Source organism: Amblyraja radiata, chromosome 2 (genome assembly GCF_010909765.2).
Source record: "Amblyraja radiata isolate CabotCenter1 chromosome 2, sAmbRad1.1.pri, whole genome shotgun sequence".
NCBI classification, from domain to species: Eukaryota; Metazoa; Chordata; class Chondrichthyes; order Rajiformes; family Rajidae; genus Amblyraja; species Amblyraja radiata.
In genome coordinates this window covers 19267593-19411771 of record NC_045957.1, presented here as the reverse complement: position 1 = coordinate 19411771, position 144179 = coordinate 19267593, and the positions used below count along the sequence as shown (strand labels likewise).

General features: G+C 43.9%; 2 protein-coding genes across 3 annotated transcripts; one reads left to right on the top strand and one right to left on the bottom strand.

Moving 5' to 3' along the window:
• Positions 1 to 47250: 47250 nt before the first annotated feature.
• On the bottom strand, positions 47251 to 51732 carry LOC116986914 (guanine nucleotide-binding protein G(T) subunit gamma-T1-like). Its single transcript, XM_033042709.1, has 3 exons — positions 51527 to 51732; positions 51286 to 51384; positions 47251 to 48013 (listed from the first exon to the last, which is right to left on the bottom strand). The coding sequence occupies exons 2-3, from the start codon at positions 51364 to 51366 to the stop codon at positions 47888 to 47890; spliced, it is 207 nt and encodes a 68-aa protein (XP_032898600.1). The 5' UTR covers positions 51367 to 51384; positions 51527 to 51732; the 3' UTR covers positions 47251 to 47887.
• A 9841-nt stretch (positions 51733 to 61573) lies between these two features.
• Positions 61574 to 137524, top strand: tfpi2 (tissue factor pathway inhibitor 2). Of its 2 annotated transcripts, XM_033042686.1 has the most exons (6): positions 61574 to 61742; positions 70552 to 70740; positions 81752 to 81955; positions 121250 to 121435; positions 121529 to 121702; positions 135308 to 135735. In XM_033042686.1, the coding sequence occupies exons 1-6, from the start codon at positions 61652 to 61654 to the stop codon at positions 135355 to 135357; spliced, it is 894 nt and encodes a 297-aa protein (XP_032898577.1). In that variant the 5' UTR covers positions 61574 to 61651; the 3' UTR covers positions 135358 to 135735. The 2 variants fall into 2 exon arrangements, with proteins under 2 accessions (XP_032898577.1, XP_032898586.1); XM_033042695.1 differs by lacking the exon at positions 81752 to 81955 and having other exon boundaries at positions 135308 to 137524.
• The last annotated feature ends 6655 nt before the right edge of the window (positions 137525 to 144179 follow it).

The following is a 144179-nucleotide window of genomic DNA, read 5'->3' as shown; positions in this document are numbered from 1 at the left end:
GTTCCTGCAGAGGGGCGAGTGAAGTTCCCATAGTGCATTCGGCCGAATGCACTACTCTCTGCAGAGCCTTCTTGTCCTGGGAAGAGCAATTCCCAAACCAGATGGTAATATTACCGGACAAGATGCTTTCCACAGCCGCTGTGCAGAAGCACTGGAGGATCCTCGGAAACACTCTGAATTTCCTCAATTGCCTGAGGTGGCAAAGGCGCTGCCTTGCCTTACTCACGAGTGCTGAGGCGTGTGATGTCCATGTCATATCCTCAGAGATGTGGACTCCCAGATATTTAAAGCAGCTCACCCTGTCCACAGTATCCCCATTTATCCTCAATGGTGAGTACGTCCTCGGATGATGTGCCCTCCTAAAGTCCATGATCAGCTCCTTCGTTTTTTTGATGTTCAAGAGGAGGTTGTTATCCTGGCACCAGAGTGCTAGATCAGCCACCTCCTCCCGGTAGGCCTTCTCATCGTTGTCTGAGATCAGGCCCACCACCACAGTGTCATCAGAAAACTTAATTATTGAGTTGGAGCTGAACCTAGCCACACAGTCATGTGTGTACAGGGAGTACAATAGGGGGCTGAGGACGCAACCCTGGGGTGATCCTGTGCTCAGGGTGAGGGACTTCGATGTATTCCCTCCCATCTTGACTACCTGGGACCTGGTGGTGAGAAAGTCCAGGACCCAGGCACACAAGGAGGTGTTGAGCCCCAATTCTAGTAGCTTCCCGGCCAGTCTGGTGGGGACTATCGTGTTGAAGGCTGAACTGAAGTTTGTGAACAGCATCCTCACGTAGCCCCCCTTCGAAGATGAGAGAGAGCGGTGTGCAAAACCTGAGAGACCGCATCGTCTGTGGATCTGTTCGGACGGTATGCGAACTGCAACAGGTCCATGTTGCGAGGGAGGAAGGCGCAGATGTGTTTCTTCACCAGCCTCTCAAAGCATTACATGACTACTGAGGTAAGGGCCACCGGACGGTCGTCATTCAGACAGGCTGGGGAGGCATTTTTTGGTACTGGTACAATGATGGATTTTTTGAAGCAGGCAGGGACCACGGACCTTTCCAGGGAGAGGTTGAATATTGTAATGAGCACCGGCTAACGTGGATTTCACTCAGCTCCTCCATCTCATTTGACCCCCGGTCCCCTGCTATTTCCAGCAGAATATTTATGTCTTCCTTAGTGAAGACAGAACCAAAGTCATTATTCAACCCCATAACCCCAAACAAACCTATTTCCAAACACCTGAACCTGAAAGTCAGCATTCCCCTCTGTCACTCGATCCTCAATTTCTTGACCCAGAGGCCACAATCAGTGAGGATAGGCTACAAAATATCCTCCACGATTATTCTCAACACCAGTGTCTGCAAGGGTACATTCCCAGTTTTAGAGAGAGACACAACATAGAAACATGTTCTTTGGCCCATCAACTCCACACTGACTGTCGATCACCTGTTCACACTAGTTTTATATTATTCCACTTTTTCATCCACTCCCTACATATAATTATTCACCTGTGGCAGGGACTGGCAGGAGTCCAGCCAAAAACCAGTCAGACACAAGTGTGTGCTCTAGACGTGTGTATTCTTCTGCATACAGCTCTCTATTCCTCAGCTGACACGGGCGTTGCCCGGCCTTAAATAACAACTCAGATAACGACCCCGTGACTAGACGCCGCCCTCTAGAGCCAATGGTTCGTCGTCACCTTGGGTTGCTATCAGTTGCCGCCACTTGACCCCCCAGAACCTGAGGCACCGAACCACACTGGACATTGCACGAGGCGGTCCGAACGCGTAGATACAATCCCGCGCCCCTTGGACTTGCTCAGTTCAGGAGAATCTCCGGGAGCCCGGGACGGCGGACGCCCGCGACGGGGAGGTTGCCACATGGATTGGCTCGCTCAGGTCCAAGTGGGCCGGTTTCAAACGAGCCACAGACAGTTTCACGCCGACCTCCCATGTCCAAATCGAATGTAGTAGGCCCGTGCCACAGCACATGAAAGGGACCTTCATACGGGCGCTGCATGGGCGACCTGTGGGAGTCACGGCGAAGAAAAACGTACGGGCAGCTCATCAGTGGCAGTGGCACATGGGAAGGGGCCACTCCATGTCGCGACTTTGGGATGGGAGATAGGGCGCCGACCCTCTCCCGCAAGCGGATCAGCACCGATGACGGGGGTTCCTGGGACACATCAGCAGCAGGGACAAACTCCGGGGATGGTGAGTGGAGCACCATACACCAACTCCGCGGAGCACGATGACAGATCCTCCTTGGGGGCCGTCCGAATCCCCAACAGGACAACATGGCAACTCGTCCATCCACCCAGGGCCTTTGAGACGAGCCTTCAAGGTGACCTTCAGACAGCGGTGGAACTGTTCTATCAACCCATTTGACAGGGGATGGTACGCTGTCGTGTGGTGGAGCTGCATCCCCAATAGGCGGACCATGGCTGACCACAGTTCAGATATAAACTGGGCGCCCCGGTCGGATATAATGTGCAGTGGAACCCCAAAGCGGGCAATCCAGGCTGCTACAAGGGCACGAGCACACGACTGCGTTGAAGTGTCCGTGAGCGGGATGGCCTCCGGCCACCGCGTAAAATGGTCAACCACCGCAAACTGGTGTGAAACCTCTTGGCACAGAGGCAGCGGCCCCACGATGTCTATGTGTATGTGATCGAACCGCCGGCGTGGCACTGCGAAGTCTTGAATGGGCGCCCAGACGTGTCTATGCACCTTTGATGTCTCGCACGGGATGCACGTCCGGGCCCAGCGAGCGACCTGCTTCCGAAGTCAGTGCCAGATAAACCTTGCGGCCACCATAGCGACCGTGGCCCGGATGGATTGGTGGGCCAGCCCATGGTTCAACTCAAACACGCGACTGCACCAGGCCACCGGAACGATAGGCCTCGGCTGACCCGTGGATACGTCACAGAGGATGGAACCCGAGGGACCCAACGGCACGTCCTCAAGCACCAAGCCAGAGATCGCAGTGTGGTACACCGGCACCTCATCGTCTGCCAGCTGGGCCGCCGCCAAGGCGGAGTAATCTATTCCCGAGGCCGGGTTAAGCACGGCTGCAATTGCTGGACAAAGTATCCGCCACGAGGTTGCATTTCCCGGCGATGTGTCAGACGTCCGTTGTATACTCCAAAATAGCCGCCAGCTGGCGCTGCTGACGGGCAGACCAAGGATCCGAAACCTTCGCAAAAGCAAACGTCAGGGGCTTGTGGTCCGTGAAGTCTACGAAGGAACGGCCCTCGAGGAAGTATTGGAAGTGCCGCACTGCGAGGTGTAAGGCGAGCAACTCTCGGTCAAAAGCGCTGTAGCGCTGCTCCGCAACCCTCAGGTGCCGGCTAAAGAAGGCGAGAGGCCGCCAACAGCTGATAACGGACTGTTCCAAAACGCTGCTGACCGCAGAGTCCGAGGCATCCACGGTAAGGGCTGTGGGGGCATCGGCCGACGGATGCACGAGCATGGTTGCCCGAGCCAAGGCCTTTTTCGCCCCTTCAAACGCCACCGTGGCAACAGCGTCCCACTGTATTTCCCGTTGCCTGCCCGTCAGCAACTGAAAAAGCATCCGCAAAAGTTCGGCAGCCGCCGGAACAAACCGGTGGTAAAATGTGACCATCCCTACGAACTCCCAGAGGCCACGTACAGTAGCAGGCCGCGGGAACTGGCGGATTGCCTCAACCCTCTCCGGCAGAGGCACTGCTCCATGCCGTGTCACCCGATGCCCAAGGAAGTTGATGGCCGAAGGCCGAATTGGCACTTGCCAGGGTTAATTACGAGACTATGGTCACTGAGGCGCTGGAAGAGTAGACGCAGGTGGGCGCAGTGTTCCTCACGTGAGCGACTTGCCACGAGGATGTCATCCAAGTAGACAAACAGGAAGTCCGCACACCACGGTGTATTTTTTCTGGAAACGTTTCAATCTGAGGTCTTTGCTTTTCTTCTCTCCTAACGAACCCTTCCACCACAGCTTCAATCCCACCCCCCCGTCACTTTACTACACACACACACATAATACACATATATATACACACACATTATACATACATACTCGTACACATACAGACTCATACACAAATTCACATATATACACACATTATACACAACAATACACATATATACAGACACACACTCATGGGCACACACTCATATATATATATATATATACTCACACACTCATATATATACTCACACACATACTATATATACAAATCATGACTCCCAGGTGACTAGTTTTTATCGGAGCTGTCATTAGCTGATTAAGGCATCTGTTCCGTTGTACTCATGGCAACTGGACAGAAAACAACCCTTTCTCCTCAGTATCTGTAGGTCTGAAAGACTAAAGGCAAGTGATTTTTAAATGAGTGAACAGTGTCAATTTTCATCTAATTTTAAAAGCGCATCGGGCGGAATTCTTACGTTTTGTCCTTTGTTGACGGCGAATTATCTACGAGTCTACTATGGTCTCCTCACGAAGTAACTCAGCGTAAAAAGTAACTATTTTTTTCATCACGAGTATTTTTTTACTCGTGGACATTTTTCAGCGTTGAAAAACTTCACGAGTTACCAGGTTTCCCAAGTACCTGCCGTTAGCATTACGAGCCACTACGAGACATCCACGAACTCCACCGGACCCGCTGCGGACAATCTACGAGTTTGAATCAGGGGAAAACTCGGGAGAACTCGTGAATTACCTCGTACAGTGGGACAGGGGCTTTAGCAACTTCTATAGATACACCGAAGAAAGTATCCAATTGGGATGCAACATAACTTGGCTTAATAACAAATCTGCCCAAGACAGCATAGGATTGCAGAGTTGTGGATGTAACCCAGTCTATCACACAAAACAGACTCCCCACATTACCATCAACTTCACCTACACTTTACACCACCCTTGGAATGTAACCAACATAATCAACAACCACTCGCACCCCAGACATTCCCTCTTTTCTCATCAGCCATCAGGCAGAAGATACAAAAGCTTGAAAACATGTAACACCAGATTCAGAACTGTTTCATGCCACTATTATATTTCTACTGAATCATCCTCTTATAAACTATGGGTGTAATCCCAATCTCCCCACCTACCCCTTGCACTATTTTTTATCTGCACTTTCTCTGTAGCTGTATCAATGCAACACTCCAACAATATATTCTCGGCTCTGGTGCATTTCTCTTTGTACTACCTGTTGTCTTTGTGTATGATTTGATTGTACTCATGGAAAATGGCGCCGGTGAGACGGCAGCCTGTCGCGTGCAGCTGTGTGTAGTGTATATTTATTTTAGTATTATATAGGATTATTAGTGTGTATGCTTAGTTAGTATTTTAGTAGACTACATATAAGTGTTATAGCTACAACTATTGCGTGTTGTTGAGTTCTTAATCAAGACTTAACCATACTATCTGGGGGAACGGGAGTGGAGTGGAAATATGTGCCTGATATCGGCCAGACGGGCGGAGCAAACTGCTGTGGTATACACCCGTCAGGAACTGCTAAGCCTGGTACATGGCTCAATATTCGGGATTCAACATGACATATCGAGGGAACTCTTACAGAGGAGACATCGGGGAACGCGTGCAGGGGTGAAGAGAAACAAGAGGATGTTGACGAGAACATGGAGAGAGACTTTCAAACCAGCCCTTCCATCTATCACCATGGGAAATGTTCGCTGTCTAACGAACAAATTAGACGAATTAGAAACCCTGGTCAGGTACCAGAAAGTGTACCGGGAGAGCAGCATTGTTAGCCTGACAGAGACGTGGCTGACGGAACACACGCCCGATTCTTTGATCAGTTTCACCGGCTTCAGGTCGATACGAGCGGACAGGGACACCGGAGCGAGCGGTAAGCAGAAAGGTGGGGGGCTTTTACTGCTCGTCAACAACAAGTGGTGTAACCCTAATCACGCTACTATCAAAGAACGGATATGCAACAAGGACATTGAACTTTTAGCGGTTAGTTTAAGACCATATTACCTACCCAGGGAGTTCACTGTGGTGGTAGCCATTGTTGTTTATATTCCTCCACCTGCCAAGGCGGAAGTCGCGTGTGACGTGCTGCACACCACTATAGCGGGACTCCAGTCCAAGTACCCAGAGGCGTTCATTGTTGTGTCTGGAGATTACAACCATGTCTGTCTCTCTAAGACTTTGCCCACTTTTAAACAGTTTATTGACTGTACAACCAGAGGTGATAAAACGCTGGATCTCTTGTATGCAAATGTGAAAAATGCATACAAATGTACTGCACTGCCCCCTCTTGGTCGATCAGACCACGACATGCTACATCTCTCTCCCTCCTACACCCCAGCTGCCAAGAGGCTGCCTGTCACCACCAGAACATCAAGAGACTGGTATCCTGAGGCAGATGAAGCCCTGAGGTATTGTTTTGAGACAACAGATTGGGATGTGTTCTGTGAGGAGTATGGGGAAGACATTGACGGACTAACAGAATGCATTACCCATTACATCAATTTCTGTTATGATGACATCATGCCACCCAGGGTAATTCGTTGCTACCCTAATAACAAACCTTGGATTACCAGCAGCCTGAAGGCCTTACTAAATGAGAAGAAAATGGCTTTCAGGGAGGGCGACAGGAATAAAATCAAAGAACTTCAAAAGGAACTGAAGGTGAGGATTAAGGAGGGGAAAGAAGCCTATAGGTTCAAATTAGAACGACAGCTGCAGCAAGATGGTGTGAAGCAGGTATGGGCTGGAATGCGAAAGATCACGGGCATGAAGCAGAAAGGTGGAACACTGCCTGATGGTGAACAGAGTCTGGCTGATGATCTGAACAGATTTTTCAACAGATTTGACCACACCACCCCAGCCTCCCCCACCTGGTCTGCTGATCATTGCTGCTTCCTCTCCACCTCCCCTCCCTCTCTCCATCATCTCCATCACTCCTGAGATGTCACCTGTACGGAGTCCCCTCTTTCCACCTCCCACTCCACCGGCAGCCCCACCCATGACTCTTCATACTGCTCAGGTCAAGGTGATGCTGGACAGACTGAAGCCAGGGAAAGCAGTGGGGCCTGATGACACCAGCCCAAGGCTACTGAAGACTTGCTCTTCAGAGCTGTGTGGTATTCTAACACACCTGTTCAACCTGAGCTTGCGTCTACAGAAGGTTCCAAGGCTGTGGAAAACATCTTGCCTGGTACCTGTCCCAAAGAAGACCCATCCCACTCTCCACAATGACTACAGACCAGTAGCGCTCACTTCACATATAATGAAGACATTTGAGAGACTTGTCCTTTCCTACATCAGGACTAGTGTGTCAAATCAAATGGATCCTTTACAGTTTGCATATCAGCCTAACATCAGTGTCGATGATGCCCTCATTTACATGCTGCAGAGGGTGTACACACATTTGGACACTACTGATGCATCTGTAAGGATTACATTTTTTGACTTCTCAAGCGCCTTCAACACAATTCAGCCCCGACTGCTAGGGGAGAAGATGGAGAAGATGAAAGTGGATCCATCACCGGTACTGTGGTGTTTGGATTACCTTTCCCTCAGACCACAGTACGTGCGCCTACAGAACAGTGTCTCGGGCACCATCTTGAGCAGCACAGGGGCTCCACAAGGAACTGTGCTGGCTCCGTTCCTGTTTACCATCTACACAGCGGATCTCCAATATAACACCAACAGCTGCTTTTTGCAGAAGTTTTCGGATGACACAGCTGTTGTCGGCCTCATTAAAGGGGGCAATGAGGAGGAGTATAGAGACATAATAAGTAACTTTGTGGAGTGGAGTGCACACAATAACCTCCATCTTAACACCAAAAAAACCAAGGAGATAGTTGTGGACTTCAGGAGGGGGAGGAGGAGGACTCAAGCAACACCAATCACCATTAAGGGCACTGAGGTGGAGGTGGTCGCTAACCACAGGTACCTTGGGGTGCAGCTTGACAGTGAGCTGGACTGGAAGTGTCATATGGAGGCGGTGTACAGGAAGGGACAAAGCCGACTGTATTTTTTAAGGAGGCTGAGGTCATTTAACATCTGCCAACCCCTACTGTGCAGTGTCTACCATTCAGTGGTGGCCAGTGCTCTGTTTTTTGCTGTGGCCTGTTGGGGAGATGGTGCCCGCATAGCGGACAAAAACAGACTGGACAAGCTGATCAGGAAGGCCGGCTCAGTGGTCGGGGCTGAGCAACGAACGGTCCAGCAGGTGGCAGAGGCCAGAACTCTGAAGAAACTGGGTTCAATAATGACCAACCCCACTCACCCACTCCATGCCCTGAAGGTGATCAAGAGCAGCATCTTCAGTCAGAGACTGATTGCACCAATGTGCAAAACTGAGAGACATAGGAAGTCCTGTTTACCAGCTGCTATAAGGTTATATAATGCGCATAAATAACTGCACTTTTTTTTTTTTTTTTTTTTTTTTTTTAATTAATTGTATTTTAACTTGTATTTTAACTTGTTAAGTATGGAAGCCATTTGAGGAAATGTGTGGTTTTTTGTCTTGAAGCTGTCGTGGCACTGTAATTTCCTGTAAAGGATTATTAAAGGTATAAAAAATAAAATTAAAAAAAAAACAAAAAAAAAAAAATAAAAAATAAATAATATGATTTGACTGGTCAGCACACATACAATTTTTTTCACTTTATCACTATATATTCAGTATATATTTACTATATATTCACTATAACAATTAACAATTAACATTTTTGGAAGGTGAAATGTCTGCCACCATTTCTTGTTCATCTTTAAATTCTATTGCAGTTGCTTGTGAGTCGCCTTCTTGATTCATTGCACTCCTTCTGGTGGAGGCACCCCAATAACATGGCTGGATAAATAGTTTCAAGAATTAGATTAGGTGACAATGAAGAAACAATGATGTGTTTCCAGATTACACGGGTTAGTGTGTAACTTAGAAGAGAACCTGTAGTTGGTGGTGTTCTCAAATACCCTCTGCCCTTCATGGTGGAGGATGAGAATTTTGGAGATGCTGCCGGATTTGCTAAGTAAGTGCGGTGCCATTGTAAAAGGTAGACACCGCAGCCACTGTGTACCAGTGAGCAAGGTAATGAATGTTTAAGAATGTGGTCTAATCAAGTGGAGTGCTCTGTGCCAGATCAGTTCATAGGTGCATAAGCCATAGTTGCAGAATTAGGCCATTCGGCCCATCAAGTCTGCTCCATCATTTAATCATGGATGGTCTATCTTTCCCTCCCAACCCCATTCTCCTGCCTTCTTGCCATAACCTTTGACACCCTTGAGAAAGTTTAAAGATTTAAAAGTTACAAATGTAAGCTTTCACCTTTCTCCAATTACACTGGCAAGGCTAACAGAAATGCTTTCACCATTCATCCATAACACTAGCGAGAATACAGCACAACTACATAAATGTTTTCCTTTATGATATTAACAATCAGAAGAATGTTCAGACAATGGTTCTTTCCCTCTGCTCTACTGATTGCAATGTACAAACAATAGATCAAGAAGGTCAAAAAACAAGAGTGCGTGAATCTGCAAAAAAATAGCTTCGTTAGCATAACCATATATGGGCTAACCTTTCCTCTCTCAGAAGAACCTGTCAATCTTAACAGGCAAAAGGTTGTACAATGCTCTGTAAGATAAAGTATTGCTGATTTGCTAATTATTGGGATATAAATATGTCTGATTGAACATTACATCTGTGTGGGGGGATAGAGTGAACCTATAGTATGTATATTACATACTGTAAGAGTTTACTGCCACAACTACCTGGCGAAACAAAGATTTTACTACTTGATTACTATTTTTATTGTGTTTTTGTCTGTTCGAAGTGAAATGAACCTTAACACCATTACTAACCAAGAAACTGTCAATCTCCATTTTCAAAATACCTAAAGACTTGGCCTTCACAACCGTCTGTGACAATGAATTCCACATTGCACCACCCTCTAACTAAATAAATCCCTTATCTCTTTTCTAAAGGTATGTCCTTTTATTCTGAAGCTGTACCCACTGGTCCATTGACATAGCTGATGTTGCGGCTCACATTGTAACCCCTGAGGATAGTGCTTTCTTCAGGCCGTTGCCACTAAGGCCTCCTTCTCCCCCAGGCCTCCTTGTCCCCCAGAGTTGTTGACATTCTCTACCTTGGAAGATGTTGGTGACTGTGTGGGAGAAGGAGGAGGATGTGGCGGGGAAGCAGTCAAAGCGATGGGTGAGAGGGGAGGGAGCCCCACGGTGACCGACTGTGTCCTGTCAGTGGTGGCAGCCTGAAGAAAGTACGCCCAGTCGGAGTCTACAATGTGAGCTGTAACAAAAGCCGCTCCAACCGGTGAAGAAGGGCTCACTGGTGCAGACCAGCGGCATCAGTGCCTAGTTTTGAGATGAAATGGCACAAAGTGCTGGAGTAACTCAGTAGTCTGAATCAGTCTGAAGATGGGTCCCAACATCACCTATCCATGTTCTCTAGCGATACTGCCTGACCCACTGAGTTACTCAAGCACTTTGTGTCCTTTAGTGCATTAACCATCATCTGCAGTTCTTTGTTTCCACTACATACAATGAGAATACCGTACTCGGTTATAGTGGACAATTGGCAATGACAGACAACAATCCTCCCCCCCCCCCCCCCCACCTATAGTCTGCTATAACAAGGGTTTATTGTACTCCAAATGTGGTCTGACCAGTGCTTATAAAGCCTCAGCATTACATCCCTGATTTTATATTCTTGCCCAGCACTACCAAGTCCCTTTGCTCAGCTTCCTGAGTGTTGATGAAGCTGCATCCTTTCAGTAAAATGCAAAGTATTCTATCAGTGTTTCTATGTCTATTATATGTGAGAAGACTTTGGGGTATTGCTCACCAGGGGATGCAAAGCTTCTGACTTAGCTTGATTCTTAGATTGCGGTGGCCAGGAACTCAACAGGGTGAAGCTCAACAATGTTAAAGCTATTGAAAGTTAAAAAAAAGTGCATTCACTTCCCTCTTATGGAAATGGTCAAAGTCTGGCACATCCGAAGAAGTGCAAATTGGAGCTGATTATCAGATCATCCCTGAATTCTGCTGATTAATGGCAAATTAAATTGAATGGTGTGCAATCTTCAGGTGACATCCCCACTTCCAAGCATATGCAGGAATAATAAAGCATCTAGTGCTGGTTTGACTTAAAACTCTGCTCTGAGGACCAACAGCAGTGATGCTCTACTATGATACACCTCCACCAACCATGACCATCTTCCTTTGAATAGAAATGGTTCCAACAAAGTGTTTTTCCTGTGACTTCAGTTATACAGGGTCTGAAGATGGGTCCCTATCTGAAACAACACCTATCCATGTTCTCCAGAGATGCTGCCTGGTCTGCTAAATTACTCCAGAACCTTGTGTCTTTATGCATCATTTTAATCCTCAAATTATCACGAGAAGCTCACTCTATTTTTCATACACAGTAGTAATAATAATAATAATAAATTTTATTTTCGGACGCCTTTCAAATCTCAAGGACACCTTACAAAGATTAACAGAAGAGAAAAAAACATATAGTCGGAGAAAAATAAATAATAAGGACATCATCAATATACAAATTAAAGATAGAAATCGCTCCAAAGACACAAAATCAAAAAAAAAAATCAAAATTCACAATGTGAAGAGAGAAGCGGCAGCTAAAGCGCGCCAGCGTCCTCTCTCTCTTCCGACAGCCATCTTGGACACAGACTGACATAGTAACTACACACAGAAAAATCATCCCCCCACAATGGTTACCACTGTGGGGGAAGGCACAAAGTCCAGTCCCCAACCCCAGTTCTCCCAGGTCAGGCCTATTGAGGCCACCGCTATTGCCTCTACGGAGGCCCGATGTTCCTGGCCGTTCTGGCCGGGTGGAGTTGCCCCGGCGTCGGGAGAGTCCTCACAGTGGCTGGACCACCTGGAACGGCCGCTTCCTAGCAGGGGATTGTCGGCTTCTGAAGCCGACAGGGACGCACCGGGTTGGAGCTCCCAGGCTCCCGATGTTAAAGACGGCGCCGCCCGCTCCGCTCCGCAGACCCGCAGCCCGGAGGTGTTGATCTCGGCGGTCGCATCTCACCGGAGCTCCAGCGCGTCAATCCAGCGCGGCGACCCAGGCAAGGCATCGCCCGCTCCGCACCACGATAGCGCTCCAGCGCTGTGCCGCCAACGAAGCCGAGGTGCTGGATGGTCCCCGCCAGGAAACGGTGCTCCAAGCCCGCTGGTAGGCCACGAGGACGGGTCGACGGGCAGCCCGGAGAAAAAGCTGCCTCACCGACCAAGTAGGGACCTAGAAGTAAGATTACCTCCTTCCCCCCACATTAAGAAGTCCATTTCTCCTACAAACGAAAAACAAGACTTACTAAAAACTGGGGAAAAAAATGGATTAAACGGACGGCTGCTGGTTAGCAGCCATTCCCCAAGATGGCTCCTCCTCCGGTTTCCACACACCAGACTTACAGGTGGACAGTGTCCACCCACATCAACCTCAAGACTTAGGTTAAGGTTTAGGACTTATTTTCTCGCCTGTGAAGTGCCATAGGCGCTCCATCAATATTCTACAATAATTCAGCTGATCGTATTTTAATAGACAATAGACAATAGAGCTTCGAGCCAGCACCACCATTCAAGGTGATCATGGCTGATCATCCACAATCAGTACCCCGTTCCTGCCTTCTCCCCATAACCCTTGACTCCGCTATCTTTAAGAGTTCTATCTAACTCTCTCTTGAAAGCATCCAGAGAACTGGCCTCCACTGCCCTCTGAGGCAAAGAATTCCACACTCACAACTCTCTGTGTGAAAAAGTATTTCATCATTTCCGTTCTAAATGGCTCACCCCTTATTCTTAAATTGTGGCCCATGGTTCTGGACTCCCCCAACATTGGGAACATGTTTCCCGCCTATAGTGTGTCCAAACCATTAATAATCTTATATGTTTCAATAAGATCCCATCTCATCCTTCTAAATTCCAGAGTATACAAGCCCAGCCACTCCATTCTATCAACATATGACAGTCCCAGAATCCCGGGAGTTAACCTTGTGAATCTACGCTGCACTCCCTCAATAGCAAGAATGTTCTTCCTCAAATTTGGAGACCAAAACTGCACACAATACTCCAGGTGTGGTCTCACTAGGGCCCTGAACATCTGCAGATCTTTCTTGGTCCTTATCTTTTGAATATAGTGCTCCACCTGATGGTTAACTTGAGAACTGACATGAAATCCCACTTTTGGTTTGACATCAAGTTCCTCAGAAACACAGAGAATAAGAAGGCCATTCAGCCCTTTAAGTCTTCTTCCTCATTCTATACGATTAACTATCAAAGCATCATATTCCCCTTCTCTCCCCTTAGTACCTGATGCCTTTTGCTTCTGAGAAATTCATCTATCTGGGTGGCACGGTGACGCAGTGGTAGAGTTGCTGCCTCACAGCGCCAGCGACCAGGTTTGATCCTTACCATGAGTGATGTCTATACAGAGTTTGTACATTCTCCCCCTTGGCCTGCTTGGGTTTTTTTCTGGGATCTCCGGTTTCCACACTCCAGACTTACAGGTGTGTAGGTTAATTGGCTTAATATCATTGTAAATTGTTCCTTGTATGTGTAGGATACTGTTAGCGTGCGGGGATTGCTGGTTGGCGAGGGCCTGTTTCCACACTGTGTATCTACACTAAACAAATCTATCTCTTTCCAAAAGGTAAGCAGTGACTTGAACTGTCCAGCCCTAAACTTACGTCCCTCAATGTGATGAAATGCCTCCTCATTTCAGACCTTAAATTCTCATAACGTACCTTGTAAATGTGACCTTTTGTCCTAAAATCCCCAGTTCCAGATCGCGTTCAAGAAAAACCCACTCGTAAGATGATTTAAATGGCCATTAATTTACAGGTATTAAACATTAAATTCCTTCCAATTGGCCTATAAACCCATGACAATGAGATTTAAAAATTATGTTATATTGTGAATTCTTGTGTGAATGTTATTTGGACACTTAGGCTATTTAAAAATGTTTATCTATTCTTAAGAAATGGATAAATGTTTAGATCTAGTTTAGAATTTTGTTTAGAATTTTGTAATTAGCTACAATTAGGTAACTAACTAATTATATGCTTTAATTTCAAGTCATCTAAGTAAGATTGTTTCATATTTGTTTCAGAATGCTTCAATCTATAATAACTGAACATTTCTTTCAGTTCTCTTAATTTTTAAGAAAGTTATGGGCTTTTGACTGTCCTCGATCACAGCTTTTGTGTTAAGTCAATGGAAAAGCAATAGGGAACAAGATGCTAATTTCCGAGTATGAAAATGGCCATAACTTTTTTAATACTGAAGATATGAAAGTGAATTAGGTGTCAAATTAAACTTCTTTTTATGCTTTCTGATGGGATAAATTACAGACTTGATTTTTAAAATCTCAAAATTTTGTAACATTGCTAATGTTAGTCTCCAGCATTTTACCGACCAATGATGTTGGGTTAAGCTTTCTGTTGCTTCCAATTTTCTCTACTCCCCTGCCCCACTCCCCCCCCCCATTTATTTTAGCTCCTAATTTACATTAGATTGACAAATCTCTAATGTTTTTGGAAAGTTACTTGCAGTCTCTTCTGTGAAAACAGAATTAAACCATCTGTGTAATTGTTCTGCCATTTCCCAACAATATATTATGAATATCACCATTTCTGACTATGAGACATAGAGTTGATTTCAATTCTAATTTACTTGTTATGCATTTGTAGTTTAAACCATCCACTTTTATGTCTACTGTAAATTTACTCTCACACTCTGGCTTTGCTCAATTAATCCATTTCTTTGTTCCTCTTTGGTGAAGTCTAAACTGCTTCTAATTTTTTGATGTGTTACTTTTTCTGGCAATCTTATATGGATTCTTTTTGGATCTACCACTACACTTAACCTCTTAGTTTAGTTAATTGTCATGTGTACCGAGATACAGTGGAAAGCTTTTGTTGCGTGCTAATTGTAGATGACATGTGCATGTACCTTTAATATAGTGACCTCACCACTACTAACCACTCCCCATATCAGAAGTATAATTGCAACCTCCCCACCCATTGATCCCTCTCTAGTTCCCGTGACTGACCACGTACAGCTAGGGCAGTAACGTTTGTGTATTACCAATAAATAGTAGTAAAGACACAGTGTGTTTATGACTCCTCTTTACACTAATCAGCTAGCAGAAAGACAATACATGATTACAATCAAGCCACTCACAGTTTACAGATATACTGTATGATCAAGGGAATAGAATTTAATGCAAGATAAAGTCCAATAGAGTCCGATCAAAGATAGTCTGAGGGTCTCCAGCAGGCACGTGCCATGAGTAATTACTCAGGGTAGGCACTAGGCAGTCAGTCGACTTTTAAAAATCGTAAAATCTGCACATGCGCAGAAAAAGCGTAAAACCGTGCATGCGCAGAAAATGGTAAAAACCGCGCATGCACAAATCGGTCTTGAAGCCAGTCAGTTGACTTTTAAAAATCTTTAAAAACGTGCATGCGCAGATTGGTCTCCTCTCCTCTGGGCAAGCGCAGCACCTTGCGTCCATGGTGCAAAGGCAGAATTTCAGCTGCCTTTAATGTCCGTTGTAAGAGAAGGCTTGAAGCACGGTCCACGACATGTGAGTTGAACATAGTTACGCATTTTATGCATACTGAGGATGAAAGGCACGGGAGAATTATGCCTACCTAAGATTGATTATTAGAATAATAACCATTTAATAATAAATACTGAATTTACTAAATGATCTTTACTATTTATGTTTAATAATTACCTTTTTATAATATTAGTCAGGGTAGGCACTGCCTACCTTGCCTACCTTGACGGCACGTGCCTGGTCTCCAGTGAGGTCGATAGTAGCTCAAGACCTCTCTCCAGTTGTTAATAGGATGATTCAGTTGCCCGATAATAGCCTGGGAAGTAACCTGAATCTGGAGGTTTGTGTTCTCACACTTTTGTACTTTTTGCCCAATGGGAGCAGGGAGATGAGGTAGTGTGAGGCTCGTCCTTTATTATGCTGGTGGCCTTGCCGAGGCAGTGTGAGGTGTAAATGGAATCAATGGAAGGCAGGTTGGTTTGTGCAATTGTCTGGGCTGCGTCCACAATTCTCGGCAGTTTCTTACACTTTTGGATGTTCCCAAACCATGCTGTGATGCATCCTGATTAAATGCTTTCTACGCCGCATCTGTAGAAGTTGGTGAGAGTTGATTGGAACATGCTGAATTTCCTAAGTCTTCTAAGGAAGTAGAGGCATTGTGTCCTTTTTCTCTTTTGTTCTCCATGGTTGCGTTGCCGTTTCTTTTCCATTTTATGGCAGGTAGCAATGCAGTGTTCTTGCAGTTCTTCAAGTTCAAATTTATTTGCCACATGCACCATTAGATGCAGTAAAATTAGTTTACCATGCAGCGTTACAATTAAAAAAGGACATAATATACAATATAATTTAACACTGACCTCCACCACAGCATTCTTCACTGTGGTGGGAGGCAACACAGTTCAGACAGTCCTCCTCCTCCTTGTTCACCTGTGGTCGGGGCTTTGGCCCTCCGTACTCGCCATGACGGACGGCCCGATGTTCCGGCCCTCTGGTCGGGATGGTGGGAACGCCGACATCTGGGCAGGTCGAACACACCCGGAGCTCCCAATCGGCGACCTCCGTACTGGAGACCGCGGCTTCCAGATGTTGTAGGCCACTGGCCGGTGGACAGAGCTTTTCTCTGGCGACCCCCGGCGAGGGATCGCCCATTCCATGATGGAGGGTCCACTCCACGCCTGCCGCCAGAAGCTCCACAGACCGAGGCCACAGGATGTTGTAGGCCACAGGCCAGCGGTTGGAGTGCTTCTCCGGCAACGGATCGCCCGCTCCACGATGGAGGGTCCACTCCACGCCTGCCGCCAGAAGCTCCACAGACCAAGGCTCCAAGATGTTGTAGGCCACAAGCCAGTGGTCTTGCATATGTTCGTAAAATGTTAGCCATTGTCTTTCCACCATCACTGATTTTTAAGGAAGCTCCGCAATCAATTAGAGCCAACTCACTTCTCACACTTCACTGCTTACCTCTGCTTAAATTTAGAATCTTGGTTTTGGATTGAATGATTTCACTTTCCATTTTAATTATTTCCCAATTATGGGAATGCCACATTGGCGAATCTTGCAGCATATTGTGCAGTCGCATTCAGTAGTAGGCTCCTAGTGTGTTTATAGCTTTCAATGTGGCAGAACCTGAATGAGAGTCAGAAGCATGTAAAGTGACCTGATGATCCAGCCTTCATGGCAGTGCAGTGCATGAAATATGGAAGGCCGGCATACCTATTGGATTACCTATGGATTAAAGCCCTCTGGATATGTAGGAATGGGAAACTCTTTTCATCGTCAATCATGGTTTGTATGGTAAGGGAATAATGGCTATTGGGGTTATAATGGGAAGTGCAAAGCTCCTTATGAGTGCCGTGGATTGGTGCCTGGTCCTTTGAGAAGCCCACATGGCTCATGCATTCCCAAGACTGTGTTTAGCCCGAGAGTCTCAGCTGAAGCCAAAGCAGAAGGGGAGCATCTCTGAGAAGAAGGCATTAGAGGTTATTTCTGCTGTGGTGGACTTCAAGCTAGAATCAATATTCTTGGAATATTGAGGAATAAGGGTTAATTTTATTGAAACATTAAAAATCCATGGGAGTCAGGGCAGGACAGATCGCGAGTTGTTTCCCCCGCGGGTGAATCCGGAATCAGTTGGTGAACATCAGTAAATGTACGAGGGTGATCATTTAAAACTGAGATTCAAACTTCTCACAGAGTGTGGTGAATATCTGGAATTCTCCAGCCCCAGGGGTTGCGAAGGCAAGAGTATTTAGAGAAGAAGTAGCTAAACATTATTGGTGAGGCAATTGAGGGCTATGGGCAACTGGAGATAAAGCCTGGGGCACATCAACCATGGTCATGTAGAATTGCAAGGCAGGTTTGAGGGGCTGAGTGACCTCCTCCTGACCAAATTTGCTCATGTTCTAAGTGGTAATGGGCAATGGATCAGCTACTGTTGCTGCTGCTATTGCTGCTGTTGGTAGATAAAGAGGCTAAGAAGTTCAGGGAGACTTTAAGCAGCATACCAATCCAGACACAGGTGTATGATAGGACTAATGGACACAGAACATGGCAGATTTCTATCACCATCTATCTATATATAATATTAAAAGTCACGTCTTGTATGTATGTGAGTGTATGTGTGTGTGTGTGTTATTGTATCTTCGCCAAAACGGTACGCAGTAGCGCTAAAATCTTTGCAGAACCTTACTCAGATTTTTCCCGTTGTCGATGTGATCAAGTTTCACATCGACAATGGGTTGCATTGAGGGAATGGGTGAGTGATGGAATCTTACGTTGGGGAATGGGTTTGCGTTGGGGGACCAGGCTTCCCGTGTGACAGGGACCCAATGGGTGAGTGGTGGAATCTTACATTGGGGAACGGGTTGCGATGGGGGATCCAGGCCTCCCGTGGGGGCTATGGGTGAGTGGTGGATTATTTAGTTGGGGGAATGGGTTATGTTGGGGTAACAGGTGAGTGGTGGAAACGGGTTATGTTGGGGGAACGGGCGAGTGGTTGATTATTGCGTTGGGGGATACTTGGTCTAGTAGACTTTAAAAATCTTAGCCAGTGGAAAAGTTGCATCTCAGACAAGTTGTTTGTGGGGTGTTAGGGTTCAGGAATGAGAGGTTCACGCTGGCTATTTTTACCCAGTACCCAGACAAATCTTCCTGTAACTCCAGCTAAAGCTGTGGGATTATCACAAAGCACACATTGTAAACCTGTTTAGCCTGTGTAAGTGGCCCTGTATCTCACACATGTCTCTTTGGCGCCACTGTGAAAACACACTTCTGCTATGACTGGCTAATGATTACTTTGTCCTGAAAATACATGATCTAAATTCTTCAAGCTATATTTCAGAACAACTATATTCATTGCAAAACAATTTAAGTCACACCAGTCTGAAGAAGGGTTTCGGCCCGAAACGTTGCCTATTTCCTTCGCTCCATAGATGCTGCTGCACCCGCTGAGTTTCTCCAGCATTTTTATGTACCTTCTATTTTCCAACATCTGCAGTTCCGTCTTAAACATTAAGTCACATCATGCTCATTTTCTGTGGCAAGTGAATTATTAACAAATGTGTGCATCATAAGAGGAAGTTCCCAGTCAAGTTTGCTGTGTGTAATTCAGATAGAAAAAAACAACTTAATGTAACTAACTAAAACAAATGATGCTCAAGTATTGTGTGCTGAAAAAGTCAAGGGTTTGGAAAAAAAAATTATAGACAGCTGCATCCTCTCAAATAAAGCAAGTGTGTTTATGCTAACGAGATGTGCCCTATTTTCTTTTGGCCGCTATTTTCTTTGGGTTGCCTGATGCCTGAAATCATGAAAATCATAATCTAGATACAGAGCAGTGGATCTGTTATACACAATGTTAAATTGATCTAAATTAGATAATATTATGTAAATTGAATCCAGCAGGTCATCTTTATTTAACACGCTGCCAAGCACTTCATCTGTTATTCACATTATTAACTATCGAGTGGAGAGTACAGGCAAATACTGTCAAGTACTCTCGTGATTGAAGAATGGATAAAAGGCATGGGTAGCACTCACAGATCCTCAGCTCCTCATTTGAATAGTTGATGATATTTAATCACACATTATTAAGGTGCAACATAATCAAGCTGCCTTAAATATTCAGCGACATGATTATGAGAAAATAATAAAATGGCAATATTGCCACCATGCTGTTTTCATATAAAATAGTAAGATTAAACGAGAACTTACCAGTTTGAAGTTTGATCTGTATTTTATGAGGAGTTACGATGAGGGATTACGTGAAGAGCCCGCTCAGCACGCATGCGCAGCATACTTCAAAGCAGCGGTGTGGAATCACAGATAGACACAGTTATTGAAGTAAACATAGTAAAGAAAAGGAGACATCAGTTTATCAGTTTGACCCATATTATTGAGGGTGGGAGCAGAGGGCACGTAATCCCTCATCGTAACTCCTCATAAAATATAGATCAAACTTCAAACTGGTAAGTTCTCGTTTAATCTTACTATTTTACTTCGGAGTCACGTGAGTGACTACGTGAAGACTTCAAAGCTCTGTGATTTCAAACCGTGTAACAGGTATTGCTTCACGCACTGCCGAAGTCCTTGAGGGAGGAAGTGTGTTATCGTAATCAACCAATGAATCTGTTTGTAGAAAAACACAATGGTATTTTTTAACAATAACAACAAAGAAATTAAATTGCTCCCCTGGGCTTCAATTAAATATTTGCAGTCTGTAAAATCTTTTCTGCAAATAAAACAGGTTTTGCCAACGGTTTATTATAAAATTTCTGAACGGGCTTTCCCCCCACCATCCTGCTGTAGTCAGGATATGGTCTATAGGCACGTCCATTCTTTTAGCCGTCGACGTGGATGCTGCCCTGGTGGAATGAGATTTGTACATGTTAGTGTTTATCCCAGCAGCTTTTAGCACCTGCTTGAGCCATCTCGCAATGGTTTGGCTCGTCACCCGACCATAAGGTTTTTTATGACTGACCCACAAGGCTTTTCATCTCCCTCGAATATTTTTGGTTGTGTCTATGTAGGATAGTAGGTGGGTCATGGCACATAACCGTGGTTCTAGCGGGTAAGGTGGATTAGGTGTTCCTGGTCTGCTCTGTTTGATCAGTCCCTGGATAACGACCGAGACCTGGTCTGGAGCTGTGAGCATGCTGTCCAGTCGCAATAGGTGTAGTGACTGGACCCTCTGTGCAGATACAAGTGCCATCAACATGAGTGTTTTGAGCATAGATTGTTCCAGGTTGAGGGATCTGGCTGGTGGCCATCCCCTGAGGTATGTCAGGACCACACTGACATCCCATATATGGGTGTACCTTGGTCTAGGGGGTTAGAGTTGTAAATACCCTTCATTAATTTGACCACCATCGGGTGGGACCCCATGGCCTGTTGTCCTGGAGCTGGTTTTAAATAGACAGGCAGGGCACTTCTAGCTGTGTTGATGGCTCTGTAGCTGAGTCCTTCATCGTGGTGAAGGTTCGCCAGGAATTCCAGTACGTTGGTAACTGTAGCGGTTGAGTAGGTGGTCCCTGTATCCAAGCAGTACTTCTCCCATTTTTTGATGCTGGACAAGTGCTGTTTTTTAGTGGATGTTGGGAGGGATGCTGACATGGTGTCGACGGTTTGTTCTGATAATCCCAGTCCCAGAAGTGGTTTGTGCAGAATCTGCAACCCAGGAGTTTGATTTTTTTTTTCATGGCACGGGTGGCTTGTGCCCGACACTGGGTGTTAATAACTCTGGGTCACGGGGGAATACCATCGGAGTTTCAACAACCATGTCATGGAGTATTGGGAACCATGGCTGCGTAGGCCAGTCGGGTACTATCAAAATACCTGAAGCAGAGTCCATTTGTATTGTGCGTAGTCCCCAACTGATGAGGCAGAAGGGAGGAAATGCATAGAAGAAGAATTTCCCCAATCCAGCGCGAACGCATCTACCGCTGCTGCCTCAGGGTCTGGTTCCCAAGCGACATACATAGGTACCTGGTGATTTAGCCTTGATGCAAATAAATCGATATCTGGCGTGCCATATTGCTTGATAACTTTTGCAAATTTTTTGGGGTTTAACATCCATTCGATGTTGTCATTAAATTTACGTGACCTGGTGTCTGCCACTGTATTTAGCTTACCTGGCAGGTAAGTTGCTAATAGCCAAATATGTCTTTCGACACACCATTGCCAAATTGTGTTGACCAACTTGTCGCATGATACCGATTTTATGCCGCCCATATGGTTAATGTAGACCACCACCGTAGTATTATCTATTTGTAACCGTACATGCAAGTGATGCATATTTGTGCATATACTTTTAAACCATAAAAGTCACCCAACATCTCTAGATAATTAATGCCCAGTGTAAGTGGTAATGATGACTCTGGGTTAGTCCATCTACTACTTGTGCTGGGTATAGAGTTAGTTGCTCCCCAGCCTTGAGCACTGGCATCTGTTTGGATAACTAACGTAGGGTTAGTGATGATAATAGGGCTGAAACTATGCCAAATGTTTTTTGCCCACCACTGTAGTTCTGATATTGCTTCATGGGTAACTTTATGACACGATCATAATGACCTGTATGTCGTTTTGGTGCCTGTACCTTTGCTCTTTGTAAGTTTTGACAGTGCAAAGGTCCGAATCATTAAATTGTTGCATGATTGTGCCAATTCAACTGTTTTGTCTCTTGGCAATGTTACAGTCACGTAGACTGAATTAATTGTGAAGCCCAAGTAGTCCATGATTGTGGATGGCTTCAACTGAGATTTATCTGGATGTAAGACAATCCCAGGGTTTTGAATAACTGTTTGGTAGCTGATACAGCTAACATAGTCAATTCCATGGTCTTGTCTATTATTTAAGATATCATCAAGATATGCCATGACAATATGTTTTTGTCTTCTGAATATTGCCAGAGCTGGTTTTAGTATCCTGGTGAATAATCTTGGGCTGATGTGAACCCATTGGGTAATGCTTTAAACTGCCATAGCTGCCCCATACAGGTAAATTTCAGGTATCTGCGATGATCCTTGTGAATGGTACTAAATAGTAAACATCTTTAAGATCAATGCTTGCCATGAAGTATCCTTTGGAAATTAGTTGTTTGGCAGTAACAACCGTTTCCATTTTGAAATGTATATACTTAACAAACATATTTAGTGTTCAAGTGAGTTCAAGTGAGTTTTATTGTCATGTGTCCCTGTATAGGACAATGAAATTCTTGCTTTGCTTAAGCACACAGAAAATAGTAGGCATTTACTACAAAACAGATAAATGTGTCCATATACCATGATATAAATATATACACACATGAATAAATAAACTGGTAGTGCAAATAACAGAAAGTGGTTGCTAATAATCAGAGTTTTGGCCGAGCCAGGTTTAATAGCCTGATGGCTGAGGGGAAGCAGCTATTCCTGAACCTGGTTGTTGCAGTCTTCAGGCTCCTGTACCTTCTACCTGAAGGTAGCAGGGAGGTGATTGTGTGGCCAGGATGGTGTGGGTCTTTGATGATACTGCCAGCCTTTTTGAGGCAGCGACTGCGATAAATCCCCTCGATGGAAGGAAGGTCAGAGCCGATGATGGACTGGGCAGCGTTTACTACTTTTTGTAGTCTTTTCCTCTCCAGGGCGCTCAAATTGCCGAACCAAGCCACGATGCAACCGGTCAGTATGCTCTCGACTGTGCACCTGTAGAAGTTAGAGAGAGTCTTCCTTGACAATCCGACTCTCCGTAATCTTCTCAGGAAGTAGAGGCGCTGATGAGCTTTTTTGATAATTGCGTTAGTGTTCTCGGACCAGGAAAGATCTTCAGAGATGTGCACGCCCAGGAATTTGAAGTTCTTGACCCTTTCAACCATTGACCCGTTGATATAAATGGGGCTGTGGGTCCCCCTCCTACTCCTTTCAAAGTCCACAATCAGTTCCTTGGTTTTGTTGGTGTTGAGGGCCAGGTTATTGCGCTGGCACCATATGGACAGTTGCTCGATCTCTCTTCTGTACTCTGACTCATCCCCATCAGTGATACGCCCCACAATAGTGGTGTCGTCAGCGAACTTGATGATGGAGTTCGCACTGTGGTTCTCTACGCAGTCATGGGTATAGAGTGAGTACAGCAGGGGGCTGAGCACGCAGCCTTGAGGTGCTCCCGTGCTGATTGTTATTGAGGCTGACACATTTCCACCAATACGAACAGACTGTGGTCTGTGGACGAGGAAGTCGAGGATCCAGTTGCAGAGGGATGCGCAGAGACCCAGTTCTGCGAGTTTGGTAACCAGTTTGGAGGGGATGAATGTGTTAAATGCTGAGCTGTAATCAATGAATAACAGCCTGACATATGAGTTTTTGATGTCCAAGTGGTCCAGTGCGGAGTGGAGGGCCAGCGAGATCGCATCCACCGTTGATCTGTTGTGGCGGTACGCGAACTGCAGTGGGTCCAGGTTTTTGTCGATGTAGGAGTTGATTTGCTCCATGATCAACCTCTCAAAGCACTTCATCACCACCGGCGTTAGTGCCACTGGTCAATAGTCATTGAGGCATGTCACCTTACTCTTCTTGGGCACCGGTATAATTGATGCCCTTTTAAAGCAGGTGGGGACCTCAGACCTCAGAAGTGAGAGGTTGAAAATGTCCGTAAAAACTCCCGCCAGTTGGTCCGCACAGGTTTTTAGAACACGGCCGGGTATACCATCAGGTCCAGGTGTTTTTCGAGGGTTCACCCCTCTGAAGGATTTCCTGACATCGGCCTCTGTGACTGAGACTGAAATGCCATCACAGCGAATGGGGGATCGGGAAGGCACATCAGTATTCTCCCTGTCAAAGCGTGCGTAAAACGCATTGAGCTCGTCAGGGAGTGATGTTACACCGGCATTCGAGCTGCCTCCTGGTTTTGCCTTGTAGGAGGTGATTGCATTCAGACCCTGCCACAGCTGCCGAACATCTGTCTCGTCCTCCAGTTTGGAGCAGAAGTCCCTTTTGGCCTTTTTGATGGCCTTACCAAGGTCGCATCTGGTCTTCATGTAGGCCACTGTATCATTGGAGGTGAATGCCCTGTGTCTGGACTTCAGAAGAGTGCGGATCTCAAAGTTCATCCAAGGTTTCTGATTGGGAAACACTCGGAAGGTTTTTGTAGGGATGCAGTCCTCCACACATTTCTTTATGAAGTCTGTAACGACTGTGGCATATTCGTTCAAGTCCGTTGCCGAGTCCTTGAACATTGCCCAGTCTACAGACTCCAAACAGTCCTGGAGTTGTTCTTCTGCCCCCCCCCGACCAGCTCTGTGCTGTCCTCACTTCTGGGGGTGCGCTCTTTAATTGCTGCTTGTAGGCAGGAAGAAGCAGCACCGCGGTATGGTCGGACTTACCGAAGTGAGGGCGAGGGATAGAACGATAGGCATTCTTGATGGTGGTGTAGCAGTGGTCGAGGGTGTTAGGTCCTCTGGTGCAGCAGGAGACATGTTGGTGGAAGTTGGGGAGTGATTTCTTGAGGTTCGCCTTATTGAAGTCCCCAGCAATGGTGGTAAATGCCTCGGGGTAAGACGTCTGGTGTTTGTTGACCACGGCCTGCAGCTCCTCCAGTGCCAGACGGACGTCTGCCTGGGGTGGGATGTAGACCGCGGTCAGGATAACGGAGGTGAATTCTCTCGGGAGGTAGAAGGGACGGCACTTCACCGCCAGATGTTCGAGGTGTGGAGAGCAGGAGTTGGACAGGACTGCCACGTCGGAACACCACGCAGAGTTGACCATGAGGCAGACGCCCCCTCCTCTCCCTTTCCCAGATGCCAGGGTACGGTCCATGCGGTGGATGGAGAACCCTTCAGGCTGGACCGCTGAGTCTGGGGAGCTGGGGGTGAGCCATGTCTCTGTGAAACAGAACACAGAGCATTCCCACAGCTCCCTTTGATAAAGCAGTCTTGCCCTTAAGTCCTCCACTTTGTTTTCAAGGGACTGTACATTAGCCAGTAGGATAGTTGGGAGAGGGGGCCGAAGTCCCCTGCGCTTCATTCTGACCTGAAGTCCTGCCCGTCGGCCACGTTTCTGGACACAATGGAGGCTTCCCCTTTGTTTCCAGGTACTGTGCTTGCTGTACCTGCTGTTTCTGCGGACCTGCGCTGGAATGGGGATTCCCTCACAGACGGCAGCTCCAGCTCCGTTGTTCCTGGAAGATCCAGCCCGTCGGCTCTGGGGGTCATCCCGGGGTTTCAAGGTACAGTACCTGGGATCCACAGTCGGGTCGGGAGTTCCACAGCCAGCGTGGGAAAGTTTAAAGTCCGGGGTGCCCGCAGCTGCGGGAGATCGCGAAATTGCGAGAGCCTTGAGGTGCTCAAGCAGCTTGTCCGAAACGGCACCGATTTCTGCCGTTTTTCTGATCCAGGTAAGTTGTTGGAAGTTGTAGTTGAGCCTTTTCTTTTCTGGAGCTCCGCAAAAGTCGCCGCAGGCAGGCGCCATCTTGGGCAGCTCGTTAGTGAAGTTAAGTCAATGATGATGCGACATCCACCATCTTTTTTGGGTTTAGTGAAGAATTTTGATACGAATTCCAAGGGTTCATGTTTTCCCATGATGCCCTTTGTAATTAGTCTCACCAGTTCAGCTTGTCCCTCTCGTTTCTTTAACGGAGAGGGGAAAATACCCTCTGGGGTGAATGTTGAACTGGTGGCAATTTTTCTAGTATGAATTGTATTTGTATCCACTAATGCCATTGAGTATATACTGATCACTCGTGATAGACTCCCGTGCTTCTTAAAACAGGTGTAATCTCCCCACTGTTAGTATTAAGCCCTTATTCTCTATACGCTGGTAGGAACCAGACCCACCTACCTCCATGGTTATGGGTATTCTTCTGTTTCCTGCCGTTCCAACGAGTGTTGCACGTTGTCTGACGTGGCGGTGACGTTGGGGGGTGGCGCATTTTCCATGGGGTCCGCTCTGGGCCCTGGTCTAAAGAAGACTTCCGGGGATAGAATGCGGACCCCGAGCTTTCACCAGCCCCATATGGTAGACGTTGACTGATGGACGCGATGGGGTGCTGCTGCTTAGGAATTATTGTTTTTGGTTTTTGGTTTGCTCGTCCCGGGCCTGCCCTCATGAGACCGAATATTTTTAAAAGCCTCTTCCATCCTTCATATGCTTTGTGAGGTTTTTGCCAAAGAGCAGTGGGTCTGGCTCAGTGGCTGGGGTATGCACAACCCCGCAAATTTAGGATTTTATGGCAGGTTTTATGATTTGTTTACGAAGGTTGTGGTCATCTCCGTATTTGTCCACGGAACGAGCAAACGATGTGATGGCTGACGTCAGGAGCCTGAGGATCCGCTGCAGTTTTCTAAGGCCTTATTGACCACCTCTCCTGTAGGGGCCTGTTGGAGAGGTGGTTAATGCTGGCCGCTGGTTTGGCCTTTAACAGCCTCCTGCACGTGGGGTTGCCACGTAGCGGTCCACCACACCTAGCAGCTCTTCCTGTTCCTGCACCCCTTGCATACTCCCGAGGTCTTCAGCCATCTTGACCAGCCCAGTCCTGGTCACCAAAGCTACCCTCGGGTAAGGAGGAAGCAATGGGCAGTGCACAAGGCACTGTGGAGGGAGTGCCTGAACTCACCCTGCGAGAGCGCCCCTCACGAAGCGCGTCTCGCTGTAGCTCCTGCTCCAGGAGCCGCTCCAAGCGGCTCAGGCGGCTGTCTCTCCCCCGGGCGGGTGGAGAGACGTCCCCGTCCGACAAGTCGGAAGCCACCGGCCGGACGCCTCTTCCGTGGCTTTACTTCCAGCCCGCTGCTCAGGCTCTAGCGGGCTGGGCTCGGCGCGGTGTCGGGGAATAGCGGTGCGCCGGGTAAGCAGTCCTACCACCTTGTTGCTGCCCCCCCCCCCCCAGATGAAACGCTCCTCCGTGGAGTCGAGCATGGGAAAGGTTGGTCCAAGAGCCTTTCTTCTCTGCCTGAAAGCAGAAGGCTCCCTGTGAAAGAAAACCCGACCTCAGAGCTTACCTGACGGTCTGTTCTTTCACCTGTAGCGGGAGCGCCTGACTCCCGATGCGCCGCTGTTTCACTGCTGAACGTAATGCCGCGCATGCGTGCTGAGCGGGCTCTTCACGTAGTCACTCACGTGACTCCGAAGTAAAATGGCCAGTTTGTGTTTAGCAGATACTTCAAGATTCAAGATTCAAGATTAAAGAGAGTTTATTGTCATGTGTCCCAGATTGGAAAATGAAATTCGTGCTTTGCTTCAGCACAACAGAATATAGTAGGCATGAATACAGAACAGATCAGTGTGTCCATATACCATTATATAAATATATACACACATGAATAAATAAACAGATAAAGTGCAAATAAACAGATAATGGGCTATTAATGTTCAGAGTTTTGTTTGAGTTGAGTTTTACTTCGGAGTCACGTGAGTGACTACGTGAAGAGCCCGCCAGCCTGCATGCGCTTCATATCATCTATCGCATTGCGCAACGACTGGCTGGCAGGCGCGCTGCTCCTCCAGCGGTAAGTTTCAAACCTGAAGGTAAGTTTTTCAACTTATTTCCAGGTTCTGTTTTCCTTGCAGGAAAGCTCTTTACAGAGTTTCCTGCTGGATGGACTGCGGGGAAGTATAATATACGCCGCGGGGAATCCCGGTCGCACTGCGTGGAATCGGTTATGACTGCGGGGAATCCCAGTCATGGACTGCAGGGAGAACCGGCTACTGACCACGGGGAAGCCCGGTCGCGGACCGCGGGGAACCGGCTACGGAGTCCGCGGAAGTGCGAGTAGCCGACGGCCGTCGGGTTCGCTACCCGAGTCACTGACAGTGCGGTCAGCGACATCCGGGTGCCTCTTGAATCCGCCGTGGATCCCCAGAAAGGGGGTAAAACCAAAAATAAGATGGATAGGAACCGCGATGGTTCCCCAGAAAGGGGGTAAAGCCAAGAGTAAGACGGACAGGCCTGTCGAGATAGGTACGTCCTTGGACGTTTAACCCAGATGGAGCATTGATAGCGTCCTCGGGCATTTATCCCACAAAATGTGATGCTCCATCCTGATGTGGTCCATGGAATGGGGCCATATCAGCGCAGGTCTCCTCGGGGCCTGCGGCAGCACCTGTTTCAAGGCTGCTTACAGATCTCCCTCTCTGTGGAGGGGACTGAGAGGGGTCAGTGCCTAACTGACTCCAAACTAGGAAGGATGTCCGTGGAACATAATAATTTTTTCTTTCTTTTTTTCACTTACATTCTTATTGCTTTTTAAGAGATATATACAAAACAGTGCAACACCATCACCATAAATAAAACAAAGTGAGAAAAACAGCAATCAAAATAAAAAAAATAAGTAGATAGGGGAAAAAAAAAGAAGTAAATTAAAAAAAAAATTGGAATAAGACCTTGTGGTTCACTTACCAAATTAAAAAAAGAAAAAACATTACATTGATTAGTTATCTGGAGATAATTCAATATTCATACAAACATACCATCTAGTTCTATATAACGCAATCTTCCCATATCTAGCTCGGCATTTATCTAATTGGTGTCATGGCTCAAATAAACGGTCCATTTTTCCCAGATCTTCTCAAATGAATTCTCCTTGACCCTCAAGGAATAAGTCAATTTCTCCATATTAAAGATGTCTCGCCCAAATTCTAACCACTATTCCTGCTTTGGACTTTTTTCATTAAGCCACTGCCTGGTAATGGCCTTCTTACTTGCTGCAAGCAAAACTTTAATCAAATATGTATCTTCTATTTTTACAATATCTTTAATACGCCCCAGATACATCACAGGGCTGGTATTTGGGATTTTATAACCCAAGATATTTTTTACAGCTGCATCAACATTTTCCCAGTATGGCCTTATCTTTACACAGTTCCAGAAAATATGCGAGTGGTCTGCCTCCGTACTCCCACACAGCCTCCAACAGTGTTGTTGGACAGCAAGTTGTCTGCTTCTTATTTTGGCTGTTATAAAAAAGCGAGATAGATTCTTCCAGCTAAATTCTCTCCATTCTAGTGAGCTTGTGGATGAACATTGTGTTTCACGCATTTGATACCATTCTTCTTCTGTTATTTGAATCTTTAATTCTGCTTCCCATTTTGTTTTTATGTAGAGCGTTGATTCTCTCCCGCTTCCCACCAGAGCTTGGTAGAAAGCAGAGATGACCCAAGACCCCTTCTGTTTGTATGCATCCACAATCACCTTGATCACATTATTTGAAGTTTCATCTAGTTCTAGCCTTATCTCTTTTGTAAAGTAGTCTCTTAATCGAGACCATACTTTGACTTTAAATCTTGGAAGCTCATAAACTCGCCATTTTCTGAAACTGTATACATTGCCGTTATGCCTTTTTGTGCCCATTCTTTGAATTTTGAATCATACACCTCTGGCTTAAACTTTGAGTCATATGCGAACCACTTCAATGCGTGAACCCCTTTTTTTAATTTGTATTTTTCCACTATAACATTCCATATTTCTAACGTAATGCTACTATTGGATCCATAGCATGTCTCAAAGCCCCTCTCAGATATTTGTCTCCCACCAAAATCTGGGTCTGGTAACCCTGTATCTCCTTTTCCATTTATTTCCATTCATAATCAGGTCTACACCAACAAGCCAGAGGTCTGAGTTGAGCTGTATAAAAGTATTTCCTCAGATTTGGTAAAGCCATTCCACCCTTGCTTTTCGGCAGTTGAAGTGTTGTTAGTTTTATTCTTGTTTTTTTGCTATTCCAATTAGGTTCTGTTTTATAGTTTCCTCCTGGTTGAGGGGGGTTACTATTATCATTATTTGTTCATTAAAAAGCATCAACATGTCTATATCTATGTCATGTCTGAATGAATTATTAATGTTCACTCATCCTTGGGCAACTGATGCAGTGTGTGACGCATGGACTCGTTTCCACGGCATGAAATCACAGAGCTTTGAAATCTTCACGTAGTCACTCACGTGACTCCGAAGTAAAATAGTAAGATTAAACGAGAACTTACCAGTTTGAAGTTTGATCTTTATTTTATGAGGAGTTTCGATGAGGGATTACGTGCCCTCCACTCCCAACCCTCTATCATAAAGGTCAGCTGGTATTCTAGTTTCTCTAATCTTACTATATTCAGTTCAAAAACTGTTATCTGTGATTTCACACCGCTGCTTTGAAGATTGACGTGCATGCGGGCTGGCAGGCTCTTCACGTAATCCCTCATCGTAACTCCTCATAAAACAAAGATCAAACTGCAAACTGGTAAGTTCTCGTTTAATCTTACTATTTAATAGCCTGATGGCTGTGGGGAAGTAACTATTCCTGAACCTGGACATTGCAGTCTTCAGGCTCCTGTACCTTCTACCTGAAGGTAGCGGGGAGATGAGTGTGTGGCCAGGATGGTGTGGGTCCTTGATGATGCTGCCAGCCTTTTTGAGGCAGCGACTGCGATATACTTTCTATACATTCTATACGTGTGTTTCTGTAAGAGCATAGATGTGTTTTTTGGGGTGGTTTGGGGTAGTTTTAGTTTAGTAGAGGAATAAGATGCAGCAGTTTTATATTCCCACCCAACTCATTCACATTTTATATATATTGTGATCATAATATTCCTCTCTAAAATGCTTTCCCACAACTGTCTTGCCTTCTCTGCAGAAAAGCTGGTCTCTAACAGGAAATCAGTAAAGCCAGATCGCAAATCATTTTATAACAAACAGATTTCAGAAGGCAACTCAGGGAGTTGATAATAATAACTCCTTTCTATAAATGTTACAGGCCATAAGTGACTTCTAAATGTCACTGGTGGCACAGTAAAATTGTAAGTGAAATTGAATGCTATTTTTAAAAAGCAAGTAAGACCATGCAAGGTCAACAAATGTTTATGTTTAGAATTTCTATTGCACTGCCATGTTCAGTTGGTTATAACCCTGGCAAATCATTGTTTGTAATTAAGCAAATAATTCCAGTGTGGCTGTAGAGTTTTGACAGATTTCATGGACATTTATTAAATTAAATACATTGGCTGTCATCCAAGTACTCATTTCATTGCTCGGCAATTTGCAACACTTGATTTTACTCTAATTTCTTTATCATAATTGAGGGTTTTGAGTATGCTGTGTGGTCTTCAATGTAAGTACCAGCATGTTGAGTACCAGATCACAATTGAGTCCCAATTGTGCTGCAATAAAGTTGTTTAATACAATTCAAAAACATCCAAATACAAAGATAGATTTAATCCCAAATCCCAAGGGTGCAATCATCTACATGCACATAAACAGTGGCATCTGATCTGAAATTTAATAATTCCACCCCACACCACAATGGAATTGAAAGCCAAAATAGACCCAATGAAAATATGAATGCTTTGTATCCCTATTTTATAATGCACAGTAGCTGCACTTTTCATTAAAATATACTGGTACTCTGTGAGAATTTTGCAATGAGAAATTGCTTCGAGAGCTGACAAAAACATGATGGGCTGAATGGCCTCCTTCCGCGTTCCAAGGAAACAAATTATTGAAGAACATATCTCAGATTTACAATGCCTTCTGGGCAATCTGCACACTTTTAACTTAAAGTTGGAATTAATACAGAGCTGTTGTCAGGATCAGTTGAGGCACAGCGGAGTGTGGAATTCATGAGGCTGAGTATTCTGGTGAAGTTTCTTCACCGATTTCTACAGCTGGAAAACATGCTTTAGGAGAACTGTTTTGCTATTTTGCCTTTGCACGTAGAGAAACATCTCTCTGCTTCTGATAGGGTCAAACCACAATGCAGATCTTTAACCCAGCACAGTCAACTATTCTCTCAGCAGAAATGGCTTTATATAATTGCAATGTACCAGTAGAGTTTTGACATATTTCATGGGCATTTATTAAACTGGATACAAAGCAAACTTTGCACAAAAGCAAAATACTGTGGATGTCAGAAACTTAAAGTTTGAGAAAAAAGTTATGGAAATCCTCAGCAGGATCCAGCATTGAGAGAGAAAATTAAATGTTCATGTCTGTTACCTTTGTTTCTCTCTCCACAGTTGACCTGCTGAGGATATTCTGTGTTTTCCTGGGTTTTTTGTATGAAAGTGCATTCCTTACTTTACTGGATCATTATCTCAGGATAAGGATTGGGATCTTGAAGTGAAAAAAATGTTTCTTCATCCAAAGGATAGGGATTCATTGGAAAGCTATGGTTGTTGATTGTTTGAGTACATCTAAGACTGTGCTTGGTGCTCTTCGGAAATACAAAAAATTAAAGGCTACAAAATAAAAACAGAGCCATGATCTTATTGAACATCCGAGAAGGATGAAGGGGTAAGATGGTCTATTCTTTTGTGACGTCTTATGCCTTTTTAAAAACTGTAAGCTTCAGTGCCCTATGCATTATCAGCAATGGGCAGGAATCCCTGAACCTATTTCTTTAATAAATGTTGGTGTTTCCTGCCAATACATAATTAACTCCCCCTAAAATAATGGCAGAATTGGCCAAAGTGTGTGTTACTACTGTGTGACTGTCCTGGGGAGTGTATCTTAAATGCCTAATGTGGTGCAGCAATGTGTTGGAGGATGTACACAATTGGGTGAGGTCCCATTTAAATGCTAGTTTTAGTATGTTAATCATCCAAATAACATTTCAAACTGGAATTTGGCTACTTTGTGTGTCGGTTCACTGTTTAGTTAGATGATGTCTGTTGTGCAGTCTTCATTGGTGAGCACATGTGTGGCTGGTATGACCAACCCAAGAGGCACAAGCTGCGCGACACTTATATTTTCCTTAACAAAGAGCTTTTATTCAACTAATCCCAAATACAGAGTACGGAAAAGATCAAGACTGCCATTGACAGTTTGTAAACAACAAACAGTTATCAAATGACAATGTTGTCAACCTTATCCACTATCCACTCGACCCCCCCCTCCCCTCGGTGATAGCTACGCGACTGGAGCAGGGCAAAGATGCTGCAGCCAATGTAAATGCTGAATCCTTCCTATGTTCTCTGGCTCCAGTGACTCAACCCCACCTGCGGTCCAATCTAAGGCATGGTAGAATTTTTACAAATCACAAAACCTGCACATGCTGGAACAAAGATGAAAATGCTGGAAACACTCAGCAAGTCAGGCAGTATCTGTGGCAAGTTATAAGAAACCTCTGTGTAGATAGTACTTTCCGCCAGTGGTAATGTGGTTCCGCCAGTGGGTTTATTCTCCCTGTTGATTATTTGAAGGTGTATTTCCATTAACTGGTCCATCTTACCTTCACTGGCAAATATCAGAAAGTCACGCACCCAACTTAAAGCAGAAGTACTGAAACATAGCATGAATTGAACAATTAATGGTCTGAATTGTGCTAATTGACAGGCAATGGTTCTGAATAGTCGTACGACCTCAGTAAGTCTTGGACCAACAGCCTGCTCCAACAATGAGTCCAGGAATCAACATTCAGAATCAGCCTTGTCCCCTCTTTTATCTTCTGAACAGTCCGTCTATAAGCTAGGGTACTGTTCAATTTACTTCTACCCCAGTGTGGACATTGACTTTATTTCTGGAACTCTTACACTACAATGTGCAACAATGATGAGAATTATATTCTGCCCACTGTATCTTCCCCTTTGCTCTATCAATTGTACTTGAGTTTGTCTCGATTGCATTCATGTATCAGATGTGTTAGAATAGCATGCAAAACAAAGCTTTTCACTTTACCTTGGTACACGTCATAATAATAAACCTAAACCTAAAGCTGCCACATGCAGGGTTGTGTCACTTTAAACATAGATCCACCTTATCAGCAAATCAGCTGATCATAGGATCCATAAAAAGTAAGCACAAACTTTCTCTGTGTCAATGGCATCAACAACTACAACCGCATTACAGAATGTTCAAAGTATTTTGTATGTAAATCATTATTTGTTATTTATTAAAATGATTCCAAACAAGAAATATCATTAATGTATTCTTCAATTACTTTCTAGCATAGAATTTAGCTTCTAAAATTACACTGCAACTGTAACTTTATGCAAGTTTTCATAGAACACTGCACATTATTAGAACTAGTTCACCAATGTAAGCAGAACTGTCACAATAAATGAAAACTTTTATAAAAGTTCTCAAATTATTGTCTCAAATTCTAAGATCAACCAATTGAAGTCCATCCTTAGCTGAATTCTACAAATATTTACCTGTTTTATGAATAATCTCATAGAAACACCATGTCCGGACACAACGTTTTGGACACAATGTACTGGATGTTAACTGCTGACTTATGCCTTTTCACCAGTGATTTATTTTGGTTGCTTGCCAAAGTGACATCTTCAATGTTTTTCAGAGTTCTCTTTCCGCTTTGCATCTTTGCTGTTCCATTCACAGTTTTTCACACAACCCACTGATATTTTCTACTCAATTTCCCCCACTAAATCTATATGTTGCGATTTTACAAAAGGATCTTGCTCAATTATTCAGCCTTTTTTTTAACCTACATTAGGTTTCCTCCTGCAAATTAAGGAGTTGCTGAAGGAACTCTTGCAAGTCAGGCAGCATCAGTGGAGTGAAATGGACAGCCAATGTTTCAGGTCGAGAACCTTCATTGAGAGTGAAAGAATAGAGGGTAAGTAGCCAGTATAAAGATGTGGGGGAGTGGAGTGGGGCAAGCGCTAGCAGATGATAGGTAAAAGGTCAGGGAGGATTGATTGACACATCAATTAGGAGGGGGAGGGAATGGTGGAGATAGTGACACAGGCTGGAAGGTGGTAAATGGAGAACAAAAGGCTACAGTTCTCAGCATTGCGGTGCATTGTAGTGTAAGAGTTCCACTGATGAAGTCCATTGTGCACAAAGGGGTAAAGGTTAATCGGGCAGCATCCTAGCTTATGTAAGGACTGTTCAGAAGCCTGATAACAGAGGGAAAGAAGCTGTTCCTGCATCTGAAAGTGAGTGTTTTCAAGTTTCCGTACCTTCAGCAGGATGGAACCAGGGCAAAGAAGGAATGACTGGGGTGGGACAAGTCCCTGATTATGGTGGCCACTTTCCCAAGGCAGAGTGTAGTGTAGGTGGAGGTAATGTGGAGAAATCTGGTCTGTGTGATGGGCTGGACTACATCTACAACTATCTACAATTTCTTGCGGTCTCAGTCAGGGCAGTTCCCAAAACAGGCTGTGATGCATCCCAACAGTATGCTCTCTATGGTGCATCTATAGAAGTTTGTAATGCCCCTGTCCCACTTAGGAAACCTGAACGGAAACCTCTGGAGACTTTGCGCCCCACCCAAGGTTTCCGTGTGGTTCCCGGAGGTTTTTGTCAGTCTCCCTACCTGCTTCCACTACCTGCAACCTCCGGCAACCACCTGCAACCTCCGGGAACCGCACGGAAACCTTGGGTGGGGGGCAAAGTCTCCAGAGATTTCCGTTCAGGTTTCCTAAGTGGGACAGGGGCATTAGAGTCACTGATTTCATGCCAAATTTCCTCAGATTCCTGAGGAAGTAGACGCTTAATGTGCTGTCTTCGCTATCGTGTAAATGTGGTTGGTCCACCACAGATCATTGGCGATCATCTCAGTGCAGATAGAGGAGAAAAATAATGATTGGAGCAATTCAGGAGTTTTAAAAAAAGGTGTGAATGGTTGAGCGACTACAACTTGTTCCTCAGAAAAGAAAGCAGAAATTGAAAGTGCACTAATAGCAGGAGAGATCAGGGTGGATTGTATAGAAGGATAGCAAAGTTTTATTATTTAGGATTAAAGGGACATGAGTAAGCGAGATGAAGAGAATAGAACATAAGGCATTCTGAATGATCAAATAATTACATTGATTATGTTAGACAAAAATGCTGGAGAAACTCAGCAGGTGAGGCAGCATCTATGGAGCGAAGGAAATAGGCGATGTTTCAGGTCGAGACCCTTCTTCAGACTGCTTCTTCAAACCCTTCTTTAGACATATTGATTATGTTGGCTGCTTTCCCGAGGCAGCGTGAAGTGTACATTGGATTGGTGGGGGAAGTTGGGTTGTCTGATGGCCCACGCTATATCCACAACTCTGCAATTTAGTTTAGTTTAGTTTAGTTTAGAGACACATCGCAAAACAGGCCGTGCAGCTCACCGAGTCTGCACCGACCAGCGATCCCCACATAATAACACTATCTACATACACTAGGGACAATCTTACACTAATACCAAGCCAATTTACCTAAAAACCTGTACGTCTTTGGAGTGTGGGAGGAAACTGAAGGTCTCGGAGAAAACCCAAGAGGTCATGGGGAGGACACACAAACTCCGTACAGACAGCACCCATAGTCGGCATCGAACCCAGGTCCCCGGTGCTGCAAGCGCTGCAAGGCAGCAACTCTACCGCTGTGCCACTGTGCCACCCTTTTTGCAATCTCTTGCAATCTTTGACTAACCATGTTGTGATGAAGGAGGTTTCCTACAGTACATCTGTAGAAATTAATACAAGTTGTTTGAAACATACCAATTTCCCTTGTCTTCTGAGGAAGTAGAGCCGTAGTTTTGCTGTAGCTTCAATGTGATTGAATGAGGACAAATTCTTAGTAATATTTACACCTTGGAACGTGAAGCTCCCGACCGGCACCGTTGATGCTGACTGGAGTGTGTCACCATCTTCTTTCCTGAATTTGATGACTAGCCTCATCACTTTGCTGACATTGAAGGAGATGTTGTAGCCTTGACTCCATGTTACTAAGCTCTACCTCTTTCCCGTATTTTGTCTCTTCATATTCAAGATCTGGCCCTCGACAGTGGTGTCATCTGCAAACTTGTAAATAGAGTTATAGCAGCATTTGTCTGTGAAGTCGTGAGTGTATAGGGGGTAAAGAAAGGGGGCGAGAATATATCCTTGCTGAGCACCATCAGTGTTATTGTGGAAGATGGTTTGCTCCAGATTTCTACATTTATATTCTCTTGTGTATGTAATTGAGAGTCACAGATTGAGCATGCAAAATGTTAGTGTAATTGTTAGGGATCTAATAAAGAAAGTGTGTAGTGGTTGCTTGAGAGCGCAGCTTTGCACAGTCTAGTTCATTTCTAATATACTTCAGGGAAACTTCTCTTGGCTGCACCTTGTGTTAGCTATTTGAGGAGTGCAGCTTGGTTTCATGTCAAGTTGGAGAAGGTTTAGATCAAAGAACAGATGGAGGAGCAGAGGGTTAGGCAGGGTGCTAGCAGAAATAAATAAAAGTGTCATAAATCTACTGATTCTGAGGAGGTGGAGGCAAATTGAGAAGATATAAAGATATCAATGTGCTGGCAGATCAAATGGAATATGCCTGAATAATAACTCATCTTCCTCCCTTTGCCAGACTTGATAAGCAAAACCTAGTTTTACATTGATATCATTGGTACTGATTAAACAAAACACAGCTCAAATCAACAGGATGGTTCAACATTTGACAATAGTAGCAAGTGGAAAATATGATGGGAGCCTAAAACAATATTTTTGTCTTCTAGATGTTGAAAGTAAAAGTTGTGACTCTTCCAAGATAAGCCCAGACATGGGGCCACAGGAGGTATTGGGGAAGTGGGACTGTATTATCAGTCACCACCTGGCCTCAGAGGAATGCCAGTAAAAGACAGTGAGATGAAAACAGTGCGTCATGTACATAGCATGGAAATAGGAGCTTCAGCTCAACTATTCATGCCAACCAAGTTGGCATTGGGCTAGTTCCACTTTGTATTCGTATATCTGTCCAAATGTCTTTGAAATCCGTAATTGTCTCTCCCTCTGCAGCTTCCTCTAGCAGCTCGTTCCAGATATGGAAAACCCCTGTGAGTGAAACGGTTGCACCCGAGATCCCTCTTAAATCTCTTCCCTCTTAACTTAAGCCTTTCCCGTCAAATTTTAAAATCCAGAATCCTCTACTCTGGGAAGAATCACTTTGGGGCTCCTTTCAGAGAGATGGAATTGAATCTTCCCTGGGAAGTTGTATGAAGCTAGAAGGCACCAGAGGAGAGTGAAATGTAAACTAGTTTGTCCTCTAAAAAGACTGTGGAGTATAAGCAGGGTAATTCATTCCCTGTTACAAGTGCAGACATTGATATCTTTGGCTGGGATTGCCATTTTGCTACGAAGAAGATAAAATGTGTATATTTAGAAGAGTGAAGAACTTTATAAGAGGAAAGCAACATGCCCAAGGACCTTAACAATACGGTAATGGATGAGAATAGAATAGTTAAGTGGAAATTCTTTGAGGAAGAAATTATGTCTTTAAGAGGAGTGATGGTTCCTGAGGATGAGAGAAACATACACACATATATATATATTACTCCATTGTCACAAGATATTAGAAAAGAAAGTTGGTGGTCAGGAATTGAATCAAGATAGAATTATATAGGAGATAAGCTTGCAAGAACGGAGAAGTGGCATATAATTAAGAGATATGGAGTCAAGATTGAGTGTTGTAGGAGACTGTGGAATGAAACCAAGGCCAATTTGACTCTTCCCTTTTCCTCTATTTTGTGATCCATAAAATGCGTTTAAAGTTTTTAAGTGGAAGAGGCCATATGGACTTGCACTTGCTCCATTATTCAAAAATATCATGGCTGATGATTTACCTCAATGCTATTTTCCATCATTCCTTGATCTCTTAATAGTCCCGGAATGTACCAGTCCCTGACTTAAAAATATTCAGTATCTGAGCCTCCATAGCCTTATTTATTATAATTCTAAAAGTTCTCTGATTAATATACAGCGGCTTGCAAAGGTTTCCATACACCTTGAACTTTTCCACATTTTGTCACGTTACAACCACAAACGTAAATGTATTTTATTGGGATTTTATGTGATAGACCAACACAAAGTGGTGCATAATTGTGAAGTGCAAGGAAAATGATACATGGTTTTCAAATTTTTTTACAAATAAAAAAATGAAAAGTGTGGCGTGCAAAAGTATTCAGCCCCCTTGAGTCAATACTTTGTAGAACCACCTTTCACTGCAATTACAGCTGCAAGTCTTTCGGGGTATGTCTCTACCAGCTTTGCACATCTAGAGACTGAAATTTTTGCCCATTCTTCTTTGCAAAATAGCTCAAGCTCAGTCAGATTGGATGGAGAGCGTCTGTGAACAGCAATTTTCAAGTCTTGCCAGAGATTCTCAATTGGATTTAGGTCTGGACTTTAACTGGGCCATTCTAACACATGAATATGCTTTGATCTAAACCATTCCATTATAGCTCTGGCTGTATGTTTAGGGTCGTTGTCCTGCTGGAAGGTGAACCTCCACCCCAGTCTCAAGTCTTTTGCAGACTCTAACAGGTTTTCTTCCAAGATTGCCCTGTATTTGGCTCCATCCACCTTCCCATCAACTCTGCCCAGCTTCCCTGTCCCTGCTGAAGAAAAGCATCCCCACAGCATGATGCTGCCGCCACCATGTTTCACAGTGGGGATGGTGTGTTCAGGGTGATGTGCAGTGTTAGTTTTCCACCACACATAGCGTTTTGCATTTAGGCCAAAAACTTCATTTTTGATCTCATCTGACCAGAGCACCTTCCTCCACATGTTTGCTGTGCCCCCACATGGCTTGTAGCAAACTGCAAACGGGACTTCTTATGGCTTTTTTTCAACTATGGCTTTCTTCTTGCCACTCTTCCATAAAGGCCCGATTTGCGGAGTGCACAACTAATAGTTGTCCTGTGGACAGATTCTCCCACCTGAGCTGTGGATCTCTGCAGCTCCTCCAGAGTTACCATGGGCCTCTTGGCTGCTTCTCTGATCAATGCTCTCCTTGCCCGGCCTGTCAGTTTAGATGGACGGCCATGTCTTGGTAGGTTTGCAGTTGTGACATACTCTTTCCATTTTCGGATGATGTTTTGAACAGTGCTCCGTGAGATGTTCAAAGCTTGGGATTTTTTTTATAACCTAACCCTGCTTTAAACTTCTCCACAACTTTATCCCTAACCTGTCTGGTGTGTTCCTTGGGCTTCATGATGCTGTTTGTTCACTAATGTTCTCTAACAAACCTCTGAGGCCTTCACAGAACATCTGTATTTATACTGAGATTAGATTACATACAAGTGGACTCTATTTACTAATTAGGTGACTTCTGAAGGCAATTGGTTGCACTGGAATTTATTTAGGGGTATCAGAGTAAAGGGGGCTGAATACCTTTGCACGCCACACTTTTCAGTTTTTTATTTGTAAAAAAATTTGAAAACCATGTATCATTTTCCTTCCACTTCACAATTATGCTCCACTTTGTGTTGGTCTATCACATAAAATCCCAATAAAATACATTTACGTTTGTGGTTGTAACGTGACAAAATGTGGAAAAGTTCAAGGGGTATGAATACTTTTGCAAGCCACTGTATATTCACCACTGAATGGTCAACCACTTATTTCAAGTCTATGGCCCCAGGACGATAGAGTTTTTGGACAGCCAGCCAGGAGCAATAGCATCTTTGCATCGACTATGTTAGGCACCCTCCACCACCTTCCCCCCCTTACCACCTGCTGCGCATACTTTTCTCCCACCCTCTCACCACTAAAATCTCCCCACTCCTTTGCCCTCCACAATATGCTCAACTCTCATTCCCAGTCTTATATTTCCCTTTTACCCCTTCCTTTCCCATACCCTCTTCCCTCTTACAGCATTTTCCTCGCTCGAGCTTTACATTTCACTCCCCCACTTCTTTTCTGATCTGACAACCCTTTGTATCCTTTTCACTTTGAGGCTTTGTCACTTACTCTACCCATCTGCAATGACACCATCCTCACCTGCATCCACCTAATACTCCCAGTTCCTCCATCTATGCCGCATCTGTGCCCAAGCTGAGGTGTGCCATACCAGGTAATCGAATATGTCCTCATTCTTTAGGGAACAGGGGTTCCGCTCTTCCATTATAGATGAGGCCCTCACTAAGGTCTCCTCGATATCCTGCAGCCCAGCACTTATTCCCCTCCTCCCATTCGTAACAAGGAGAGTTCCCCTTGTCCTCACCTTCCACCTCATCAGCCGTCACATACAGCACATAATCCTCTGACATTTTCACCACCTCCAACGGGATCCCACTCCTAACTACCTCTTCCCATCTACACCCCTTTCCGCTTTCCACAGTGACCATGCATTCCGTAACTCCCTGGTCAAGTCATCCCTTCCCACCCAAACCAACCCTCTCCAGGTACTTTGCCCTGCAACAGCAGGAGATGCAACACCTGTCCCTTAACCTCCCCCCTCGACTCCATCCAAGGACCCCAACATCTTTTCATGTGAGGCAGAGGTTCACTTGCACCTCCTCCAACCTCACCTACTGTATCCGCTGTTCCAGGTGTGGACTCCTGTATACTGGCGACACCAAGCACAGGCTCGGCAATAGTTTAGCTGAACACCTCTGCTCAGTCCGCCTAAATTTACTTGATCTCCCAGTTGCCAAACACTTTAACTCCCCCTCCCATTCCCACACTGACCTTTCTGTCCTGGCCTCCTCCACTGTCAGAGTGAGGCCCAGTGCAAATTGGAGGAACAGGGTATTGAACTAAACATTGTTTGTCCATTCCCTCCACAGATGCCACCTAACCCTTAACTTCCTCTAGTGCTTAGCTTTTTGCTGAACATTTCAGCAACCCTAGTTTCCTGTATCTCCCTTATTTCATACACTATCCGTTCTTAATGTTTTGTAATCGGTCAGTTTAGCTCATATTCCACTGTTGGCATTGGCCACAAGTATGTTATTGGTAACTGAATGGAAAATGCTGGGAATACTCAGCAGAATAGATAAACGCAGTGGAGCACAAGGCAGAGTTAACTTCTCAGGTCAAGGGTAAATTATTTAATTGATATATATGCCAAAAACAGAACAGTGATATTCTTACTTGCTGCAGCTTAATAGGTCTGCAAACACAACAACAAACTTATACTTACATAATAATTAATAATAAAGTAAATAATAGCATAATACTAGGTATCCATAATAGCGTAAAACCGAAGTCCCTGGTGCAAATGAAGGCACATTCCACAGGATCATAATTGTTAAGGTTAGTGTTGTATCATGTTTAAGAGTATGATAGCTGCTGGGGAAAAGGCGTTCTTTGATCTTGGTGGTCACAGTTTCCAGGTTTTTGTATCTTCTTTGTGATGGTAGGAGAAAAGTGAGAGAATGCCCAGGGCCTTTGATGAAACTGACTGCTCTTTTGAGGTGAGACCTCATATAGTTCCCTTTGATGGTGGGAGATCAGTTGCGGTGATGGACTGGGAAATGTCTACCACTCTCTGTACTTTCCTTCCTTCCTGAACATGTGAGTATTCAGGCTGTGATGCAACCAGTATTCTCTCTGCTGTACACCTGTAGCGGTTCAATGGAGTATTTGGCAACATACCAATCCTCCTCAATCTTCGAAGGAAGTAGAGATATTGATGATCTTTCTTTGTGATTGCATCAATATGCTGGACCCAGGACAGGCTTTCAGAGATATGCATATGCGTGAACTTGAAGCTGTTGGCTCCCTCCATTGCCAACCTGTGCATGAAGACTGGTTTGCTGATCTCCAGCTTTCCCCTCCTGAATTCGTCAGACCCATGGTTTAATTCGTGTGCTGCAATGGCAACTCAAATTTCACTAAACCAATTGGTGTATGTGACAATAAATGTCCTTTGTCCTTTGTCTAATGCTAACAGCAATAGTGTTGTTCTGGCACCATTTAATCAGAATTTCAATCTCCCTCCTGTACTCAGATTCATCATTACCAGTGATTCTGGTCAACGCGAGTAGAACAGAGGACAGTGCACTGAGCCTTGTGGTGCTACTGGGTTGATGATTATTGAGAAGGAAGTGTTGTTGTCAATTCGTACTGATGCCGATGAGGAGGTTGAGGATCCAATTACATGGGGATGAGCAAAGACTCAGTTTTCTAACTTTGATGATGAATTTGGACGGGAGGATGTTGTGGAATCTTCTTATTGTCCAAATAGTCCAGTGCAGAGTGGAGAGCCAGTGAAATCACATCCCCTGTTAATCTGTAAATGGTTAGCAAACTGAAGTGGATCTGGGTCCTTACTAAGGAGTTGAGGTCAGAAGAAATGTGTAAGAAGGAACTGCAGATGCTGGTTTAAACCAAAGATAGACACAAAAAGCTGGAGGAACTCAGCAGTCAGAAGGTGATGCATCACAATCAACCTCTCAAAACACTTCACACCATGAATATTAATGCTACCAGTTGGTAGTTATCAAGGCACATCAACTTATTCTACTTGGACACCAGTAATATTGATGTCCTTTTAAAGCAGGTGGGAACCTTGGTCCTTAATAATGAGGTTAGAGATTTCCACAAAATCTCCAGCCAGTGATCCATGCAATTTTCAAGAACTTGCCCAGACACACCATTGTCGCCAAATACTTTCTGAGAGTACACCCTCATTAAGGACCTTCTGACTGCTGAGTTCCTCCAGCTCTTTGTGTCTATCTTTGGTTTAAACCAGCATCTGCAGTTCCTTCTTACACATTTCTTCTGACCTCAACCTCAGTGACTGAGAATACAGTTTAGCTATGGGCCCCCTAGAGGGTACATCAATGTTCTCCCTTTTGTTGTGGGCCTGGAGCACTGAGCTTATTTATATCTTCAAGCAAATCAATCAGATTCGTAACACATGATCTCCCATGTACAAAACTATGCTGACTATCCCTAGTCATTCCCTGTCTATCCAAATACATATATACCTTATCCCTCAGAGTACTCTCCAGCAATTTGACTACCTCAGATTTTAGGCTCACTGGTCTATTGTTGCCAGGCCTTTCCTTGCAGTCCTTCATAAAAAGAGGCACAACATTAGCCACACTCCAGTCTTCTGGTGCCTCATGCAATGATTCATATATCTCAGCCAGGGCGCTCGCAATTTCATCTCTAGCTTCCTTGGATATATCTGAACAAGCTCGGGAGATTTATCTACCTTCATATGCTTTAGGATGTTCAGCATCACTTTGACCATAATACAGACTGTCTTCAAAACATCTCCATTGATTGCCCCAAATTCTTCATGGTAAAAACAGGAGAAATACTCATTGAGGACCTTGCCCATCTCCTGCAGCTCCACACAGAGTTGGCTGCTTTGGTTTCTGAGGGGCCCTATTCCCCCTCTAGTTACATTCTTTCTCTTAATGTATATAAAATCTCTTTGGATTTTCCTTAATATTATCTGCCAGAGCTATCTTCTGCCCCCTTTTTGCCCTCCTGATTCCTTCTTAAATTGACTCCTCAGTTCCCAAAACACTGCCAGGGATACACTTGTTCTCAGCTGCCTATACCTACCACATACCTCCTTCATTCTCTGACCAAAGCCTCAATTTATCTCATCATCCAAGCTTCCATCCACCCATCTGCCTTGCCCTTCACTCACACTGAAACACATATGCCTTGAACTTTTGTCATCACAATTTTAAAAGAATCCCACGTTCCTTTGCCCATAAACAACCTACTCCAATCATCCTGAACAAGTTCCTGTCTAATACCATCAAAATTGTCCTTACCCCGTCAGAATTTTAATTTGTGCGGCTGCCCTGTCTTTACTCTTAACTATTTTAAGGCTAATAGAACAGCAGTCCAAAAGGCTCACAAAAAAACTCTTCAGTCACTTGCCCTTCCCAACTTTCCTGAACACATTTGATAAATTCCACAAATTCCACAACATCTAAGCTGTTGACACTATGACAGTCCAGGTCTATATTGGAAGAGTTAAACTCCCTATTATGACAACCCTATTAGTCTTGCAGCTGCCTGCAATCTGCTGGCATATTTGCTTGTCTAATTCCCATTGCTCATCTCCTTTTTATTTCTCAACACCACCCATACTGCCTTACTAAAGGAACCATTTGTAACATCCTCAAACTTCTCCCATGCCTTCTCCTTAATCAATAAAGCAACATCCCCAAGCTCTTTTATCCCCACTGCTGTCTCTCCTGTGTTACCTGTCCCCTGAAACATTAACCTGCCAGCCCTCTCCACACCATGAACTCATCCACCTTGACTGTGAGGCCTCTCATATTAAAATAAATGCAATTTAATCCACTTGTCCTTCCTCGCTCACTGCCATGCTTCTGCCTATTCTGCCCACTGAACCTTCTTCCATCACCTTCCGTACTGTCTTCCAGCCTTCATCTGCCTCAGTCCTGCTTTGAATCCTGTCCCCCCTCCCCTGCCAATCCAGTTTATAGCCACCCTTGTGAATCATTAATGTCCAACAGTGTTTCTTTTACTGCAGATTTCCAGAATCTGTAGCATTTTGCTTTCAACTCTCTCGCTGTATTTATATTGCTTCTTCCATTACAAAATAAATCTCTTACTTAAAAATAATTTTTATGAGCTTATATACAAATATCAAAATCTGCATTCTGTTCAGCAATTTTACTTGCTTCTCCTTGTGAAATTTTGCTCATAACTTGTGTTTTCTCTTTCTATATAGTTCCAATCCCATTGTTTTATCATGGTTGCCTTTTTAAAAAAAGACATTAATTTAAACCTTCGCCAAGCAACAACTGCTCCAATTGCAAAGGTATCGGGATGAATCGTATTCATGTAAAATTGTCTGTGCTACATTGACCATCCCAGGGACAGAATGGCCTCAATGGGGGCCACAGGCATGGCTATGATAAATATCATGAGATTAAGATTATGAAGAGTATTGCATGGGATCAGATCAAAGAGAGTACACCAAGATTGAAGAGAATCTATGCGTGTAAATACATGAAGCATGGGAAATCAGGATGGTAATAGGAAATTGCATGGCTTATAATGTTATGGCAAAGCTGAGACCTGGTACAGAATAGGATAGGGCTGGGTACTGTCTTGCATATAAATATTATATAAAACCATGACGGTAATTGATGGAAATTGATGGTGAATGCACAGTTTATGAGTACCCAGTTTAGGGGAATCAAGAATTAGAGGACTTTGGTTTCCCCTGGGGTGCACGTTTTTTTGCACACAGAAGGAGGTGGGCATATGGAACGAGCTGCCAAAAGAGGCAGACACAAAAAGCTCAGCAGGACAGGCACCATATCTGGAGAGAAGGAATGGGTGATGCTTCTGGTCAAGACCCTTCTTCAGACTGCTAGTTGAGGCAGATAATATGACAATATTTAAAAGACATTTGGACAGGTACATGGATATGGAGGGATACAAGCCAAAGCAGGCAGGTTGGACTAGTGTAGATGAGGCATCTTGGTCGGCATGGGCCAGTTGGGCCAATGGGCCAATTTCCATGCTGTATGGCGCTCTGACTCTATAAGGTGTTCTGCAATGGATGCAGAAAGAAAGGAGTTGAAGTAGCAGGGGAAACGTATTGGTTAAGGAGGATCATCAGTTAATAAAGGTGCTATTTTACTTCTGGGCCATCATCTGGTGGAAATTTTCCAAGTATGCAGGTATGAGAGCTCCCCCTTCATTGGATGCTGCTCTGATCCCTATCACTGGCAGACAGGCCAGGAGACGCCAATCCCCGGTGTCATTGGTAACCGCTGGGAGCAATTAGCTGATATTGGTTTGGCCATCTGCCTGCTCCCTATAAACCCAGGCATTCTAGCCAGAGGGAAGAAAGAAGAGATGCTATGGGTGGCGCAGCGATAGAGTTGCTGCCTTACAGCGATTGTGGCACCGGAGACCTGGGTTCGATCATGACTACGGGTGCCATCTGTACGCAGTTTGTGCGTTCTCCCCATGACCGCGGGGGGTTTCTCTGAGATCTTCAGTTTCCTCCAACACTCCAAAGACGTGCAGGTTTGTAGGTTAGTTGGGTTGGTATAAGTGTAAAATTGTCCCTAGTGTGTGTAGGGTAGTGTTATTGTGCGGGAAACACTGGTCGGCGCGGACTCGGTGTGCCAAAGGGCCTGTTTCCGCGCTGATCTCTAAGCTAAACTAAAACAAAGGAGAGACAAAGTGGGATGCCCCATTCACCCACCCCAACAGTTGATCCCCCCCAAAAAATCAAATCCCACCATGATCATCACAATAATGGGATCTCAGCCAAGCTGCACATTTCTTTTCCCTCACCAATTTCTGATGCTCTCCCACAATGCTCCCTCTACCCATGGTTCCTTTTGCCTGCAATTCTCCATAAATACCCTCAACCCCCCCCCCCCCCCTCCCACCCTTTGCCCCCCCCCTATGATCCTCCCATCGCATTGCACCAAGATCCCTCCCTGTCTGTGATAGAGAAGTATAGTACAGGAACAGACCCTTCCTATTCCCATACTCCTTTTAGTTCTACTGATCCTATTCCCTCCCCTTCCCACAGATATTCTTCGCCTTCAATGCCCAACCCACTTTGTATCTTTTGCTTAGATTTAACATGTATAACGATACCATGCCAACAGAGATAACAAGTCTATTGGACAATCTTCCAGCTTTAGCATCCGGCAGATTTCATTGTACTTTGGTCATTAGGTTGTGGAAGTATCCTGATAACTCTTCCATGTTATGTGACCACACAGCCTCCTTTCTCCTTGAAGGGATTCCTGTCCTCGGGGATTCCCTTTACCAAAGGATCTTCTGCAGACTGTGATTCAATGTAGTCCTTCAGTTCCTCTGCACACTCGGATACCTGAAATAGTTCAATGTGAAACAATAAGCGCCATTGGCTAAATGGAGGCTTCTTAGAATTTAAACATATTACCAATGTCAAATAGGGAGTGGTAACCACATTGGCATAGAGGGTGGTACTCTTGCCTCTAAGGCAGAAGCAGAAAATCTAGCTGAAACTTTGGATCAGTAGTGAGGGAGTGCTACACAGTCAGAGGGTGTCAGTCAGAGTGAACCACGTGCAGCTAAAAGGCTCTCACAGGGTGGCGCGGCATACGGAGAAGCAGCACGGAGCGAGGTGGTCGAAGTCCCAGAGGTCGGGATGGGGTCAGAGTCCCTCGAGCTCAGAACCTCGAGGTAGGAGTCCTGGTGGTCAGAGTCCTGGCATCAGAGTCATAGAGTAACACATTGTGGAAACAGGCCAACATGTTCCAGCTACACTAGTTCCACCTCGCCGCATTTGGTCCATATCCCTCCAAACTTGTCTTATCCATGTACATGTCTAACTGTTTCTTAAACGTTGGGATAGTCCGAGCCTCAACTACCTAACAGTAAAAGGATTAGTCCAAGTCAGCATGGATTTATGAAAGGAAAATCATGCTTGACTAATCTTCTGGAATTTTTTGAGGATGTGACAAGTAAAATGGATGAAGGGGAGCCAGTGGATGTAGTGTATCTAGACTTTCAGAAAGCCTTTGATAAGGTCCCGCACGGGAGACTGGTGACTAAAATTAGAGCACATGGTATTGGGGGTAGGGTGTTGACGTGGATAGAAAATTGGTTGGAAGACAGGAAGCAAAGAGTAGGAGTGAACGGCTCCTTTTCAGAATGGCTGGCAGTGGCGAGTGGAGTTCCGCAAGGCTCGGTGTTGGGGCCACAACTGTTTACCATATATATTAATGATTTGGAAGAGGGAATTAGGAGCAACACTAGCAAGTTTGCGGATGACACAAAGCTGGGTGGCAATGTGAACTGTGAAGAGGATGTTAGGAGGTTGCATGGTGACCTGGACAGGTTGAGTGAGTGGGCAGATGCATGGCAGATGCAGTATAAGATAGATAAATGTGAGGTTTTGTGGAAAAAACAAGGGGGCAGGTTATTATCTCAATGGGATTAGGTTAGGTAAGGGGGAGATACAGTGAGACCTGGGTGTCCTTGTACACCGGTCACTGAAAGTTGGCGTGCAGGTATAGCAGGCAGTGAAGAAAGCTAATGGAATGTGGGCCTTCATAACAAGAGGATTTCAGTATAGGAGTAGCGGGGTTCTTCTGCAGTTGTATAGGGCTCTGGTGAGACCACATCTGGAGTATTGTGTACAGTTTTGTTCTCCTAATTTGAGGAAGGACATCCTTGTGATTGAGGCAGTGCAGCAAAGGTTCACGAGATTGATCCCTGGGATGGCGGGACTGTCATATGAGGAAAGATTGAAAAGACTAGGCTTTGTTCACTGGAGTTTAGAAGGATGAGGGGGATCTTATAGAAACATATAAAATTATAAAAGGACTGGACAAGCTAGATGCAGGAAAAATGTTCCCAATGTTGAGCGAGTCCAGAACCAGGGGCCACAGACTTAGAATAAAGGGGAGGTCATTTAAGACTGAGGTGAGAAAAAGCTTTTTCACCCAGAGAGTTGTGAATTTATGGAATTCCCTGCCACAGAGTGCAGTGGAGGCCAAATCACTGGATGGATTTAAGAGTTAGATTGAGCTCTCGAGGCTAGTGGAATCAAGGGATATGGGGAGAAGGCAGGCACAGGTTATTGATTGGGGACGATCAGCCATGATCGCAATGAATTGCGGTGTTGGCTCAAAGGGCCGAATGGTCTCCTCCTGCACCTATTTTCTATGTTTCTATGTTTCCTCTGGCAGCTTGTTCCATACACCCACCATCCTGTGTGTGAAAACGTTACCCCTCAGATACCTGTTATATCTTTTCCCCTTCACCTTAAACCTATGTCCTCTGGTCCGTGATTCGCTTACTCTGAGCAAGAGACTCTGTGCATCTACCCAATCAATTCCTTTCATGATTTTACACATCTCTATGAGATCACCCCTCATCCTCCTGCGCTCCAATGAATTGAGTCCCAGCTGTCTTAACCTCTCCCTATAGCTCAGGCCCTCTAGTGGGGCTCATGTTGTCGACCTCCCAGTGGTGAGCCCTTCAACCGACCTCAGTCAGGTGAACGACAACATGCACCCTTTTTAGGGTGGGCACCTACAGATGTCGAACCAGATGGCATCACCCTGCTGCAGACCTCTGCTGCCTCAAAAGCAAGAAAAAGAAGACCCTCTCGTCCTGGCAACATCCTTGTAAAGTCGGGGCAAGGTCGGAGCGAGTCAGGCCGAGGTGGATGGGCCACACCACCGAGAACTAAGGGGGACTCAGCATGAGGGGGGGGAAGGGGGGGGGGGGAAGAGGGGGTGCCTACAACAAAAGGGGACCTGGTGGGGAGGGGGGAGACAAAGAAGGGATGAGTACTTTTTGTAACTTTGTCTGTGCCTCTGTGGCGACTCTTTTGCATATTTTGTTTGCATAACCAATTAATGTCACTGTACCTAGGTACAAGTGACAATAAAGTATCTTCATCATAATCAGAATTTTTTGGATGAAAGCAAAGAGCCATCTACCTGGATGTAAAAAAAATCCTGTGAATGTGATATCTGGTGTCCCTCTCAATGGTTTAGTGTTAAACTGTGTTACTAAAACAAATCAAATGGCCATTTTCACATTGCAATTGGCAGGAAGTCATAGTGTACAACACTTCAAAAATTAAGTTGTCGGCTTCTGTGAAGAACCTCTGATATACTGCTCTCTCCTGTTGCTGTGAGAGAACCAGTAAATGCAACAGAGGTCTTGCTGGCAGTGCTCCTGACACATTGGGCGGTGTGATTTAACTGATATGCTACATCTTCCAGCTTTTTCTATTTTTATGTTAGATTTCCTGTGAACTGACTACGTGTGCTGAAAGTGAGGAAGAATAACATGCGCAAGGCCCCAAAGTTAATGAGAATCATCCAGATCTCTGTGCTGCATCAATATTGGTCAATGGAAGAGTTCTTATTATTACAGAAGATTATAATTATCTGTTAATATGTGCTTTAAATTTCAATTAGTTTCTCACATTCTTGACCTATAATAGGATTTCATTTACACTGCTGGGAAACTTACTGTTTAAGTGCAGAAATGAATCTCAACAGTATGGAGATACAAGAAATCTATAACCCCATAAAACAGCAACAGGAAATACAAGAACTGACAAGCCACTGGTCTGAAATCTTAAACAGTAGTTCTTACCAGCATCCTCTGTAAAGGTAGTTCTTTCTTGAGTTGCTCTATCTCCATTTTCAAACGGTCTTTGTCAGATAAGTCTTCCATTCCTGACTTTGTATTTGACTTTAAAATAAAAAACAAAACCTTTTGTTCACCATGTACGGTCAAAAGAAAAATCACTGTTTTTAAAACATAGATTCAATTCAAGCAAAAGCCTGCCAATGCAAATGAACAAAAGGGAAGCAATTCAAGGCGATGGGCTCACCAGTCTTGGGTAGATTTCACTTATTCATCACCGACCAATGTTGGTCACACAGCCAATAATCCCGCAATCTGGTATTGGTTTCTTAAAGCAAAGTCTAGAATAACTTAATCTGTAACTTTTTTTAAATTGCAAACTTTTAACAGTCATTTATTAGTTGGAAGGGCAGAAAATCCCTTCTCGCCACACATATTGTTCCAGAGTTGCACACTCAGCTTCCAAAGGAAATATTTTTTTAAACAATAATGTATTTCCTTTGGTTGGTCAGGTTTCCTGACAGCTTTCCTGTACCCAATCCTGTCCCATTTTGAGCCAAAACAGTGATGTTGCACGACATTCCCATGCGACTCCTTATGCCTGCAACTGAGCAACTTCATCTGACAAGCTTCACGCATTTACACATACACCTCTCTCTCTGTTTCTCTTGTATTCCCTTTCAGTCTGATCCCATCTGATAGTGCAGTGATGAAAAAATAAAACATAACAAAATTAAAAACACTGCTTGTGCCGTAAATCTGAAATAAAAACAAAACCAATTAAAATGCCAGAAACACACATGCAGTCACGGTGGCACAGCGGTAGAGTTGCTGCCTTACAGCAAAATGCAGCGCCAGAGACCCGGGTTCGATCCCGACTACGGGTGCTGTCTGTATGGAGTTTGTACGTTCTCCCTGTGATCTGCGTGGGTTTTCTCCGAGAGCTTCGGCTTCCTCCCACACTCCAAAAACGTACAGGTTTGTAGGTTAATTGGCTTGATAAAAATGTAAAAATTGTCCAAGTTGGCGATATGCAGAGTACTGCCCTACCGACTACAAAATTCAGAAGGTTCAGAGGTGTAAGACAATGTTTTAGGTTTCGACCTTTCTTCAGACCCAGTCTGAAAAAGGTCCGGACCTGAAACGCTGCCTGTCCATTTCCTCTCCAGATGTTGCCTGACCTGCTGAGTTCCTCCAGCGCAGTGTGTTTAGATTAAAATATGGTGATGGAGTTAGAAGAAAAAATAAATAATAGGAGAAAGGATCAGAAGGAGTAGATTGATTAAAACAAAAATAGATATGGCAAACAATGATCTTGAGTATATATTCCAGATGGAAACACATTAAACGAAAATGGTTCTGATATGATTAACAAGATCTCACATTGATGTCTCAGCACCCTCGAAAACATATTGCTGGCTACTTAAGCCATACCCACAGGCTAAACTAGCTGTCATAGCTTTATAACAGCCGGAATGCAACCAAAGAAACTGGTAATTACTTAAAAACGAGATGGCATTCCTGGTGAAAAGAAGCGAAGTGGAAAACACTTACTATTGCAATTCTATTATTCTTACAGCTATCTGCAATCTCCCTACATATTGATTCCTCTAATCTCCACTGTATATTGGAGGACCAATAATGTAATCCCATCAAAGATGATCATCCTCTCCTTATTTCTAAATTCCATCCATATAGCTTCCCCCATATATGTTCTCCCTGGATTATCCCCTCTAAATTCCACCATGTTCTGCCTCATCAAAAATGCAGTCCATCCTCTTTGTTCAGCTACATATCCATCCTTCCTGTATCATTAATACCCTGGAACATTGTACTGGCAGTTCTGATCCTCCCTCAACCATGTTTTTGGAATGGCATTCATCCTATCTTCCTCATGATTTTATGCACTTCTATAACATCTACCTTCTGCCTCCAGGGTTCCAGTGAATAAAGTCCTAACCTGCCCAACCTCTCTCTATAGCTGAACCTCTCAAGTCCATTCAACATCCTTGTAAATCTTCTCTGAACTCTTTCCATCTTAATGATATCCTACCTATAGCAGGGTGACCAAGAGTACTCCAAGTGGCCTCACCAACGTCTTGTACAACTGTAGTGGATCCAGGTCCTTACTAAGGAGTTGACATGCATCATAATCAACCTCTCAAAATACTTCACACCATGAATGTTAATGCTACTGCTAATGGTAGTCATCAAGGCACATCATCTTATTCTGCTTGGACACCAGTAATGTTGATGTCCTTTAAAGCAGGTGGGAACTGCATGAACCCAGCTAATCAAGAGCCTGCAGTAATTTTTGATAATCATCTTCCCCATCTATGACACCACCCATGTAAGTGTCATCTGCAAACTTACCAATCATGCTTTGTACATTCGCATCCAAATCCTTTATATATAGCACAAACAGCAAAGGCCCCCAGCACCGATCCCTGAGACACACTACTCATCTCAGACCTCCAGTCCAAAGAACACCTTTCCACGTCCACCCTCTTCCATGAAGTCAATTATGTATTCAGTTTGATGCCTCTCCCTGGATTGCAGGCGATCTAACCTTCCTGAGTAGCCTATCATGCAGAACCTTATCAAAGGCCTTGCTGTAGTCCATATAGACAATGTCAATGATTTTGGCCTCATTAAACCTTTTGGTTACCTCTTCAAAAAACTCAATCAAATATATAACACACAATCAATCAATCAATCAATCAATCAGTTTTATTAATCACATACACATATAAGTGCAGTGAAATGAATTTGCCAGCAGCGGCACAATAAAAAAAGAACACACAATACAGATGGAAGTCCACGCCACGCCCGCAGCTAGAAGCTCTGCAGACCGCGGCTACAGGATGTTATAGGCCACGGGCCAGCGGTCGGAGCTCTTCTCCGGGGATCCGCAGCGAGGGATCCCAGGCTCCGGACGCCGCACCCGCGGCTAGAAGCTCCACAGACTGCGGCTTCAGGATGTAACAGTCCGCGGGCCAGCGATCGGAGCACTCCCTTCTGGCAACACTGGCAAGTGCTCGCCAACTCCGCGATGAAAATCCCCGCTGCTGAAACTCTGGGCCCGACTCCGGGAAAGGCTGCTCCAATCCATGGTGTTAGGCCGCGAGGGAGGCAACATGAAAAAAGTCACCTCTCCGTGGAGGAGGCGACCAAAAGCGGTTCCTCCCTTAACCCCCCTCTCCACCCCCCACACAGGACATACCGAGAGACACTAAAACAAACAAATAACAAACACGCTGCTGGCAGGGCAGCCGTCTCATAGCGCACCCACCCCCCACTAATCTCCCGTGTTTCTATCCTAATGAATATTTATCTTATTCCTCAGAATTCACTCCAGTAATTTACCTTCTACAGGTGTTAGGCTCACTGGTTTATAGCACCCAGACTTTTACTTGGGCAGCCCTTCTTAAATAAAGGCACTACATTGGCCTAACCTCTAGTCTTCCAGAACCTCACCCATGTCGAATGATGATTCATACATCTCAGCTAGCGCTTCCACAATTCTTATCTAGCTTCCCACACCGTCCTTGGATATATCTGATCAGGCCCAGGAGATTTATCTACCTTCATACATCCGAGGACATCCAGTACCTCCTTGACCAGGATACGGATTATCCTGAAGACTTCTGCACTAACTGTCACATCATCCCTAGTCTCCATGTGCTTCTCCACAGTAGAAACACTCATTGAGGACAATGCCCACCTCCTGCAGCCTGTGACAGCACCCCCTTCCTTGGATATCGCTCTGATCCCTATCACCAGTTGATAGGCAATGAGAGGCCAATCACCAGCAGCTGTATCCACTTAGCTGATTGACCTTTTTGAACCTTGTCAGTCTACTGGTTAGTGCAGACTCGGTGGGCAGAAGGGCCTGCTTCTGCATTGTATCTCCAAACTAAATTAAACTAAATCCTGAGATTACCATGACTCCTCATTCAATGGGCAGGACTGAGCTGCCAGGACAATCCCAAGATCGGCAGAGTTGCGGCACATGTGCCCTGATGGTGAGGGACCGTGCCCCCATGTGGTCCTGGACCTTCTTGCCACTATATATAAAATATATCACTCTTTTATCTATCCAAAGAAATATATCTCTTTGGATTCTCCTTCAGCTGCCAGTGCTATCACCTGCTCCCCTATCCTCCCTTTTTGACCTCCTGATTTCATTTTTAAGTACGCTCCTCAGTCCCCTAAACCTCCAGGGATACACTTGATCCCAGTTACCTTTCCCTGGCTCATGCCTTCTTCCTCTTCTGGACCAGAGCCTTGATTGCTTGTCATCCAGGGTCCCTTACTCCCAGCTGTCTTGCCTTCATTATACAGGATCATACATCCCTTGACCTCTCATGCACTCTTTTAAAAAATTTCCACTTTCCAGATGTTCTTTTGCCCGTAAATATCCCACCCCGATCAACATTCACAAGTTCTGCTTGATACCATCAAAGTTGGCCTTGCCCCAATTCAGAATTTTAACTTGTGGGCTCAAAAAAATTTGAGGAGCCATCTTGGTGAACGGCTGCTAGCCAGCAGCCGTCTGTTTTAAATTAGTTTTTTTTATAGTTTTTAGTGAGTCCTGTTTTTTTGTTTGTTGGGGATATGGTCTTTTTAATGTGGGGGGTAGGTGTAACTATATTTTTCGGTCCCTACCTGGTCGGTGTGGCAGCCTTTTCTCCGGGCTGCCCGTCGACCCGTCCTCGTGGCCTACCTGCGGGCTTGGAGCGCTGTTTCCTGGCGGGGGCCGCCCAGCACCTCGGCCTCGGCTGCGGCACAGTGTTGGAGCGCTGGAGCGGAGCGGAGCGGGCGATGCCTTGCCTGGGTCGCCGCGCTGGAGCTCTGGTGAGCTGGACCGCCGAGAGCAACATCTCCGGGCTGCGGGGCTGCGGAGCGGAGTGGCGGCAGTGCGGAGTGGCGGCAGTGCGGAGAGGCGGCGCCGACTTTTTCATCGGGAGCCTGGGAGCTCCAAACCGGCGCGGCCTTGTCGGCTTCGGCAGCCGCGGGCTCCAACCAGGAAGCGGCCGTTCCAGGTGGCCCAGCCGCCGAAAGGACTCTCCCGACGCAAGACCACCCGGTGAGAACGGCCAGGGACATCGGGCCTCCGTAGAGGCAATTGCGGTGGCCTCAATAGGCCTGACTTTGGGGTGAACATGGGGTGGGGACTGGACATTGTGCCTTCCTCCACAGTGCTATCCACTGTGGGGGGATGATTTTTTTGTCTAATTGTAATCCTGTAGGTCTGTGTCCAAGATGGCTGCAGTGAAGAGAGAGTGGACGCTGGCGCGCTTTGGCTGCCGCTGCTCTCTCTTCACACTGTGTTTTTGATTTTCTGTTTTTGGATTGAATTCCGTTTTTAATTTGTGTCTCTGTGATGTCTTTATTACTTGTTATATTCCGATTATATGTTTTTATTCCGATTACTATGTAAGGTGTCCTTGAGATGTCTGAAAGGCGCCCATTAAATAAAATTTATTATTATTATTATTATCCTGTACTTTTCCAGAGCAAATTTAAAGCTAATAGAACTGTGGTCACTGGTGCCAAAAAGCTCGCCCATCAACACTGCAGTCATTTGCACTTCCCAATTGCCTATAGTCGGTCAAGCTTTGTCCCTTCCCTTGTAGTGTACTCTACATATTGTGTGTTACAGACTACCCACAGTCACAGGAGACAGCAGAACAGATGTGCAGGCAAAGAGCAGAGAACTATGACAAAAATGTATTTACAGTACTTGGGCATGTCAATTTTCCAATTGTTAACAAGAATGCCTTTTAATAAATGCCTTTGAGGGAGCAGAATTTTTTAAGCTTAGTTTAGTTTATAGATACAGCGGTTCACGCCAACCCACAATCACCCACACACAAGTTCTATCCTACACTGTAGAGACAATTTACAGCAGTCAATTAACCTACAAACCTGCACGCCTTTGGAATGTGGGAGGAAAACAGAGCACCTGAAGAAAACCCACACTGTCACAGGGAGAACGTGCAAACTCCATACAAACAGCACCCACAGTCAGGATCTAACCCGAGTCTGTAAGGTGGCAACACTACCGCTGCGTCCATGTGCACACAAAGGTGTGGCTGGGAGAGCTTTTGGACTCAGTATGTGGATGGACCAATGTGGGAAGAAGAACTACTGGACCTTCTCTTGGGGTCTGTAGCAGGCCAGGTGGAGAGAGAGGGCCAATGAGGGAGTATTTTTGAGATAGTGACCATAACTCCATATTTTTCAAAGTGGTTATGGAAAAGATAAGAATACACCAGGAATAAAGGTGATAAGTATGGGGAAAGGCCAATATCATTAGAGCAAGACAGGACATGGAAAAGATAGACTGGGAGCCTCTATTTACAGGTAAGTCTACATTGACACAGTATGAAAGGAGAAATAACAAGAATCAGGGCCATCATATTATTCTGTAATGGTGAAAATCAAGGGTAACAAGTACAGGAAGTGTTGGCTGTTGAGGGATATCAAGGGTTGGATAAAAAGACAAAAGGAAACTTTTATCCCTGTAGGGAACTCTAAAAAGCTAAAAGCTACCGTTTAAAAAAAAGTGCAGTAAGGTGCTTAAAAAGGAAATTAAGAAAGCAAAATTGTCAAAATTGGTAAATGTGTGAGTGGGTGTGGAAGATTGTTTTTCAGATTGGAGGCCTGTGACCTTTGGTTTGCTGCAGGGATCGATGTTGGTTCCACTTTTGTTTGGCAAATGTATTAATGATTTGGATGAGAATGATGCCATGGTTAGTGAGTTCACGGATAGCACTAAAGGTTGTGGTAGAGAGGACAGAGAAGAGGTAATTTAAGATTACAATGTGATCTAGATCAACAGGGAGATGGAATATAAATTGGACAAGTAAGAGTTGTTGTACTTTAGTAAGTTAAACAGGCCAGTACAATAAACGGCAGGTCCTTGGAAAGTGTTGTAGAACAGAAAGACTTAGGGGTGCAAGTACATACTCCCTGAAAGCGGTGACAGTGTACTGAAGAATGCATTTAACATTGCTTGTTGGAGGCATGATCGCTAGGTTTGCAGATGAAACCAGGATTAGTGGAGTTTTTGAATATGTGGAAGTTAAGTATAGGCTATAGGGTGATATTGATAAGCTGGTGAAATGAGATGAGAAATGGCAGATGGAGTGTATTTTCGGGATAATATTGAGGCTCGTACATACACCATGCATTCTAAAGTCCTTGATAGCACTAAGGAACAGAGGGACATCCTATGTAGGTCTAAACGTCCTTGAAGGAGGCAACACATGTGGATAACATGATTAAGAAGACATTTGATGCTGATCTTCATTAGTCATAGTGCTAAATACAATAGCACAAAGTTATGCTCCACAGAAACACAAGGTGCTCGAAACGTCCACTTCCCTCTACAGATGCTGATTGATCCGCTGAGCTTTTCCAACACTTCACTTTTTTGCTGGAGGTTTCTTTTCAACTTTCTTAAAATCTAGATCAGACCTCAGATGGAGTACTTGTGTATTTCTGGTCACCACACGATAGGATGGACTTAATGGGGTCATAAGTAATAGGAGAAGAATTAGGCCATTTGGTCCATCAATTCTACTCCGCCATTCAATCATAGTTGATCTATCTCTCCCTCATAACCGCTTTCTCCTATATTCTCCCTGACACCCATACTAATCAAGATCCTTTCGATGTCTGTTTTAAAAATATACATTGACTTGGGCAAAGAATTCCAGATTCATCAGCCTCTGAGTAAATACATTCCTTCTTATCTCATTCCTGAAGGAATGCCCTTTCAATAGACAATAGGTGCAGGAGTAGGCCATTCGGCCCTTCGAGCCAGCACCGCCATTCAATGTGATCATGGCTGATCATCCCCAAATCAGTACCCCGTTCCTGCCTTCTCCCCACATCCCCTGAATCCGCTATTTCTAAGAGCCCTATCTAGCTCTCTCTTGAAAACATCCAGAGAACCTGCCTCCACCGCCCTCTGAGGCAGAGAATTCCACAGACTCACCACTCTCTGTGAGAAAAAGTGTTTCCTCGTCTCCGTTCTAAATGGCTTACTCCTTATTCTTGAGCTATTCTGAGGCTATAACTTCTAGTCCTAGACTCTTGTACTAGTGGAAACGTCACATCCACTCTATCCAAGCCAAGATTCACTCTATCCAACCCAAGACTAGATGCATGAGAATATTGCCAAGCATGGAGTGTTTTAGGTGTAAGGAGAGATTGGAGAGATTAGGTCTGTTCTCGGTAAAGCAGAGGAGGCTAAGTGAAGCTATGACTGAGCATATAAAATGATGAGGGTTCTACATGTGGCACAGATGGAGTTATACAGTGGCACAGCTGTGAGAACTGCTGCCACAACGCCAGAGACCCAGGTTGGATCCTGATCATGGCTACAATCTGCAGTTTCTTGTATCGCCATCGAAAATTCTTTCCATTCAAATTTGCTAGATTACTCGATTGCACTTTATTGTGTTTTTTTAATTTAAGTTGGATTGGTGTAATTGGTCTCCCAGTTGTAGCCAATGCGGACTCTCTGACCCAGACGAAGGAAGCCCGGCTCTAGAAAGGTGCTATTTGGACCAACAGCCCAGTTGTAGGTATGTTACAATACTTACCTTCAGTGGCGCTGCAGTTCTGCCACTGGCCGTATGCGCGATTTTGGCGCGTTTGAGGGGGGAGCGGGGTTAAAACGCGATTTTCTCCTACCTTGTCCTGGATTATATTTTCGATTTAAATCTTTTTATTTGAATTTCACAGCAATTTGCATACATACAATGATAACAGACAGTGACAGTCAAGGCATAATTGTGCAACAGTATGTAAGCGACCCTCAAAGCCCTTACCCTTACCCACCTTCAACCCACCCGAATCAGGTCGGAACCAAACGGGGACAAACAACACTCACATACAAACACATCCACACAAATATGGTAAGATAAACGAAACAAAATCCTGGATTATATTTTGTCGGAGTGCAAGCTTTTGCTGAAGAATCGTTCCGACGGCCGTTCTGTGTCTTTATAGAAATTCTTTTTTTTAAATCGCCCGACTAGTTCAGAGCTGGAGTCATTTTAAAATCAGCTTCTAAAGCCGTCAACGCTGACAACGGGGACGGATTTCACGTAGGTGACAGGTAAAAGAAAGCCGTTTATTTTTATGTATAAAAGTGTTTCTTAAGATGCCTTTAGTTCACATTTTAAGTTGCGAAACGGTAATTTAGTCCCCATATGAACTGGCAGTACTTTTCATGCCGATATGGGGGTCTAAATCACCGCAAACCGCAACGTTCCAAATGATCGCGTTCCACAAAAACCCACTCGCAAGTTGATTTAAATGGCCAGTAATTTGCAGGTATTAAACATTAAATTCCTTCCATTTGGCCTATAAATCCATGACAATGAGATTTAAAAATTATGTTATATTGTGAATTCTTGTGTGAATGTTATTTGGAAACTTAGGCTATTTAAAAATGTTAATCTATTCTTAAGAAATTGATAGATGTTTAGATCTAGTAATTGAATTTTGTAATTAGCTACAATTAGGTAACTAACTAATTATATGCTTTAATTTCAAGTCATCTAAGTAAGATTGTTTCATATTTGTTTCAGAATGCTTCAATCTATAATAATTGAACATTTCTTTCATTTCTCTTAATTTTTAAGAACGTTATGGGCTTTTGACTGTCCTCGATCACAGCTTTTGTGTTCAGTCAATGGAAAAGCAATAGGGAACAAGATGCTAATTTCCGAGTATGAAAATGGCCATAACTTTTTAATACTGAAGATATGAAAGTGAATTAGGTGTCAAATTAAGCCTCTTTTTATGCTTTATCTGATGGGATAAATTACAGGCTTGATTTTTAAAATCTCAAAATTTTGTAACATTGCTACCAGTTGATAGACACAAAATGCTGGAGTAACTCAGCGGGTCAGGCAGCATCTCTGGTGAGAAGGCATGGGTGAAGTTTCGGGACGGAACCCTTCTTCAAACTGCTCTCTGCTTGACCCGCCGAATTACTCCAGCATTTTGTGTCCTCCATCAAAAGCTCTGTTACTGTGCTGCCTAACTCATTTACCATACCTTACAACCATTTACCTGAAGGAGCATGATCAAGTAGACAATCATGGAGAAATTAATAATTGCATCTCAACCGCCCGAGGCCCGAACATCCCGGTCCAATGTGATAATGGAACTGGCGCCGTTGGTTTACCAGTTGGAGCCACACCAGACTCTCTGATCTGCACTGCGCGCAGCGGTGTGAAGCCCCACTATATAAATGTGAGCAGTGAATGCGCTCAGTACCGCTGATCCGCAGCAGCGTCGGGTCGCAGGACGAAGAGCGCAGCCGACTCACCCGGACTGACCGACCATGCAGTGGGGCGTCTTCACCTTCATCGGCTTCACCTTCATCGGCGGCTTCTTGCTGCTGTCTCTACCCGTCTCTAACGGGGCATGGAAAGGTAACGCGTTAACAAAAATCTATCTCATAGGCGGTGGGTTGATTTCCATTATAGCAGCCAGAAACGACGAGCAGAGCGGGTTTAGCGTGTGAATTGTCTTTGCGGGATTAACCATGTTTATCAAAGAGTGCGCTGCTAACACCAAACACATGTTGCTCGAGCGATGGACTTTGTCGTAAATTTTACAGGTAATGATCCCGCGGGAACAGTAAATAATATAGTGTGTCAGTGCTTGTTCATCTTTAAAGAAACAATGTGCTGAGGCGCAACTTTAGGAACAAACCTAGAAGTTCAGTGCAGCAGTCACAGTCCGGAGCTACCACAGTTCCGTGTTTTACACCCGTAACTCGGGAACACGGATTAACAGTCCCCTCAATTGAATTATCAGTTTAATTTAACTCTATCTCAATGATGGCCTTGATGTCTACATTGGTAACCGTTTGCAACGAAAGAACATGATCTGTTCACTGGCCTGTCATAGAGTTACTACTTTCCCTCGCATAATTACAATTTCCTGTGGGTTCTTGTTTTGGTCAGGTAGAAATCTTTTGTAATTCGTATTTTGGCTTCACTGATGGTTTTAATCCATTGTACGTTTTCTTTCCAGTTCCCATTTATTTCACTTTTTAACGTTTTTTAAATTGTTTTATTTGTTAATGCTTTTGAATGGTTTTTGAATGTCAGCAGCATTAAGAAACTTAAAATGACAGGTGACCAAACGCAAGCAAAACATAAAGTGCTGGAGGACAGACACAAAATGCTGGAGTAACTCAGCAGGTCAGACAGCATCTCTGGAGAAAAGGAGTAGGTGACGTTTCAGTCTGAAGAAAGCGGCTCGACCCAAAACGTCACCTATTCCTTTTCTCCAGAGATGTTGCATGACCTGCTGAGTTAATCCAGCGTTTTGTGCCTATCTTCAGGTTAAACCAGCAACTGTAGTTCCTTCCTACACAAGTGTTGGAAGAAAGGGGCTGTCCCACTGCGGCGACCTAATCTGCAAATTCAGAAGTGTGTCTTCGACTTTCAAGGTCGAGGGCACTCGCCTGGAAAACTTCAAACTGGATCGACCGTCAGCGATGAAACCGCGAGCTGGATCGACCGACCGTATACACACACACACATCGCAAAGACGGGGGCCAGGGAAGGCGGGGGAGCGCTGTCTGAAATTCACACCCGCGATGAAGAGCAAGGTACAAGACGGCTGCACAGTATACGGTAAAGCGGCTGTCCCACTGCGGTGACCTAATCTGCGAGTTTAGAAGAGTGTATTCAACCTTCAAACTTGCAGCAAACTCACAGCATGGTCCTAGGAGATCCTTGGTCCCATTCTTCTCCCCCCACCCCCCCCCCCCCCCCTTCTTCATTTACATTTCTTTACATTTTGCTCAAGATTCTAGTATCCGCACTTCCTGCTCTCTCCTTTCAACAAAAATAATGTTACTGGTGAGCGTGCAAACTTACCATTGCATAAAATTCTGGGTCGTTTTATTTTAAGCTGTTATCCTTGTGAGTATTTCTGTCCTATGTAATTAAAGGAATTTGAGAATGTTGCGCTCATACAAAATATGACCAAATAGTTGGGCTACTTAATTGGTACTTAAAAACCTCAAAACGATTGGTGTTTGACTCGGTGGCAGTGAATATTGCCAAATATACTGCTAACCTAACAGCTGATGGCACCTGCTGGAAGTTTTTATTAAATAAAACTGTAGATGCTGGAAATCTGAAATAAAACCAGGAAATGTTGGAAATCCTCAACAAATAAGCAGCATTGTATAGAGAACATTCATATTTCAGATGAGACTGGAAAAGTGGGTACAATACAATATTACAATAAAATATTTATTGTCATTTGAACCTCAGTGAGGCTCAAACGAAACTCTGTTTCTACAACCATACAAACAAAAACGATTCCTACTAGACACACAACCAATTCACACAAACATCCATCACAATGAACCTCCTCCTCCTCTTTTCTCTCCCCTGCTCCATTTTTCTACCGATGTTGAAGTCCCAGGCGGGCGATGGTAAGTCCCACGGCCCTTTTACAATACAATTCAATTTTATTGTCATTTGGACCCCTTGAGGTCCAAATGAAATGTCGTTTCTGCAGCCATACATTACAAAACAAATAGACCCGAGACACAACACAGTTTACACAAACATCCATCACATCGTTGTGATGGAAGGCAAAAAAAAAAACTTATTTAGGCCACGCTGGGCAATGTACAGCCCCGCTCCAGGTCTAAAAGCCACAAAGTTGGAGCCCCCGGCGGGTGCTGAAATATTCCGCGGCCATTAAAGCCGCGCCGGGCGATGTACGGCCCCACTCCGGGTCGTTCCAACCCCGCGACACGGGCTGGAGAAGTCGCATTGCGGGACCTCCGGAAAGCGGTCTCCCACCCGGACCCGTGAGTTCCCGATGTCACAGTCCACTGGACCTGCAGCTGGAGCTTCCGAGCTCCGGGGTCGGGCCGCAGCAGCGAGTCACCACCGCTCCCCACGCTCTGAGGCCAGCCAGCTCCACGATGATAGGTCCGCAGGCTTCACGACTGGAGCCCCCAGGTCGTTCCGGTTGGAGGCCGCTCCACGGTGCTAGGCCCCAATGACAACGGAGACCCGACAGGGAAAAGGTCGGGTCTCCCGTGCAGGGAAGAGATTTTTTAAAGTCCCCCCCCACCCCGCTCCCACATAAACACAGTTAAAAACAGTATTAAAAACAACAACTACATTTAATTAGACAAAAAAATAAAAAAAGACAGACAGGCTGTAGGGGCCGCCCAAACAGTGACATGGATTGTTGTATTTTCGGGTCAGAGTCTGAAGAACCGTCCCGACAAAAATCATCACCTATCCATGTTTTCCAGAGATGTTGCGTGATGAGAAATAAGACCTTGTTTCTTATTTTTGTAAACCAGCATCTTCCGTTCTTGCGTCTACAATGTCTGCAGAGAGTGTTTGTTGAGAGAGCAAAATAAATTGGAGAACAAGATTATCCAGTTGACTGAATTGTTTTTGATGTGAACTAGGTAATCATAACTGATTTGATTGTAGGAGTATGAAAGAGCTTGTTTGAATGAGAATAGTTGGAGAGAAGGGAAGAAACAAGAACAAGCTGGAACCTTTGCTGGAAATGTCAAATAATAGAGAATGCTTGAAATACAGTAGACAAGACAACATCCGTAAAAAAAAAAGAAAACAATTGAATTGATGTTACAGATGTTACATCAGAACTGGCTAATTCTGACACATACAGTAGAGGCTGGTTAACTGAATTTGTATTGAACCCCCAAGAGCTGCAGTAAACCTCATTGAGCCCTCAGATCATCCAACCAAGCTCCACGTGGTTTAACGTACAATTATGCAGTTCAACAGTTTGTTTTATGCTCAAGATTGCAGCATCTGCAGCTTCTTGTATCACCATTTGTCCCCAGTTCCCTTTTAGGCAGTCATTTTAGAAAAAGTTCCTCATTATTATTATTATTGATTGGCTTTCATGGCTCTCTTAAGAAGTATTGCACTAACAAATTGACACAGCAATACATCTATTGAAGATTATATAGCTCTTCTTTTGCAAATAACAATAGGTACAATGTACTTTGGATGATGAGGTTGATATTGCTAAAAAGTTAAGTATGTTTCACCAGAAAATACATAGGATTATGAATGTTTTTCCATAGATTAATACACTATCACATCCATGTTTAATCCAATAATGATACAGTGTACTTACGGGTCCAAATGGTGGTGACTATAAATGTGGTTCTGGCTAATTCACCTCTCACAGTATTGAGGCAGTAATCATGCATTGATTTCAGGTTAACCAAAACATTTTGAATTTTACAACCTGCGCTATCTTTACCAGAAAATAATAGTTTGAACATTAGAACACAGATCGGCACAGGAACGGGCCATTCGGCCCACAATATTTGTGCTGAACATGATGTCAAGTTCAACTGATCTCATCTGCCTGTTCAATGTCGGTATGCCCCTATTCCCTGCACTTCCATGTGCCTATCCCAATTCTTCTTAACGTCACTGATATTTACCTCCACCACCACCCCTGGCAGCCCCCACTACTCTATGTGTAAAAAGACTTCTCCACCAAACTCACGTTCCAGAGAAAACAAATCAAGTCTATCCAATCTCTCCCTGTCGCTGAAATCGCCTAACCCAAGCAGACGTCTGGTAAATCTCCTATGCACCCTCTCCAAAGCTGCCATATCTTTCCTGTAATGGGGCATCCAGAACTGCACGCATTGCTACAAATGCAGCCTAATCAAAGTCTTATAGAGCTACATTATTACTTCCTGGCTTTTATATTCAAAGCCCCAAGCAATAAAGGCAAGCATACCATACGCCTTGTTAACCACACTATCTACTTGTGTTGCCACCTTTAGTGAGCTCTAAACTTGGACTCCACGATCCCTCTGCACATCAATGTTAAGGATCTTACCATTAACTGCATACCATTACCTCTCTCCTCACAATCAACTTTCCAAATTGCATCACCTTACATTTGGTCGGTTTAAGTTCCATCTACAATTTCTCCTCACATTTCTGCAGCTAGTCTACACTATATCCCATTGTATCCTTGACAGCCTTCTTCACTCTGTGCGACTCCTCCAATTTTGGTGCAGTCAGCAATCTTACTCACCAACCCATCTCAATTTACGTCTAGGTCATTTACATATATCACAAACAGCACAAATCCCTTCCACTAATACTTGTATATGAATAAGCCAGTTCTGAATTAATTTGGGACCCAGATTTGGATTGGCTCAATCGTTACATAGTTTTATAGAAATTATTGAAATAATTAGGGTTTTACTGGAGAAGAGGGATATCTACTCACAGCCAATGGATATTGTAGATCCATAACATTTTGTATTTCTACAATCTTGCAACTCAGAAGTGTGAGGAGTTCCTTTATGTTTTCTGCATGGAGAATGATAATAATTTCTTATCAAAGTCTGACAGCATAGCACTTTGTGGAAGAATGATGGGTTCTATTCAATTTTTTTTCTGATTTAGTTAAGCAGCTTTTGCCAAGAAAACATTTTGGATTTGGTTTAAAAGAAAATGTGACAATGTGAAATAATTGAAAGGCTTTGGCCTATTTTATGTTATCCAGAGGTACAATCAGAAAGAGATATATTTTTGTGCATACAATACAATACAATAGCTTTCATTTGTCATTTGAATATGTGACACAGGGCATCATTAGAGCAGCACAATGGCATTGCTAATAAAGCTGCTGCCCTAAAGTTTCAGAGACCCAAATTTGATCCTGACTTCAGATGCTATCTGTGTGGAGTTTGTACATTCTCCCTGTGACCATGTGGGTTTTGTCCGTGTTGGTCCAGTTTCTTCCCACACCCCAAAGATGTGTGGGTTTGTAAATTGATGGTCTCTGTAAATTGCCCCAAGTCTGTAGGGAGGGACAGGAGAGTTAGTTAACATAGAACTAGTGTGAACGGATGATCGATGGTCGCCATGGACGCGGTAGGCCGAAGGGCCTGTTTCCATGCTGTACCTTTCAAACATCAATTCAAACATGCATCGAGCATTCCCCTTTTGATGTTGGGATTTAATAAATACTAGACCAAGTACTGACCCATTGGGCTGCTCCCTAATGCAAGATTCCACCAGTCACCCGTTCACCCAACCAAGCCGTTCCCCCAACGCAATATTGCACCACTCATGCATAGACCCCCAACTGCGCAGGCACGGCTCATTTCTCCTCATCCCCCAGCACTACCTCCTTCTCCTCCTCCTCCTCTTCACCCTTCCTCTTCAATTCGTAGAGAGGGAGGGGGGCAGAGAGGGAGGGGGTAGAGAGAGGGAGAGGGAGGGGGGAGGGGAGATGGAGGGTAGACGGAGGGGGTTGAGAGGGAAAGGGGTGGAGAGAGGGCGGGGTAGAGAGAGTGGGGGGGTAGGGAGGGATGGTGTGGAGAGGGAGGGGTTAGAGAGGGTGAGAGTGAGGGTAGATAGGGAGGGGGCATCTCCCTCCTCCACCCCTTCCCATCTCCCTCCTCCACACCCCCCCTCCCCATCCCCCTCTACCACCCCACTCCCCACCACATTTCCCTCCTCCTCATTTCCCTCATCCTCCTCCCCTCACTCCCATTCCCTGCCCCAGGACCTACCCTGGTCGTAGAGCAGCGCCAGGGCTGGGAACTCAGCCTGGTTCTCGTACTCGGCCCGGACCTGGATGTAGACTCCAGCCATCAGCTCAGCGGCTACAATATCATCTCCGGGATCATCCCTCACCACGGACCCAGGCTCGTCCTTCGATCCAACGGCGGCTTCTTTCTCGGCCATATTCACGGCCCCATCCCAAGCCCCGGGCTCGGCTCTCTCTCCAGCTTGAGCTCCAGGCTCGGCTCCATCCAGGGCCCGCGGCACCACCCTCGCCATCGGGCGCCGGCCACCACGTGAGCGATGAAATGTCCCTCCCTTCCGGAGTGTCCCGTCCTGCCTTGCGAGTGCATTGTAACGTCACCTGGGTTTTTTTTCCGAAAAGGGTAGTTTTTATATATACTTTAAATTATTAAAAACTTCAGAAATATAGGTGGGAATGCGACCGGAAGATGTTTATCGCCTCGACGGGAAAAATGTGAGTAGAATATGTGAAAATGGGAAGGCTGTGGCCTAGCGTTTGGAAGTAAATAGGAATTAACCAGATATTGACGCACACGCATGCACACACACGCACGCACGCACGCACACACAGCCACAAACAAGATGAAGAGTTTTAGTATTATAGAGATTTTTCTCTTAATCACAAACAAATCCATTGTACATGAAGCAGGTTCAAAATCGTTATCCTAGCTGAAATAGCTCCTGACCCTGCCTCACCATGGAATTACAAACAATCACTCCTGTTCTTAAACCAATCCATGCACAAATCTTTCTGAATGGTTATTCAGCTTTACAGTTAAGGATATTTTAGGTGCACAGTAGAGAGCATGCTGACCGGTTGCATCGTGGCTTGGTTCGGCAACTTGAGCGCCCTGGACAGGAAAAGACTACAAAAAGTAGTAAACACTGCCCAGTCCATCATCGGCTCTGACCTTCCTTCCATCGAGGGGATTTATCGCAGTCGCTGCCTTAAAAAGGCTGGCAGTATCATCAAAGACCCACACCATCCTGGCCACACACTCATCTCCCTGCTACCTTCAGGTAGAAGGCACAGGAGCCTGAAGTCTGCAACAACCAGGTTCAGGGATAGCTACTTCCTCACAGCCATCAGGCTATTAAACCTGGCTCGGACAAAACTCTGATCATTAATAACCCATTATCTGTTATTTGCACTTTATCAGTCTATTTATTCATGTGTGTATATATTTATACAATGGTATATGGACACACTGATCTGTTTTGTAGTAAATGCCTACTATGTTCTGTGTGCTGAAGCAAAGCAAGAATTCCATTGTGCTATCAGGGACACATGACAATAAACTCACTTGAACTTGATTTTATTTAAATCTCAGCTACCAAAATAAATATACTCAGAAAAATTTAAACACAGCAGAGCTGCAATGGCAAGTGATCATGGAATGGACTTCATAGTTCAGCCTTGTTTTATATTATTTCTGAAATTATTTGATAACAATAAAGCAAAAAGATTGAATATGTTCCTGTGCATTTTTTTATATTATAAAACTGATTATAATGATTCGAATCTGTAAACCTGCAGACAGTTCCGACTGAATTTTAAATCCTTAAAATTGGAGTAAGGCAAGATGTAATATTTTTAAATTCTTAAACTGGCCCCAGTCTCTATTTTTCTTCAACAAGCAGACTACAGACTACAAATTAGACAAAAAAATCATCCCCCCACAATGGATACCACTGTGGAGGAAGGCACAATGTCCAGGATAGGGAGACGCCAATGATCCTCTCTGCTCCCCTCACTACCCTCTGCAGAGCTTTCCTGTCTGAGCAGTTACAGTTGGAGTACCACGTGTTCATGCAGTACGTGCGTACAGACTCCACCGTGCCCCTGTAAAAAGTCCTGAGGATGTTGGTGGGGAGTGAGGTCTGTTTGAGTTTCCTCAGGAAGTGCAGTCGCTGATGGGCCCGTTTGACAATCCCAGTGTTGTTCCTGGACCAGGTGAGACTGTCTGTAATTTGCACTCCGAGGAACTTTATGCTCTCCACTCTCTCCACCGTGGTGCCACTGATGTTGAGGGGTGTGTGTTTTGGCTGCGCCCTCCTGAAGTCGACAATCATCTCCTTTGTTTTGTCGACATTTAATGCTAGATTGTTGTTGCTGCACCAGTCCACTAGTTGTTTTACTTCCTCCCTGTACATTGATTCGTCATCTCCGCTGATGAGTCCCACCACTATTGAGTCATCCGCGAATTTTATGATCTTATTGTCCCTGAATCTGGCAGCACAGTCATGTGTGAGCAGTGTGAACAACAGCAGGCTGAGCACACAGCCTTGAGGGGAGCCGTTGCTCAGCGTGATCAAGCCTGAAATGTTCTTGCCAACACGGACTGACTGCGGTCTCTCTGTCAGAAAATCCAAGATCCAGTGAGTCAGGGTGGTGTTGAGGCCCAGCAGGGTTAGTTTCTCCACAAGTCTGTGTTCAATTGTCCAATTGCACTCTTACAGTGCTAAGGCAGTAATTGTGTATTGATTTACACAGGCTCTGGTTAACCACCTCATTTTGAATTCTAGTCAGCACTACCTTAGTTTGGATTTTATTTGTTTCTTGTTTCCAGACTCCAACATTTGGGCTTACTCAGTCAATGTGTCACTATACAGAAATTACATGTCACAATTTTTGTTTCTCTAGGCAAGAGTGATAGTCCATACGTGTGCTTACTACCAATGGATACTGGGCCCTGCAAAGCCTTGCTTCACCGCTACTACTTCAATCGTTTAATTCAGAAGTGTCAAATGTTCCCTTACGGTGGCTGCAAAGGGAATGAAAATAATTTTGAATCACAGAAAGAATGCCGATCACGCTGTGGACGATTTATTCGTGAGTTTCTACTCAAGTATTTATTTTTCTGATTTAGTCCTGCAGCTTGGATTTGGTTAAAAAACAAAATGTGACAATGTGAAATACCATGATTAATTGTAAGACTTTAGCCCATTTTCTGTTATATAGTCAACAGAATCTACATTATTGTGCATGCAAATACTAACTAATCCTTTACATGAATCACATTCAAATCCTTAGCCTAGGGTGAAATAGCTCCAGACCTTGCCTCACCACAAAATTGCACGCGATCGTTATGTCCTTAATTCAATTCAGGCACAAATCTTCTTTGTAAGGTTATGGAGCTTTGGAGTGATTTTTTTTCTTTGTATCTTAGGCCCTAAACATATGGGCACATTTCCAGCAGATCTGCAATGGCAAGTGATAGTAAGATTAAACGAGAACTTACCAGTTTGAAGTTTGATCTGTATTTTATGAGGAGTTACGATGAGGGATTACGTGAAGACCCCGTCAGCATGCATGTGCGACATACTTCAAAGCAGCGGTGTGGAATCACAGAAAAACACAATAATTGAAATAAACATAGTAAAGATAAGGAGAACTAAGATACCAGTTGATCTCTATAATTGAGGGTGGGAGCGAAGGGCACGTAATCCCTCATCGTAACTCCTCATAAAATACAGATCAAACTTCAAACTGGTAAGTTCTCGTTTAATCTTACTATTTTACTTCGGAGTCACGTAGGTGACTACGTGAAGATTTTAAAACTCTGTGATTTGAAAATGTGTAACAGTCCATACTTCACTCGCTGCCGAAGTCATCCAAGGGAGGAAGTATGTTATCGTAATCAAACATGAATCTGTTTGTAAAACAATAATGGTATTATTTGTAAATAATAATAAAGAAATTAATGCTCCCCCGGGCTTAAATTATATATTTTCTGCAGCGTCTAAAATTCTCTCTGCAAGTGAAACAGATTTTATAATGGCTTGTTGTAGAATATTTGAAAAGATCTTTCCATGGACCACCCCGCTGTTACCAGGGTAGGTCCAATGGCACATCCATACTGTTAGCCGCCGACGTGGATGCTGCCCTGGTGGAGTGAGATGTGTAAATATCGGTATCCACTCCAGCAGCTCCCAATACCTGTTTGAGCCATCTAGAGATGGTTTGACTCGGTACCCTGACCCAGTGGCTTTTTTGTGGCTGACCCATAGTGCTTTTTGTCTCCCTCGGGAATTTTAGGTTGTGTTGATATATTGCGTCATGACACATAACGGTGGTCAGGTGGGTACGTCCGGAATTCCATAATGAGTCCTGAAGTTCCTGGTCTACTCTGTTTTACCAGTTCCTGAATGGTGAATGTTATTTGGTCTGATGTTACGACCATATTGTCCAGTCTGAGTAAGTAAAAAGACTAGACTCTATGCTGAGACTAAGCCATCAGCATGGCCATATACAGGGTAGCTGTTTTCAGAGTAAGGGATCTGGCTGGTGGCCATCCCTTAGGTATGTCAGGACAACGCTGACATCTCAGATCTTGATATATCTAGGTCTAGGGGGGTTTGAATAGAAGGTACCTCTCATTAATTTGGCCACCAGTGGATGAGACTCTATGGCCTGTTTCCCTTGGTGCCTGTCTTAGATAGGCTGACAGTGCACTTCTAGCACATTTGATAGTGCTAAAGTTCAGACCTTCATCGTGGTGAAGGCTGGCCAGGAACTCCGGTACATAGATATGGTGGTTGATTGGTAGGTTGTCTCTGTTCTCGAGCAGGATGTTTCCCATTTTCTTATACTGGAGAGATATTGTTTCTTGGTGGAAGTCGGTGAGATGCTGTCATCGTGTCCATGGTCCTATTTGACAATCCCAGGTCCGTCAAAAAGGTATTTTTGGAATCTGCAACCCAGTAGGTTTATTCTGTCATGGCATGGGTGACTTTCGCCTGATACAGGGTGGATCAGTAGATCTGGTCCGCTGGGAATGGTCGTGGGTTTCAATGACCCTGTCAAGGATTACTGGGAACCATGGCTGTGTAGGCCAGTCGGGTACTACCAAAAATGCCCGAAGCAGAGTTCATCTGTATTTTGCGTAGTACCTGCCTGATGAGGCAGAAGGGGGAAAAAGCAGAGAGAGATTAGTTCCCTCAGTTCAGCGAGAATGCATCCATCGCCGCTGCCTCAAGGTCTGGTTCCCAAGCGACATACATCGGTACGTGATGATTCAGTCGGGATGCAAATAAATCGATATCTGGTGTTCCATATTGCTTTGTAATTTCAGCAATACTTTGGGGTTTAACATGTCTGCCACAGTATTTAGCTTACCTGGTAGGTAAGTTGATGATAGCCAAATATGTTTGTCGACACACCATTACCAGATTGTGTTGATCAAATTATCACATGATATCGATTTTATCCCGCCCATGTGGTTAGTATAGGCCACCACTGTGGTATTGTCAAATTGTAAACGAACATGCAAAATGGTGCACTTTTGAACAATATGCTTTCTACCCATAGAATGCACCCAACATTTCCAACTAGGTTTTATGTCCAGTGTCTGTAGTAGTGATGACTCTAGATTAGTCCATCTACCACCTGTTCTGGATATGGGTTATTGATAAATGATGGGACTGGAACTATGCCAAATGTTCTCTTTCCATCATTATGTCTGAAAATTGGCAATTTCATGTTGTTTAAAACGCTAGCACCTTTGTTCTAATGCAAAGGTCCAAGCTAGGTAGCTGGTAATGCTGCTACTAATTTCCCAATTACTCTTGCCACTTTGTCAAAAGGTTGGTTGATTGTTAACCATTAATTTGTTGCAGGTTTGTGCCAATTCTGCTGATTTTTCTTTGGCAACGTTATAGACATGTGGACTGAGTTAATTGAATACCAGATAGTCCATAGTTATGGATGGTGTCAATGTAGATGTATCTGGATGTATGACAAGCCCAAGATTAAATAGGTTTTTAGTAGCTAATGCTGCTGAATTAGCTAATTCCATGGTTTTGTCTATTATTAAATATCATCGAGATATGCCATGACAATATGTTTCCTTAATGGTGTCAGGGCTGGTCTCAATAATTTGTACTGCCATAGTTACCCCATCCAGGTAAAATTTTAGGTATCTCCGATGATCTTTATGAATGGGTACTGAATAGTAAGCATCTTTTAAGTCGATGCCTGCCATAAAGTATCCTTAGGAAATCCATTGTTTGGCAGTTACAAATGTTTTCCATTAAAGTGTGTATACCTGACGAAAGTATTCAATGTGGTTAAGTCAATGATGGTGCGACAATCACCATCTTTTTTGGTTTTAGTAAATTTAATACGAATTCCAAAGGTTCATATTTAGACTTCTCTATGACCCCTTTGTATGTAACTTCTCCAGTTCAGCTTGTCCCTCATGTTTTTCTTTTTAGTGAGCGGGTAAAACCCCTTTGGGGTGCATGCTGAACTGGTGGCAAGTTTTTCTTGAATTCAATTTTTATCCTTGAATAACCATATAACCATATAACAATTACAGCACGGAAACAGGCCATCTTGGCCCTACAAGTCCGTGCCGAACAACTTTTTTCCCTTAGTCCCACCTGCCTGCACTCATACCATAACCCTACATTCCCTTCTCATCCATATGCCTATCCAATTTATTTTTAAATGATACCAACGAACCTGCCGCCACCACTTCCACTGGAAGCTCATTCCACACCGCTACCACTCTCTGAGTAAAGAAGTTCCCCCTCATGTTACCCCTAAACTTCTGTCCCTTAATTCTGAAGTCATGTCCTCTTGTTTGAATCTTCCCTATTCTCAAAGGGAAAAGCTTGATCACATCAACTCTGTCTAACCCTCTCATCATTTCAAAGACCTCTATCAAGTCCCCCCTTAACCTTCTGCGCTCCAGAGAATAAAGACCTAACTTATTCAACCTATCTCTGTAACTTAGTTGTTGAAACCCAGGCAACATTCTAGTAAATCTCCTCTGTACTCTCTCTATTTTGTTGACATCCTTCCTATAATTGGGCGACCAAAATTGTACACCATACTCCAGATTTGGTCTCACCAATGCCTTGTACAATTTTAACATTACATCCCAGCTTCTATACTCAATGCTCTGATTTATAAAGGCTAGCATACCAAAAGCTTTCTTTACCACCCTATCTATATGAGATTCCACCTTCAAGGAACTATGCACGGTTATTCCCAGATCCCTCTGTTCAACTGTATTCTTCAATTCCCTACCATTTATCATGTACGTCCTATTTTGATTTGTCCTGCCAAGGTGTAACACCTCACATTTATCAGCATTAAACTCCATCTGCCATCTTTCAGCCCATTTTTCCAAATGGCCTAAATCACTCTGTAGACTTTGGAAATCCTCTTCTTTATCCACAACAACCCCTATCTTGGTATCATCTTCATACTTACTAATCCAATTTACCACCCCTTCATCCAGATCATTGATGTACATGACAAACAACAAAGGACCCAACACAGATCCCTGAGGCACCCCACTAGTCACCTGCCTCCAACCCGACAAACAGCCATCCACCATTACCCTCTGGCTTCTCCCATTCAGCCACTGCTGAATCCATCTTGCTATTCCTGCATTTATACCCAACAGTTTAACCTTCTTAACCAACCTTCCATGAGGAACCTTGTCAAAGGCCTTACTAAAGTCCATATAGACAACATCCACTGCTTTACCCTCGTCAATTTCCCTAGTAACCTCTTCAAAAAATTCAAGAAGATTAGTCAAACATGACCTTCCAGGCACAAATCCATGTTGACTGTTCCTAATCAGACCCTGTTTATCCAGATGCTTATATATATTATCTCTAAGTATCTTTTCCATTAATTTGCCCACCACTGAAGTCAAGCTAACAGGTCTATAATTGCTAGGTTTACTCTTAGAACCCTTTTTAAACAATGGAACAACATGCGCAGTATGCCAATCCTCGGGGACTATTCCCGTTTCTAATGACATTTGAAATATTTCTGTCTTAGCCCCGGCTATTTCTACACTAACTTCCCTCAATGTCCTAGGGAATATCCTGTCAGGACCTGGAGACTTATCCACTTTTATATTTTTCAAAAGTGTCAGTACTTCTTTTACTTTGAAACTCATAGTATCCATAACTACTCTACTCGTTTCCCTTACCTCACATAATTCAATATCCTTCTCCTTGGTGAATACCGAAGAAAAGAAATTGTTCAATATCTCCGCCATCTCTTTTGGCTCTGCAGATAGCTGCCCACTCTGTTTCTCCAATGGACCAATTTTATCCCTCGTTATCCTTTTGCTATTAATATAGCTGTAGAAACCCTTTGGATTTACTTTCACCTTGCTTGCCAAAGCAACCTCATATCTTCTTTTAGCTTTTCTAATTTCTTTCTTAAGATTCTTTTTACATTCCTTATACTCCACAAGCACCTCATTTACTTCATGCTGCCTATAATTATTGTAGATCTCCCTCTTTTTCCGAACAAGATGTCCAATTTCCCTTGAAAACCAGGGCTCTTTCCAATTTTTACTGTTTCCTTTCAACCGAACATGAACATAAAGATTCTGTACTCTTAAAATTTCCCCTTTAAATGTCCTCCATTTCTCTTCTACATCTTTCCCATAAAACAATATGTCCCAGTCCACTCCTTTTAAATCATCTCGCATCTCATCAAAGTTAGCCTTTCTCCAATCAAAAATCTCAACCCTAGGTCCAGTTCTGACCTTCTCCGTAATTATATTGAAACTAATGGTATTGTGATCACTGGACCCGAAGTGCTCCCCAACGCATACCTCCGCCACCTGTCCCGTTTCATTTCCTAACAGGAGGTCCAGCACTGCCCCTCCTCTAGTAGGTACCTCTATGTATTGCTGCAAAAAACTATCCTGCACACATTTTACAAACTCCAAACCATCCAGCCCATTTACAGAATGTGTTTCCCAGTCTATGTGTGGAAAATTGAAATCTCCCACAATCACTACCTTGTGCTTACTACTAATATCTGCTATCTCCTTACATATTTGCTCTTCCAATTCTCGTTCCCCATTTGGCGGTCTATAATACACCCCTATAAGTGTTGCTACACCTTTCCCACTTCTCAGTTCCACCCAAATAGCCTCCCTAGATGAGCCCTCCAATCTATCCTGCCAAAGCACTGCTGTAATATCTTCCCTGACTAGCAATGCAACACCTCCACCTCTTGCCCCTCCAATTCTATCACACCTGAAGCAACGAAATCCTGGAATATTTAGTTTCCAATCACAGCCCTCCTGCAACCATGTTTCACTGATCGCCACAACATCATACTTCCAGGTGTCTATCCAGACTCTAAGCTCATCCACCTTTCTTACAATGCTCCTAGCATTAAAATATGCACATTTAAGAAACCCCCCGTTTCTTCTTCTCTGTTTATTTCCTTTTTTTTCTTTCTCCTCTTGTGTCCGAGTGCTTCCCTTTTCTGCTTCCTGCCTCCCATTCTGTCTACTAGCTTTCTCTATTTGAGTTCCTCGCCCTAACCATTCTAGTTTAAAGTCTCCCCAGTAGCCTTTGCAAATTTCCCCGCCAGGATATTGGTCCCCCTCTGGTTCAAGTGCAACCCATCCTTTCTGTACAGGTCCCACTTTCCCCAAAAGAAGTCCCAATGATCCAGAAACTTGAATCCCTGCCCTCTGCACCAGTCTTTCAGCCACGCATTTATCCTCCACCTCGCTCCATTCCTACTCTCACTGTCGCGTGGTACAGGCAGTAATCCTGAGATTGTTACCTTTTTGGTCCTTTTCCTTAACTCTCCTCCCAACTCCCTAAATCCTCCCTTCAGGACTTCTTCACTTTTTTTACCTATGTCATTTGTACCAATATGTACCACGACCTCAGGCTCCTCTCCCTCTGATTTCAGGATATCTTGGATGCGTTGAGACACGTCCGAGACCTTGGCACCAGGGAGGCAGACCACCATCCTGGTCTCCCGACTGCGTCCACAGAAACGCCTATCCGACCCCCTAACAATAGAGTCCCCAATTACAATTGCCCTCTTCTTTTTTTCCCTACCTTTCGGAGCAACAGGGCCGGTCTCTGTGCTGGAGGCCCGTCCGCTGTTGCTTCCCCCGGGTAGGCTGTCACCCCCATCCGTACTCAAACAGGAGTACTTATTTGCAAGGTGTACCGACATTGGAGTACTCCCTCGTTCCTGCCTCTGCCCCTTGCCCTTCCTTAACGTGACCCACATGTCTCTCTCCCGTGGTTTTGGAGTGACCACCTCCCTATAACTCCCCTCTATGACCTCGTCACTCTCCCTGACCAGACAGAGGTCATCGAGCTGCTGCTCCAGGAACCTAATACGGTCCCTTAGGAGCCCCATCTCTCTGCACCTGGTGCAGATGTGGACGTCTGGAGGGCCATCCGACACCATGACCTCCCACATCTGACATCCAGAACAGTACACTGCTCTGACTGTCATTCTCTCGCCTTACCCTGGATCCGATACCAGTATAATACAATAGAAACTGCTGGGAGAAATCAGCAGGTATCTGACACAAACAGCTGCTCCCTCTTGCCCTTTAAACTGCACCTTTATTATATAAACAAAAAGCACTGTACCTTTAGCCCACTGTACCTTTACTAAAGAACTGTACCTTTAACCAGAAAGCAGAAATGCTAACCTGAGGTTGCACCCAATCAGCTGCTTCCTCTAGTCTGCTTCCACCAATCAGCGGCTTCCACCAGAACCCTCCCTATGGAGTGTGGAACGTTACGGGTTTTGGTAAAAGCCCTGACCCTCCTCCACTGTCTCCAACGGTCCCGGGCCTCTGTGAAAACAAGCCCCGCGCCCGATTTAAGTACTCACCGCCCTGACCCTCCTCCACTGTCTCCAACGGTCCCGGGCCTCTCTTTTTGGTATATAGCTACCAAGTGTGATAGTTCTTCATGCTTCCAACAACAGGTGTAGTCCCCCCCCCCATCCCCCCCTGTTAGCACAATCCCCTCACCTTTTATGTGATGGTAGGAACCAGACCCACCTACCTCCACTGATGTTTGGTGGTGTGTTCATTTCTTCGGTTTCTGGTTCCTTGTCTGTCGGGGTGGTGTTGTTGGGGGGTGGCGCATTTTCCATGGGGCCCGCTCTGGGCCCTGTCCCGAAAGACCTGCGGGGATGGTAGCGGGCCCCGAGCTTTCAACAGTAACATGAAGTTGAAGCCTACTGCCGTCTGGGTTTGCGTGGTTTGCTCATTCCAGGTCCTGCCCTCATGAGGCCAAATGCCTTGGATTCTGTGTCCAGATTTTAGGCTTGATTTGGTAATTCTTTGCCAAATAGCAGGATCTGTGGTTCTGAGGTCTGCGTTCCACACAGTCCTGCGAATTTTTGAGTTTGAGGGCAGGTCTTATGACCTCCTTCCGGAGGTTGTTAATCACATACTGTTGCACAGTAGAGCCAGGGTGATTTGTCATGTCAACCCTGTCCATGGAATGAGCATGTGAAGTGATAGCCGACATCAGGGGTATCAGCATTTTTTGCAATTTTAAGTTTTTGGGTTTAAATACCCTGCTCAATGTACCCCCAGTAATGGCAGATACATTGAGCAAATGCAATTTTGGGGAGGCGTGATAAAGTCCAACGCCTCAATGACTACCTGTCTTGGAGAGGTTTAAAGGACAGGTAGTAAGTTGGCCACCAGTTTAGGCTGTAACGGCCGTCCCGCTCATGGTGTTGCCACATAGTGGTTCACCACACCTAGCAGCTCTTCCTGGTCCTGTACCTCAAGCATACTCCCGATTTTGTTCAGCCAGTGACCCCTCTTCTTGAACAGCCCAGCCCTGGTCACCAACGCTCCCCTCTGTTGAGGGAGATGCGATGGCAAGTGCTGTTAGTGCACTGGAGCGGGAGTGTTTGTGCTCCCTTGGCGAGCTTGCCCCATCTCCCGGAGCAAGTCTCGCTGGAGGTTTTGCTCCATGAGCCTTTCCATAAGGCTTGAAACGGTCACCTTTAGCCGCTCTCGGGCGGGAGTCTACCGTGCCAGGCTCTTCTGAGTGAACCGGCCGGTCCGACTTCCGTTGTGCCTATCATCCAGCCCGCTGCGGTTGGTCGCCAACGTTCCCTTTTTGAGCTATGCTAGCGGCGCTGGGCTCAGCTCGGAAGGCTGTCGGTGACTGTGGACCGCAACGTTGTGCAGTCCAGGTGCCGCCGGTCGCCCCCCACTGCTGGAACCCTCCTGGTCCAATGCAGCCCGACGGGAACGACCTTCCTTGGTGTTTTTCCTGTTCCATTCCTATTTAAAAATAAAACAGAACAGGGTCTCAACACCATGTCCTCAGAGTAAGATTTGCTTACCTGAAGGTCCGTTTTCAAATTGTTGCGAGAGATCTCGTACTCCCGTCCGTCGCTGTGCACTGCGTGAGACGCTATGTCGCGCATGCGTGCTGGACGGGGTCTTCACGTTGTCACTCACATGACTCCGAAGTAAAATCATAGAATGGGCATCATAGGTCAGCCTTGTTTTATGTTATTTCTGAAATTACTGATTGATTGATACTTTATTGTCATGTGTACTTGGTACAGTGAAATTCTTTGTTTTACGTATAGTACACAAGAATGCAAAGAGTCGTATGTAAAAGGAGCTAGTTACAAAAGTGTTTGGTATAGTCCCTCTTCATACCCACCTCCCCATCCCCAAGTCCCTCTTTGTTCTCAGTGTTCCCCCCCCACAGCGGGTTCCTCTTTGTTCTCAGCGGCATGCCCTGGGCTGACAGCCGGGACTCATGCGGACAACGCTCCCCGACGTCCTTCCACTCTCATCGACGTCCCTCCACTCTCATCGACGTCCCTCCACTCTCATCGACGTCCCTCCACTCTCATCGACGTCCCTCCACTCTCATCGACGCCCCTCCACTCTCATTGACGGCCCTCCTCGCCTGGCAAGCAGCAGAGCCCGATCCTGGTCGACTCCGTGCTGGTAGCTGGGTGCGCTCCACCATGGCTGCGAAGCGCTCACTGGGAGCTCCGTTCATCTCATAATAGTAAATGATCGAAAAAGTTCATGCTGCAAGATATTATCTATCTGATTAAAATTAATCAATTCTGTTACATCTGCTGACAATTCAGTCTGAATTTTAGATCCTGAAAGTTGGCGTAAGGCAAGATTTAATATTTCTGAATTCTTAAGCCTGGATCCAACAAGCAGTTGAATATGATGATCTATATTCATCCCAGGTACAATATTATAGTTATCACGTTGGGACTTCACTATCAGATATCCATTTTAAATCAAAATACATGTTGGTGTAGTTTGCCTGGTGAATTTGCCTGTGAACATCAATGAGTTGATAATCAGATACTTAATTGTGATATATTGGCTAGGACATTGATATGAGCTCCTCTGATTTTCTTCACAATTATGCCATTGTGTCATTTTCCAGCTGCTTAAAGTTGCTGATGTGTTCTACAGTAGATTCAATGCATCATCTAAACAACTGCTTCTCCAGCAACGTAGATGACCTTCAGAACTTTCAGCATCAATTTTGTGCTCAGGTCCCCAGAGTTGATGTCATATATCAAATGATCACTTAGGCACAGATTTTACATGTTCATGCTGAATCAGCAATCATGGGTTTGTTTTGTGTTTGATGCAAACATGGTCCAGTGTCCTCGGTGCTCAGCTGTTTTGTTAATGTCACCCAATCTATTATGCAACTAGCATGGAAGTAAAAATATTTTATAACATTGAATGCAGTTTTGTTTGCTTGGCTGCCTTTGAGTTGTATATCTATGTACCTTTATGGCCCCTGGCAGATGGGCCTCAATTGGAGTGTGCAACAATATTGCCAAATCTAATACAATAGTGGCTCAAACTCCACTCATCCATACTCACTGTCTAGAGAGACTGGGTGTGATCATAAATGTGATTTTGGCTAGTTGCCTTCTCACTGCTAAGACAATAATTGTATATTGATTTACACTGGTTTTGGTTAACCACCATATTATGAATACTACAATCTGTTGGCACCTTTACTGGGTGGTAATAGGTTGGATTTCAATTATTTCTTGTTTCCAGGCATCGCCATTTGGATTTACTCAGACAAGAGTGAAATCTGCTCTATGCCAATGGAAGTGGGTCCCTGTAAAGCCAGGGACATTCGCTATTACTTCAATATTACAGCTCAGATGTGTGAACAATTTGTTTATGGTGGATGCAAGGGGAATGAAAATAACTTTTTATCAAAGGCTAACTGCACAAAGCAATGTGGCAGAACTATCAGTAAGTTTCAACTAAAGTATTTAGTGTTCATATTTAGTCTTGCATTTGGATACAAAGAAACTGTGACAAATGTGAAGTTCCCTTATTAATTGAAAGATTTTAAACTGTGTAAGCTGACATCTGAAAGAAGCAGGTAGACAAACGTGCTGGAGAAACTCAGCAGGTGTGGCAGCATCCATGGAGCTGAGTTTCTCCAGCACTTTTGTCTATCTTTGATTTTCCAGCATCTGCAGTTCCTTCTTAAACAATCTGAAAGAAGCAAATGGGGCTGAGGCTTAGCTGGCAATTTCACAGGATGTACAGAGGACACTGGAGGCACCATTGCTGATCGTTTTTAATGTGTTCCTAACATCTGGAACTAAAGGGTTTGAAAATATTTTTACTGGTCCCTTAGCTTACTGCCAACTAAAACTAACAAAGAATATACTACATGGAATACTATAGCACAGAAACAGTCCCTTCAGCACACAATGTCTATGCCAAGACCAATTCTCCTCTGACTGCACATATTCCACATCCCTCCATACCCTGTATATCCATGTGCCTACCTACACATTTCCGTTGGGTCCCAGCATCACACAGGAGGGCTGGTCATCCAATGCAATATTCCACCTCTCCACCAATTCTAATATTGGTGGCCAGTTGGGGGTGGGGGGGGGGGGGGGGGGCTTTCTGGAGCGCTAGTTTGGGTGTTGTGGGCTGAAGGGACTGGTTTCCAGAGGGGAATGAAAATGGGGCTGATTGTGCGCCAAATGGATTCTTGGGCTGGCGTCTCAGTCAATCAAGCCTCTTGTGCTGGCAACTCACTCACTCACGGCTGGTGGGCTGGGAGTTGACTAACGGCTAATCCTTGAAATTCTATTTCAAGCAGGGTATAAGGCCACCAAATTCAAGTGCAGTTTCTTACCATTTGAAGTAGCGTGCAAAGCCACTAAAGACAGCGAGTCATGACCTCTCCCTCCTCCATCTTGCAGAGACTGAGCCACACCCACATTTCCGGGTTTTATAACCCCTCTCCCCCACCGGAAAAGGTGTGGCTTTCATGGAGTGATTGACAGGAGAGAGATTCTCAACATTTAAAAAAAAACTAATAACACTTATTTTTCATTGATGGGAAGAATTCTTTGCATCTGCTCAGCGGAGGGGGACCTTGCCTTGGGCCATCCTCACTAATGCCTTGTACAATTTTAACATTACATCCCAGCTTCTATACTCAATGCTCTGATTTATAAAGGCTAGCATACCAAAAGCTTTCTTTACCACCCTATCTATATGAGATTCCACCTTCAAGGAACTATGCACGGTTATTCCCAGATCCCTCTGTTCAACTGTATTCTTCAATTCCCTACCATATATCATGTACGTCCTATTTTGATTTGTCCTGCCAAGGTGTAACACCTCACATTTATCAGCATTAAACTCCATCTGCCATCTTTCAGCCCATTTTTCCAAATGGCCTAAATCACTCTGTAGACTTTGGAAATCCTCTTCATTATCCACAACACCCCCTATCTTGGTATCATCTGCATACTTACTAATCCAATTTACCACCCCTTCATCCAGATCATTGATGTACATGACAAACAACAAAGGACCCAACACAGATCCCTGAGACACCCCACTAGTCACCTGCCTCCAACCCGACAAACAGCCATCCACCATTACCCTCTGGCTTCTCCCATTCAGCCACTGCTGAATCCATCTTGCTATTCCTGCATTTATACCCAACAGTTTAACCTTCTTAACCAACCTTCCATGAGGAACCTTGTCAAAGGCCTTACTAAAGTCCATATAGACAACATCCGCTGCTTTACCCTCGTCAATTTCCCTAGTAAACTCTTCAAAAAATTCAAGAAGACTAGTCAAACATGACCTTCCAGGCACAAATCCATGTTGACTGTTCCTAATCAGACCCTGTTTATCCAGATGCTTATATATATTATCTCTAAGTATCTTTTCCATTAATTTGCCCACCACTGAAGTCAAACTAACAGGTCTATAATTGCTAGGTTTACTCTTAGAACCCTTTTTAAACAATGGAACAACATGCGCAGTACGCCAATCCTCGGGGACTATTCCCGTTTCTAATGGCATTTGAAATATTTCTGTCATAGCCCCGGCTATTTCTACACTAACTTCCCTCAATGTCCTAGGGAATATCCTGTCAGGACCTGGAGACTTCTCCACTTTTATATTTTTCAAAAGTGTCAGTACTTCTTTTACTTTGAAACTCATAGTATCCATAACTACTCTACTCGTTTCCCCTACCTCACATAATTCAATATCCTTCTCCTTGGTGAATACCGAAGAAAAGAAATTGTTCAATATCTCCCCCATCTCTTTTGGTTCTGCAGATAGCTGCCCACTCTGTTTCTCCAATGGACCAATTTTATCCCTCGTTATCCTTTTGCTATTAATATAGCTGTAGAAGCCCTTTGGATTTACTTTCACCTTACTTGCCAAAGCAACCTCATATCTTCTTTTAGCTTTTCTAATTTCTTTCTTAAGATTCTTTTTACATTCCTTATACTCCACAAGCACCTCATTTACTTCATGCTGCCTATAATTATTGTAGATCTCCCTCTTTTTCCGAACAAGGTCCAATTTCCCTTGAAAACCAGGGCTCTTTCCAATTTTTACTGTTTCCTTTCAACCGAACAGGAACATAAAGATTCTGTACTCTTAAAATTTCCCCTTTAAATGTCCACCATTTCTCTTCTACATCTTTCCCATAAAACAAAATGTCCCAGTCCACTCCTTTTAAATCATCTCGCATCTCATCAAAGTTAGCCTTTCTCCAATCAAAAATCTCAACCCTAGGTCCAGTTCTGACCTTCTCCATAATTATATTGAAACTAATGGTATTGTGATCACTGGACCCGAAGTGCTCCCCAACGCATACCTCCGCCACCTGTCCCGTCTCATTTCCTAACAGGAGGTCCAGCACTGCCCCTCCTCTAGTAGGTACCTCTATGTATTGCTGCAAAAAACTATCCTGCACACATTTTACAAACTCCAAACCATCCAGCCCATTTACAGAATGTGTTTCCCAGTCTATGTGTGGAAAGTTGAAATCTCCCACAATCACTACCTTGTGCTTACTACTAATATCTGCTATCTCCTTACATATTTGCTCTTCCAATTCTCGTTCCCCATTTGGCGGTCTATAATACACCCCTATAAGTGTTGCTACACCTTTCCCACTTCTCAGTTCCACCCAAATAGCCTCCCTAGATGAGCCCTCCAATCTATCCTGCCAAAGCACTGCTGTAATATCTTCCCTGACTAGCAATGCAACACCTCCACCTCTTGCCCCTCCAATTCTATCACACCTGAAGCAACGAAATCCTGGAATATTTAGTTTCCAATCACAGCCCTCCTGCAACCATGTTTCACTGATCGCCACAACATCATACTTCCAGGTGTCTATCCATACTCTAAGCTCATCCACCTTTCTTACAATGCTCCTAGCATTAAAATATGCACATTTAAGAAACCCCCCGTCTCTTCTTCTCTGTTTATTTCCTTTTTTTTCTTTCTCCTCTTGTGTCCGAGTGCTTCCCTTTTCTGCTTCCTGCCTCCCATTCTGTCTACTAGCTTTCTCTATTTGAGTCCCTCGCCCCAACCATTCTAGTTTAAAGTCTCCCCAGTGACCTTTGCAAATTTCCCTGCCAGGATATTGGTCCCCCTCGGGTTCAAGTGCAACCCACCCTTTCTGTACAGGTCCCACCTTCCCCAAAAGAAGTCCCAATAATCCAGAAACTTGAATCCCTGCCCTCTGCACCAGTCTTTCAGCCACGCATTTATCCTCCACCTCGCTCCATTCCTACTCTAACTGTCGCGTGGTACAGGCAGTAATCCTGAGATTGTTACCTTTTTTGGTCCTTTTCCTTAACTCTCCTCCCAACTCCCTAAATCCTCCCTTCAGGACCTCTTCACTTTTTTTACCTATGTCATTTGTACCAATATGTACCACGACCTCAGGCTCCTCTCCCTCTGATTTCAGGATATCTTGGATGTGTTGAGACACGTCCGAGACCTTGGCACCAGGGAGGCAGACCACCATCCTGGTCTCCCGACTGCGTCCACAGAAATGCCTATCCGACCCTCTAACAATAGAGTCCCCAATTACAATTGCCCTCTTCTTTTTTTCCCTACCTTTCGGAGCAACAGGGCCGGTCTCTGTGCTGGAGGCCCGTCCGCTGTTGCTACCCCCGGGTAGGCTGTCACCCCCATCCGTACTCAAACAGGAGTACTTATTTGCAAGGTGTACCAACATTGGAGTACTCACTCGTCCCTGCCTCTGCCCCTTGCCCTTCCTTAGCGTGACCCACATGTCTCTCTCCCGTGGTTTTGGAGTGACCACCTCCCTATAACTCCCCTCTATGACCTCGTCACTCTCCCTGACCAGACAGAGGTCATCGAGCTGCTGCTCCAGGAACCTAATACGGTCCCTTAGGAGCCCCATCTCTCTGCACCTGGTGCAGATGTGGACGTCTGGAGGGCCATCCGACACCATGACCTCCCACATCTGACATCCAGAACAGTACACTGCTCTGACTGTCATTCTCTCGCCTTACCCTGGATCCGATACCAGTATAATACAATAGAAACCGCTGGGAGAAATCAGCAGGTATCTGACACAAACAGCTGCTCCCTCTTGCCCTTTAAACTGCACCTTTATTATATAAACAAAAAGCACTGTACCTTTAGCCCACTGTACCTTTACTAAAGAACTGTAACTTTAACCAGAAAGCAGAAATGCTAACCTGAGGTTGCAACCAATCTGCTGCTTCCTCTAGTCTGCTTCCGCCAATCAGCGGCTTCCACCAGAACCCTCCCTATGGAGTGTGGAACGTTACGGGTTTTGGTAAAAGCCCTGACCCTCCTCCACTGTCTCCAACGGTCCCGGGCCTTTGTGAAAACAAGCCCCGCGCCCGATTTAAGTACTCACCGCCCTGACTCTCCTCCACTGTCTCCAACGGTCCCGGGCCTCCTTTAGAACCAATAGTCACTTTTTTTGCAAGCTTTAGAACCAATAGACACATTCTGCAAGCATTTTAGAACCACTAAGGGCACTTACATTTGAGTAGACATGTGTTCAGTGTTATTCACAGCTCAGAGAAACGTGACCCACTGCCTTCCTCCATCTTGAAGAGTGAGTGAGGCACACCACTTCCTGGTTTTATAGTCCCTCCCCCCTGCCGCCAGCGGGGGCAATAGAGAGAATGGGAATTTTGTAAAATCATTAATATCTCCACATGCGGCGGAGGGGCGCTCTGAGCGAGGTGGCCAAAAATAACGGCCGTAGGTGGCGGCGTTCTCTCGGAAATCACAGCACAGATCGCCAAAACCGGTCAAGAACAGAGTGTTAGTAATATAGATATATCACAAACAGCAGAGGTCCCAGCACAAATCCCTGTGGGACTCCACTGGGCTCCAGTCAGGACACTGCCATTCCACCACAGCCCTGTCTACTATCAGTAAGCCTGTTCTGAATCCATATGACTGTCACTGTTAATCATGTGCATCTTAATCTTATGGAACACCCTATCATGGGGGACTTTATCAAATGCTTGATTAAAATCCATGTATATAATATCCATAACCCAAACCTTATTGATCACCTTTGTCATCCCCTCAAAGAACTCGATCATGTTAGTCAGACACCATCTGCCATGTACAAAGCTATGCTGATTGTTCCCTAATTAACTTACATGCCTCCAAATGTGAATACATCTTTTCCACTAGCTTCCCTACCACTTACGCGGGCATCACCATCCTATAATTGCCTGGATTCTCTCTACTTCCCTTCTTCAATAAAGGATCAACATTAGTTACCCTCCAGTCCTCTGGGACCTTGCATGTTGCACGAGAAAATGTACAGATCATCATCCAGGTTCCTGCAATCTCTTCTCTCAAAATTCTGGGATAGATCCCAACATGCCCTGAGGATTTATTCACCTTAATGGTCTCCAAGAGCTCCACCATCTCCTCTGTCTCAATCTCAAACTGCCCCAGACTTTAGAATCATCCATTCATTAGAATAGGGTTACAGAACTTAATTAAAACATTTCCAAGAGCTTTTATTTAAAGATGATTAAGTAGATTATTATCTGAATGGTGGCCGATTAGGAAAGGGGGAGATGCAACGAGACCTGGGTGTCATGGTACACCAGTCATTAAAAGTAGGCATGCAGGTGCAGCAGGCAGTGAAGAAGGCAAATGGTATGTTAGCATTCATAGCAAAAAGGATTTGAGTATAGGAGCAGGGAGGTTCTACTGCAGTTGTACAGGGTCTTGGCGAGACCACACCTGGAGTATTGCGTACAGTTTTGGTCTCCTAATCTGAGGAAAGACATTCTTGCCATAGAGGGAGTACAGAGAAGGTTCACCAGACTGATTCCTAGGATATCAGGTCTTTCATATGAAGAAAGACTGGATAGACTCGGTTTGTACTCGCTAGAATTTAGAAGATTGAGGGGGGATCTTATAGAAACTTACAAAATTCTTAAGGGTTTGGACAGGCTAGATGCAGGAAGATTGTTCCCGATGTTGGGGAAGTCCAGAACAAGGGGTCACAGTTTATGGATAAGGGGGAAATCTTTTAGGACCGAGATGAGGAAAACTTTTTTCACACAGAGAGTGGTGAATCTCTGGAATTCTCTGCCGCAGACGGTAGTTGAGGCCAGTTCATTGGCTATATTTAAGAGGGAGTTAGATGTGGCCCTTGTGGCTAAAGGGATCAGGGGGTATGGAGAGAAGGCAGGTACAGGATACTGAGTTGGATGATCAGCCATGATCATATTGAATGGCGGTGCAGGCTCGAGGGGCCGAATGGCCTACTCCTGCACCTATTTTCTATGTTTCTATGTTTCTATGAGTGCAGTTTGGCAGCAGATATGTAGTTGCATTTAATAGGGGGCAGGAATGGTCCTCTGCCCCTTTCTTGAGAGAGGTGAGATCGTAAGGTACTTTTGGCTGGGGATAAGCTCCGTTGAATCAATCTTAAAAGCGAGTTCTGTATTCCGAAAAACGCAAGGAATCATGGGATTTGTCAGAGGTCATTCGCTATAAAGAAAAAGCGAACAAAGTGCTGGCTGTATAAACTGTGTATAAATTCTTATCTTTATTCATAATTTATGTGTAAAAATATATTTAATCTGAGGAACGGAGGTGCCAGGTAGCAGGAGAGCAGGAGAGATGGGGCGTATGCGTCTGGGAGATGGGGAGAGACTGGACCAGCTATGCTGCTTTGCGCACACAGACCCGTGCCTCATCCGCAGCCAGGATTGAACCCGGGTCCCCAGTGCTGCAAGCGCTGCCGAACCACCACTGGACCATCCCCGTTCCCCCTTCCCCCCCTTCAGGGGCGGCTGGTGACGTCCGGGGCAACCCCCGAGCAGTGGCCCACAGGCCCGCAGCCTGGCTGAGAAGAAGCACCAACTCCAGCTCAACGCTGCCTGCACCGCAGCACCACGTGTGCAACCCTACTGATGACCGGCGCACGGCCCCCGCCGGCAGCGAGTGGGCCAACTGACAGCCACTGGACAAGGCGAGAGGCACAGCCAATGGTCCCCGGCCCGCCCAGGAATGGGCCCCCTGGGAACTCGAGCAGAGCCGAGTCAGAGCTGCAAGCTCGGGGCCACCCCGGACAGGGATGGGACACCTGAGAGAGGTTGGAACGGCCCAGCAGCAACTCAACAGTGCCCGCAGCGCTGGAGCTCCAGGCCCGACCTCGGCCATGGACGAAACGCAGGTCTGCACCGCTACCGAAAATGTTTAAAGCGGGTGAACTGGACCTGGGAATACCGAACTCGCTTATTGCAACGTCACAACTTTATATACTGTTGATAGATAGATAGATAGATAGATAGATAGATAGATAGATAGATAGATAGATAGATAGATAGATAGATAGATAGATAGAAACTCTTTACTCCCTTCTCTGTACTCCCTTTATGGCAAGAATGTCTTTCCTCAGATTAGTTCAAGTGAGTTTATTGTCATGTGTCCCTGTATAGGACAATGAAATCCTTGCTTTGCTTAAGCACACAGAAAATAGTAGGCATTTACTACAAAACAGATAAATGTGTCCATATACCATGATATAAATATATACACACATGAATAAATAAATTGATAAAGTGCAAATAGCAGAAAGTGGTTATTAATAATCAGAGTTTTGTCCGAGCCAGGTTTAATAGCCTGATGGCTGTGGGGAAGTAGCTATTCCTGAACCTGGTTGTTGCAGTCTTCAGGCTCCTGTACCTTCTACCTGAAGGTAGCAGGGAGATGAGTGTGTGGCCAGGATGGTGTGGTTCTTTGATGATACTGCCAGCCTTTTTGAGGCAGCGACTGCGATAAATCCCCTCGTTGGAAGGAAGGTCAGAGCTGATGATGGACTGGGCAGTGTTTACTACTTTTTGTAGTCTTTTCCTCTCCAGGGCGCTCAAATTGCCGAACCAAGCCACGATGCAACCGGTCAGCATGCTCTCTACTGTGCACCTGTAGAAGTTAGAGAGAGTCTTCCTTGACAAACCGACTCTCCATAATCATCTCAGGAAGTAGAGGCGCTGATGAGCTTTTTTGATAATTGCGTTAGTGTTCTCGGACCAGGAAAGATCTTCAGAGATGTGCACGCCCAGGAATTTGAAGTTCTTGACTCTTTCAACCATCGACCCGTTGATATAAATGGGGCTGTGGGTCCCCTTCCTACTTCTTCCAAAGTCCACAATCAGTTCCTTGGGTTTGTGGGTGTTGAGGGCCATGTTATTGCGCTGGCACCATATGGACAGTTGCTCGATCTCCCTTCTATATTCTGACATCCCCATCAGTGATACGCCCCACAATGGTGGTGTCGTCAGTGAACTTGATGATGGAATTCGCACTGTGGTTGGCTACGCAGTCATGGGTATAGAGTGAGTACAGCAGGGGGCTGAGCACGCAGCCTTGGGGTGCTCCCGTGCTGATTGTTATCGAGGCTGACACATTAGGAGACCAAAACTGTACGCAATACTCCATGTGTGGTCTCACCAAGACCCTGTACAACTGCAGTAGAACCTCCCTGCTCCTATACTCAAATCCTTTGCTATGAATGCTAACATACCATTGTGATATATTGGCTAGGACATTGATATGAGCTCCTCTGATTTTCTTCACAATTATGCCATTGTGTCATTTTCCAGCTGCTTAAAGTTGCTGATGTGTTCTACAGTAGATTCAATGCATCATCTAAACAACTGCTTCTCCAGCAACGTAGATGGCCTTCAGAACTTTCAGCATCAATTTTGTGCTCAGGTCCCCAGAGTTGATGTCATATATCAAATGATCACTTAGGCACAGATTTTACCTGTTCATGCTGGATCAGCAATCATGGGTTTGATTCGTGTTTGATGCAAACATGGTCCAGTGTCCTCGGTGCCCAGCTGTTTTGTTAATGTCAATTATGCAACTAGCATGGAAGTAAAACTATTTTATGACATTGAATGCAGTTTTGTTTGCTTGGCTGCCTTTGAGTTGTATATCTATGTACCTTTATGGCCCCTGGCAGATGGGCCTCAATTGGAGTGTGCAACAATATTGCCAAATCTAATACAATAGTGGCTCAAACTCCACTCATCCATACTCACTGTCTAGAGAGACTGGGTGTGATCATAAATGTGATTTTGGCTAGTTGCCTTCTCACTGCTAAGACAATAATTGTATATTGATTTACACTGGTTTTGGTTCACCACCATATTATGGATACTACAATCTGTTGGCACCTTTACTGGATGGTAATAGGTTGGATTTCAATTATTTCTTGTTTCCAGGCATTTACTCAGACAAGAGTGAAATCTGCTCTATGCCAATGGAAGTGGGTCCCTGTAAAGCCATGCATATTCGCTATTACTACAATATTACAGCTCAGATGTGTGAACAATTTGTTTATGGTGGATGCAAGGGGAATGAAAATAACTTTTTATCAAAGGCTAACTGCACAAAGCAATGTGGCAGCACTATCAGTAAGTTTCAACTAAAGTATTTAGTGTTCCTATTTAGTCTTGCATTTGGATACAAAGAAACTGTGACAAATGTGAAGTTCCCTGATTAATTGAAAGATTTTAAACTGTGTAAGCTGACATCTGAAAGAAGCAGGTAGACAAAAGTGCTGGAGAAACTCAGCAGGTGTGGCAGCATCTATGGAGCTGAATTTCTCCAGCACGTTTGTCTATCTTTGATTTTCCAGCATCTGCAGTTCCTTCTTAAACAATCTGAAAGAAGCAAATGGGGCTGGATCAGGCTGAGGCTCATCTGGCAATTTCATAGGATGTACAGAGGACACTGGAGGCACCATTGCTGATCATCTTCAATGATTTCCTAACATCTGAAACTAAAGGGTTTGATAATATTTTTACTGGTCCCTTAGCTTAATGCCAACTAAAACTAAAAAAGAATATACTACATGGAATACTATAGCACAGAAACAGTCCCTTCAGCGCACAATGTCTATGCCAAGACCAATTCTCCTCTGACTGCACATATTCCATATCCCTCCATTCCCTGTTTATCCATGTGCCTACCTACACATTTCTTAAATGTTATTATGGTATCTGCCTCCACTGCCAACCCCACTCACCACCCTCATTATCGGTAATTTGATTTGATAAATTAATAATTAATATCAATTTGATAATTCCATCCTAGGAATGCAGCCTAACCAAAGTCCAATAAAGCTACATCATAACTTCCTTACTTTTCTACTCAATGCCACAACCAATGAAGGCAAGCATACTGGAAGCCTTTTTTTACTATTCTATCTACTTATGTTACCATTTTCAGAGAGTTGTGAACTTGGACCCCAAGATCCATCTATTCTACAATACCGTTAAGGTTCTCGCCATTCATTTTATACTCCCCTTATATTCAACCTCCAAATAGTGCGATATCTCACACTTTCCCAGATTAAACTCCATCTGCCATTTCTCTGCCTATTTCGTAGATCTATATCCCGCCATATACTTTGACAGCCTTCCTCATAGGCTGTGATCCCAGCAAACTTGGTGTCATCTGCAAACGTACTATGCAATCGACCTACATTTACGTCCAAGTCATTTATATATATATATATCGCAAACAGCAGAGGTCCCAGCACAAATCCCTGTGGAACTCCACTGGACACCAGTCAGGACACTGCCATTCCACCACAGCCCTGTCTACTATCTGTAAGCCTGTTCTGAATCCATTTGATCAAGTCATTGTTAATCATGTGCATTTTAATCTTATGGAACACCCTATCATGGGGGACTTTATCAAATGCTTTATTAAAATCCATGTATATAATATCCATTACCCAAACCTCATTGATCACCTTTGTCATCCCCTCAAAGAACTCGATCATGTTAGTCAGACGCCATCTGCCATGTACAAAGCTATGCTGATTGTTCCTAATTAACTTATATGCCTCCAAATGTGAATACATCTTTTCCACTAGCTTCCCTACCACTTAAGCGGGCATCACCATCCTATAATTGCCTGGATTCTCTCTACTTCCCTTCTTCAATAAAGGATCAACATTAGTTACCCTCCAGTCCTGTGGGACCTTGCATGTGGCACGAGAGGATGTACAGGTCATCATCCAGGTTCCTGCAATCTCTTCTCTTCTCTCAAAAATCTGGGATAGATCCCAACAGGCCCTGAGGATTTGTTCACCTTAATGGTCTCCAAGAGCTCCAACATCTCCTCTGTCTCAATCTCAAACTGCCCCAGACTTTAGAATCATCCATTCATTAGAATAGGGTTACTGAACTTAATTAAAACATTTCCAAGAGCTTTTCATTAAAGATGAGTGCAGTTTGGCAGCAGATATGTAGTTGCATTTAATAGGGGGCAGGAATGGTCCTCTGCCACTTTCTTGAGAGGGGTGAGATCGTAAGGTACTTTTGGCTGGGGATAAGCTCCGTTGAATCAATCTTAAAAGCGAGTTCGGTATTCCGAAAAACGCAAAGAATCATGGGATTTGTCAAAGGTCATTCGCCATAAAGAAAAAGCGAACAAAGTGCTGGCTGTATAAACTGTGTATAAATTCTTATCTTTATTCATAATTTATGTGTAAAAATATATTTAATCTGAGGAACGGGGGTGCCATGTAGCAGGAGAGCAGGAGAGATGGGGCGTATGCGTCTGGGAGATGGGGAGAGACTGGACCAGGTATGCTGCTTTGCGCATACAGTCCCGTGCCTCATCCGCAGCCAGGATCGAACCCGGGTCCCCAGTGCCGCAAGCGCTGCCGAACCACCACTGGACCGTCCCCATTCAACCCCCATTTCGGAGGCGGCCGGAGACGTCCAGGGCGACCCAGGAGCAGTGGCCCACAGGCCCGCAGCCTGGCTGAGAAGAATCACCAACTCCAGCTCAACTCCGCCTGCAGCGCAGCACCTCGTGTGCAACCCCACTGATGACCGGCGCTCGGCCCCCGCCGGCAGCGAGAGGGCCAACTGACAACCACTGGACAAGGCGAGAGGCACAGCCAATGGTCCCCGGCCCGCCCAGGAATGGGCCCCCCGGGAACTTGAGCAGAGCCGAGCCAGAGCTGCAAGCTCGTGGCCGCCCCGGACAGGGATGGGACACCTGAGAGAGGTGGAACGGCCCAGCAGCAACTCAACAGCGCCCGCAGCGCTGGAGATCCAGGCCCGACCTCGGCCATAGACGAAACGCAGGTCTGCACCCATGCAGCAGCACAGCTACCGAAAATGTTTAAAGCGAGTGACCTGGGCATGAGCAGTCGGAATACCGAACTCGCTTATTGAAACATCACAACTTTATATACTGTTGATGGATAGATAGATAGTAACTCTTTAACATGAAATGCAACATGTATGTCGAGGGTATTCCTTTCCTTCATACTACTTTTTCTTTCAGATTTGTGGAACAAAGTTTAATTTCAGTGAAATGCTTTTGGACTTTAACATGGCCACAGGCAATACTCCAACTGGATTTCTCATTGATTTCTTCAGAATAGAAACCTCTTGCTCTTTTATTATATAGTAGTTTACTGAGTGTTCATTATGTTATTCCAAGACCAAGTTATTTGTTTAATAATCATATTAAATTATTTGACTACAGAAATGAAAATTGTGACTTTTGATTCATACAATACAAATTGTAATTGTTCACAATCAGCATTTCTGACTGGTAAACATACAGTATTTTAATCCACTCTTTCTGCTCTAGTTCCTTTTCATATTGCACAATCAAAAGGTTTATATAAGTGTCGCTAGTTATTCTGTCACTGTGGGTTAACTAACCTTTACTTCTGCTTAGCAATGCCTCTTTAGCCAGTCGTTCCATACATAGAAAGATAGAAAAATTGAAAATGGGTGCAGGAGAAGGCCATTCGGCCCTTCGAGCCTGCACCGCCATTCAATACGATCATGGCTGATCATCAAACTCAGTATCCTGTACCTGCCTTCTCTCCATACCCCCTGATCCCTTTAGCCACAGGGGCCACATCTAACTCCCTCTTAAATATAGCCAATGAACTGGCCTCAACTATCTTCTGTGGCAGAGAGTTCCAGAGATTCACCACTCTCTGTGTGATAAATGTTTTTCTCAACTCGGTCATAAAAGATTTCCCCCTTATCCTTAAACTGTGACCCCTTGTTCTGGACTTCCCCAACATCGGGAACAATCTTCCTGCATCTAGCCTGTCCAACCCCTTAAGAATTTTGTAAGTTTCTATAAGATCCCCCCTCAATCTTCTAAATTCTAGCGAGTACAAGCCGAGTCTATCCAGTCTTTCTTCATATGAAAGTCCTGACATCCCAGGAATCAGTCTGGTGAACCTTCTCTGTACTCCCTCTATGGCAAGAATGTCTTTCCTCAGATTAGGAGACCAAAACTGTACGCAATACTCCAGGTGTGGTCTCACAAAGACCCTGTACAACTGCAGTAGAACCTCCCTGCTCCTATACTCAAATTCTTTTGCTATGAATGCTAACATACCATTCGCTTTCTTCACTGCCTGCTGCACCTGCATGCCTACTTTTAATCACTGGTGTACCATGACACCCAGGTCTCGTTGCATCTCCCCTTTTCCTAATCGGCCACCATTCAGATAATAGTCTACTTTCCTGTTTTTGCCACCAAAGTGGATCACCTCACATTTATCCACATTATACTGCATCTGCCATGCATTTGCCCACTCACCCAGCTTATCCAAGTCACCTTGCAGCCTGCTAGCATCCTTCTCACAGCTAACACTGCCCCCCAACTTTGTGTCATCTGCAAACTTGGAGATGTTGCATTCAATTCCCTCGTCCAAATCATTAATATATATTGTAAATAGCTGGGGTCCCAGCACTGAGCCTTGAGTTCCCCACTAGTCTCTGCCTGCCATTGTTAAAAGGACCCGTTTACTCCTACACTTTGCTTCCTGTCTGCCTGCCAGTTCTCTATCCACACCAATACTGAACCCCCAATACCATGTGCTTTAAGTTTGTATACTAATCTCTTATGTGGGACCTTGTCAAAAGCCTTCTGAAAGGCCAGATATAACATCCACTGGTTCTACCTTATCCACTCTACTAGCGCACACACACACACACGCACGCACACACACACACACACACACACACACACACGCACACACACACACACTTTTTGACCACCATTGTGGCCACATTTTACAAGCAGCAAAGAATTAAAATGTTGCATTTCTGAATTTAACTGGGTAAAATAAACAACATAAATGAGTACTATAACGGCTGACTGATTGGCCATTCAAAAAGACGAGCTATTACAATTTCCCGACAGCAAAGGAACTACAAATTGTAAGGGAATCCCTGTGAACAGGGAAATGGCAGATCTCATGGAGGATCACCGTTATAGACAATAGCGTTAGGAAACACTGGGGAGGCCTCCATTGAGTACAGCAACATGGTTGACATGGCAGATGGCATGCACAATTGTAGGGCGGGAAAGTATGACCATATAAGATTCATATAAGAAGTCCAGATATGACCTGATAATGCTATCACAAAGGTTAAAAGAGACTTTCGCTTAAAACTGGATAATGAGATGGACATTCAACAGCAGTGGCAGGGCTTGCACTTCCCACAAGGTGAAACCAAGGGGCAGCTCAAGTGACAGTAAAGCATCATTCCCAGAAGAGCTCAATGCATTCTATGCACACTTCAATAGGGAGAACACCAGTGTGCTTTCCCGTGCTCCCATAGCCCCCCAATAGTGTAGCAATCGTAGTCATCGAGGCCAATGTCTGAAGATCCTATAGGAGGGTGAACTCTTGAAAAGTGTCTGGACCAGATGGTACACCTGGGTGTGTTCTCAAAACCTGTGTGAATCAATGGGGCTAGAGTTTTATGCAGACATCTTCAACATTTCATTACTTAAACCTGAGGCTCTCACCTGCTTTAAAAGGGCATCAATAATACCCCAGGTAAGGTGACATGCCTCAACGACCTAATATCCGTGGTGATGGCATGCTTTGAGAGGTTGGTTATGGTGTATATCAACTCCTACCTTAGCAAGAACTTGGACACATTACACATTGATGCACTCATAAAGAAAGTCCATTAACATTTCTACTTCCATAGAAGATTGAGATGATTTGGTTTGTCGACGAATACTCTCTTGAACTTCTTCGAGTGTATGGTAGAGAGCATTTTGACAGGGTTGCATCATGGCCTGGTTTAGCAACTTGAATGCCCAGGAACAAAAGAGATTTCAAAAAGTGGTGAGCACTGCCCAGTCTATCATGGGTATTGAACCTCCCACAATGGAAGGGATCTGTATAGGAGTGGGAACTATAATTTTGTGCTTATTGATCTCACACAAAAACATACCACAACCATCACTTGAGTTTCCCTCATTGAGCAAAGATTTAATTTTGCATTTATCTAATCTCTGTGGCTTGGTTTACATGGCACTGTAAAATTACCTGCACAGTCACCAATTCTGAAGAACTGTAGAATGTATTACACAAAAAATAATTAATTATTATTTTAAAGGTAGACAAAGAAAATTAATTTAGGAGATCAAGGTTTTGTTAATTGAAAAGCTGAATGATTTCACACTATTCTCTGTTATATTGAGGCACGTCTTGGATGCATAAGCCTCTTGGTTAAATACATTTAAAGAAGATGGTAGGCACCACGTATTGAGATTAATACAATCAGCATGACTTACATTTTTGTGTACATACAAGCACCTGGTTAGCTTTTATGATGATGGTAGTAATAAGCATTTTCACTTTATCATGAATTAATCCATTGTACATGAATCAAGTGCAAAATCGTCATTTTAGGCTGATATGGATCCAGACCTTGCCTCACCTGTGGAATTACGGACGATCACTCCTGCCTTTAATCCAATCCAAACACAAATCTTTGTTAGTTTATTCAGTTTAAGAGTTAAGCATTTTTCCTTTAAATCTCTGCACCCTAAACAAATAGTGTAGACCAGTGGTTCCCAACGTGGGGCGTACGCCCCACAGGGGGGAAATTTGATTTTTAAGGGGGGCATCAGGTAAACATATGTAGTTTATGTTTCAGATGTTATTTTGAGTAAATTCCATTTTCTGAGAATTATTTCTTTGTCTGCTCGTGCTAAAATATGGGGGGGGGGCATCAGGATTTTAGAGATGATTAGGTGGGGCATGGCCAAAAAAAGGTTGGGAACCACTGGTGTAGACTCATTTAAATTAGAACACAGCAGAGCTACAACGGCAACTGAACATGGAATGGATTGCAGAGTTCAGCCTTGCTTTATGTCCTGAAATTATTTGACTAATCCAAAAGATTGAAAATGTTACTGTTGCAAGTTTTATAATTATTAATTTGATTAGAATCAATCAACCGATCATATCTACTAACAATTCAGACTAACTTTTACAGTATATCCTGAAAGTTGGCATTAGGCAAGATTTAATATTTCTAAGTTCTTAAACCTGGCTCCAGTCCCTTATCTTCTCCCATAACCACGTCATTATGCTAAACTGTATTCATCCCAGTGTGTTTATCAATTTAGTGCTTCATTATCTGACAGTGTTTCAGGTGCTCAACTGGTTTGGTTAATGTCATTTACTCTGTATTTTGAGATTTGCATGGAAGTTAATATCTTTAATACATTGACTGCAGCTGTGTTTGGTTGGCTGCTCTCGTAGTATTTCTAAGCAGCTTTTTGACTCAAGCAGATGGTCTCTCCATAGGTGGTTGCTCACTACTACTAAATCCAATGTAATAGTGGTCCAAAATCCACTCACCCACACTCACTGTCTGGAGAGATTGGGTGTGATCATAAATGTGATTTGGGCTGATTGCCCTCTTACAGTGCGAAAGTGGTAATTGTGAATCGATTTACACAGTCATAGGTTTACCACCTCATTTTGAATTCTCCTGTCTGTTGGTACTTGTACTGGACAGTAATAATCCAATTGTTTCTTGATTCCAGGCACCAGTATTTGGATTTACTTAGTCAATATGTCTTAATATAAATTACATGCAACAATTTGTGTTTTTTTAGACAAGAGAAATGTCTGCTCTCAGCCAGCTGCTGAGGGACTCTGTTATCACAATATCCTTCGCTATTACTTCAATGTTAAATCACAGGAGTGTGAGAAGTTTGTTTTTGGTGGCTGCGTGGGGAATGAAAATAATTTTTTATCAAAGACAGACTGCATATCGTACTGTGGAAGAACTATGGGTAAGGGTCAACTCGAGGGTCAACCGCTCGGTCCGCCAAGGCCTATGCGATCTCCCGGTTACTAAACACTTTGACTGCCCCTCCCATTTCCACACTGACCTTTCTGCCCTGGGCCTCCTTCACTGCCAGAGTGAGGCCCAATGCAAATTGGAGGAACAGCACCTCATATTTTGATTGGGCAGCTTACAACCAAGCAGTATGTATATTGCTTTCTCTAACTTCAAGTAACCCTTGCTTTCCCCCTCTCTCCGTTCCTCCCCACCCTAGTTCTCTAACTAGTTTCACTATCCTGATGGTTAATTTTTCTGTTTATATGCCTCGTAGTCAACTTCCCTTCATCCAACAATGAACCATTGTACATTTCCTTGATCAATGTCTGCTTTGATCCATCCTTTTCACACCTTACATGCTTTTTGTACCCTTCCATATCTCTAGTATCCCTCTCCTCTGACTCTCACTCTGAAGAAGGGTCTCAACCGATAACACCACCCATTCCTTCTCACCAGGGATGCTGTCTGTACCGCTGAGTTACTCCAGCATTTTGTGTTTATCTTCAAGGATTTATTTGTCTGATTTAGTCATGCAATTTTTCCAAGAAAGCATTTGGATTTGGAAAAATAGAAAAGATGACCAATGTAAAACTCCCTGATCAATTGAAATATTTAAAAACAGTAACTGAAAAGCTGATATTTGAATGAAACAACTGATGTAGTTGGATTAGGTTGAGGCCCAGCCAGCAATTCCATAGGGGAGCACAGAAAGCACTGGCAACACCATTGCACACCCTTCAGTGAGTCCTTAATGTCCTGATCTGAGAAATTTGCCAAGAAACCATTTAGATAGAAAGATAATGTGCAAATGGAAAATTCACTGATTAATTGAAAGGTTTTAAACAGTTAATGGATAGATGTCATCACAGGCTCGTTGCCAGATAAACCATCCTGCAGAGATGATCTGAAAAGGTTTTAAAACAAAGACTACCCACACACGCACACATGAACGCGAACACACGCGGGCAACCCAACTTTATCACTCAGAATATGATTGGTATATGGAATGAGCTGCCAGAGGAGTTAGTTGAGGCAGGTACTCTAACAGCATTTAAAAGACACTTGGACTGATACATGGATAGAGAAGGTTTGCAGGGATTTGTACTAAATTTAGGCAAATTGGACTAGCTTAGATGGGGCATCTTTGTCGAGATAGACAATTTCAGCTGAAGGGCCTGTTTCCATGCTGCAGGACAATATGACTCCATGGCACACCCACACATACATGCTTCAGTGCGATGAAGAAGTAAAAGCATGTTTCATAGTACACTGATTAAGAACAGCTGCCACCTTCTGTGTTTTTGAAAAATGTAAGAACATTAGAGCAGGAGTAGGCCACCAGGCCCCTCGATCCTGCCCCACCACTCAATATGTTCACGGCTAATTTACACGGGCCTCAACTCTTCTGTGCCAGTTCCTGGAAACCCTCAATTCCTTACAGAAATACTTTTACTAGTCAGTAAAAACTTGGATTTCAATTGAGTTATTGTTCGTGAGTGCCATGATTACTGCTAGCTCCCTTATCATGCAGTTTTAAAGATGTTACAAACCACCATCTGTATTTTTCCAGGGAAGAAAACTGAATGTACACTACCACATGTTCAAGGACTCTGTAGAGGCAGATTCCCTCGCTATTACTACAACACAAAACTTAGGAAGTGTATCAGTTTTAACTATGGTGGTTGCAAAGGCAATAAAAATAACTTCAAATCAGAGAAAGAATGTACATTGCATTGCCAATAATCTAAAAGTAAGTAGTAACCATTGCTCTTTCTCATGTGGTATTGCCAACAGGGTGTATTTGTACAGGGGAAAGGAAACTAAAGAGGAAGGGAGGGAGTTCCTGCTTGTTCGTACAGTTTTATAGCGAGTGTGAGCAGCCAACATCCAGACAATTACATTTATTCCAATTACATTTATTGAGCAAAAAACAAAGTTAGAAACGAAGAACGCAGGCAGCAGCTGTGGAAGAAAATGCAATGAGGGGTAGGGGTGAGCCAAAGCCCAGTGGTACATGAGGAGAGGGGAAGAATTTATTGGCAAATGGGTGAAAATAGGAACAAAGGCAAGAGGTGAAATGGAGCAAAGGGCTGTCAGATAAGGAAGAGGGTGGAGTGAAATGTAAAGCTGGAGGGAGGAAGGCGACAGGAGGGAGAGGGAAGAAAGTGTATTAAAGGGAAAAGGGAGTCAGGGATGGGAGGGGTGGGAGATGAGTGGGAGGAGGAGAAAGGGTGATGGAGTGGGAAGAGAAAGGTGTGCAGACCGTCTGGGGATGGCGGGGGAATGACAAGTGAATTCGGAGCAGGTGGGGAGGGGGGGATAATTCAAATCAGAGAAATCAATGGTCATCCTGTAGGCTACCCAAGCAAAATCTGAGGTACTGTTCTTCCAGTTTGTGTGTGGCCTCACTCTGGCAGTGGTGAAGGCTGTGGATAGAAAGAAACGTACAGAAATGGAGGAGAAGTTAAAATGATTAACAACCGTGAACTGCAGCAGTCCTTGGTGGACAGGGCGAAAATGTTCGGTGCAGCAGTCACCTAGTCTGGTCTCGCCAATGTAGAGGAGGTTACCTCGGGAGCACTAAATGCCATTGACAAGATTGGAAGAGATGCAAGTGAATCTCTGTCTCAGCTAGAAGGGCTGTCGGTGTCCCTGGATGAAAGTGAAAGAGGGGTAGGGACATGAATTACACCTGCTGCAGTCGCTGGGGAAAATGCCTGGGGAGGCAGCGTTGGGTGGGGAGGGATGGTGGGAGATCATAGAGTGGTTTTGAAGAAACAGGAAAGGGATGGGGATGAGAAGATGTTTACCCTACTCTTTCCTCTTCCCCCGTCCTCTTCCACCTATATCCCACCATGCGTCTTTATATTTCACCCCCCCCCCCCGTTCCTTCCTTATCCGACACCCTTTTTTGTCAATTTCACCTCCAACCTTTGCCACTCTCTCTACCCATCTGCTAGTCCCCCACCTATACCGTATTCACCAATCACTTGCCAGACTTTTCTCCCTCTTACAACTTTGCCAGCTTTCTTCCCCCCCCCCCCCCCCCCATCCCTCCTCTCCTGCCCCCCCCCCCTGCCCACTCTGTCAATCTGAAGAAGGGACTTGACTCAAAATATCATCTTGTCCATTTCCCTCCACAGATGCTGGTTGACCTGCTGAGCTCCTCCAACTTGTTTTTTCCTTAAGATCCCAGCAACTATAAGTCCCGGACTACTGTTGATTCTTTGTATCCCGCCCCCTTGGAGTTCATAATCATCTATTGTTCTACCCCGTGACCCATTATAGCAATCTCCCGATCCCTCCATGATCCTCGACCACACACAAACCAAGATTGCAACCCAGCTCAGATGTTCAACAATTCCCCAATTGCCGACAGCAACCAACACATCTCTGCTTCTAGTTTAGTTTAGTGATACAGCATGGAAACAGGCCCTTCATAACACCGAGTCTATGCCAATCACCCATACACTAACACCATAGTTCGCACTTCGGGGCAATTTACAGAAGCCAATTAACCTACAACTGTGCTTTACCAGAGTGCTGGCACAGACAACTGTGCAGGACTCCTATAGACGTGTTTTTCCCTTATACTGTACCATTGCAGACTCGTGCTATAATGCTGGCCATTGTTGAGGTCTGATTCTAAGCCATGTCTACAAATACAATGGTTTTCTTTCTTGATTATGTTCATTTCCACCCCACAAGTCATTCAACAGTCCATTGCTAAGTCAAGAATAATTGGCTTGATGCTGTTAAATGTTGTCAGATATGATCTCTCTTTTATAGTGCGCCTCATTTGTGTAGCTTTATACGAGTGTATATAGTTATTCGTTATTCTCCCTCAAGTCAGTAGAGGCCATGGTCCTTTTTGAGTGCTTATCGACGACAATGCTTTGATCTAGGGCAGACAGGACTTTGGTTGATCTCTGTAAGGCCTGTGGCTGCAAACATGTACATTCATCTCATTTACAGAAAAGAAATAAACATCCATTGTGATGACATTTGGTTTACTTCTTTTATGTTTGCTAAGATATAGCAAGTGAGGTAAAACTTGAGCGAAACTTTAGCAAGAGAAAAAAAAGATCCAAGCAAGAGAAACAATCACACACTTTAAAAAACAATAAGGAAAATAAATTGTGTCTGACTTTAGGCTCAACTGCAGCATATGGCTGTTGTACTCAGATGTGAGGAATATTGTGAGATTCTGTTAACTTATTATATAGAACACACAACAGTACAGAGCGGGAACAAGCCTTTTCAGCGCAGAGTGCTGTGGAGAACATGATGCCAAGAGCAAATCTCCTCTGCCTGCACTTGATCTATATCCCTCCATTCCTTGCATATCCATTTGTCTAAAAAGTATATAAAAATCTTAAGGGATCAGACAGGTTAGATGCAGGAAAAATGTTCCTCATGTTGGGGGAGTCCAGAACCAGGGGTCACAGTTTAAGAATAAGGGGTATCTCGTGGCGCAGTGATAGAGTTGCTGCCTTACAACAAAATGCAGCGCCGGAGACCCGGGTTCGATCCCGACTACGGCCACTGTCTGTACAGAGTTTGTACATTCTCCCCGTGACCTGCGTGGGGTTTTTCCGAGATCTTCGGTTTCCTCCCACATTCCAAAGACATACAGGTTTGTAAGTTAATTGGCTTGATAAATGTAAAAATTGTCCAGTATAAAATTGTCCAACTTCCAGTATAGTCCCTGGTGGACTCTTCAGAAGGTACAACGTACAAAGTAGGCCATTTAGGACTGAGATGAGGAAAAACTTTTTCACCCCGGGAGTTGTGAATCTGTGGAATTTTCTGCCACAGAAGGCACTGGAGGTCAATTCACAGGATGTTTTCAAGAGAGTTAGATATAGTTCTTAGGGTTAACATAATCAAGGGATATGGGGAAAAAGCAGAAATGGGGTACTGATTTTGGATGATCAGCCATGATCATATTGAATGGCAGTGCTGGCTCGAAGGGCGGAATGGCCTACTCCTGAACCGATTTTCTATGTTTCTATCCAAAAGTCTCTTAAAAGCTGCTATCATATCTTTCTTAACCATCAGTCCCCTGCAGCATGTTCCAGGCACTCACCACTCTCTATGTAAAAGACTTGCTCCATACATCTATATACTATTAAAACTCTGTGTGTATGTGCGGGTGTGTGGGTGTATGTCATATTTTTGGGCTTTGATTTGTTACCCCCCACACACTCACTAATTTGTGTTTTTTGGAGAGCCCGGCTCTCCTCCAAAAACGCCGAGATTCTCACCATTTCGCTAGCGATTTCACTTCCTCCACTGCCTATCAACCATATCTGTGCCATTTATATACTTCCATAAGATCTTACAGTAACCTCTGGCATTCCATAGAAAACAATCCCAGTCTGTTTGTGCTCTCCCTGGAGCTAATATCCCCTAATCCAGGCATCATTCTGGTAAACCTCTTCTGCACCCTTTCCAAAGCCTCAAGTCCCTGTTAAACCGAGGTATCTTATTTTTGATCAGCCTACAATAAGGTTTTTAACAAATGTCTTACCAAAATCCATGTAGACAACATCCTCCACCCTACCCTAATTGATTATCTTCATCATCTCCTCAAAAAATTCGATCAAGTTATTAAGACACGAAGCCAGGCCGACTGTCCCAAATTAACCAATTATCTCCAAAATGGGAGTAAATCCTATTCCAAAGGATCCTCTCCAATAGCTTCCCTGCCACTGATGTGAGGCTCACCAATCCCTAATTCCCCGGATGCCCCCTACCTCCTATCTTAAACAAAGGAACAACATTAACAACTATCCCGCCCTCCGGTACCTTCTTGCCTGTGGCTAGAGAAGATGCAAAGATCTTCATCAAGGATCCCACAATCTAATTTGTTGTTTCTCTCAATAACTTGACTATCAGGTCCTGGGGATTTATCCACCTTAATGCTCTTCAAGAGCCCAACAACCTCCTCCTTCTTAATCTGCAACAGCCCTTACATATTAGTATTCTCCACACTGAACTCACTATCCTCCATGCCCTCCAACCTGGTGAAAATGCAAAGAAAATGCATCTCGCCTACACCCGCAGACTCTAGTTACAAAGCTCCTCCTTTATTTTTGAGTAGTCATAACTTTCCCTCGTTACCATTTTATTTTTTGAACGTAGATGCCACAAACACCATCAATGATGGTAATAAGCGGAGTCCTTACATACAGTTTAACCAGAGTGGAACCTGGAACAATCATGATTCAAATTAACTAAGGAAGTGGTTTATTTGTTAAAAACTAAATCACATTAACCCAAATCAAGTAATTCATAGTTAAGAGAAAACTACCAAACAACAATGTCTGAGTTTGCAGCCAAATTGAGAAAATAACAACATGCACTGGAGACAAGTAGCAAAACGCTGTTCCAGGGAAACCAAGCATTATATATTTATATTTAGAAAGGATGTTACTGCTGTGAAGGGAAACAGATGCAGCCTGAATGTTGGTTCAGCCAAGGAATGTGACACATATGTGGTTTACAATACAATACAATACAATACAAATTTATTGTCATTTGAGCCCCAGTGAGACTCAAACGAAATTTTGTTTCCACAGCCATACAAACAAAAACAATGTCCTACAGACACACACACAATTAAGTTCACACAAACATCCATCACAGTGAACCCACTGTGATGGAAGGCAAAGTCTTTTCTCTCCCCTGCTCTCCATTTCTCTCCCGATGTCCAAGCCCCAGGCGGGCGATGATAAGTCCCACGGCCATTTTAGGCCGTGCCGGGCGATTTACGGCCCCGCTCCCGGTCTAGAAGTCTCGAAGTTGGAGCCCCCGGCGGGCGCTGTAATGTCCCACGGCCATGAAGCCGTGCCGGGTGATGTACTTCCCTGCTCCGGGTCGTTCCAACCCCACGACACGGGCTGGAGAAGTCGCGTTGCGGGAGCTCTGGGAAGCGGTCTCTCTCTCCCCCCGGACCCGCGAGCTCCCGGTGTCCCAGTCCACCGGACCTGCGGCTGCGGTGCTGGAGCCTCCGAGCCCCAGGAGTCGAGTCGCAGCAGCGAGTCACCACCGCTCCCCACGTTCCGAGGCCGGCCAGCCCCACGATGGTGAGTAGTCCGCACCTCCGCAGTCTCCCGAGCCCCCGGGTCGTTCAGGTTGGAGGCCGCTCCACGGTGCTAGGCCCCAACGACAACGGAGACCCGACAGGGAAAAGGTCGGGTCTCCCGAACAGGGAAGAGATTTCAAACAGTTTCCCCCCCCCCCCGCCCCCCACATATACACATTTAAGAACCAGTATTAAAAAACACCAAACACTACATTTAACTAGACAAAAAATAAAAAAAGACAGACAGGCTGTAGGAGCCGCTGCAACGAGTCGCGCCGCCACCAGGGTCCCTCTTTGGGACTACGTTTAAAAGACTACGTTGCTACAACATGGCCCCACCAAGTCGGTGCCAACCACCATATTACCCGTTCACACGTGTTCTACGTTATCCCTCTTTCACTACGTGATCCATTCCAGACAAACTTGGGACAATTGACAAAGGCTAATTAACCTACAAACCTCCACATCCTTGGGAGATAGGAGGAAACCGGAGCCTCGAGAGGAAACCCATGCAGTCACGGGACAAAAACATGAATTTATCAGAGGGTCCTGTTGGCGGGAGGGAGAACAAAGAGGGACCCGGGAGTGGGTGGGGAGGGGGGGGGGGATGGGGGTCGCTGAGCGCAGAAAACAAAGATCATTTGGACTATAATGAATCAGTAACAGATATGTGGCGAATCTTTGCGTACTTGTGTATTGTAATGGCCCTGTCTCATGGTGCGAGTCCACCCACGAGTGATCCCGAGTGAAAGAAAAAAAATCACACTTGTTGTTGTCTACGAGATTACAAGGTTACGAGATTACAAGTTCCCACGTGTATGTGTAAGTTTGCCGTTTACTTCTCATTTCGGCGATGTACCAAGTTCCTATCTCGAGTTACCAAGTTCCACTCCCGAGTTACTCTTGAACCAACCGTGAATGAAGGTATGTTTTAAGTATCAAATAGAGGAGCTGGACAGCATCTCACACAGTAAGTATATTCTGATTCAGTATTGAAAGTTATTCAATTTCAGAACTTAAAAAAACTAGGCAGGATCTCGGCCCCGCACTCGCTGCCATTGTGCAGCCAGGAGGTGATGAAACAGTGTTAAAGAAGACAGCTCCATCCTGCGGCTTTGAGTTAAAGATAGAATTCAGCGCGGCCGCATCTATTGATATGACCTACAAAAAGGAAATGCGCACCATCCAGTGCCAGAGCAGTTATACTTATGATTTGTTTGAAACACGCATCACGTAGTTAGAAGACCAGTGGGCGGAGGTTTGCTATATTTTAATTGAATTTACTGCCAGGTCTACACACTGCGGGGAGACGGGAGATGGCAGGCGTCATTAATCTGTCTGGGGTGACAAGGCTCTTGGGTTAGGCTGGGATGATTCTCTGCTCTCATCTCTCTCTTTCTGTGTGTGCATTAGCAGGGGGAAGAGCGGTCTACCTCGCTGGGGCACAAGACCTCTGCCGCCTGCCCCTTGCAGCCATCAACTTGTTTGTTCCTTTGGTTCCTTCATCTGCCCTGCTCCAGCTCTCTGCCCAGTTTTCTCTTGGAAATGTTGCTTCCACCGCTGTAATGAGGAGGAGTCTGGCTGGCTGGCTTGGTGGGTGGGTGGGCGAGAGGGAGGGAGGGTTAATGGGTACAAACCACCGAATCCATTCTCAAAAGTCGGGCAGAGCCGTGTAGAACTCATATTTCTCTCTGCTTCATATACGTGGGAATTCTCTCAGTATGGTCACTTTTCCCGCGTCTACCAAAGACTACCAAAGTGTCTGCCCACACAGTTAGTGCACCTCTCCTGCACTTGTCTCACGTACTAAGTCACCCCCCCCCCCCCCCCATCTTTCCTTCCCAACTCCAGTCCCGTCCCGACCCCCTGGGAAACTGAAGGGAATGACAATCAACTGCCACGGATACAAATAATGTCATACACAAGAAAGGGCAGATGCTGGTTGACAAAAAGTGAACACACAGTGCTGGAGCAACACAAAGACACAGCAACATTTTGGAAACATCATCCCTTCACCCATTCCTTCTCTCCAGAGATGCTGCCTGTCCCGCTGAGTTAAAGAGTCACTATGGTAAACTCACGGGCTACTAGGTTCTTACAACGAGTTTAAAAGTTTAAAATTTTTACTTCAAGAGTAAATTTGACTCGTGGAAATCTTTCATCATGTTGAAAGATTTTCACGAGTTAACAAGTTTCCCAAGGACCTGCCGTTAGCGTTACATGCCCGGATAATCAGCAGCAGCTGTCTGCCTCAGAGCCAGGCTCAGCGCCCAGGCCTCGTATCCTTGGCGCAGCCTCAGGCTGTTGCGCGGGCCCAGAGCAGCAGCAGCAGCTGTCGGCCTCAGAGCCAGCCTCAGTGCCCAGGCCACGGATCATCGGTGTGGCCTCTCCCCACTCTCGGAGCCAGCCGCCACTGCTACAAGGATGTGGAGGTTTGTAGGTTAATTAGCCTTTGTAAATTGTCCCAAAGCGGCGGATTCCCGCGGGCCCAGAGTAATGGTAAAATGGAAATAATGTTACCTGTTTCGCCATTGTGAAAAAAAAATGGCGAACTGAATTCAGGAAAGGCCCCAACTGCGCAGGCGTGGCTGAGGACCTGTTGGGTGAATACGCGCATTGGGAACTCTTCCCCAAACTGCGAATGCGTGGGTGGGGGTGCTGTTTTAAGTTGTTTTTTTAACCTTAATAATTTTTAAAATATACCATCAATCTGAACAAAATTTGTTTCATTTACAGCACAGGACAATGGTGAATAAGGTGGGGCAAAAATTGTAGCATTATCATGTACCATTTTTGTGCAAATAGAGGTTCAACGCAAACCTGCAAACAAACAAGATGAGAGTTTTAGTAATATATAGATAGACTAGAGCAATTGGGCCCCGTTCCCCCAACACAATATTTCACCACTTACCCGTTCCCCCAATGCAACCCGCTTCCACCATTCCCAAAATGCAACCCATTCCCTCAACGCAATATTCCACCATTCATCCATAGCCCCCAACTGCACAGGTGTGGCTGATTTCCCCTCCTCCCCAACATTCCCCCCCCTGCCCTCGTCATCCTCCCTTTTCACTTCCCTCTCCTACTCCCCTCCTCCACTCCCTCCGTCACTTCTCCCTCCCTCTCCTTTCCCCTAACGTCATTCACTCAATCCCTTCCCTCCATAATCTCTCTCCCCTCCCTACCCGCCTCCTCTACCTCTATTTACCCACTCCTCACATCTCCCCTATCCCACTCCCCCACTAAACACAATGTTTAAATAACATTTCTCCTCCTCCCCTCACGCACTCCCTCCCTCTCCTTACAACAATGTAACAAATCTCTCATTACACTGGGCAGTTTATGTAAGTGAGATCCCATTGTGACATCATACGTTGCTAACTGCCAGTGGAGCACTGGTGAGGGGCAGTTTATGTAAATTAGATCCCATTGTGATATCATAGCTGCTGACTGCCAGTGCAGATGAAGGATTTTTCGCTAAGTGGGATTTTGAAAAGTTAAAAATGTGAATAACTTGTAAAGTATAACACCAATCTGAACAAAACTTGATAAAAACACACTACAGGACAATTGTGAACAAGGTGGTCCAAAAAATTGTAGCGCTATCGTGTACCATTTTGGCGTAGTTCAGGACATGAATCACAGACAGACAGGCAGACTCACAAACAAACACAATCAGACTTTTACTAATATAGATAGATGAAGTACATGGGGAAACCTCATATTGGTTAGCTTACAATCCGATGGTATGAACATTGAATTCTCCAATTTAGGTAGCCTTTCCCCCCATAAATCCCCATTCTTTCCCCTCTCCCCCTCCCCCCTGTGCCCCACCTGGCCTCACACCTTTCTCCCCCCCCCCCCACTCTCTTCTGGGGCTAATTGAAATGTTAAACATTGAAGTGGAGCTCTTGGGATAACATATTCAAAAAGCCTGTACATAACTAGATACTGAGTGGGAGCACCAGAGAGTGAATGAATGGGAACACAACCAATGCGTTTCCACCAGGAGAATATTCCATCAAAGAATTGGCCACGGGGGTCTGAGTGCTCAGAAAACCACTTTTACTTAAAGTAAATGCAATCACTTATAACTCAGCCGCACCAAATACTGATGTTCAAAATCTAAAGTCACAAGTGTTTTCCCAAGATCCATGTTAAACTGATGTAACAAAAGCAAATATATCTTCGAAAGGTTGCAGAAGACGCAACTTCAAAAGTTCACTGTGTTTAAATTGCAAATACAGGTTTGGATAGTGAAAGCTGCAGATTGAGATCCAGTCCATCTGTGAATATTAACTCTCCAGTGCTCCCTGTTAACATTGGACATCAGAAGTTCATGCTGGCCCTTAACATAAACAATAGACAATAGGTGCAGGAGTAGGCCATTCGGCCCTTCGAGCCAGCACTGCAATCCATTGTGATCATGGCTGATTATTCCCAATCAGTACCGCTTTCCTGCCTTCTCCCCATATCCCCTGACTCCGCTATCTTTAAGACCCCTGTCTAGCTCTCTCTTGAAAGTATCCAGAGAACCAGCCTCCACCGCTCTCTGAGGCAGAGAATTCCACAGACTCACAACTCTCTGTGTGAAAAAGTGTTTCTTCATCTCCGTTCTAAATGGCTTATGACTTATTCTTAAACTGTGGCCCCTGGTTCTGGACCCCCCCCCCCCCCAACATCGGGAACATGTTTCCTGCCTCTAGCATGTCCAAACTCTTAATAATCTTATATGTTTCAATAAGATACCCTCTCATCCTTCTGTATTCCAGAGTGTACAAGCCCAGCCGCTCCATTCTCTCAGCATATGACAGTCCCGCCATCCCGGGAATTAACCTTGTAAACCTACGCTGCACTCCCTCAATAGCAAGAATGTCTTTCCTCAAATTAGGGACCAAAATACATACATATCATCGTTGAAAACATTAGCGACGCAGTGGCGCTGGTTTCCAGTGACCCTTAACGTAAATCTAAACTGCCCTTGAAATCACTCCAGCTTGTGGATATGGTTTAGTTCCTTTGAGATGTCAGTGCCTTGATAATTTAAAATGTTATCTCACTCTGAGTTTACATTAACCCATCTTTTTGTTGCTATTTTCAAAGCAGTTCCTTGGCGGAGACCATTATTCGATACATATTCATCAAGAATTTCCATACGTCAGCTATCTCATGCATGGCCACTCATATTTGCACACCCATAGCGACCCTTGGACTAGGACACTGAGAATCCTCTGTTCCTCTGCATCTCGCTTATCCAAGGCTGTACCATTTTATTGGTTATGTCCCACAAATGCACCAAAATCTTAGTGAGATTAAATTCCATCAGACATTACTTTGTCTCCATTACAATTTGATCGATATCTACATGTATCATATGACAACCCTCCTTAGTGTTAACAACGCCACAATTTTTACATCACCTAGATAGGGTGATGTAAACACCCAACATACTTCCCATATTCACATCCTAATAATTCCAGTAAGTAAGAAAGAGTAAGGGTCCCAGCATTGATCCCATGCAGAGTACCACTGGTCTCAAGCCTCCAACCACAGAGATAAACCCTCCGCCTTCATCTTTTGTCTCCTATAAAAAAGTAAATTTTGGATCCAATTTTCCAATTTGTCCTGTTTCTCGTGGGAAAGTCTTCTTGTAAAGTGCCCTCCATAATGTTTGGTACAAAGACCAATCATTTATGTATTTGCCTCTGTACTCCACAATTTCAGATTTTTAATAGAAAAAAAAATCACATGTGGTTAAAGTGCACATTGTCAGATTTTAATAGCTTGTTGTCTGCAATTCACAGACATCATCAGTTGCTGGATGTCTTCTCTGATGATGCTCTACCAGGCCTGTATTACATCCATCTTTAGCTTATGCTTGTTTTGGGGGCTAGTCCCCTTCAGTTTTCTCCTCTGCATATAAAAAGCATGCTCAATTGGGTTCAGATCAGGTGATTGACTTGGCCACTCAAGAATTGCCCATTTTTTAGCTTTGAAAAACACCTTTGTTGCTTTAGCAGTACGTTTGGGATCATTGTCTTGCTGTAGAATGAACTGCCGGCCAATGAGTTTTGAGGCATTTATTTGAACTTGAGCAGATAGGATGTGGCTATACACTTCAGAGTTGATTATGCTACTCCCATTCAGCAGTTGTATCATCAATGAAGATAAGTGAGCCAGTACCTTCAGCCGCTATACATGCCCAGGCCATAACACCCCACCACTGTGTTTCACAGATGAGGCGGTATGCTTTGGATCTTGGGCAGTTCCTTCTCTTCTCCATACTTTGCTCTTGCCATCACTCTGATATAAGTTAATCTTCATCTCATCTGTCCACAAGAACTTTTCCAGAACTATGGTTGCTCTTTTAAGTACTTCTTGACAAACTGTAACCTGGTCATCCTAGTTTTGCAGCTAACCAGTGGTTTGTAACTTGCAGTGCAGCCTCTGTATATCTGTTCATTAAGTCTTCTGCAGACAGTGGTCATTGACAAATCCACATCTGACTCCTGTAGGGGTGCTGAGCAAGAGGATTTCTTGGAATGTATGCGGGATAGTTATCTAAATCAACATGTAGAGGAACCAACGAGAGAGCAGGCTATTTTAGACTGGGTATTGAGTAATGAGGAAGGGTTAGTTAGCAGTCTTGTTGTACGTGCCCCCTTGGGCAAGAGTGACCATAATATGGTTGAGTTCTTCATTAGGATGGAGAGTGACATTGTTAATTCAGAAACAATGGTTCTGAACTTAAATAAAGGTAACTTTGAGGGTATGAGACGTGAATTGGCCAAGATTGACTGGCAATTAATTCTAAAAGGGTTGACAGTGGGTATGCAATGGAAGACATTTAAAGACTGCATGGATGAACTACAAAAATTGTTCATCCCAGTTTGGCAAAAGAATAAATCAGGGAAGGTAGTACATCTGTGGATAACAAGGGAAATCAGGGATAGTATCAAAGTGAAGGATGATGCGTACAAATTAGCCAGAAAAAGCAGCATACCGGAGGACTGGGAGAAATTCAGATACCAGCAAAGGAGGACAAATGGCTTAATTAGGAAAGGAAAAATAGATTATGAAAGAAAACTGGCAGGGAACATAAAAACTGACTGCAAAAGTTTTTATAGATATGTGAAAAGAAAGAGATTAGTTAAAACAAATGTAGGTCCCTTGCAGTCAGAAACAGGTGAGTTGATCATGGGGAACAAGGATATGGCGGACCAATTGAATAACTACTTTGGTTCCGTCTTCACTAAGGAAGACATAAATAATCTGCCGGAAATAGCAGGGGACCGCGGGTCAAAGGAGTTGGAGGAATTGAGTGAAATCCAGGTTAGCCGGGAAGTGGTGATGGGTAAATTGAATGGATTAAAGGCCGATAAATCCCCAGGGCCAGATAGGTTGCATCCCAGAGTACTTAAGGAAGTAGCTCCAGAAATAGTGGATGCATTAGTAATAATCTTTCAAAACTCTTTAGATTCTGGAGTAGTTCCTGAGGATTGGCGGGTAGCAAATGTAACCCCACTTTTTAAGAAGGGAGGGAGAGAGAAAACGGGGAATTACAGACCAGTTAGTCTAACATCGGTAGTGGGGAAACTACTAGAGTCAGTTATTAAAGATGGGATAGCAGCACATTTGGAAAGTGGTGAAATCATTGGACAAAGTCAGCATGGATTTACAAAAGGTAAATCATGTCTGACGAATCTTATAGAATTTTCGAGGATGTAACTAGTAGCTTGGATAGGGGAGAACCAGTGGATGTGGTGTATCTGGACTTCCAGAAGGCTTTCGACAAGGTCCCACATAAGAGATTAGTATACAAACTTAAAGCACACGGCATTGGGGGTTCAGTATTGATGTGGATAGAGAACTGGCTGGCAAACAGGAAGCAAAGAGTAGGAGTAAACGGGTCCTTTTCACAATGGCAGGCAGTGACTAGTGGGGTACCGCAAGGCTCAGTGCTGGGACCCCAGCTATTTACAATATATATTAATGATCTGGATGAGGGAATTGAAGGCAATATCTCCAAGTTTGCGGATGACACTAAGCTGGGGGGCAGTGTTAGCTGTGAGGAGGATGCTAGGAGACTGCAAGGTGACTTGGATAGGCTGGGTGAGTGGGCAAATGTTTGGCAGATGCAGTATAATGTAGATAAATGTGAGGTTATCCATTTTGGTGGCAAAAACAGGAAAGCAGACTATTATCTAAATGGTGGCCGACTAGGAAAAGGGGAGATGCAGCGAGACCTGGGTGTCATGGTACACCAGTCATTGAAAGTAGGCATGCAGGTGCAGCAGGCAGTGAAGAAAGCGAATGGTATGTTAGCTTTCATAGCAAAAGGATTTGAGTATAGGAGCAGGGAGGTTCTACTGCAGTTGTACAGGGTCTTGGTGAGACCACACCTGGTGTATTTCGTACAGTTTTGGTCTCCAAATCTGAGGAAGGACATTATTGCCCTAGAGGGAGTGCAGAGAAGGTTCACCAGACTGATTTCTGGGATGTCAGGACTGTCTTATGAAGAAAGACTGGATAGACTTGGTTTATACTCTCTAGAATTTAGGAGATTGAGAGGGGATCTTATAGAAACTTATAAAATTCTTAAGGGGTTGGACAGGCTAAATGCAGGAAGATTGCTCCCGATGTTGGGGAAGTCCAGGACAAGGGATCACAGCTTAAGGATAAGGGGGAAATCCTTTAAAACCGAGATGAGAAGAACTTTTTTCACACAGAGAGTGGTGAATCTCTGGAACTCTCTGCCACAGAGGGTAGTCGAGGCCAGTTCATTGGCTATATTTAAGAGGGAGTTAGATGTGGCCCTTGTGGCTAAGGGGATCAGAGGGTATGGAGAGAAGGCAGGTACGGGATACTGAGTTGGATGATCAGCCATGATCATATTGAATGGCGGTGCAGGCTCGAAGGGCCGAATGGCCTACTCCTGCACCTAATTTCTATGTTTCTATGTTTCTATGTTTTCTGATCTGTTGGACAGGTGTTTGGGGATTTTTACTTTATTACAGAGATAATTCTTCTGTCACCAGCTGTGGAGGTCTTCCTTGGCCTGCCAGTCCCTTTGCGATTAGTAAGCTCATCAGTGCCCTCTTTCTTCTTAATGACTTAATTCCAAACAGTTGATTTTGGTAAGCCTCAGGTTTGGCTGATGTCTCTCCCAGTGTTATTCTTGTTTCAGTCTCATAATGGCTTCTTTGACTTTCATTGGCACAACTGTTGATAAGCAGCAATACAAGTTTCCAAAGGTGATGGAAAGACTGGAGGAAAGACTAGAGCTCTCTTGTACCTGCATTAATGAGGCATTTAAACACACCTGAGCAATTACAAACACCTGTGAACCAATGTGTCCCAAACTTTATGGTGCCCTGAAATGCGAGGACTATGTATAAACACAGCTGTAATTTCTACATTCTACAAAATTTATAAAAAATACCCTTTAATAAAATCTGACAATGTGCACTTTAGCCACATGTGATTTTTTCTATTGCAAATCTCAAATTGTGGAGTACAGAGGCAAATAAATAAATGATGGTTTTTTGTCCCAAACATTATGGAGGGGATTGTAGAATAGTGCAGCACAGGAACATGCTCTTTGACACACAAGGTCCATAGCGAATATAATGCCATGTTAAACTAATCTCAGTCTACATATGATCCATATCTATCCATTTCCTGCATATCGTGTACTAATTTAAAATTCTCTTACATTTTGCTTTATCTTTTAATAGTAATTTATTATGGATTAAGCTTAGCTAGAATGATCAGATTTAACTGTAAAATGATGACAAATATCACATAGACACTAAATATCATAATTTACTGTCCTAATAATTTCCACAGAGTATAGCAATTTTAAACAATAAGTCATCTGTCATCTCACCCGCTACCAGCTAAAATTAAAAAATCTTAAGAACGACAATGATCCCCTCCCTTGCTTCTAATGGGTGACTCGGATACATTTCATCCAGCCCTGAGAATTTATCTACTTTAATTTCTGCAAAAACATCTAATACCTTCTGCTATTAAATTATAAGATTTTCTTGAATTTCACCACTACTCTCCCCGAAATCTCCAACTACAAACTTCTTGTCCTTGGCAATGTCAGATGGGAAGTATCTGAGGAAGGCTCCCAACCAAAACGTCACCTATTCATGTCCTCCACAATGCTGCCTGACCCGCTGAGTTACTACAGCACTTTGGGTCTTCTTTTGTAAACCAGCTTCTGTAGCCCCATGTGTCCACAGTATACATCATTACCCTACATATATTCTTTACTCCGTAGGCTTCATGTGTATAAGGCATTTCATTACACCCTGGTGTAAATGACTATAAACTGATCTGAATCTGAAGTATTCATTTAGGACCTCACTTATGGCCTTTGGCTCCATCCACATTTTGCTATTCTTGTCCTCTGTGCTCCCTACTCTTTTCCTGCTTGCCCTCTTACCCTTAATATACTTAACAAATGACTTGGGATTTTCCTTAATCTTGTCTGGCAGTAAATTCTGTGCACCTTATTTTCTCTTAAAGGTACCTCCCCATATCCATAGTCCTTGATACCCCTTGACATCCAGGAATTACTGTCTGTACCTTTAATGCTCATGAGAGCAGGTTGGTCCTGAACACATTATTTTACCATTAATGCCTCCCACTTGTGGAGACATATGAAATTAGCTCTCCAAATTTACAGAATTATGATTATTATCCCTGAAATCTTAGTCTATTGGCACTCCAACCATTTGTCTTTCAATATTCCCCAAGATTAGGACTAGTATTGCCCCCTTCTCTATCCCTTCAGCCACTCATTTATCCAACTTATCCTCCTACTTCTATACTGACGAGCATGTGGCACTGAAAATTATCCAGAGATGCCTGTTCTGCTGTCAAGGCCAGTAACACATCTGCCTAGATTTATGTTGCAGGACCTCATCCCTCCTTTTACTTTAATTCTTTTTTTTTTAACCAAATGTGAACCATGACCTCTGGCTATTTACCCTCTGGGTTTAGAATGCACGGCAACTGTTCTATGACATCCTTGACCCTGGCACCAGGGAGGTAAAACACCCCTCCTTGGTATTCTGGTCCTGTTACTCCTGAGCAGCCGGTGATTCTGGCTTGGCAAGCACAGCAATTAGAACAGTGCCTTTCAACTTCAAACCAAAGCTCCCAAGCCACCATTTGCAGTAAGTAGTGCCTTTCAACTTCAAGCCACCATTTGCAGTAAGTAGTACCTTTCAAATTCATGCCACCATTTGCAGTAAGTGGTGCCTTTCAACTTCAAGCCAATGCACCCAAGCCACCATTTGCAGTAAGTAATGCCTTTTAACTTCAAGCCATTGCATCCAAGCCACCATTTGCAGTAAGCAGTGCCTTTCAACTTCAAGCCAAAGCAACCAAGCCACCATTTGCAGTAAGTAGTGCCTTTCAACGTCGCCAATGCACCCACGCCCCCATTTGCAGTAAGTAATGCATTTTAACTTCAAGCCATTGCACCCAAGCCACCGTCTGCAGTAAGTAGTGCCTTTCAACTGCAAGCCAAAGCAACCAAGCCACAATTTGCAGTAAGTAGTGCCTTTCAACTTCAAGCCAATGCACCCACGCCCCCATTTGCAGTAAGTAATGCTTTTTAACTTCAAGCCACTGCACCCAAGCCACCATTTGCAGTAAGTAATGCCTTTTAACTTCAAGCCATTGCATCCAAGCCACCATTTGCAGTAAGTAGTGCCTTTCAACTTCAAGCCAAAGCAACCAAGCCACCATTTGCAGTAAGTAGTGCCTTTCAACGTCGCCAATGCACCCACGCCCCCATTTGCAGTAAGTAATGCATTTTAACTTCAAGCCATTGCACCCAAGCCACCGTCTGCAGTAAGTAGTGCCTTTCAACTTCAAGCCAAAGCAACCAAGCCACAATTTGCAGTAAGTAGTGCCTTTCAACTTCATGCCACCATTTGCAGTAAGTGGTGTCTTTCAACACCAAGCCATCATTTGCAGTAAGTGGTGTCTTTCAACTTCAAGCCACACCCAAGCCACCAATTGCAGTAAGTAGTGCCTTTCAACGTCAAGCCAAAGCAACCACCACCATTTGCAGCAAGTAGTGACTTTCAACTTCAAACCAAAGCTCCCAAGCTACCATTTGCAGTAAGTAGTGCTTTCAACTTCAAGCCAAAGCACCCAAGCCACCATTTGCAGTAAGTAGTGCCCTTCAACTTCATGCCACCATTTGCAGTAAGTGGTGTCTTTCAACTTCAAGCCACACCCAAGCCACCATTTGCAGTAAGTAGTCCCTTTCAACATCAAACCAAAGCAACCAATCCACCATTTGCAGTATGTAGTGCCCTTCAACTTCAAGTCACCATTTGCAGTGTGTCTTTCAACTTGAAGCCACACCCAAGCCACCATTTGCAGTAAGTAGTGCCTTTCAACTTCAAGCCAAAGCAACCAAGCCACCATTTGCAGTAAGTAGTGCCTTTCAACCTCATGCCACCATTTGCAGTAAGTAGTGCCTTTCAACTTCAAGCCACAATTTGCAGTAAGTAGTGCCTTTCAACTTCAAGACAATGCACCCACACCCCCATTCGTAGTACGTAATGCATTTTAACTTCAAGCCATTGCACCCAAGCCACTATCTGCAGTAAGTAGTGCCTTTCAGTTTCAAGCCAAAGCAACCAAGCCACCATTTGCAGTAATAGTGCCTTTCAACTTCAAGCCAAAGCTCCCAAGCCACCGTTTGCAGTAAGTAGTGCCTTTGAACCTCATGCCACCATTTGCAGTAAGTGGTGTCTTTCAACATCAAGCCACACCCAAGCCATAATTTGCAGTAAGTAGTGTCTTTCAACTTCAAGCCACACAAAAGCCATCATTTGCAGTAAGTGGTGTCTTTCAACTTCAAGCCACACCCAAGCCACCATTTACAGTAAGTAGTGCTTTCAACTTCAAGCCAAAGCACCCAAGCCACCATCTGCAGGAAGTAGTGCCTTTCAACTTCAAGCCAAAGCAACCAAGCCACCCTTTGCAGTAATAGTGCTTTTCAACTTCAAGCCAAAGCTCCCAAGCCACCATTTGCAGTAAGTTGTGCCTTTTAACTTCATGCCACCATTTGCAGTAAGTGGTGTCTTTCAACTTCAAGCCACACCCAAGCCATCATTTGCAGTAAGTAGTGTCTTTTAACTTCAAGCCACACCCAAGCCATCATTTGCAGTAAGTGGTGTATTTCAACTTCAAGCCACACCCAAGCCATCATTTGCAGTAAGTAGTGCCTTTCAACCTCATGCCACCATTTGCAGTAAGTAGTGCCTTTCAACCTCATGCCACCATTTTCAACTTCAAGCCAGAGCACCCAAGCTGCCACTTGCAGTAAGTAGTGCCTTTCAACTTCAAGCCACACCCAAGCCACCATTTGCAGTAAGTGGTGCCTTTCAACTTCATGCCACCATTTACAGTAAGTGGTGTCTTTCAACTTCAAGCAACACCCAAGCCACACCCAAGCTACCATTTGCAGTAAGTAGTGCCTTTCAACTTCAAGCCAAAGCAACCAAGCCACAATTTGTAGTAACTAGTGCCTTTCAACTTCAAACCAAAGCTCCCAAGCCACCATTTGTTGTAAGTAATGCATTTTAACTTCAAGCCATTGCACCCAAGCCACCATCTGCAGTAAGTAGTGCCTTTCAACTTCAAGCCACACCCAAGCTTTAGAACCAATAGTCATTTTTTTGCAATCTTTAGAACCAATAGAGACATTTTTTGCAAGCTTTAGAACCAATAGACATTTTTTTGCAAGCTTTAGAATCAAAAGACACTTTTTTTGCAAGCTTTAGAACCAATAGACATTTTTTGCAAGCTTTAGAACAAATAGAGACACTTTTTGCAAGCTTTAGAACCAATAGAGACACTTTTTGCAAGCTTTAGAACCAATAGACTTTTTTGCAAGCATTGTAGAACCAAAAGAAACACTTTTTGCAAACATTTTAGAACCAATAGACACTTTTTGCAAACATTTTAGAACCAATAGACACTTTTTGCAAACATTTTAGAACCAATAGACACATTCTGCAAGCATTTTAGAACCACTAAGTACACTTACATTTGAGTAGACATGTGTTCAGTGTTATTCACAGCTCAGAGAAACGTGCCCCTCTGCCTTCCTCCATCTTGAAGAGACTGTGTGGCAGACCACTTCCTGGTTTTATAGTCCCTCCCCCCTGCCGCCAGCGGGGGCAGCAGAGAGAATGGGGAATTTTGTAAAAACATTAATATCTCTGTCATTTTTAATCAACGGGAAAACTCCTCGACACACATGTGGCAGAGGGGGGCTCTGAGCAAGGTGGCCAAAAATGACGGCCGTAGGTGGTGGCGTTCTCTCGGAAATCGCAGCACAGATGGCCAAAACCGGTCAAGAACAGACTTTTTGTAATATAGATTATAATAAGGTTATTTTGTTCCCAGCTACAGAAATTTCCAGCAAATGTACCCTGCCACGAGAACGAGGAATATGCCGTGCTTTCCTTCGAAGGTATTTCTACAACATCAAGACGGGAATGTGTGAGCGGTTTGTGTATGGGGGATGCGATGGCAATGCTAACAACTTCAATGACCTATATTCCTGCCAGCTGGAGTGCAATCCAAGTTTATGTAATTCTTTCATTTTTTTGTCTTTATTTCAAATTGAATAATGCTTTTGGGCATAAAGAAAGTTTCCATAATTTACATATTATTTTGTTACAGTGGTTCCCTCATTCTGCAAGAAACCCAAAGATAGAGGAGCCTGTAAGGCTGATATCCCACGGCTTTACTTCAACCCAAATGCATATCGTTGTGAGAAGTTCAGCTACACGGGTTGTGGTGGAAATGATAACAACTTTTCTACTCTTAAAGCTTGCCGAAAGATTTGCCGACCACGTAAGTCAAGCATTCCCTAATACATTGTGGCCTGGGGAGGTACCTTCAGATTAGGAGATCAATTGGGAAATCAGGAAGGAAGTTGTATGCCAGTTTTATGCGTGACTGATCGGTGCGTAGCAGAGAATGTGGATTGAGAGAGAAATCGTGGACAACAATGTTGGGAAGATCAGGTATTGTGCGGAGGTCAGGGAGTGTGGGAAGGTCACCAAGTGTGGGGTCAGGGGATGTATGGAGATCTGTGGAGATCGGTGGGAGGGGAGATATGGGGTGGGGTTCCAGGACGGTGTGAGGTGGTCAGGGGGTGGGAAGGTCAGGGAGTGTCGGGATGTCAGGTGATGCGAGGAGGTCAGGGAGCATGGGAATGTCAGGGGCGCAAGGAAATCAGGAAGTGTGGGGTCGGGGCGTAGGAGGGCCAAAGAGTGTGGAGATCAGGGGTGTGGGGATGTCAGGGGGTTAGGGGAGGTCAAGGAATGGAAGTACAGGGAGTGTGGGGAGTACAGGGAGTGTGGGGAGTACAGGGAGTGTGGGAAGTACAGGGAGTGTGGGGAGTACAGGGCATGTTCGAAGATAAGGGGGATGGTGAGATCAATGGGTAGAGGAATACAGGGAATATGGGAAGTACAGTGGGTGAGGGGACAGGGGGTGTGGGGGGGTTTGAGGATGTGAGGATCAGGGGTTTGGGGAGGACAGAGGATGCGAGGAGATCAGCGGGTACAGGGAGAATACAGAGTGTGGAAATGTCGGAATGTTGGAACTGGAAGCAAGTAAGATTATCAGGCTGTGGGACACATTCCTGACCCTCTGGACCCACAGCAGTCCTCTAAATGCATATTTTGGTCTCCGATCACGTTTTGGATTTCCCAAGCCAGGGGAAACATGTCTGAGAAAAGCAGGGAAGTGAGAAGACTGTAACAATTGAGGCACTTCACCTCTTCAAAACTGTTACTGGTCAACCCATGCCACAGAGTAGATTAGTTTCCCATCCATCTCGCATTCCTAATGAAGCTAAAAATGGGTAGATGTGAAGCATATTGTAGATGTTTAATGTCAGTTGACCCCAAAATGTTCTCGTGAATAGAGGAAAGATCAAATTATTCCCCTTATCCAAGTGTATAATTTTCCAGTAACCAATTGCAATTTATTTGTCAAGAAATTTGCACCACCAAACTAGATTCTTATGGGCCTGTCCCACGTAGGTGATTTTGCAGCGGACTGCCGGCGACTGTTAAGTTGCCGGCAGTCGCCTGAAAAACCGGCAACTGGAACGGCAACTGTCAGAGTAGAACACACACACACACACACACACACAAACACATCGCTTCCTTCACAAGCCCGTTATGCAGATGGGGGACAGGGAAAGAGGGGGGAGCGCTGTCCAAAATATTTACACGGTGTAAAGCCAAGGTGAATCAGACACACAATGAACAGGAAGGTTGGCGCTGTAAAAAAACGGCTAAAGCACAGTGTTACGGTAAGTCCTTTAAAAGAGGGGGGAGAAGGAGGGAGAAGGAGTGGAGACAAATAAGGTTGTATCATAAGGTGTGAAAACAAATTATAGAATCTCTCATCTCTGTATCACTGCTAATCGTGGAGATATACCACACGAAAAATTATATAAAAATTAGTAATGCAAACTATAAATTTCAATGCAAGGAATAGGTCAAGATGGAATATAATGTCCCTTCTTTTCTGCAATTAGAAATACATAAAATAATATCACACCATGTGACAAGAACAAATTAATAATAGTAATCAAGGATGGTATTGTTGTGCATCAAAACCCTGTGCTGAGAATGGTCTTCTGGCCTGTATGTGGGACTGTTATGGTTCGTTTCATTTCAAACAGACAAAAACACAATAAAATTAGTAATCAAGTAGTAAAATCTTAATTTCGCCAGGCGGATGTGGTAGTAACTCTTACAGTATGTAGATACAGACTATACAGAGCAACTCTATCCCCACACAAAGGGGTAATGTTTAATCAGATATATTTATACCCCAATAATCAGCGATTCAGCAATACTTTATCTCACAGAGCATTGTACAGCCCCTTGCTTCTTAAGATTGACAGGTTCTTCCGAGAAAGGACGGGTTAGCCCATATATGGTCATGATGAGGAGGCTATTTTTCTGCAAATCAAGCATTTGGGTTTTTTACTTTATTGACGCACATTATAATCTTATAGAGCGAGGGTAGGAGCCAAGAGTCTGAACATTCCCTTGATTGTTTTGCTCTATGTTATAAACATTCATGTTTTGTGCTGTTATCTCGCTAGTGGAAGAATGGCGAAAACATATTTGTTAGCCTTGCAAGTGTAATAGGAGAAAGGTGAAAAGCCATTCTTGCTTCTAATTCTACAGCTGAATCCATTTTTGTAACTTTAAATTTTTTAAACTTTCTCAGGATAACATCCAGACATTGATCTTTTATAGTCCATTCATTTTATGAATTATTCTCAGTTCTGTGTTAAACACCTAGCTTCAGGTAAAAGCCCAATAAGTTAGAAATCGGAGGTGCAAAGGGACTTGGGAATGCTGGTGTAGAATAATGATAGTGTACGTCAAATCGATAGTAATTTATTTAGATAGCATTTATTTAGATAGGACAAGAATATAAAACAGGGATGTAATGCTGATGCTTTATACGCAACTTTATAAGCAGGCATTGGAGAGGGTCCAGAGGAAGTGTACAAGAATGATCCCAGGGATATTTGGATTAACATGATAAGCATTTGACAGCACGAGGCCTGTACTTGCTGTTTAGATGAGGGGGGACCTCCATGAAACTTACTGAATAGTGAAAGGCCTGGATAGAGTGGATGCAGAAAAAATGTTTCCACGTGTGCGGGAGCCTCAGAATAAAAGGATGGATCTTTAGAAAGGAGAAGGGGAGAAATTTCTTTCATCAAAGGATGGTGAATCTGTGCAGGTAAATGCATATTTTTAAGGTGGAGGTTCTTGATTGGTATGGGTATCAGGGGTTATGGAGTGAAGGCAGGCGAATGGGGTTGAGAGGGAAAGAAAGATCAGCCATGATTGAATGGCCTAATTCTGCTCCTATGACTTATGAACATGAATTATGAAGTGGCTGTATCCCATTTCAAGCTGCTTACACAATGTATATTACAATGGCATTGCCTTGCATGTAAGCTGTTCATTATGTATAATCAGTTTTCACTTACAGAAATTGGATTACGCATTAACACAAACATCTAAGGACAGAAATAATCAACTATTTAAAAATATATATTTTCAGACAGGGAGTATGGTTAACAAAGACTGCTTTGTAAATGACAGACCGTTTGCACACTGTAATCTGTTGAAAAACAAGAAACAAGTCTCTAAGATCATTCTGGACAATGATAATTGAGGTCCACAGATTCCTTAGGCTGGGATAGGTGAGATAAGAAACAGACAGTTACAGATAACCCTGTCATGCAAGTGTGAAATGCTTGTTGTAGGACAAAAGTCTCTACATTTTTAGTTCTGAGTGAGGACAGAAAATGTCTGCATGAAATCTTGAAATCATATCAGTGGAGGTAATAATATCTGATCACGACTGAATTGAAGTAACAAATATTGATTCCATGTCCCTTATCTCCAAGGTGTGTAACTAGCCTGTTGCTTGCCCACAGAATGCATTGCAGTTGGATTTTAAAGAGTCGAGTTGTTTCAGAATGAATGTTGTACAAACTGCATATTAGTTCTTCAATGTTTCTTTAGTGTATATATAGGTTCATACACGATGCAAGCTGATCTATGGTGCCCATTTTTCCACTTCTGCCAATAATTGTCCCAATTATACAGACTCAGCTCATCCATGCCGACCAAGTTGCCTACCTGAGTTAACCCCATTTGCCTGCATTGGACCATATCAGTCTTAACATTTCCTATCCATTACCTGTGCAGATTTATTTTTCAAATATTGAACTGTACATGCCTACAATACTTCCTCTGCACCTCATTCCATCATTCACTGTGTCAGATCCCCTTTAAATCTTTCCCCTCTCACCTTAAACCCATTCCTTCTAGTTCTAGGTTCCCCTATCCTGGGAAAAAGACTGTAACTTTCTACCCTATCTATTCCTCTTATAATTTTGTCACCTTTAAAAAGTCACTCCTCAGTCTTCTTTACTCCAGAGTAAATGGTCCCAGTCTGTCCGATTTCTCCTTGCTCTCCAGTCCAGGCACCATCATAGTTAATCTCATTTGTGGCTTCTCTAGCTTGATCACATGTTTCCCAGTGTGCAGTGACCAGAACAGTGCTCAATACTGTAGTCAAGCCAACATTTTGTACAATTGTAAAATGACGTCCCAACTATTATACTGGGTGCCAAGACCAATAAAGGCAAACTTGCCATAAGCCTTATTCAGCCTGTGAACCAATATTGCCACTTCCAGGGAACTATGTACTTGTACCCCCTCAGTCTCCTGTTCTACCACACTCCCCCGGGCCCTGCCATTCACTGTGTATATATATTTGTTCAACTTAATTTCCACCTGGCGTTCCTTTGCCCATTTTCCCAGTTGATCTAAATTCTTTTGTATCTTAAGACAACATTTTTCACTGCCCATGATATCATTAGTTTTGGCGTGATCTGAAAACTTACCAACTTACTAAATTGCTCAGAAACAGCTTCTTCCTTTCAATTATCAGGCGTCTGAACGGTTCTTCCATAAACTAGTTTCCTGTCCGATTCACCTCTACCCCATTGTGGACATTGGACATTGTCTATGGGACTGATGCTAAAAACTATATTCTGTACTTTCCCTTTGCTTTATCCATTCTACTTGACTTTGACTAGATTGTATTTATGTTTAACATTATCTGATTTGATTGGGTAGCATTCAAAACAAATCTTTTCACTGTACCTCAGTACAATGCGACAATAATAAACCTAAACCGAATCATGCCACCTCTAATATCATCCAAATCATTGATAAATATAACAAACAATAGGGGACTACTAAGCACATTCCCTGTGGCACATCACTAGTCACAGCTCTCCAATCTGATAAGAAACCATCCACTATTATCCACTGCCTCGTACTACCAGTCCAATTGTTTATCCAATTGGCAATATCATGCTGAATCCCATATGTTCTAACCTTCGGGGCAGCCTAGCATGCGGGACCCTGTCAAAGGCTGTGCTTAAGTCAATGTAGACAATATTTACGTTCAATCACCTTGGTCACCTCTTCAAAAATTTCAATCAAATTTGTGGGACTTGATTTCCCACACATAAAACTATGTTAACTATCTCTAATCATTCTTTAATTTCTGTACCCTCTAACCAGAAAACTGAATACAAGTGCTAGGCCACAACTGATATATAACTAAAATGTGGCATCACTATAAAAACGGCCAGCTGCAATAAAGACAAAAGGGAAACACTTTTTCCAACAATGGGAAGAGACCAGTAGAACTTAACCCTCACCGGCTATGTTGAAGATGTGAGCAGCTGGAGAATTATGCCCAGGCTCAGAATGCACAATGAAAGTGGTTTAATTGCCTACTCGGGTCAAGAAAGTGAATCTATAAACCAAATGCGATGCTACAAGCTTTGTATTTTCTCATTTGTTGGAGTTGCCTGTCGCATCACTTCTCATGCAGAAAAAAATTGCTCGCATTCATGCTTGACATTCAATTCGTACAAGAACCCTTTTACAGGGAGATAGTTCTGCCTCAGGAAGTGCTCAACATTGTTACATTGTTTGTAGATGTTTCACAGAAAAAGCAAATGTTGTACCACATTATATCTGGAGTGGCAAGAAGTGGGCAAGTTCCTCAGGGACAATTTCTCCTCTGTTTACCTGTGGAGAAAAACACGAAGATTAGGAAACTTGGAACAGTTATGGGGCTTTTTCACGGGGCGAGTTGACGCAAGATGTCACCAGAGTGAAGAGGTCGTGTTCCAGCACGAGTCTCGCACGATATAACGGGTGTAGATAAAGAGTTCCCACGGTACTCGGCATTTCTGTTATTTGTGCGAGTGACTTGTCCGTTTCCCGAGCTTTCGCGTTAAATCTTGAATGAACATCGTGAACTACACGTGACACAAATGATGTAACTTTTATTTTCACACACTATATATATCCTCCCTTGGTTGAATTGGCTAATTTGGAGACATATTTTACTGTGTATGTGGGAGACACAGATGGACTGAGCACAGTACCTCGGTCTTACTGTGTGTGGGAGAGGGGGAGAAAGAGACGTACACTCACAGAGGCAGAGTCTCTCAGCCTGTGTAAGAGGGAGGGAGAGAGAGAGAGAGGCACACACAAGGTGGATGTAAAATCTCACCTGCCTGTTTCAGTGACAGACACCCGCCGCCAGTAAATGAAGACACCCCCATCTGTCTCCCCCTCCTCTCCCTCGACTCCCCCACCTTTTCCCTCCCAACTCCAGTCCCGTCCCGACCCCCTGGGAAACTGAATAGAGCAACAATATAGATATAGAAACTGAAACAATATAGAAACTGAATAGCGCAACATGGCAAAAACATCTCTGACACGCTTTACCCCCTTTCTTTGAGATTTTCTGGGAGCCATCTCTGCAAGTGTTCCTGTTAAAAAGATTATCCAACAATGACAATTAGGTGGGACGTCCTCGAAGGACACATGTTCCCTTGTCGATATTGAGACCACCTGTTTTACTCACCTTCTGTCCCCTCTGTCCAGCTTCCGGTTTTACCGTTCGCAGGAGTTCCCACGCGCTATATCTCTAAAATCTGAAGTTAGGTAATGTCTAAAGGAACTGCAGACGCTGGTTAATGCTGGTTAATACGCACAGAAGGACACAAAATGTTGGTGTAACTCAGCAGGTGAGTCAGATCTGGGAAGAAAAACATAAAAAGCTGGAGTAAGTCAGCGGGTCAGGCAGCATCTCTGGAGAAAAAGAATAGGTGGCGATTCGAATCGGAACCCTTCTTCAGACAGCCTAATCGGAATTGAGTCTGAAGATGTGTCTCGTCCCGAAACATCAGCTTTTTTTCTCCAGAGATGCTGCTTGACTCGCTGAGTTACTCCAGCTTTTTGTGTCTGTCTTCGGTTTAAACCAGCATGTGCAGTTCACTCCTTACACGGGTCTCTGTACAACATTGATTGGTAACGTTCCGGACCCCTGGACCCGAGGACTCCGACCTGTATCTCTCAAAGAAGTACATGTGAAAAATTTCTCACGGACCATAAAAATGCGTAACCTTTCAGTAAACTCCCTTTTAAAGTCCCTTTTAAAGATTATAGTTATTTTCTTGAATCTCATTAACATAACTCATGAATAAGTTGATGTCCATATGCGGATGCAAATCTTTATTTTTATTTATTTTTTAAATTCAATCCCACAGAAGATAATTTTTACTCACCTTCTGTCCCCTCTGTCCAGCTTCCGGGTTCACCGTTCGCAGGAGTTCCCACGGTACCCGCAAGAGTTATTACGGATATTGCACTGGCCACTACGTTCATATAATGTTGCAATACTCAACCACAAGTGTACAAGTCAATCTTGGAGAAATTCAAACTTTCTTGAATTTTCTCCTGAGTGACCAAGTTACACGATGACCTGCCGTTAGCGCTACGGTGGTCCACGGTGGTCCACGAATGCCGTACTGTTATCGCACGAGGTTCCCACGATGTTAAACTCCGGTTAACTCTTGCGTCAAGTCGCCCCGTGAAAAGGCCGCTTTAATGGGGATGTCTTGAGGACAGACCGTATTACAGTCAATGAGGTACTGGAGGTACAAGGCGGTATGAAAGTAGATTCCCGTGGGGGCAGCCCGGTGCGGGGCTGAGACGCTGCCGTGTGGGCGGCCCGGTGCGGGGCGGAGACGGTGCTCCGGCGACTGAGGCGGCGTTCTGGCGGCGGTGGCCTGGATCCGGGGCTCGGCCGCGGGCCAGTGGATGACAATGTCGGGAGCTCGCAGGTCACAGGCTGGTGCCTGTTTTCCGGAGCACCCGTTGCAACAGCTGCGTCCGCTGGACTGGAGGGCGGCAGCTTCGACCACCCCCGGGCCGCGGAGCTTGAACCGCGGGACTGACTTACCATCGCCCGGTGGGGTCTCGCCTCGGCGCAGAGGGAGAAGAGGAGGGAAGAGACAGTAACTCTAAGACTTTTGCCTCCATCACAGTGAGGAGGTGTTTGGTGAACTCACTGTGGTTGATGTGAATTTGTGTTTATTGTGTGTTGTTATTATTACATGTATGGCTGCAGGCAACAGCATTTCATTCAGACCGAAAGGTCTGAATGACAAATAAAGGATTCAATTCAATTCAATTCAATTCAGATCTTCCAGGCCTGATCAGGTACATCTGAGGACAGTGTGGAAAGATAGAGGAAAACGTTGCTGAGATGTACGAGTCATTGTTAGACATGGGCGACATGCCGGATGACTAGAAGGCGGCTAATGTTGTTCCTCGATTTAAGAAGGGTTGCAAGAAAAAGCCTGGGAACTATAGACCAGTGGGCATAACATCTGTGGTAAGTAAGTTACTGTAGAGTATTCTGAGGGCTAAGATATATATGCATTTGGATAGACAGGGGCTGATTAGGGATAGTGTCATTAGGGACAGTCAGCATAGTTTTACATGTGGGATATTGTGTCTTACAAAATTGATTAAATTTCTAGAAGCGGTAACCATCAAGGTTGACATTGTCTATATGGACTACAGCAAAGCCTTTGATTCAGGGAGAGCTAGCTACCTGGATACAGAATTGACCATGGAAGGTGGTGGAGGTTTTTTCAGACTGTTTACCTTGAGCATAATATATGATATAACGTTATTTTTTTAAGGTAGACATCCTGCCTGTTGTTTCCATCTTGAATCAAATTCCTGTGAAGTATTCAGTTTTATTACAGCATCTGTTCATTGTTACCGCGCACACATCCTAACGACGGGCAGATTGGTGGATTCATGGGCCACTGCAAATCACTCCTTGTGTGTCGGTGAACAGTAGGATCTGAGTGGAAGAGTAAATTGGATTCATGCAGAGTTACTTTAAATCGATGTTCCAGTCTGAGGAAGGGTCTTGACCCAAAACATCATCTGTCCAATCCCTCCATAGATGCTGCTCGGCCCACTGAGTTCTTCCAGCACTTTGTGTTTTGCTTAAGATTCCAGCATCTGTAATTCCATAAATTGATGCTTGATGGTCAATCCAGAATTGCTGAGCTAAGGGACCAGTTTTCACATTGCATAACACACATGTGTATCATGCTCTATTGGAAGTTCTCTATCCTTTCCAATATGTTAGGGAATGAAAATATAGGGGTAAAATGTCATGTAGAATCAATTGGATGTTAATTGTGATGAAAAAATATTTGCTCACTGATACTTCCAATAGTATGACTCTTTTTTAAGGACAAGACATTGCAATTGTTGATTATGAGGTGATTTAGATGAGATGGAATAAGTAATGCTGTGGGCATGTGAAACATATCTACCTGCAACTGCAACTGCATGCCTAATCACCTCTCAGTTCATTTCCATGCCAAAAATCAAGTGGAAAATCCAGAAGTGTTTATTGAACCTTTCCAATCTTTAAAATAGGCCTGCCTGGAAATTCTATTGAATTATGATGGGGATGTTGGATGGGCTGAGATTCAAACTGCTTCAAATGTTTGGCTTTCTACTACAAGCTGGCAATTGACCAAACTTTTTATAGTCCTAGAATAGAAACATAGAAACATAGAAATTAGGTGCAGGAGTAGGCCATTCGGCCCTTCGAGCCTGCACCGCCATTCAATATGATCATGGCTGATCATCCAACTCAGTATCCCGTACCTGCCTTCTCTCCATACCCTCTGATCCCCTTAGCCACAAGGGCCACATCTAACTCCCTCTTAAATATAGCCAATGAACTGGCCTCGACTACCCTCTGTGGTAGTTATTATATTCTGAAGTTTAGTTCAAGATGGCTTGGAGCCACAGATCCAATAGTGAGAGGGGGATCGGCCATGTTTAGATTGTTAGATAGTATAACATTATATTCTGCATTCTTGCGTATTTATTTCTTTTGCACTACCTAATTTATTCATGTTAGGTATGAGTTGCCTGGATAGCACAAAAAAAGAGTTTTGCTCTGTTTTTCCGTAGAGGTGACAATAATAAAGCAATACCAATTCTAAGTTGAGGTGGCAGAAAGAAATGAGCAGTTGAATAGGGGGTGGGGGTAGTTGTTTCATGGTCAGAGGGGGTTGCCATATCAGGGGCTTCTTCTTCTGACGTATGTCTTTTAGACCTGCAGCTCCGTTGAGGCGAGCCAGGCCAACGTGTCATCGTCCAGGTCAATCAGACCTCGTTCACCATTCGGTGGCCGGTGTTTTGGGCAACTGGTGACTATGTGCTCCACTGTCTGTGTTGGGTCCCCACATTCTCAGGAGGCGCTGTCCACGAGACCCCACCTCTTCATTGCTACTCCATAGCGTCCGACGCCTGTCCTCAAGCAGTTGAGGGTTGTCCACTGCTTTCGGGGCAGGTCCTGGCCAGGAACATACATGGGGTCATTGATGTAATGATGTAGCCTAGATGGTTCCGCTGACTTCCACTGGTCTCTCCAGCTCGTCTTGACCCAGGGGCCTTGTCCTATGACTTAGTCAATTGCAAGTTAAGAAAGAGACAGAGCGTGTGATGAGAATGGTGGTGGGGTGGTGAGGAATGCAGGACAGGTGTTCTGGTCCAGTGCTGTGATTGACCAGAGATTGCTGGAATTGACCAGAGATAATAACTCCAGGAATGTATGAGGAGCGTTTTATGGCTCAGTGCCTGTACTCGCTGGAGTTTAGAAGGATGAGGGGGATCTCTTTGAAACTTACCAAATAATGAAAGGCCCAGATAGAGTGGACATGGAAAATCTAGAACCAGAGGACACAGCATCAGAATAAAACATGTGTTTTTAGAATGGAGATTAAAGGAATTTCTTTAGCCAGAGGATATTGAATCTGTGGATCTCATTGCCATAGAAAGATGTGGAGGCCAAGACATTGGGTATTTTTATAGCAGAGATTGACAAGTTCTTGATTAAGAAGGGCATTAAAGGTCATGGGGAAAAGGCAGGGGAATGGTGTTGAGAAGGAAAAATAGATCAGCCGCGATCAAATGGCAGAGTAGACTCGATGGGCCAAATGGTCTAATTCTGCTCTTGTGTCTTATGGTCTAATGATCTTATGGATAACAAAGTTTAATTTTTTCCAGAAGTTACGGACTGGAATATTGGATTTCTTCCACTTCTGTGTTACTATGGGGAAATTATATCAGGGGGTAACGATAAGCCATGGCCAGAGATTTTCAGCCAAATTTCTCAACTGACTCAGATTTTCATGCCAAATGACTCAGAAAAAAATCATTATTACATTTCCTTTCAGATAAGGTCAAGTTTTATATACTGGAAATTTTGTATTATGCAGTTGAATTACAGGACACACAGTGAGTGAGGGAACCACCGATCGTGATAAAAACTTTGGTCATGTTTAATATCCCATGAACATAAACAAAGTCTTCTCACATTTTCTAGTTATCATCGCTCCACTTTACTCATGACGTAGATTTTATAAATAATAAAAATTATAAATAATAGCCTGATGGTTTTACATTTAATTTTGGCATAATGCTGAATGGATTCACCTGTCTTGAATATATTTTCTGTGAATTGTGACTCACCAAACGTGGACCACAGCTAAGCTTCTTCTGAAACATTTCTTTGGGCAGTGAGCCGATGACTGTCTTCCATTCAAAAGTACACCTCTTTAACGTACAAAAATCAAAAACTCTGCAGATGCTGGAAACTGAAACAAAAATAGAAATAACCAAAGGCACAGAGCAGATGGCAACAGAACATATGGCAATCGATGTTTCATTGAAGCTCAGGAAATCAGCTGAGCTGTTTGTTTGAACAGATGCTGTTTACTTGGCTGAACCTCCCTTGCTTTTCCTTTTATTTTCATCTTGCTTTATCAAATATCAGATGATTTGGGAATACTCCATGAAATGCCAGAAGCAAATACACTAACCCAGAAGCCTCCTTAGTTCTTTCATGTTCAGAACATTTAAATTCTGCACAGTCTGACCAGAGCTGCCCCATGTCCAAATTATTTCAATCCTTTCATTCTTGTACATGATGAACCAGTGTTTCTTAACCTTTTTACCGTTGCAGAACCCTTGAAATAATTTTCATGTCTCAGGGAGCCCCTACATAAAAATTATTATATATTTTTATTAATCTCTTTCTTTCTCTTTCATAAACTTAAAGTTCATAAGGCAAACATAGTATATTTTTCTGATAACTGGTCTAAGCAAAAAATAACTTACATTTTTCTCGAGTTTATTGACAATGCAAAAAAAACAAACTGAAATCAAACTGCTTGTTCAAAACTGAAGCAAATAAAGGCAAACAGAAGAACTAACCTTGGAGGAGAGAGTGAGTGAGAGAAAAAACAACACACATAAACGTATCATAAGCTATCAAAAACATACATAAATAAACTTTTGATAACCTAACAAAAATAAACATAAACATTATTTTAAAAAAAAATTCATATAACAACCCTAAATGATGGGTAAAAATTACTAAATAACGTGGGTGAATGAGGGACTGTACCTGCACGCCAGGAAGCACAGGCAGGACTGATGGAGACCTGGAGACCGTGCATGCATCTGTACTCGAGTGAGTCACGATGATAGACGAATCCGTCACGTACAGCTCCTGTCCACTGACCACTAAAGCCCGTTTCACACTGATGCCGTATAGACGTCGCTAAATATGATGTCGCTAAATATGCTAAATAGACGTAGCTAAATATGCCGTACATGTATCATAAAATTGAGAATATGAAATTAAACACAAAAATGACTCAAAAATGCATTTACATATGATTAGCCTCTTTATCACTATTTCTCTCAGAACCCCTAGCGACCTTTCACGGAACCCTAGCGGTCCGGGGAACCCCAGCTGAGAAACGCTGGGATGAACAATTTCCTTTACCACTGCCCACCTTGGCTGAGCCAACATGTATTTAAAACCGATCAAGCCAGGCCTGCATAACTACCAGAAAGCAATGATATCTGAGAATTCTGTGATAAATGTGGTCTATCCATCAAAATCACTGTCTTATTAGCCCTTTTTGAAGGTATCGGTCGAACATTATTTAAGCTAAGAACATATTTTATAGTAGTTTAATAAGTCAAGCTAAGAAAATATTTTAAACTGTTGGAGGATCCAACAAGTATGAACTAAAAATATAATTAGAACAACATTACCAGCAAATGCCAACTTAAATCAATTGCATAAGGTATTAGACATGAAAGACATTTGAAAATTTAGTGACTGGAATTGTAATATCTACATCATGATAGACACTACTTATGTTATGGCGATATATTGAAGTAATGAAAAGCAAAGGGCACTTCACTTTTGTTCTATTATTATTTAATATATTGCCTAAATATAGCATAGATAAAATTCAGATGAAAGTTGCTGACTGAAAACACAGACTGTTCATTTCCCAACTCAGATGCTGCTCAACATGCTGAGTTCTTCCAGCAGATTGCTTGTTGCTGTGTATAACACAATATGAATCATTTTTTAACATTTTATTTCTTTTTTTGCCAGGAGCCAGAAAACAACTGAAAAAGAAACCTATTACTGCAGTCAAATATTAGAAACAACACTGAAGAAGATAACAGTCTATAAAAATCTGAAGATGCTGAATTAGATTTCCATTACCCTTATCATTATTCTAGCTCAGCGGTTTGCTATATATTTTGTAAACATTTAATGGAAGTTAAAATACCTTGCCTTCAAAGTTTCTAAACATGAAAATAAGGATTTCAAGCCATGTTAAATCTCCCTGAATATTCCTAAAGTAGAGATTCCTCCAGATTATTATTTTGATACATTTATATAGGTATGTTACAAAACGTACCTTCAGCAGCGCTGCAGTTCTGTCACTGCCCGTGTGCGCGACTTTGGCGCCTTTGAGAGGGGGGCGGGATTAATATGCCGTTTTTTCCCAGCCTGTTCAAATCGATTTTTGTCATGCTGCTTTTAAATTCACCGCTACTGCAATGTTCCAAACGATCGCGTTCCACAAAATCCCACTCGCAAGATGATTAAAATGGCCATTAATTTACGGGAATTAAACACTATATTCATTCCATTTGTCCTATAAATTCATGACAATGAGATTTAAAAATCATGTTATATTGTGAATTCTTGTGTGAATTATATTTGGACACTTAGGCTATTTAAAAATGTTAACCTTTCTTAAGAAATTGATAGATGTGTAGATCTAGTAATTGAATTTTGTAATTAGCTACAATTAGGTAACTAACTAATTATATGCTTTAATTTCAGGTCTTCCAAGTAAGATTGTTTCATATTTTTTTCAGAATGCTTCAATCTATAATAACTAAAAATTTCATTCAGTTCTCTTAATTTTTAAGAAAGTTATGGGCTTTTGACTGTCCTTGATCACAGCTTTTAAGTCAAAGGAAAAGCAATAGGGAACAAGATGCTAATTTCCGAGTATGAAAATGGCCATAACCTTTTTAATACTGAAGATATGAAAGTGAATTAGGTGTCAAATTAAACTTCTTTATATGCTTTATCTGATGGGATAAATTGCAGACTTGATTTTTTAAATCTCAAAATTTTGTAACATTGCTAATATATACAAATGTCATTAATTATGGTTATAGAATATTTCTGAAATATTATATATCCATATAATAGTATACAAAAGCATATGAATCATTTACCTGTGGAAATGTTTAATGGGCCAAATTGTGGCTGTGGGGGAAGGGTGGGAGGAGAATCAATGAAATTCAAAATTAAATGGAGAATGGATAAAGTAGATCATTTGCTCATTTTTGGAGCAAAATGTGCGCACCTTTTTCCTCAGATGATCACTCGTTAGCATAAGCATTCCCTCAGAACCTTTTTGTATTGTCCTTGCTGTTGATTTCAGTAACTTCCTAATGTTTATAGCAATGAGAACCTCCTGTTTTCTTTATTTCCCTCATAATTGTGCCTTACATCAAAAAGCACTGACAAGATATGCATGCAATGTTTAAATGTTGCTTATCTTCTCTATTCTATTTCTTAAAGTGAGGTGGCACAGCAGGGCAGAGAAGTGAACTCCAACAGGAGCAGTTATAAAAAGGGGAAATAAGCTCTATTCCAAAAAGAAAAGCTTGGTAATTCATTGAGACTTTTGGAATGCAATGTTGCACTGTGGCTTTTAGTGATTGGGTTCAGTTGAAATCCTTTGAATAATTTTGTTATGCCCTTTGTTTAATTAGGTGCACACTGAATACATTAATCTGAGTGGCACAGACAGTCAGAACCTGGCATAGATAGGGTAGATAGTCAGAACATTTTTCTCGGGATGGAAAAATCTGATACTAGAGAGCATGGCTTTAAGGTGAGAGGGGCCACGTTTAAGGGAGATGTGCGGGGCAACTTTTTTTTTACACAGAGGGTGGTGAGTGCCTGGAACATACTACTGGGGTAAAGGTTGAGGCAGATACGATAGTGGCATTTAAGACATTTTTGTTAATGGATAAGGATTATGTGCAGGCAGATGAGAGGTGATCTTAGCATTATGTCTTAAACACAAACATTGTAGACCAAAGGGCCAGTTTGTGTGCTGTGCTATTCTGTTCTATGTTAAATATAATGAATTTAGGATATGTAAAACGTGTTGCATTAATACCAAATAATTTTTCTTGGTGGAATTCTGTATTTCATTCTCCCCCATGAACTCAATGTGCTTGCATTATAAATATTGTATTAAACACATAATAAAATGTGAACATGAAATGCAAATATTGTAGCAGTAAATCTGTGAACTATGTGATTATATTTCTGAATTTCTTGTGCACAATATATATAAACCCACATTAGTGTTTGGAAAAATGTTTGTTTTCAAAACATTCAGTGTTGCTTCAATGATTCGACCTGTTTCTAATAGTCAGGGCACTGATCGGTTCAGTAGTGCAACTGGAAGAGCTGCTGCCTCACAAATCCTGAAACCTAAGTTCTGTGCTGCACTTCATTGTTGTCCGTGTTGAGTTTGCACATTCTTCCTTGACGGTTTTACATTTCGTCTAGGTGCTCCAGTTTTCTCCCACTGTCCAAGGACATGTAGATTGGGAGGTTACTTGACCACTAAAAATTGTCTGTGGTATAGAGGTGAGTGGTAGAATCCGGGGGAGTAGATGGGATTGTAGGGACAAATAATTACTGGGAAATTTAGTAGGTGAGTTGGATTGCTATGTGACAGAACAAATGATCTCCTTTCTGGATGGTACATTGATATGAAAGGATTTAAGGGATATGGGCCAAATGTGGGAAAATTATGTCTAGGGGCAATTTGGTCAACATGGATGAGTTCAGCGGAAGGAACTGTTTCTGTTTTCTGAATCGATGACTATGCTGAAAGAAATATGTATTTGTATTGATTATCTATCCTTTAATGCTGGGTATGAGCAAGTGCTTATCTCTTACAGTATTTAATCGCAATCTGGATCATGAATTTGCGTTTTCCATGCCCGTTTGTCGCTCCATGAGATTGACCAACTCAGAATTCCTTGAGTGCCCACAGTTAGTGAACGGTTCCCTACACAAACTAAACTTTTGGTATAACAATACTGCAACTGGCTGCTGGACTTCCTGACTGGCAAACTACAGTCGGTTAGGATTGGTCATAACATTTTCTCCACCTGACCCGCAATACTGGTGCCCCTCAGGATTGTGTGCTTTATCATTTGCTCTACTCGTTGTATACCCATGGCTATGTGGCCGAGTACACCAACAACTTGATCTTTATGTTCATCGAAGATACCACTGCTGTTGGCCAGGTCAACAGCAACGATGAGAAACAGTCCAAATTAAAGGTTGAGAAAATGGTGGCATATTCTCTGGACAATTATCTGCCCTAATGTTAACAAGACAGAAGAGTTGGTTGTTGACCTCAGAAGCGGGAGAGTGACCTCAACCTTGTTCTCATCAACAGACCTCCTGTAAAAATAATCGAAAGGTTTAGGTTCTTCGGCATCAATATCATGAACAACCTAACCTGGTCTCTTCACACTGATGTGATCTCAGGCTTCTAAATAGATCTGCCATGTCCACAAGGATTCTCTCAAACTTCTAAAGATGTGCTACAGAAAATATTCTTATGGAAGGCGTCTCAGCCTGGTATGGCAACCACTCTGCTCTTGAACACGTGAACCTGTAGAGAATGGTGAACACAGTCTATTCTATCACAGGCTCATCACTTCCTTCCATCCAGTCTATCTTCACTGTGTACTGCATCAGTAAGACTTAGGAACAGGTTCTACCCACTGCTAACCTCTTTCATAATGCCTTCCTATACATGCTGCCATGTCCACTTACTCTTTTTTCAACCTCAATTTTTTTTTCCATTATTAAACTTTAATTTTTTTGCACTACTATGATTGCACTACACACCTGCTCCATTCCACTGTTTTGCACTCTTCATTGTATTTATTGTTGTATGTATCATTTCTGTACGTATACCATTTACGCAATGAGTTTCTTGTGAACAAGGAATCTTATTGCATCCCTCATGCACAAAACAATAATCTAAATCTGAATCTGAATATAGTGTCATAATACAACATCAGCTATAGTTTTGATTGCCTAACTGAACAACTCTCCATGCTTGTCTGCTGTTTGTGTTCTACAATGAACAACATTTAATAATTGAAAGAAAGACATCAATGTCCATTTAGTTTCCCATCTTAAATCCAGTAATTCCCAAATGAATGAATGAATGAATGAATGAATGAATGAATGAATGAATCTCTTTATTGTCATTGGACATGGTACAACAAAATTTAAATGTCAATCCAACGGTGCGATTCAAAAATATATACATATAAAAAAATTACAGATAAATAACAATAGCAGCTGAGGTATTCGGTGTTGTACAATGCTACAAATCTGCTCTAAATTCATACTCTGACATCTCCCTGATCCGATCCTGATCTCTACCCGATTCACGTTCACCCTCTCTCAGAGGCTATTCCCCATTCTCCTTCAATGCATGCTTCATTCGCCGAGGACCTAAATACCAAACTGCTCTAAGCTTTCTAAACTCATACTCTCCACAAATATATACTTAAACATCCACCATCTCGCTCTCCAAACCCACCATCCCAGATTCCAACGCACACTCCATTCCTCTCTATCCCACACTGTCCCACACCCCAACCCCCACAAAACATCTCTTGAACCCTTGCTCCAACAGAAACTCTAACCTTCAGTAATACACCCTCAAACCTCTTCCAAAACAGTCTCTAACTTGCCCATCGCATATTCCAATCTCCCCCAACCCACGTTCCAATGTACTCTCACACCAACCTCCCCAACACATGTTCTGATCTCTCGCAACCCATGATTGAATCATCTCCAGCACGCCCTCCAGCCTCCTCCAAATAAACCCCAGCCTTCATCAACACATTCTCCATTCACCTCCAACACATGCAACGATCTCTGTTGGCCATTGTTTCTGTCCAATACAAATAATTGGCATGGCAGAGTGGTGCAGCTGGTAGAGACATTGCCTCGTGGCACAAGAGACTTGGGTTCAATCTTAACCATAGGTGCAGTCTGTGTGGTGTTTGCACATTTTCCTTGTGACCATAGGTCTCTTCCAGGTTCTCTCAATTTCAGTCACATTCCAAAGATGTACCTATTGGTAGGTTAATGGGCCACCATAAAATGCCCCTTGTGTGCAGGGGAGTGGCAGAATCTTGGAGCAGTTGATGAGAACATGGGGAGTATAAAAAGGAAATGAGTAGAAGATTAGTATACATGGGTGGTTAATGATCAGTGTAGGCTCAAGGACCTATTTCTGTGGTGTAGGTCTCAATGACTAAGTACAAATTTCCACCAAGCCATACACTATTTCAACTTCTGCCAACACATGCTCTGATCTCAATTGTGCTATGTTTCAATCCCTTTCAACACACATTCAATTTTTCATGTATCCCTGATTTGCTCATAACTTCTACCCATTCCTCCCCTTCCTTGAAAGATAGCTCTTCAACCACAGTAGGTGGAACATCTGCCACTAAAACCCCTCCTTCACCACCATCCAGGGACCAAAACAACCCTTCCTGATGTGACTAAGATTCACCTGCACCTCCTCCAACATCACCTACTGAATTCAGTGCCTACATTCCAATGGTATAAACATTAAATTGTCCAATTTCAAGTAATACCCCCCTTACTCCCCATTTCCCTTGCCTCCAACACCACCCCAGTACACACACTTATCTACCACCATCTCCCAGCAGTCAGCTCACCCTGCTCCATTTTCCTACTCCATGTGCACATCTCCAATCCCCGAGTCCCATATTTCCTTTTAATCCTTCCCTCCTCTTTCCTCTTCTACCCATATCCCTCTCTCCACCTTTATATTTTAACCTCCTAATTTTTGCTGATCTGACACCCCTTTGTCTCCTTTTCACCTCTAGGCTTTGTTACTTACTCCACCCACCTGTCATTCAGCACCATCACCTCTATCCACCTATCACTTGTATAGGAAGGAACTGCAGAAGTTGGTTTAAACCAAAGATAGACACAAAATGCTGGAGTAACTCAGCGGGACAGGCAGCATCTCTGGAGAGAAGTAATGGGTGACATTTCGGGTCGGGACCCTTTTTCAGACTGAGAGGCCCGGATTCAAGAAGGGTCTCGACCCAAAACATCACCCATTTCTTCTCTCCAGAGATGCTGCCTGACCCGCTGAGTTGCTCCAGCATTATGTGTCTAACTTCCAACTATCAGACAGTAATCTTCCGGTATCCTAATTAATGTTGTTGAAGGGTTCTGACTAAGTGCTGCAGTCCAATTTGTCATTGGTACAATAGACAATAGACAATAGGTGCAGGAGTAGGCCATTCGGCCCTTTGAGCCAGCACCGCCATTTAATGTGATCATGGCTGATCATCTCCAATCAGTACCCCGTTCCTGCCTTCTCCCCATATCTGCTGACTCTGCTCTTTAAGGGCCCTATCTTGCTCTCGCATGAAAGTATCCAGATGACCTGCCTCCACCGACCTCTGAGGCAGAGAATTCCACAGACTTACAACTCCCTGTGAGAAAGAATGTTTCCTCATCTCCGTTCTAAATGGCTTACCCCTTATTCTTAAACTGTGGAATTCTACACACTGCTGCCAGTGATGCAGAGAGTGAATGTTTAGGGTGGTCTTTGGGATGTTGTTATTCTCAATGCTATGGAGGTTCACTCATCCTTGGAGAACCTTCTATCATGGTTCTATCCTCTTGCCTTGTAAATAGTGCAAAGGCGTTGGGAAGGTAAGATGTGGGAGTGCAGCCACTAAATTTATGTTGCTGGTTGAGATGTGTTTCCTATCAGTGGTGATCAGAAAAATTGACCTAGAACAGCATTAATAATCATCTGAAAAGTGAATGAGTTAAAACAAGCCGGTTTTAATTAGTTCATGCTGGTCTTCGGACATTTAGGTGAACTGAACTAAACCCAGTCAGAGTGTAGGCAAGGCAACCATCCCATAACCTCACGACTGGAACAACCAGGATGTACAAGAAATTAGGGTATTAGCCATTTACATGATGTAACATAAGATGCGTGCATGATCATGCACAAATGGACACGATGGCTCAAGATGTTGAACGTGTAGTACGTGACCCGAGTAATGGAACTACATGCAAATTATATATTCTATTTAACTTTATATATTCATTTATCCAAATTAATCAGAGATAAGGAAGTGGGGTGGGAGATTGCAATCTTCATGTGGTCAGCCCTGTTTCGACGAATGCAATCAACCTGGCGTGCACAATCAAATAAGATCAAATAGAACAAGTTGTCCTACAACTTTAGGCTGTGCACGCCATACGCAAGAAGAAGAGATAAGGAAGTCTGTAAAAAAAGGTTTTTACTGTAGTGTGGGGAGCATTTTTGTCATCAAATGAATGACTGCTCATGTAATAAGGTTTTCGAAAGACAAAAATGCTTTCCACATGGATTATTTAGCTTCTTCAGCAGGATTGAGGACTGAAAGTTCCAGGTATAAAATGAAGATGAAGAGAATTAAGACTGACATGAGGAAAATCTTTTTGAACAATATTTGATTTGGATTGTGCTCTTCTTTTTATAGGACCAAAATGATTCACTGCTTTTTTTTAGCTGTAAATAAACTTCATTGAGAAAATTGTGACTATGATTAAGATATACTATTCACAAAGGACTGTAATTTTAGCTCCAGAGTATTCATTATCGTGTGAGTGAGCCCCATACTGCAATTTTAACCAATTGAATATGTAGCTCTGAAAATAAGTAATGTCCAAATTTAGTGCTATGGTCACAGGCAATGGAGTCTACTCATGAATGCTACTGCAAAACCTTTGAAAACAAACGTAATCCTGTAAAGAAATTGTAAAATGGGTTTCCGCTGTGCATAATAAATTCAGAAATGTAACCAAATAGCCTGCAGTTACAAATACATTCACACATCAGACCACCTACAGGGTATTCCTAGTTTGTCAATATCCTACTCCTCAGTAATTTGTCAATATAATTACGAGTTGAAAAACAAAATATATTTTACTATGTCAAAAGCTATGCAATTAGGTTTAACGTTTTCTACGAATGAGGGGAAAAAAACACACAACTTCTACATTTATTAATTAAACGCATTCAATGCGTGTCTAAAAAACGGGAGAATTAATATTTGCCATCAAAATCTTAATGCTGATTATTTGCTATCTTTTAAGCAGGGCTCACATCCCCTTTTTATGACTGGCCACAAACTATGTTGACTTCTGCCTCAGTTGTGCCATTTCTTTATCACACCAAGGCCACAGCAGAGGCTATCTCTTAGCTACAATTACATGTTTTGAGTTAAATTGCCAAAGTTTTTAATACAATTCTTAATTATGTGGAATAGACAAGGTAAATATATTCTAAAAAACTGAAACAAGTCAAGACTGCAGTCAGGGATTTAGCATTAGTGCAACCAGAGATTATCTGAGAAAAAACGGTGCATATCATTTACACCAAAAAAAATTAGCAAATAAACTTTGCATCTAAAAATCCCTCCAATTTAACCGTGTGCATTTTATATTTTACAAGCATCAGGATAATATGTTAGTTGGTCATCTTCTACTATGAGCAAAGTTTCTGTTAATCATCATGGAGTAATTACAGCCCTTTTCCATTTATTTTGTTTTTAAATCAAGTTCTGTCAGTTTTTCTTTTCTGCTTTATAAATGTAGCATCTGACAGATCCCATCACCTTACCACTCCAACATCACGCAGACCAAGAAGATTAATGTGCTGCAAACTACCACCATTAAACCATTTTGAAACTTCCTGTCCCAATAATTCCGATTCTTATGCACATCCTTCCCCCATCTTCTTGCCTTTGAAAACTGACTTGAATCTCTCCATTTCCCAGTGCCGATG

Coding starts and splice junctions, on each gene's coding strand:
- LOC116986914 (XM_033042709.1), bottom strand. CDS start 51,366: ATGGAAGACTTATCTGACAAAGACCGTTTGAAAATGGAGATAGAGCAA. Junction 48,014..51,285: donor TACCTTTACAGAGGATGCTG/GTAAGAACTACT, acceptor GAACTATTTCAG/GTATCCGAGTGTGCAGAGGA.
- tfpi2 (XM_033042686.1), top strand. CDS start 61,652: ATGCAGTGGGGCGTCTTCACCTTCATCGGCTTCACCTTCATCGGCGGC. Junction 81,956..121,249: donor GCAATGTGGCAGAACTATCA/GTAAGTTTCAAC, acceptor TTTTGTTCCCAG/CTACAGAAATTTCCAGCAAA. Junction 121,703..135,307: donor CCGAAAGATTTGCCGACCAC/GTAAGTCAAGCA, acceptor TTTTTTTGCCAG/GAGCCAGAAAACAACTGAAA.